Source organism: Felis catus, chromosome A2, assembly GCF_018350175.1.
Source record: "Felis catus isolate Fca126 chromosome A2, F.catus_Fca126_mat1.0, whole genome shotgun sequence".
Taxonomy (NCBI): Eukaryota; Metazoa; Chordata; class Mammalia; order Carnivora; family Felidae; genus Felis; species Felis catus.
In genome coordinates, this window is record NC_058369.1 from 100211317 (window position 1) to 100355495 (window position 144179).

The 144179-nt window shown below is 37.3% G+C and overlaps 1 protein-coding gene across 1 annotated transcript; it reads left to right on the plus strand.

Moving 5' to 3' along the window:
* Window positions 1-20847: 20847 nt before the first annotated feature.
* Window positions 20848-91216, plus strand: SDHAF3 (succinate dehydrogenase complex assembly factor 3). The gene is made up of 2 exons (XM_003982790.6): window positions 20848-21157; window positions 90540-91216. Exons 1-2 carry the CDS (start codon window positions 20864-20866, stop codon window positions 90741-90743), a joined length of 498 nt encoding a protein of 165 aa, XP_003982839.3. The 5' UTR covers window positions 20848-20863; the 3' UTR covers window positions 90744-91216.
* Window positions 91217-144179: the final 52963 nt, after the last annotated feature.

Genomic DNA, 144179 nt, shown 5'->3' on the forward strand with positions numbered 1-144179 from the left:
ATATATATATATATATATATATATATATATATATATATACCACATCTTCTTTATCCATTCATCCATCGATGGACATTTGGGCTCTTTCCATAATTTGGCTATTGTTGATAGTGCTGCTACAAATTGGACCCCAGTTTTTAAGACATTATGTGTTACTAGAGAATATGCTATATGGTAGAGTTCTTCCTTGAACTACTAGGGCATTAGTGAAAAAATCAAATGTGTGCATTCATGTAGCAAAAAGTGATACTTAAGTCTGTGTTTGGCAAAAGAAAGACAAAATGAGAAAAGGCCAAAATTTGGTGGACTCATCCTATAGAAACCACACTCTGTAACTCAAATAAAGCAATAGCTGGTGAAGGTGATGCGCCATGTCTATATTATTATGACATCCTTAAATGGCTTTGTATATTGAAATAAATCCAGACAGAAGCATGGAGCCTGTGCATAAGCTTCTGGAAAGTAAAGTATATGGCATAATCAAGGGACAGAGGTTGATCTTAACAAGCCTTATTTATCTGGAAAATATCCATATTAATTAGGGTAAAGGCTAAGTGATTCTCATAAAGAGATTTGAAAATGCCATGGTTCAAATGAGATAGAATGTTCTATTTCCTTTATATATCAGTCCAGAATTAATCGGCAACTTAGGGTATGTAGGTGGTTCTGTTTCATGAAGCAATTCAGGGACTCAGGGTTCCTTCTCTCTTGTTGTTATGCCATCCTTTAGGTGTTGTTATCTTCAAACTTGGCTCATTAGCTTTATGCTGTGCACTTGAGCCTGGACAAGGGGAAGGAGTGATAAATTAGATAGAAAAGAATTCACACATTACTTTTGTTCACATCCCACCAGGTGGCATTTAGTCCTATGCCTTTGCCTAGACACAAGGAAGACTGGACAATATGATGTCAGCTTGGCAGCCATGTGTTCAGTTAAAATGTGAGCTTTCTGTCTTGAGAAGGGAGTAGTAAGGATAGTAACAGGGGGCAGTGAACAGTCTTTGCCACAAAATTCTCATGGAATTATAGAGCCTGCATGGAAATGCTGGTAGAAAAGATAATTATGCTGAAGACATTATTCTCTCTTTATTCTCACTTTACTCATCTGAGCCACTGCAACCATATCTAGTTTGAGTACTGCTGGAGAATACTCAGTCTGTAAGAGGGATCTGGCTGAGGGTCCAAAAGGAATGGAGCCAGAGAACTGATCAGCTCCAGATTACAAAGCAAGTTTTTTACTTGTGGCATTTCTATAGAGCCACTTTGTCACTGATAGTGTGGAATAAGAAATCAAGAAACAGATATCTGTGGAGCACCTACTATGTGCAAACTGTTGTTTTGGGAGCTCTGTTAGATAAAAGGAGTATGAGATGATCCTTGCCTCTACAGAGCACAACGTCTACTTGGGTAGACACAGTCTTGAAAAGTTGGAGAGCAATGAGATCATAAAATAATGGTTTAATATTTATTTGATTACTCATTTTGTGTGTTCTATAACCCAAAAGGACCATATGGCCCATTGAAGATCCATCTAGCTTCTCTATTAGGTAGGCTGTCTTATGAAGACAGGAGACAAGCAAAGCAAAAACAACAACAGTACTGAATTGTAAGGAGCTATAGAGAGAAGATACTCTAAGAGTGTGTGGACTGGGGACTGACAGTCCCACTCAGTCCAAACCACCTAGCCCCTTATGTCCACTCATGGCCTAGTGAGTTCTATAGAGAGAAGCACAATCAAGTCCAAGGATAAAGGGCATTCTGGGGGTTAAAGTCCTCTTAGGGAATTTCCTGAAGAAGTAAATGTCATCTTTCATTGGGAATGGATAAAATGGAGAAAAGAAAGGGAGGTTTGGGGATAAAGAGACAAAAATTAAAAAGTGTGAGGCATGTTCTGGAACAATCTAGTTGTGCCAATTGCCTAGAGTGGAAGGTACAGAAACAGATTGGGGAGGAACCGGAGCTGGGATCAGTTTATGAAGGACTTTAAATGCCTAGGCAAGAAATCTTTTTAATGTGCTGTCTTTTGTGGAAAGCAACAGGGTGGGCTTGGCAGCAGATGTTTTTAAATAACACGCTACACCTAGACAGTGAAGGAACATGACTTAGCTACATTAGAATTTAAATGTTAGCTGGAAGTTGCTAATCACAGTGGTTTCTTCTGGAACCTGGGGCAAACACAAAAGTTCCATTTTGGAGATCTATATTTAACTAGCTAAGCATCTTTTATGAAGACTTTGGTCTTCGGGTGTTTAATCAGTTTTTGTTTATTGTGTTTAATGAGCCTGGTCTCAGACAGCCTCCTTTGGGGCTTCCTAAATATGAGTGTCTTCAGGAGGGAGAGGAGCAGGGGTTCACTGAGGCCTCTCCAGGTTTGCCTGTCGCTCAGAGGAGTATGAAGCCTTCAGTATCATTACTGGTTCTTGGCACACAGCCATGAAAAGATGGACGTGAGACTATATATTTGTGCTTTCATGGCTGAAGGCAGGTACTCCTGTAACATCAGGTGACATCACTGTAAAGATCAAAACAAAGTGATAAAAAAGCTTGCTTGGAGTAAGTAATTCTACTCTCACTGACAATAAGGAAATGAAAATAAAGAGAAATTTAGTAGAGGAGCCTGCATTTCTAGCACAATGGAGAGCATTTGGTTAGATATTTGTTTGATGAAAACACGTAATGTACGTATATTAGCACATTCCCAATGCCAAGCACAGTGCCTGGTACCTAGGAGATTTTTAATCAGTTATGTTGAATGATGGAATTAAGTAATCATGTAAAATAGTTGTGGAACAAGTACCAACAAGAAAAATTGTTAATTATGCATCTGCTTGTAGGATAGCCTTTTTGTTTGTTTTGTTTTAAAAGGCTCAGAAATTATGGGGGGAAGGAGAAGTAAAGCACAAAGAAAATAATGAAAAATCACTTCTCGTTTCACTTTACCAAGATAATCACTTTAACATTTAGGTGTATTTCTTACATTCTTCTTTCTTTGTATGTCTTTGTTCATATATAAAATTTAGTTTATTTAAACCAAGTACATAACCTGGAAAACAGAAGCATAGATTAAAGAATACTGTGTGTACTTAGGTTTTTTTCTCTGCTTTTGTAAGACATGAAAAAGATATGCAGATATATACCTATATCTTATATGAGTCATCATTAGTTTTTTTTGTGAAACAAATCTTACTTAACATATCAGAAAATCACTTAAACATTAATTAATATTAAAACAATGATTGAGATCCTTATACCCTTTTTAATTTTATTGTGTTAAATCTTGGCTATCTGATGTGTACAGCTGACCCCTGAACAACATGGGTTTGAACTGTGTGGATCCACTTAAACACAGATTCTTTTTGATGAACACAGTCCAGTACTGTAAACATGTTTTCTCTTCCTTATGATTTTCTTTAGAACATTTTCTTTTCTCTAGCTTTACTTTACTGTAAGAATACAGATACAATACATATAACATGCAGAATAGGTGTTAACCAACTGTTTATTTTATTGGGATGGTCAACAGTAGGCTACAAGTAGTTAACTTTGTGGGGGGCAAAAGTTATACATGAATTTTTGACCGTGCAGGGGTTTGGCACCCCCACTCCTGTGTTGTTCAAGGGTCAACTGTATTTTACACTTAATTCAGACCTGCCACATTTCAAGTGCTCCAAAGCCATGTGTGTCACCATTAGCTTAATCACACATGTTTGGAGCCCGCTGTATTTAATACACATACTTCATATTATGCATATGCTCCTTTTTGCTCTAGATTTTTAGCAGCATTCAACTGAGGTCTAATTAATATTAAACTAAAAGAAAAAAAATTTAAAAAATAGACCAAAATTTGAAAGGTTTTGAAGCCACTCAGCTGTGTGTGTCCATTAGTCAGAACTTACCTTCTTCGCTGAGGCTTTAACAAAAGGAAAAGAGAAGTTAGAGGCATATTTATGATTGCCCCCGTATTGGTTATTTTGCCAAGACATGATTGCAGCCTCTAAAACTGGCTTCTAGAGGAGCCTCCAGTCAAGAGATCTATGGTGAAGATAGCACTTAGGCCAGGGAAATATTTTAATATATTGGTATTATATAATTGGATACTATCCTTGTTTTCCATAAGCCCTGAAAGGCTATCCACATACTTGAAGTTTAATGTTTTGAGTATCCTCTACTGTATCAGTATGCCAGGAAAATAATGGGCTTTTCTTAAGTAGAGTAGAAGGGGGCTTCTATGGAAGGCATTTATTGTGCAGTTGGGATGTTTTCCCCTCCTTTTTTCTTCTGCTTTCGTATTTAGCTGTACAGGAGGTACGATTAGGCGCCTGGGAGGGGCAAGGAGAGGCTGGTATGTGCTCTCCCAAACCTTTACCACAAACCCGGCTGCCTAAGCTGAAGCAGCCACACAGAGAGCTAAGGAAACTTTAAAAAGTTAATTAAGGGAAAAAAAGCAAACAAAATAATACTATAGTGGATTTACTGAGTGCTGTAGCCTTGCCAGGGAAACCGCAGAGCCTGCATTTATATGTTTCTTATATAAGACATATCTAATTAAAACAGGAGACGAGACAACAAGCTTTCTTCTAAGTTCATTTAAATACATGTTTATGTTTGTGTTTAAATTCCCTGTGGGTTAATGTAACGCTGATCCAAAGGCATAAAAGCAATTTGATTAGGCAACTGTAGGCCTTCGTGAATACTTTTAGCCTTGAGTACTTAAGACTTAATCCCTCCCATACCCCATACAAAAGCTATCTACTGAGGCTGGGCAAGCCCCAAACCTGAAGATAGTACTTCCCCATTTGGACTGATTCACCTTCACCTTCATAGTATCCTTTCTTTCCTGCCATGGCCTTATTAATTCAAAGATTATTATACTTGAGCCTTATTTTTGCTCTTCTCTGTTCTTGATTATTTATGCTATCCTTTCAGATGATATTTGACTCTTTTTACATATCATACCACTTATTTTTTTAAGCAATGAAAATACTTTAGATTGGACTTCAATTTGGAAAAATTGTAGATAGTTGCAAGTTATCCAAAATATCCACATGTACATATCTGAGTAAGAAGATGCAGTTTGGGGAAGTAAAATGTCATTCTCTATTAGCTGATGATACAGATTATGTGTTAGCACCTCATTTCTTCAAGTGTGGCTCATGGTCCAGCAACATCAACATCACCTGAGAGTTTGTTAGAGCTACAGAATCTCAGGGCCCTCATCAGACCAACTGGATCAGAATCTGCTTCTCACCAAGATACCCAGATGATTAGTGAGAAGCACCAGTATAGGATAAATGTTCTTTCTGGACAATTCATTCTTCCGTCAGGCTCATCTTCTTGAGACATTATATAGTTTTCTCCAGTAGGAGGACTTTGGAAAACGTTGTGTGTGCTCAGGTCAGAGTCATCCTTAGGCCATCTTGAGTGGCCTTTTATGGACCCATGAGGAGTCTGTTAAGTAGAGTAAAAATGAAAAATTACTGCATAAGATTTTAAGCCTCCCGTTTAATTATGTCTGAATTTAATTTTTAATGGTGCTGGACTATAATTATTTTAAAAACTGATTTGTTTTACATTTGTGAACACATTTAAATTGGGTACTTTTGAGCAAAATTTTTCTTTATTTTTAAATTTTTCTTTATTTTTTAAAATTTCTTTTCAAAGATTGTAGTTTTAAGTAATCTCTATACCCAGTGTGGGACTTGAACGTACAGTCCCGAGATCAAGAGTTCTATACTCTACTGACTGAATCAGCCAGGTGCCCTCCCAAAATTTTCTTTAATATCATGCACCTATACATGGCAAAATAAGTTCTCTGTAAAATGTTTCTTCTCTGCTTGAGAAAGTCTGTAATTCCATCATATATCCATAAAGGAAGATTGAACTTATGTTCTTTTAAAAATTTTTGTTAATAATGACCCTATTTGACCTAACTTTGAAATGTGTGTTTCATAACCGGTCGCATTTGTGACATTCTTGAGAAAGCCTATAATTCCATGATATATCTATCTTAAAATAATCTCCTCTGCTTAAGAATATTATTGTACTATCCAAAAGGCCAGTTGAAGTCCAATTAAATAAAGCAATAAAACAAATTATGATTTGTTCTACAGTTGAGCCTAATTCTTAGACATCTGTGATATTTGCTATTATATTTTTAAAGAAATCCTGTAAACATTCACTGCCAAAGTCTTATTTTATGAAGAAGAACAAATGTTACTTTGCTTAAGCACTCTTAATGAAACCTTGAAAAGAATTTCTAAGAAGTTACTGGTTCAGAATAATGTAGTGTCCAGAATTATCCAGCCCCTACTCTTCATTCTGTAGATAAATGATCCTCCTTCATCATCATGACTATAGAATGGTAGGTAGAGACTAACCACTAATTTTCACCTAATTTGTCATTCTCAGCCAGCATGAATAGTAGCAATTCAAGTGAATTCACAACACAAGTCCAAGACTAAAACGTTCTGTTCCTATCATTGATGCTGAGAGTCTGTCAGATATTGCAGTATTTATCTTGAATCAGTAAACTCAGTGCAGATTTATAAGAGATTATCTCTTTAAGAGCAACCATCCTTGTTTCTCAATGGAAGGTCATTGGGAAATAACCTTGCGTATGGTAGGCGCTCACATGTAAACTCCGGTTTAAGAATTTAGGTCGTCACCTACATTGCATTATCTTATTTCAGTTAATTTAAGTTTCATACATCTAAGATGTTATGTCTAAAGTGGGAAAAGTTAAAAAAGACTTCTTAAAATAATAAGTGCAGCTTCTATTGGCTATCAATTTACATCACCATCATCATTGCTAACACTAATCAGCACTTCCTATGTGCTGAGATCCTTTTTACATATTAAATCATTAAAACATGCAAGAGGCTTTGAGGTACAAAATATCACTCTCATCTTTAGAGGAGAAAACTGAGACCCAGAGAGCTTCAACGTTAGTCCAGGATCATGTAATTAACAAATGGCAGAGCAGGAATGTAAGCTAAATATAAACATGATTTAGTCACCTTGAATTTGTGAGGATGAAGAACACATATTGTGAACTTACTCTAATGTGGTGGTTGAGGGAAAAGAAATGACTTCCCTTTTCAGACAATTATTTTTTGCATTTGTTTATATACTTAATTACTTTTGCTTTCTGTAGGTTAAAAGCATAATGGCATTATGAAATGGAAATATTTGAATTTATCATTTAGAATTTTCCCCTTCAATTTTAAGAAAATTGTACAATATATAATTGTACATTATAATGTTTAATATAATAAAAAACATATTTTATATTATCATAAAAATACTTTTATACATATATAATGAGAAAGTAGATTAATAATAGCTCAGCTGCAAGTTTGCCTTTGGTTTCAGTGTGATTTAAAATTTTTTTTAATGTTTATTTATTTTTGAGAGAGTGAGAGAGACAGAGTACAAGCAGGGAAGGGGCAGAGAGAGAGGGAGACACAGAATCCAAAGTAGGCTCCAGGCTTTGAGCTGTCAGCACAGAGCCCGACTCGGGGCTTGAACTCACAAACCGTGAGATCATGACCGGAGCTGAAGTAGGACCCTTAAGTGACTGAGCCACCCAGGTGCCCCTCAGTGTGATTTTTTTAATCTACTTTTATATTCTGCAGGCACAGACTTTTACCTTGAAGACAATGGGAAAGGTTTGAAGGCTTTGAAGGAAGGAAATCCAGTTAGATCCAATTGTGTAATCATTTAAATGAGGGTAAGAGTCTAAGCAGGTGGGTCAATAATGTAGGGGAAAAGTGACTCATTTACAAAAGAAGTCTCAACAAAAATTCCTCAATTACAAGATAGATGAGGAGAATGAAAGACGTTACGGGTGTCTCTTGAGTCTAGGTAAACTGAAGAATGGTAGAGAAAGAGGTCTTTGGAGAAAAATGTTGAGTTTAGTTTGGGACATAGACTCTAAGGAGATGAAGGGACATCTAATTTGAACTTAAACCATGGTTAGATAGGAGGGCGGAAGCTATAGAGAGGTCACAGGTGTGTGTGATTTGATAAGGTATCCTGGCACTTTTCCAGGTAAGGGTACAGCGAGAGCTTCTAGAGTGGTTACAATGGGCTTGGCCAGGTGGGGGCAGCAGAGCATCACCAATTGCTGGAGACAGCTGGACATAACAAGGGCACTCAAGTAAAGGTGATGTTTGAGCCTTTGGATGTGTTCACATTTGGGGATGGGAAGAAGAACTGCAGGTAGTTAAGGACGCACAGGAAATAGGGCCCTAGAGGTGGGATCACCTGGACGGTACAAATGTATGGCAGTCAAAAGATTTGATTTTGAGAAAGATTTCTAGAAGGTCAAGAGAGAGTAGGTATAAAAACTGAAGGCAGATGACTAGTGACTTTGAAGAAAGTGATCTTAGAAGAGTAATGGAGCCAGGAATAGATTAAAAAGGATTAAGTGGGGGATAGGAATGGAGACAGAGAAATATGTAATTTTTTTCAAGTTTGCCAATGAAGGAAGCAGAGTGATAGGATGGTAGTTTGAGGGTGAGGTAGAATAGATGGAGAGGTTTATTTTCTTCTTCTTTTTTTTTTTATTAAAAAAAATTTTTTTTTCAACGTTTATTTATTTTTGGGACAGAGAGAGACAGAGCATGAACGGGGGAGGAGCAGAGAGAGAGAGGGAGACACAGAATCGGAAACAGGCTCCAGGCTCTGAGCCATCAGCCCAGAGCCCGACGCGGGGCTCGAACTCACGGACCGCGAGATCGTGACCTGGCTGAAGTCGGACGCTTAACCGACTGCGCCACCCAGGCGCCCCCTTCTTCTTTTTTTAAAATGTGAAGTATTCTTGTAAATGTTTATGAGCTGAATCGGACAATCTCATGAAGAGAATAATTGAAGATGTCAGTGAGAGAAAGAATGAGTGGATAATTATGAAGCCACATCTCAGAAGGATTAGGATATAATCAAGAATACCGGTGGAAGTCTTGGGTTGGAGGAGAGTAGGAAGGAAGAAGATACAGTTAATGGAGATTTTGTGGATCTTTATTAACAGTGCCAACTTTGTATAAGTAAGCTGTGTTCTTTTTCTTTCTTTTTTTAAGTTTGTTTGTTTGTTTGTTTGTTTGTTTGTTTGTTTATAGCACACCTGCACATGTGGGAGCAGGAGAAGGCAGAGAAAGGGAGAGACAGAATCCCAAGCAGACTCTAAGCTGCCAGCATACAGCCTGACTCTGGGCTTGAACTCACAAACTCTGAGATCATGACCTGAGCCGAGATCAAGAGTCAGACGTTTGACTGACTGAGCCATGGTGCCCCAAGTAAGTTGTGTTCTGAATGTTCATTAGTTACTTGGAAAGCTTACACCATGTCCTGAGAGAAACACTCTGGTATCGTGGATGTGGCAAATGGGAAGTGGGACAATTCTGGAGTGAGCTCTTTGGGCAGCCCTGAGGTTATAAATCACCTCCTGCTGTATAATTGTGGATGCAACCTAGAGTTATATCACTCTCCTTTCACTCTTACATCCTCTTCCTCAAAGACAATTTTTGCTTTCATGGTTTAGAATATTGTTAGCTATATAAAGTCTCTATTCCCATGATTGCAGAAACTCCTTAGTATTGAAGTACAGGATATTTAGTAACCAGTTTTTAACAGTGTCTTAATATCTTAGGCACTTTTCCCAGAACCTAAGTGTCTCCAAGTTGGAAATTTAGACCATTGGTTCTTAAGCCTGCCTGCACATTAGAATCAATGGAGGAGGTTTTAAGGAATATCAATGCCTCATCCCACTCTCAGAGATTCTGATTCAGGTGGTTTGGAGTGGGCTTGATTATTAGTATCTTTTTTATACTGGTTTCCCAAGTAATTGTAATATACAGCCAAAGCTGAGAACCATTGACACAGACCAATAGTAAACTCTACTGATACTATTAGCATCTTTTCAGTGCATCCTGTAGCATAGGCTGTCCCTTCAAACTCAACGTGACTAAAGTACAGTGTATTCCAAAAGTAGTTTTCCCTCCTGACTTTTCTGTCTTTATCAGTTGTATTACCGAAGGGAAACCAGGGATACTCTTTCATTCAGGCAATTGTCCCTTTTCCCCCATCTGGTTTGCCCCTAAATCAAGTGTCATTCAGAGTCCCATGACTCCTACTCCTACCTCAGGCCATCAACTCCTGGCAATCTCAAGCACAGACTCATGTATAGACAGTTGAGTTCATCATAGTCTTCTGTAAGTGGCACATTGTAGTCATGGGTTCAATACAAGGCCTTTTTTTTTCATCTGAATGAAACTATTCTTTCTTTCTTTATTTCTTTCTTTTCCTTCCTTCCTTCCTTCCTTCCTTCCTTCCTTCCTTCCTTCCTTCCTTCCCTTCTTTCTTTCTTTCTTTCTTTCTTTCTTTCTTTCTTTCTTTCTTTCTAGACATTTGCTTATTTTGAGAGAAAGAGAGCAAGCATGCATGAGCAGAGGAAGGACAGAGAGAGAGAGTCCCAAGAAGGCTCCCTGCTATCAGCACAGACCCTGACGCAGGGCTCCATCCCATGAACTGTGAGATCATGACCTGGGCTGAAATGAAGAATCAGACGCTGAACCGACTGAGCCACCTGGGCACCCCTCATTTATTCTTTTAGCAGACTATTTTGCACATGGCTGCCAGCTTTTCCTTTTTTAAGCACTGCTCTCACCATGTCCTCCTGGCTCAAAATTTCTAGTAATTTTTTATTTCTTACCCTCTAAATGGTGAACTGTGGGGGCAACTGGCTGGCTCAGTTGGTAGAGCACTGGACTCTTGATCTCAGGTTTGGGGTTCAAGCCTCACTTTGGACACTGAGCTTACTTTAAAAAAATGGTGCATGAGTTGCCTTTTAAGGCTATCCATATTCTAATCATTTTATTTTTTTTAAATTTTTTTAACTTTACTTATTTTTGAAGGAGAGAGAGACAGAGCGTGAGTGGGGGAGGGGCAGAGAGAGAGGGAGACACAGAATCCGAGGCAGGCTCCAGGCTCTGAGCTGTCAGCACAGAGCCCGATGTGGGGCTCCAGGTCACAGCCATGAGATCATGACCTAAGCTGAAGTTGGATGCTCAATCAATGAGCCAGGTGTCCCTCTCTATATTCTAAATCTATTCAATTGCAAAGTCACTTCTTTGGTCCCAGTTTCACCAATTGTTTAAAATGAGACATTAAGAAATACATATGTATAACTATATATATAATTATAATTATGTATAAAATATATGTATAAAATACAGGTATTATAGGTATATATTAAAACATATGGATATTCTTTAAGCTCCACATGTTTTATTTTTTAAGACAATTTTCTTCTACCATCCAGATAATTCACAATTCTAATCAGCTTGGTTTCTTCACTGTTTTTATGACACAAGTTCAGTGCTGCTTCTCATGTTGTTTTTCTCTTTCAAAGAGCACTCCATCTTTCCTTAACCCTTCCATATTGTATCTGTCATTCCAGGCCCAGCTTAAATTCCACTCATCTATAATCTCTTCTTAGAAGGGCAACTGAGTATATGCATCTTGAAAATGATACATGCAAAATGAAATGCATGTTGTTTCATGTCCTTCCCAGTCCTTCAGTGCCTCTTCTTGATATTTTTTAAATACTCTGTTACGTTCCTTTTCTTTGCTCTAACATTTACATGAGAGAATATTTTTAAACTTCCAAATGGTTGTATTTTTCTCATGTAAACTTTTGTTATGATTTTCTAATTTCATGTGTGGTGTGGTCAGAGAACAAGGTCTGTGAATTTCCTGCTGTTTAAAAAATTCTTTGGAGATTTTCTTTATGATATGATCTAGTTTTTAATCAGTTTTTGTAGAGATTTCATGCAAACTTGAAAATAATATAAACTCTCTTTTCAACTGCTTTTATTATTTATTATTATTCTTTAAAGTTTAGCAGAGCGAGAGAGTGAGTGCACACACGGGGGAGGGGGCAGACAGACAGAAAGGGAGAGAGACAATCCCAAGCAGAGTCTGCACTGTCAGTGCAGAGCCTGATGTGGGGCTCTATTCCACAACCACGAGATCAAACCGCCTGAGCCAAAATCAAGAGTCAGACGTTCAACTGACCAAGCCAATCAGGTGCCTCTCAACAGCTTTTAAAACAGTAATGTAAAATGTATTTTTTATATAAAAGAGATAGAGCTTGTTCAAAATTGGAAAGTACGTCAATAATCCTACCAGAAACAACAGCACTGTTAATATTTTAAATACTAATTTCTAGGTTTCCTTTTAGTTAAAAAAAATTACTATCTTATCTATCTATGTATCTACCCATCAATCTAATCTCCTGCTTTTGATGCTAACAACAATTAAGATGTACTTTCTCACACTAAATATCAACATGGGCACTATTTTTAAAAGCATATTAAACATTCCATTGTGTAAATATATCATAATTTACTTAATCAGTTTCCTGATGTCGGACATTTAGATTTGATTCCGTTTTTTTACAATTATAAATAATGCTTTGTACTTCAAATGTTAAGATAAAGACCAGAAAAACAGTATAGTCATTTGTCCTGTTAATCCTTAGAAATGTGATAAAAGATATATTTTAAAAAGCTTCAAGGGGAGGGTGGGTGATGGGCATTGAGGAGGGCACCTGTTGGAATGAGCACTGGGTGTTGTAAGGAAACCAATTTGACAATAAATTTCATATTTAAAAAAAAAGCTGCAACTGGATTAGAAAAATAAAGGGATGCATGATGTTCTAGAAACTGTGAGGAATCCCTGAGAAAAGGAGAGTAGCTGGAATCTCCTTTAAAAAGAAAATTCATGGGGCGCCTGGGTGGCGCAGTCGGTTACGCGTCCGACTTCAGCCAGGTCACGATCTCGCGGTCCGTGAGTTCGAGCCCCGCGTCGGGCTCTGGGCTGATGGCTCAGAGCCTGGAGCCTGTTTCCGATTCTGTGTCTCCCTCTCTCTCTGCCCCTCGCCCGTTCATGCTCTGTCTCTCTCTGTCCCAAAAATAAATAAACGTTGAAAAAAATATTAAAAAAAAAAAAAAGAAAATTCAGCCCAAAAGGTATGCAGAAGAGCAGTGCCAGCAACAGATGAGAGTGATTCCAAGAACGGCCACTCCTGGGGAGATACAAGGCATGCAGGGAGGGTCCCGGCAGCTAAGAGGGTGATTAGTTAGGGTGCTACAGCAGGAACAGCCCGGTGTCTATCTGCAGGTGAGGGCAGTGAGTACGAGAGCTTGGATCACAGAGAGAGGTGAGTGCCCTTCTGTGGCTTGACAAGGACCCAAGGAGAAAGGAATTTCTACAAGTTGAAGACTGCCCACTGAGATACACAAACTGGCATGATAGCCTAGTGGCACATCCTTTCCACGCGCCTACTCCTACCGAAAATAGGTGGGCATTCAGTACTTAGTAGCTTATCTGGCTTTTCCCTTGAATAAAGCAGAAGGAATAGAAACACTAATAAGGCATCTGAATATGAAAGTAAATCCCCAGTCAGAATCATCCACATTTGAGGAGAACCAACATCAGGAAAGATAATGAACTTTAACTGAAGGACCTACACCTCAGGAAACAGTTAACAGACAAGTAGAACAGAGCTTTAGAATAAGTAGACTTTTGGATAGGAGTATTCAAGAAGAGAAGAGAGGATAGTGCATCATTAACCAAGAATAGTGAATGGGACAAAAAACTTAATGAATGAGCTGAAGGCAGATGAACACATCTGGAAAGTCAAGAAATTCTTCTAGAACAGAGAACCAGGGGCTATAAATATGGAAAGTAGAGATAAGTAACATTTTGGCATCCATCCAGTATAAATTCCAGAAGGCAATAGTGGAGATAAGAGAGGGGAGGTAAATTTTAAAGAAAAACAATAGTGTAGACTGTCCCAGAGTTAAAAAAAAGTCATGTGCCCTCATTTTGAAATGAATCAAAATTAAACCAAAGCAAATCAAATAAACCCAAACTACCAAAAGCTTATTCCCAGATCCTGAAAGGAACTGAGGAAGAAGAAATGAAGTACAAAAGTGGTGGTGAGGCAAGAAACTAATAAAAATTAATGTTAAATTTAAATATGTATTGATTGTTAAGAAAAAGTACTTTTAAGAGTACTTTTAATTGAACCCACAATTCCAGCTGATAACAACAGAGGACTTTGCAGAAGGTAGGCAGGGAGAGAAATAGAATCATGCCAATATTCTGATCTTATTTAGAGGAGGACATAGCTACTGATTAACTTTACATGTTGTTGGAACAATGTAACATTATGGGTATGGGTTAAAAATTCAAGAGTCATAACCAGAAACACAGATATAGAATGTAAATCTTTCCAGTTAGTAGTTCAATAAAAGGAAACACAGTAGAAATAATCTGGAAATTGTGGTAAGTAGAAAAAAAAAATATGACAGCAGGGACTAGTTCAAAAAGGACCATTAAACACAATCAATATGAATAGGCTAAACTCATCTACTGAGAGTGGATTATAAACGTAAAATCTAGCTACAAATAATGAAGAGAGGACAAAAGAAAATGACAGATGATGGTTGACAATAAAAAGGTACCTGAAGCAAATGGTAACAAAAGGAAAGCAATTGTAACTATACATTAATATCAGACAAAATAGAATTAAGACAAAAAATATTTAAAGGGTCCAGAGGAACTCATTTCTAAAAGGTACAAGAAGATATAACAATCATAAATCTTAGTATGTCAGACATAACTGACTTTAAAACTAACTTTTTTTTTTAAAGTTTATTTGTTTATTTTGAGAGAGAGCAAGGGCAGGGGAGTGGCAGAGAGAGAGAGAGAGGGAGAGAGTGAATCCCAAGCAGGCCCTGTGCTGCCAGTGCAGAGTCCAACACGGGGCACGATCCCATGACCCCTGAGATGGTGACCTGAGCCGAAATCAAGAGTTGGACAGTTAATCAACTGAGCCACCCAGGTGCCCCTCAAACTAACTGTTATATGTAATCTAACATTTAAAATATAGAAAGGAAAAACAGATATAACCAGATAGACAAACCAACAAATCCACAATCATACTGGGCAACTCCGATGCTCTGCTTTTTGAAACTGAAAGATAAAGTAGGCAAAAACTTAAAAAATAGAGAATTCAAAAAATGTAATTAAGCTTGTTCTGAAATATATTTCACATATACACTTTGTACCTACAAAATAGAAACAACATATTCTTTTTTCAATTTACTTTTTATTTTTTATTAAGTTTTTAATTTTACTTCCAGTATAGTTAACATACAGTGTTATATCAGGTTCAGGAGTACAATATAGTGATTCAGCGACTCTGTATATTTCTCAGTGCTCATCATGATAAGTGTACTCTTTAGTTCTCTTCACCTATTTCACTCATCCCGCACTCCTCTCCCACTTCTGGTAACCATCCGTTTATTCTCTTTAGTTAAGAGTCTGTCTCTTGGTTTGTCTCTCTCTTCTTTTCCTTTGCTCATTTTTTTTTTCTTAAAATATGAGTGAAATCATATGGTATTTGTCTTTCTCTGATTGTCTTATTTTGATTAGAATTTTACTCTCCAGGTTCATCTGTGTTGTTGCAAAGTTTCATTCTTTTTTTTTTTAAGTTTATTTATTTATTTTGAGACAGTGAGAGAGAGAAAGAGAAAGAGAGAGAATCCACTGTCAGTGCAGAACCTGATGCCAGGCTTGAACTCACGAACTGTGAGATCATGACTTGAACAAAACCAAGAGCTGGACATTCAATTGACTGAGCCATCCGGGTGCCCCAAGATTTCATTCTTTTTTAATGGCTAGGTAATATTCCAGTGTATGTGTGTGTACCACATCTTCTTTATTAATCTATTGATAGACACTGGGGCTGCTTTCATAATTTGGCTCTTGTTAAACAAGACTGCAATAAACAGGGCTGCGCATATCCCTTTGAATTAGTGTTTTTGTATTCTTTGGGTAGATACCCAGTAGTGGGACTACTGAATTATAGGGTAGATCGATTTTTAACTTCTTGAGGAACCTCCATACTGTTTTCCACAGTGGCTGCATCAGTTTGCATTCCCACCAACAGTGCGTGAGAGTTATCTCCACATCCTCGCCAACACTTATTATTTCTTGTGAAAACAACATATTGTTTTAAGCATACTCAGAACCTCAAAAAATTGTGTGGAAGGCCCCCAGGAAATTTGAAGAAATTCCTTTTCTCTATAAGTTGATAAATTACAACTGATTCATTGACTATAATGCAGTAAAATTAGACAACAGTTATGAAAGAGAGGCAAAAATCAATTTTTACATCAACTAAATAGCTTTTGGGAAAGGAGGAAATATGTGTAAGTGATGAACTATTGCATATGAAACTCACAGTGTATGGCCAAAGCAGCAATCATTCTCAAGGTTTGCTTTCTATATTAGCGTTAGCTTTTAAAAAATTTCACGTGGGGCACCTGGGTGGCTTAGTCGGTTAAGCGTCCAACTTCGGCTGAGGTCATGGTCTCACAGTTTGTGGGTTCAAGCCCTGCATCGGGCTCTGTGCTGGCAGCTCAGAGCCTGGGGCCTGCTTTGGATTCTGTGTTTCCCTCTCTCTCTGCCCCTTCCTTGCTCATGCTCTGTGTCTCTCTCAAAAGTAAATAAACTCAAAAGTTTACTCAAAAGTAAATAAACATTAAAAAAATAAAATAAAAAGTTTATTATTTTTTTTCTGTATAAGATATTTTCACTGCTCAAAACGATAGCAAAGTATAAACTTAGGAACATGTCACTTCCATTCCTATCTCTCTGCCTGCTCCTCACCCAAACTCATCCCTGTAGGTAACTTAAAAAAAAAAAAAATCAGTCTTTGGTTTATCTTTTTGCACAATGAGGGAAATATTATATATGTTCTTTTTCCATTCTCTTTTATGCAAAAATCTTGCCTACTGTATCAGATGTTTTCCTATTAGCTAAGGTATTGGATTTTGTGTTGAGAAATCCATTGATTTCTTTTTTTATTATTATTTTAAAATCAGAAATGGGTGTTGAATTTGTCAAATATTTTCCAGCTTTTTCCAGCTTCTGTGGCAATGGTCAGTTTTTTTCTCCTTAGAAAAAATTAGTATTGTTAGTACCTTAAATTATTATACATGACAATTTATCTCAACTTTGGTTGATTTTCCATCCTTATTTATCAATAATTGTAAACATTTAAAACATTCCTTATAGTTAGATCTTTCTCTCCAGGTATAAACACATTTAGTTCCTCTTTGATATTTCTTGTGTAACATGTTTCAGAAACTTAGAAATATACCAAATGAAGACTAATATGTTTTCCAAAGTGACTTTCAAAGAATAGACTTTCCATGAATTTATTTGCTTCTCTCATTCCTGAACTGTTATGTTTAAGTTTGAAAGTTTGGCTTTCAAGATGATCTGCTTCGTTACCATTGCATTTCAGTAGTTAGAGATACTCAGCTACCAAGTAAAAATGTTTAAAGAAGTCTTTCCTCTTACATTTTCTCCTCCACGTAGTGATGTTCCTATTAGGGACTCGAAGGTAAAGCAGAAAATGAGAGAACATTTCTGATGTTGTTTGGGGGACTATAGGTAATTACCACTGTTAAATCTAGCTTGTTCATCTCTCCAGGCCTCTAAGCATATGAAAGTTGTTTGGATCAAAGATATATCTTGTTCCAGGCATTTGACTTTTCATTATTTTTGAAGATTGAAAATTTGGCATTTAGTAGCCATAAATTAAAAACTGAGCCACATGTGCAACCAAATCCAAGCCTGAGGTCGTGTTTCCATACCTAATGGCAGAAAGCAGTTTCCAAATCTTTTCTCACCAGCCTCTCCGATTCACCAACCCTTTCTCATTCTGCTGTAGAGGAAAAGGGTTTAACATTATTTGCAAGTAAGAATTATTTTCAACATGTCAAGGTAAAGACTGGGGCACACTACAAAGTAATAATGCAGTATGCTCCTCACAGGTGTTTTCTTTCTCCTTCTTTCAGTTAATTTTTTCTTATTCATTGATTTTTCCCTACCTCCTTTGTCCTCACAGTTGTCTGTTTGTGAAAAAACTTCTCTAGCAGCTTCTATCTTTTTTTGTGTGGGAGTTCTGTACAAATTCCACACTGCATACTTCAATTGCTGGGTATACTGTGGTTGTTATAGTTTGTGTACCCTGAAAGGCTTAGGGGATGTGTTCCACATAGAGTTTTGAGGAGTTTCCCCTTTCTCTTAAAAGTCTTTTCAAAGCAATTATTCCAGAATGGATATGTGTCTGCTTCTACCTGCACAAAAAAATTTTGAAGGGAATCCGGGAGAAATCATGATTAGGTCATAGATTTGGAAAGTACTGAAAATTGCCTAACCCAGCATTTGACATGTAAGAAAATCCACGCACAGAGTGGTTGTGTGACTTACTTAAAAACACACAGGAAATGGGGCGCCTGGGTGGCTCAGTCGGTTGGGCGGCCAACTTCGGCTCAGGTCACGATCTCGCGGTCCGTGAGTTCAAGCCCCGCGTCGGGCTCTGTGCTGACAGCCTGGAGCCTGTTTCGGATTCTGTGTCTCCCTCTCTCTGACCCTCCCCGTTCATGCTCTGTCTTTCTCTGTCTCAAAAATAAATAAACGTTAAAAAAAAAATTAAAAAAAACACACAGGAAAAAGAAACACATGGAGAAAGGATAAAGGAAAGGCCTGCATGTGTTCTGATCTGGATTAGTGACCAGGAATACAACTCAGATCTTACTTTCAATTCATGGCTATTTTGATCACAAGAGGAAAACTGGTCAGCCTAAATTGGAAGGTCAAGGAAACAGAGAAAGTTTTGTCCTCAAAACATACCTCACTGTCCAGCTCTTTGTAGAAAAATAATAATAATAAAAAAAAGGTCCTCTATCATTATAGATGTTATTGCTTGATTCCTCTTCCCAAGGCCTAACCACTATGTCTTGGCTTCTTTTTCACCCATCATTTGCCATTTCTGAGTACTGATTGCCCAATGTTCTGTGGACCTTTTCCGCTCCCTTTAGGCTGAATTAAATCTTTTATTGTTATTTTTTATTAATTCATTGGCAGAATGTTTTTTCCACACTCTAATAAGAGCTTTGGCTCTGAAAGAAGTATTTATTATACATGTAATTTAGCCCCAAAGGAAACCAGAAAAAAAGCAAACTGGAACAAGAAATTAATTTTCAATTTATGGGGATATTAACAGATGAAGTATGGTTAAAAAAAATTCCTGAAGTAAAATAACCACACTGCCATTCAATCCTTGCCATTAATGTGGTTTGTCATAATACCAAATTAAATCCATTTTTTAAAAATGTTCTGTGCTCTTTTAAACAAATATTTTTTTCTCAATTTTAAGCAGAAGGAAAACGTCCATTCAAGGTAATCAATATTAGAGTACTTACTATTCGTCAGGCACTGTGGTCGGCCCTGAAAAGGATTCTAAAATGAGTAAGTCCTTGCCCTTGTTAGCCTGTGCGTGTCTTCTTTGTCTTTCAAAACGTCTTTGCACAGAAAAAAAGTCTGTGAGGGAATCACACAAATGCCTACACTGCCCCTTCATCACTAGGTCATATGAGTCCCTTGACACCCTCAAAATCAGAAAATGCCTGCCCTCATGGAATTTGTATTCTGGGGTATGTGTAGGGGGGAAAAGACAATAAGCAAATAAGCAAAATTTGTGTTTTAGAGAAAAGCAGAGAGGGGACTTAGGGAGTTCTTGGCATGGTGATGTGGCAATTTCAAATACAGACGCCAGGGAGGGTCTTAGAAGGGGACCTGGAGTAATGAGCTGAGTGAAATGAAGATGTTAGACAAGAAGACATCTATAGGGAGAGCATTTCCGGCACAGGAAACACCAAGTGCCAAGGCCCTCAGTTAGGCGTGTGCCTGGCCTGTTCAAAGATGAACTAGGAGGTAAATGACCAGTATGGCTGGAACTGGCCAACTAGGGAGAGAGCAGTAGGAGAAAAGTTAGAGAGCTAACAAGTGGAGAGACTTTGGGTTTTTCTGGAGTATTTTGTTGAGCAGAGGAGTAACATGATCTAATTTACAGTTTAGGTGGATCATGACCAAAGTTGATAATGGCCAGAAGCAGGATTACAAGAAGCTACCACAATATTAGGAGGTATTGACTGGAGAGAGAGACGGTTGTAATGGAGAGTATTGTGAGAAATGGTCGAATTTGGCATACATTTTGTTGGTGGAGTTACCAGGATTTGCTGAAGAATCAAAGGTGTGGTGGGTCTGAATGAGGCCAAGTTGCTGCCAGCTTTGGAAACCAGTCACATTCTCAGTATCATCTTTGCAAAAGGTGGAGATTTTTAAACGTCCTGATTTTATGTTTTCATCTCAGACTATCTATTCAGCATCTCCAGGATCATGGCCCTGGAAATAATACACTTAAATGTTTTTCTGTGATTTTTCAGCCAATTTGACTGGAGCTAATGAAACCTGCTGGTTTAGGGCTCACTTGAAAGAGGCTACATTCAGGGCACAAATTGCGAGCACACTGCTGTGCAAAGTATGTGGGTAGGTGGTCTCGTGAATGTACATATTAATCCTAGTCCCTCTCTGATCCCTCTCGGAGAAGAGAAACATTCGAAGACACCTGAAGTGGGTCGATCCAACCACGGAAGGCTTCCTGGAGGGGCCCGACTTTGAAAAAAGCTTTCCCAGGCCTGTATCCGTGGGTAAGAAGAATAGAAAAGAGAGTGTGGCGTGACTGAGGGGTCACAAAAGGCCCACGCCAGAACTCCGGTTGGCTGCCATTCTCCCGGGAACAATTGGGCTTCAGTAACCGCGCCAAAGGTGTAGCTCCACTAAGGCCACGCCTCCTCCAGGCAAGGACCCGCCCATTTCCCCGTCCGCCACTGCGGCTCAGGTTTCCGGAAGGTCCTGATTTTAGAGCGGACCAAACCGGATGAAGGTCGCGCGCCCTCTTCCGCCCGTGTGCCGGTTCACAAAGACCCCTCTTCTAAGTGGGGTGGGTACGCGTCGTCCTTTTGCGCAGGCGCGCGGTGTGAGGTCCACGCTCGCCTCTATGCCGGCGGGGCACGTCTCGCGGGTCCGCGCCTTGTATCGGCGCATCTTGCTGCTGCACCGGGGTCTGCCCCCAGACCTTAAAGCCCTTGGTGACCAGTACGTGAAGGACGAGTTTAGGAGGCATAAGACCGTTGGTTCTGACGAGGCCCAGCGTTTCTTGCAGGAATGGGAGGCAAGTGAATGCCACCTTTTCTTTGCCCCAGACCCTCAAAGGTGTCCCGGTTTGTCCCCGTGAGAGACCTCCTGTCCCTGCTGGTTTCCCGCGGGCTCCACGCAGGATCGAACAGCGGCAGCCTGTTGCGTTTGAATTAAACAGCGAAAAGCTGTTCAAACAGTACTTCCCAAAGTTACATCACCTGCGGGTCTATTTCTGCCACCGGTTCCTGGCAGGAGCAGATCCCGTTATATCAGCGTCTCCAAAACAATTCGTCTTGAGCTCATTCCCATGCCAGGCTCTGGAGGAATGAGGATGGGAGGTTACAAAATTGAATAAATCACCGTCAAGCAGCTTGTTGCCTCTCCAGTACCTTGCACGTAGCAAGCGCCTATTAATAAATTAATGGTTTTCTCGTAACGTAGTTTTCAGACTTAGAGGCTTGTTTCCATACTGTTTTCTAAATGTCCGTGCCCTTTCTCGGGTCTTAATAATGTTCTCAGTTGACTGATAACAGATACCGGATACAACTGCAAGCAGTGGAGGAGAAAAATGCTCAGAGTTAAGTCAGGTGAAAGTTGATTTCTCGGGAATTTCAAGTTTCGTTACTTTGTCGCATGCTGTACTGTACCATTGCATTAAATCTCAGACACGTGCATTGGGGATTAGCCCTTTGACTTCCCATCCCTTTTTTAGAGTAAGGCTATTTAGAATATTTCGTGGGGTTAGGGGCCTAGCATAATTGCCTTAGTTATGATTTGCAAATATCAATAAATGAATGGATTGGGAGTTAGAGTGTCATCTCAGGTATTTGAAAGCATGAAACAGTAAAAGAACAGAGGTAAGTGATTCTTTGAAAGCTTAAAAAGTTGATGGCCAAATTGATGTCGGGTTTTTTTTTTTTTAATTATAAAGATTATGGTTTGAGTGAACACAGAACGTTTTACTGAATCTCAGAATTCTTGATTGTAGTTTGCAAGATGGTTATTTAGACAATGGTGAAATTTAGAACTTTTATAAAAAAGTGTGTTGGAGGTAATTAGACTGCATGGAGCCAGGGAAGTTGAATCTTAAATGCAAATTGCTTTCTTTTAATATGGTAACTTGGTCTTGGAGCCAGAACTGGATTCAGATTCAGGTTCTGGCATTTATTATTAAATTTCACATCGCTTAATTTTTCCTAGTCTTATTTTCTTATCTGTAAAATAATAACTATTTATGCGCCTCTAAATTAATGTCTGTAAATTTATTTATAAGCACTTTTTAAATTGCTAATTGCAGTGAATCGGTAAGAAATTAGGGTGTTTAAGTGACATTTTTAAAGCTAAGTCAGTTTGTGACAGGACAGAAAGGAGAATCTAGCACTGTGCTGAGAAGATATAAGGGCACTTTGAGAGGTCCTAAAGTGTAAGAACTTGGAAGTTTTTTAGCAAGAGTAAAAACTCAGAATAAATTGATAATAGGCTGGAGGAGAGAGGCATAAAAATAGAAACAACCAGGTAAATAAAAAATGTGTTGATCAACCTACGAGGCTTGGTATCAGGAATTCAGCCTTTTTTTTTAAAAAAAAACCTGTCGAAATAATCTTAGGCTTACAGAAGAGTTTCAGAGACAGTACTGAGTTCCCATATATTCTATATCCAGCTTCCCCTTACATTAAATTAACATTGTACATAACCGTGGTGCAGTTATCAAAAATAAGAATGTAACGTTAAAAAAATAAGGAACTTAACATTAAATTAACATTAACATTGTACATAACCGTGGTGCAGTTATCAAAAATAAGAATGTAACGTTAAAAAAATAAGGAACTTAACATTGCCACAGTGATGTTAACTACAGGCCTTATTCACATTTTGCCAGTATATCCCCTAATGCTCTTGTTCTGTTGCAGGATCCAATCCAGGATCCCACATTGCATTTAGTCATCCAGTCTCCTTAATTTTCTCTCGTCTGTGACAGTTCTTCAATCTTTTATCTTTCATGTGTTTGACACTTTTTTGAAAAATGTTGGTAAGTTGTTTTGTAGAATATCTCTCAGTCTGGGTTTGCCTGATTTTTTTTTCCCCTCATGATTAGATTGATGTTGTGCGTTAGTGGGAGGGTGATACCGTAACAGTGATGAGTTTTCCTCAACACATCATATCAGAGGGCACGTCATACCAACATGACTTATTGTTTGTGATGTTAACTGTGGTCGCTTGGTTAAAGTGATTATCTGCCAAGTTTCTCCACTGTAAAGTTATTATTTTCCCTTTTGAAATTACTGTATCTATTGGGGGATACTCTGAAGATATACAAATATTTTGTTTCTCCTTAAAGTTTGCCAGTTACTTTAGCATTCATCGATGGATCTTGCCATTGAGTTCTCATTGTGATTTTCTATTGCCCTCATTCCCTCTGAATTTATTTCTTGGAATGTTTCTGGGGTAAGCCTTGTCCCTTCTTCCCCATTATTGATCTAGCATTTTCATTTATTTTTTTGGAATGAAGAAAAGTGTATTTTAATGTGGCTAGGGCCCTGTAATTAATGAGTTCGCAGCTGGGTAAAGATTAGTTTAAACCTAGTGATCTAACTATTTGGGTAAAGTAATAATTCTCACAGTTTCAAGGCAGCTCAGTCTTTCTCAAGTCTGGGAGTTAGAAGGGGGTAGGGTGGATTCTGCCAAGAGAGGTAGTTTTTCTTTTCCAAGGATGAAGACTAGAGAAGATTCTAATGACTTGGAGGGGAATAGAACTTGGCTAGCACAGTGATACCAACAAGTGATATCCTTCAGCCTTCTGGGCTTTTTTTCTCTCCTATGTGTTCTTCAAAATATCTGATTTATGATTATGTTAGATATGATGCGACTATTTATGGCATGGGTTTCTGTTGTTTTGGTTAATGATGATTACATATTTGGCACACATAAGTATTACTAGCTTGATGCTTATGTTTATGTCAAGCTAATTAAGGGTAACACAGTTGTAGACTTACTGTTCTTTGTGGACTTTGGATTTTGATATTCTCTCATATATTTCTAAAATTACTTAAGAACTTGAATGTATTCTGAATTTGCTTTACTTTAAAGGGTAAACTTGGGTATGGGTACCACTGGGGAAAAGAGAAAGGAAGGATCAGGCATATTAGAGGTCCCAGCATTAGGAGGAAAGTTCTCTGTTCCTTTCGTTTGTAATCATGGAAAACTGGCAAATGATAGAGTGAATTCAGCTGGGGAACTTTCTGTTCAAGGACCACTTAGGGGAAGGTAGGAGGAAAGTATTTCATGTTTTCTAAGGATAAAAATGTATATGCTTACATACAGAGAAAATAGTGAATTTATATAATATCTTACCATAAGAGAAAAAAAAATGTAGGTTCAGGAAGAGTTGTTGGGAATCTGTTAGGGAGAATGTGTGTTGTAATCTTACCTCATATCTTTTAGGAGGCAACTCTTAGCAGTGGAATTGGGGCTGGGTAGATGAGGGGTCTTATTATTGCATTTTTAAAGTTCTAACTGCTCAGTTTTGAAGAATAACTGATTTAGGTAATACTTTCCTTTTTTTCCCCCCTCTCTGTCTGCCCTGTTGTGGCGAGAAGGACTATTCACCACTTATTTTCTGGGAAATCAGAATAAACGTTGAAGATTAAATAGCAAGTAAAACATGGTTGTTATAGAATGTGAGATGAAGAGTGATAAACTGCTGTCAGGACTCACTCTGAACAGACTCTGTGTGTTTAATTTTTCCTTTTCTGCCCCATTTGTTTATGTACATTGTTTTCTTGTCAGGTTTCTTTGTTTTTCCTAAGTAGCTGTTTTGCTCTGAAACTGTTGGGATATGTTTATAGTAGAGGCTATTTCTGGAAAGAAGTTTTCTTTTTGCTTACACATTCTATAAGTAGTTATCGATCACATTATCGATCGCAATATCGATCTTATTATTGCCAGGCAAAGTGCTAGGCATTGTGGCACACAAAAATGAATAATAATTGTATTTTATTTTCATGGTGTCCAAAATTTAGTAGCGTATATTAGACAATTGTAATACAGTAGAGAGGCGCCTCAGTGGCTCAGTCGGTTGAGCATCTGACTTTAGCTGAGGTCATGATCTCATGGTTTGGTTCATGGGTTCGAGCCCTGCATCAGGCTCACTGCTGTAAGCACAGAATGCGCTTCAGATCCTCTGTCTCCCCCTTCTCTGCCCCTCCCCTGCTCACTCTGTCTCTCAAAAATAAATAAACATTAAAAAAATTCTAATACAGTATGAAAGTGTCTGTTAAATGCGATGGGAGCAAGTAGGGAGTGGAGACGGTTGAGGGCCACATATAATGTCTAGTTGAGTCTTGAGCAAGTCAAAGTTACCATGTCAAGAAAAAGACTTTCTCAAAAGTGGGAATAACATATACAGAGGTATTGAAGTCAGAAACAGTATGACTTTTTTTAGGATTTGCAATGATGTATTTAGAATTTAGTGTCGTATATGAGAGATTAGGAAGAGATAAAGTTAGAGAGGTAGCAAGAGCCAGGATATTCTCCTAAGGATTTTAGGAGTCCCTGAATTTTAGGATTATTTGGAATTCCTGAAAGATTTTAAGCAGTGGTGAAATGATTCTAATTATATTCTAGAAAGATCACTTTAGCAGCAATATAAAGGAATGATGAAGGATGAGTCAGATTGAAGGTAGGGAGTATTATTAGGAGAGATGTTGTAATCCCAAATCTATATGTGCCCAAACAAAGACAGGTGTTGAGAATGGGGAGTATGGATTTAAGTGTTATCCTTTATAATGTAGAATGGGACTTGACTTGGTGACTGATGGAGGATTAATGAAAGAAGAGGAAATAGAATGGATAACTCTCAGGTTTTCGAACATGATACCAGTAACCAGAGTAGGTCTGTAGAAAGGGCAGATGAAGAATGAGTACAGTATGGTACATTTTGTGTTAAGCATTTTGGTGGGACAGTCAGGTGGAAATGTTCTGAGGTATAAGTCTCATACTTAGGAGACAGGTTGTGACTGGAGATAGAGAATTGGAATTCATTATCTGTAGTTAGCTGGTCGTTCAAAGGTATGGTTGAAAGTGCCCAGGTTGGGTAAAACCTGGGCGAAGGTAGGCAGAAATAGACCACTAACATTTAGGAGTTAAGAGAAAGAAGGTAGTATAGTGCTGGAACTGTTTACTTCTTTTCTTCTGCAGTTGATTGGTTCTGGCCTCTTCTGCACAGGAATGTACTTTTGTCCTTATGTTTAATTGTGTAGATTTGTATGATGGTCTAGATATTATGTAACATTTGCTTTTTTGTTTTATTTTGTTGTATTTGAGAAGAGGATGTGCTTCAGAGTTCATGTAACCATCCATTTGTAACTCACAATATCCTTGTCTTAAAACTTTGAAGTAGATCATCAGATAAAAAATGTATGATTAAGTTGCATGTCACCTATATTTAGAGTTTCCCTAACTTAGGATAATTAGGCTTGAATGGGTGTTTTGCAGTTTTTATAATTGTATGCCTTTCTTACCTGATTTGGGGGACCTCATTTTGTCGCTTATTAACATCCTGATTTGTGGTTTGTGTTTGAGCTTGCAGAAGAAAAGGAATCCTCTGTTCCATAGATGGATTGTAGATGTTGGGGGATGCATCTACGAAGTAAGAGAGAGTCATTTGTGAACTTCTCAGTTGTGCTGTTCATTCAGCAAGTTCCTCAATATAGTGTTTTTGTGATGGTTTATTGGATGGTGATGGTTTATTGAACGGTGATGTATGTTTTCTTCATTAAGCTTTACCTTTTAAAAATTTTTAGCCATATTGCGATCCTTATCTAATGTGGAACAGGGGATAAAGGAGAGGATATGAAACTGTCTATCTTTGGAACATAAAATTTTTTCCCCTTTCTGAGGTATTTGGCTTTGTAGTGATGCTTTTAAGATGTTGTTTTTATTTAGGAATATTTAACTTTTATTGATGTCACGAGATGTGTTATAACAATGCTTGTGTTATAAATAGCTAAAGGTATTTTAAAAATCCCAATTTGATCAATATTGCATGTATTGACATTACTGAAACATAGGGGTGTATTTCTTTTATTTAAATGATTTAAAATTTATTTGATTTTTCAGGCTTAAAATAATGGTAGTATAATAATATTAATATGCTAGTGGTTATGGTTCTAAAATACATCTCTACACCCAATGTGGAGCTTGAGCTCACGACCCCAAGATCAAGAGTCAGGTGTTTTACTGGGTGAGCCAGTCAGGCACCCTAAAAAAATAAACAAAAGAAAATAGATCTGTATGTGTGTGTGTATACATAACACACAGTCTTAAAAATTTAAAATAAATGTTTGCACAGAATTTAAGAAGATAAAGGATTGTATATGCATAGGTTTACTGGTTTAACATACTATTTTTTTTTTGAAATATATTTTACAGTTGCTTAAGAAGAATAAATGTCTGAAATTTTACATAGAGAGTATTAGAATTGACTGAAAGGGAGCTTCGGATTGCTAAAATAAATTCATTTTTTATTTTCAGTTAATGCACTTAAAAAAAGTCAAGGTAATGTACGCACATGGTTAAAAATTAGTATAGTACAGTTATAATAAAAAGCAATATTTTTTATTCCTTATTTATCTCTGTAATTGAACGTTTTTCATTTTATTTCATTATTATGTCTCAAATACCTTGTGAATTTTGGTCATCTGTCCTTATTTACAAATAAAGCAGTAAGAAACAGAATTCTGCATACAGATAGGCTTGTTGATTGGAAACTTACTTTCAGGGTTAGACTTTCAATTAATCTCCCTTAGATTTGCTTCTCACTCCTAGCTTCTTTACCTACCTGTATTTGTGTTCAGTTGGTTCTGGTGGTTTGGCTTCATCTTCAGCTATATTCTCTGTTCTGTATTCTAAGCTTTGGCTCCCTGTATCTGCACTGTTTTATGAGCTATACTCTGCTACCTGCTTTCTGTCATGAGAAATGTATTGAAATCTCTTGGCTGGTAATGGCTCCATTGTTCTTTAGTCATTATGGATTACTCCTTCTAGAAATTCTTTACTGTCAGGTTAAGGAGGTTTTGAAGGGGAGGAAATAAGAAATACGCTGCTGCTGCTGCTGCTAGGATTTCTCCAGTCTGCCATCTTAAACTGGAACCTCCATTCTTTCATTTTTAAAGATAAAGTAACTAAGGCTTACAGAAGTAAAATAACCTATTTGGTATCACACAGCTAGATAGGACAAAAATCTTGTGCTCTTACCTCATGAAATTAATGTTTCGAAAAAATATTAAACTTTTGCAACATAAAATGTTTATTGGCGTTTTTCCTTTGAATTTTGCTTGTTTGCTTGCAACAGTTTATTTGTATATTTGATTCTTCCTCCAGTTTTTGTATTTTTCCTAAGGGAAAGAGAAGCTTCTTAATCATATTTTTATCTTCTACACCTCTAGCATAATAAATAAAAGTTTAATTATTGTTACATAATGATTTATTTTTAAGTTTATTAGCCCAAGATGCTAGTTGCCACACATTTCTTTCTCAAAATTTTTTTCAGTAATGAAATGAGAATGGAAGTTGCTACGATACATCTGTTAAACTGTTGTTAAAGTTGGGCACATACATTTTTCTGTAATTTTTGGAAGGTTTATTTAGGCCTCAGTGGTCTCAGTAAGAATAGTATTTTATCCTTGAAGATAGGGATAGACCAATACATTTTTTTACCTCTAAGATATGCTTATATTAGATGAGTTAAAACTGTATCAAATTGGCTTAACTTATTTACACTTTTATGGTAACACTGATTTTTCTGTCTAATCTTTTCTGTTGGTTTTAGGGTAATTTTATAGTAATAGAATGGGTAAGAAAAAAACAAAACAAAAACATTGTATTTGTTTTTTTTAAGATTTAATGTTTTTAATTTTTTTAAATTATTTTTTAATTTACATCCAAGTTAGTTAACATATAGTGCAACAGTGATTTCAGGAGTAGATTCCTTAATGCTCCTTACCCATTTAGCCCATCCCCACTCCTCCAACCCCTCCAGCAATCTTCTGTTTGTTCCCTATATTTAAGAGTCTCTTATGTTTTGTCCTCCTCCCTGTTTTTATATTATTTTTGCTTCCCTTCCCTTATGTTCATCTGTTTTGTATCTTAAATTCCTCAGATGAGTGAAGTCGTATGATACTTGTCTTTCTCTGACTAATTTTGTTTAGCATAATACCCTCTAGTTCCATCCATGTAGTTGCAAATGGTACATTTTGTTTTTGTAATACAGTTAAAATTAATATAAAATTAAGAACTTCTTAATTTTAGAAAGTTAAAAAGGCAAATGGAATATATTTGGAATTAATGTGATATATGATTAACAGCATTAATATAAAACACTTATTAGCTTGGATAGTGAAAACACTAACAGCTTTAATAAAATAATGGGTAAAAGGGACTCTAATATGAGATCATTCTATGATTTATATACAAGGATGTTAATTGTGCTGCATGTATATGGTAATAATGAAAAATCTAAAGCAGTGTAGATATTCAATGATGGAGGAAGAATGAAATGATAGCATAGCCATATGATGGATGGGTTAGTATGCAGCTAGCAATAGCATTTCAGAAGCATTAACGGCATGGAAACCTGTTCATGATATAATTAAACAGAAACAGTGTTTATCTTTTGGTGTCATGGTTAAGGATGATTATACTTTTCTTCCTTGAACCTCATATTTTCCAGATTCCAGATACAGTTTTGTAAATGCAATGAAAAAAACTATTCAACATTGTAAATGGCCGATGAAATAAGATAGAAGAAATAAAAGGTATCTGGATTGGAAAAAAGGAAGAAAACTGTGTTTATTCACAGACAACATGATTATGTAGAAAGTCTGATGGAATCTACAAAAAAATCTGGAATTAGTAAGTCAGTTTAACAAGGTTGTATGATAACATGATCAATACACAAAAATTAACTGTATTTTTATATACTAGCAATGCAAACTTGGAAATTAAGATTTAAAAATACTGCTTACCATAAAAAATATTAAATACTCAGAGATAATTCAAAGGATATACAAACCTGTACACTGAAAACTATCAAATATTGTAAAAAAAAAAAATGTAGGCTCAAAATTAAACCTTATCTAGTTACTAACCACTAGAAGACCTATTTTAGAATTGTTAGTGCCCTAAACTGAGATCAGAAAAGAATCATCAGGGCCATTTTCTGGCATAAAGTTTTTTGTTTTTTTTTTTTTAAAACAACATGAAGAATCTTCTCCTGCTTAATTTCCTAGAGATCATACTTAACTATTCATTGATTCTCCAGTAACTTAATTTGATCAAAATTCAGTTGCTACTTAATAACTGTTAAAAATCTATTGTATTTTAATTTTTCACATTTTCTTTTTTCCAAGTACTGTAGAAGTTGTACCAGGCTGACAGGACTGAGAGGAGAGATTGGTTAACTGTTGGTTTGTCTGCTAGTAGGTCAGTCAGAGAGGATGAAGACTGGTGAGTGGGCTAACTTGGTGGCTTGGAAGCCAGTAGGTTTAGGACAGAGATTCCAGGTAGGAATGTGCTCCCCAAGATTGTGATTATAATTCCTGGTGATTGATCTTGTAGGTAGGTCTGGAATTGGACTTTGTGTACCAACATACCAATATACCCAGAGACGATCAGAGATGCTGGCATCAGACTCATACTAACTAAATTTATAAATATTGAAGTATGAATCAGAATGATGATTGAAGTATAAACCAGAATTTTCATTTCTGTGGGTGGGGGAATGGGGACTGGTGAAGGGGGCTCTTCTTTTCCAGGACTCAGAATATTTATATTTAGACCCAGGGATCTCTCTCTTTTTTTTTTTTTTTTAAATTTTTTTTTAACGTTTATTTATTTTTAAGACAGAGAGAGACAGAGCATGAACAGGGGAGGGTCAGAGAGAGAGGGAGACACAGAATCGGAAACAGGCTCCAGGCTCTGAGCTGTTACCACAAGCACAGAGCCTGACGCGGGGCTCGAACCCACGGACAGCGAGATCATGACCTGAGCCGAAGTCGGCCCCTTAACCGACTGAGCCACCCAGGTGCCCCGACCCAGGGATCTCTTTTACAGAGATCTCAGAATTCAGATTTTTTTAGATTTTTTTAGAAAGGTAATAAGGAGTATGACTGAATTTTATGAAATACTCCAGTGGAATCTGGGATCGTACCTATAACCAAATATGTTAATATTTCTATAGTAAAATATTTGACAGTTAATATTAAATAGAATAAATAAAGGGCTCATGTCCATTTAGGTTAAGATTTGTTGCCTGATAAGTTCTGAAAAAGCTTTTGTTTTTTTGAAACTTTTTTGACATCAGAATTGTAAGTGCAGGATTGTGGACCTCTATTAAGCTTTCTGGGAAACTGAATTAGTATTTAGAAGGTTGCCTGGTAAACATGGAATTAAAATAATGGGAAGTGGGTAGGCATGAGAAATTTTCATCAGGCCTCGCTGTATCTGCAGCAGAAAACATCGTGGGTTCTATTGCTTCACTGCTTTTTTTTTCCTGGATAGTGCTGAGCACATATCAGCAAGTTTGCCCCCTCTGAATAGTTTATTATTTTATTATTTTCATTGTAAGCACTTTATTTCTGTCAAAGCTTTATTATTATTATTGCTATTAATGTGCTAATAGATTCAGCTACCTAATTTGTCATCTGGGCCTGAGAGAATTCAGATATTTCCCATTGTGTGTTGATTTAATTAGCTTGATTCCCAAGGGAGGATCATATTTATCTTATTTACAAGTTTTTGCTCTTCTCAACTTGTAAATCACTAGAGCTTGGAAGCATTTCCAAAATAAACTGCATTTTGACTTCTGTGCTCTCAAAAAATAAGTATTTATGCTTTATTTGAATAGAACTTAAATACACACATAAATGTTTTATTTTCCTTCAAAAAGATTTCATTATTATAAACAAATAAAAATAGAATATTACATAGTGTATGTTTAAGTAACAAAGGTTTCTGGACTTTGATGCAGTGACTCTTCATTTTGCTGAAGGTGAGGAGACCTACAGCTTGTTTAAAAACTATCCCATTGAATAAAAAATACATACACTTCTCATAGAGACTTTCCCCCTTCCAAACTAAGACTGGCAGTAGATGGCATGGCAAATACATGTATACATTTACCCCAAAACAACCACAACAACGTCAGCATGTAGCATCAGTGGGCCTAGTTTCATAGCACACATTCTAAACCATGACTCCTCCAAAAGGCATCTTGTTCACTGCCTCACACTTCCCAGCATGGGCCGTGATAGTTTGTGTATGTTACTTAGCCATTTCATAAGCAATGGATACATACATTGATAGCTCAGGATTCCTAGCCAATGACCCCAGTTAATACTGCTTATAAAAAATACCATGAACATCTTTAAATGCCTTTACAAAGCTAAGAGCAAGATGTGCAGAGTGAGAAAAACTTATTTTAAAAAATTTGGAAACATGTATAACTTTGATAATAGTGTCTGAGTGCTCTAAAACCCTTGGCTACTTCATTCATATAAATCAGTTAATACTTCCAGGATGCTTTTAGAAAGTGCAATATGATTCTGTTCTAATTTTGTAATTAAATCTAATGAGGGTAGAGACAGAGAGGTCTATACCACGTTTTCTTCACTCTGGAATTCATGTGGAGATACTCAGTTTTCTCTGTCCTCCGCTCATCCTCAAACCCCTCCATCTCCCCCTCCTCCTGTCATCCTCTTCACTTTCTTCCTCTTCCTCTTTTTTTCTTTTTTAGGCAACAAGCTATCTCCTTTGTACCATCAAGTTTTCCCTACTGGCTAAATTCTTTTTCTTTTTTTTAGCCTCACTACCTTATTGTGAGGCTTTTTTTTTTTTTTTTTTTTTTTTTTTTTTTTTTTTTGCTGTCAGATTACTCAACATCTGTTTGGTCTTCAGTGGAGATGCTAGGGCTTTTGGCTTTGATCTTAGGGTACACTCTGAACAGAACAGAAGAAATTAGCCAGTAATGGCCATTTGGGGGCGTTAGGATCTTTCCTGCTTCCCCAAATGGTCCAAAATGCTCCATTTTTGGATCATCAAATTTGGATTTCCTTTCCCTACATATTGTCTTCTATATCTCAGGGCACTTAGAACACTGCAAAGGAAAACAAAGCAAAAACTATGATGCTTGTTGGGACCTCTGGATTTTTCTTCTTTTGTACAGATGCTGCTTTACCTGCATAAAGAAGGCAGCTGGACTGTTTGCTCTGGGCCACCTTTAGCCATATTAACTATGCCAGCCTCTGCGTATAGTTTTAAAGAAGAATTTGGTAGTTTAATGATTATTATTAGGATAGTTACAAAAGTATATAATTAAGAACTATTTAAAAATATATATTTCTATGCCATTTTCAGCTATTGTATTTAATCTATCAGTTTCACCTTCTAGATTTGTCAAGCTTTGGGGACAAAGATTGTAGTGATAGAAGTTTCTGAAGCTTGATACTTTTGTAACTACTTTTATACTATATTTTTGAAAAGTTGTTTATAAATCGATTTTTTTTTTAAATGTGACTATACTTTAAATATACTGGCAAACTTACTATTAAGTAAGGGAATTCTTTGTGAATCCTTTTGTGGTGAATAATCAGCCCATAATTTGTTTCTTTGTGTAAACCTGCATTTGCATACATCAAATTTGTTTTAAATAGGGTGTGTCTACACATGTCGATGGCGTGTGTCTAAAAAGAATAAAATTTAATTTCTGTTTGATGTGAAGAACAAATTCAGATTTGGCACTTTTGATGAGTGAGACACACCAGATTATTTTAGTTCTATTCTTTTCAACTAAATGCTATCAAAATGTGCTCTACACCCTAAATTAAGGAGGTGGCAGTGTTCATATAGTAAGATTGAACTACAGTATATTTTTAAACTATATTTTCTTAAATATTCACTGGGCTAGTGTGAAGTTATCCAGAGTTTAAAAAGTTATTTAGTTTTTTTCTATCTTAAAAGCAAACTGTATCCCAAATCCTAATATTTTGTTTTTCTTTTTGTTTTATCTTTGTAGTCATAGTAGTAGATGTATACGTTGCTTTTTAGTTATGTTTGTTAGCTTTCTACTCTCTGTAGTTTGATTCCCAGTAGTTTATTGCTCTGCTTAATACTTGGAAGATACTAATGATAATGTGTCCTCCTTTTGTGGATTTTAAAATGGTGTTAACCAGAATTAGCTGTAAACATCTCTTTAGTCCATAATATAGCATAAACATGGTATATTTATAGTGAAAACATAAAATGTATTTGCTGTTGTGTAATATTCTAACTGCTCTGTGGTTAAATAGACTTTTTCTGCAAGGCTGTCTGGGGAGCCTAACTACTATTTGTTACATTGTTTCTCTGGGAAAGTTATACACAAATCAAAGCTGAGAGCGTTGGGAACTTGGCTGCATCTTTTAGATCCTTTGCACAGCCTACTGGATAGTCAGTCAAAGGAAAATCCTCTCTCGATTGAACATGGGTACTGTTGGGTCCCTTGGAAAGTAAAGCCTTTCCTTGACAACTGGAGGAGTAGTCAGTGGGTTAGGGAACCTTTGGAAATGTCCTGGGATTTAGGAGAAAAGCCTTTTGTACAAAAATAGAGCCAAACATTTGTTTTTCTATGGTCTTTACAAATTGAGTGTATTGAGGGATAGTCCAGAGGACATTATTAAGGTCAAAAACTGGAAGGGAAGTAAAGAATCAGAAATTGTTCCAAATATGGGCCTTGAATTGCATGAGGATGTTGGTCACACGATGTCAGGGAGGACTAGATGGAAGCAGCCCATCTGAGTTTATTGGTTCACTCATTCATTCAATGCCTACTCATTTTCAGGGGATTCAGAGATTAATACATGGTCAGTATCTTTAGGGAGTTTATTAAGTTGGCTACAAGACTGTGTAAGATAGTATGAGACACATTGTACCTTAAAGAATAGCAGCTGGAAATGTTGGTCTTTGGGCAGTAGGGCAAAAACCTGTATGAGTACAGGAGGAAAACTCCTTCAGCCAATTGCATCAATGATTAGGCAGTTTTCTACTCAGTGTATCTACCTTGTCTCTTGATGTTCCTTCATAGGGATCCATTCTGTTGTATTCTAAAGATCTTTTTATCTTTGAGTTTCTTTTACCCCGGGGCATCTGGGTGGCTCAGTAGGTTAAGTGTCCGACTTTGCTCAGGTCACAATCTGGTGGTCCGTGAGTTGGAGCCCTGTGTTGGTCTCTGTGCTGACAGTTCAGAGCCTGATGTCTGCTTTGGGTTCTGTGTCTCCCTCTCTCTGCCCTTCCCCTGCTCGCTCTGTCTCTCTCTCACAAACATTAAAAATCTCCCTGTGGGAGATTCCATTGTAAACTGTTATCAGTAACACTTTAATGATTATCTGACATTGACTAGTCCAGTCACATACCCTGTGACCTTGGATAATTTGATTAACCACTCCAAGCCTGTTTCCTCATCAGTAAAATGGGAATACCAGCAGTAGTTACCTCTGAGGTTAAGGAGTCAGTAAAATAATGTATTCACAACAGTTGCCTTGAGCCATAATTAGTTCTCAATAAATGCTAGCTACTTAACCTCTGGTGTGGGGTAGGAAGGAGGCAAGATTTGTTGACGGTGCTAAAAACAAATTTTGTGATTTCATTTTTCTTAATTCTTCTTTCTCTCTTATATTCTGTATCCAATTAGTTGCTAAATTCTGTTGATTTTGTTTCCTATTACCATATCAGAACCCTGACCTATTTGCATTCTCATTACCTCTAGATGTTTATAGCAATATCATAAATAATCTTGCCTCATCTCTTTTAATTGTCAGCTTATAAAACACAACTTTGACCGTATCATTGCTTTTGTCAAAAACATCATTGTTTTCCCATTGGCCTCTCTTTAACCTAGAGTTTGAAACTCTGCAAAATCTGGCTTGAATATATTTTTCCTTCCATCTCAATATTCTCTACCATGTAGCCTACGATCCAGTCACATTTGACTGAGTGTTGTTCTCTAAATGTGACTTGAAGTTGTTTTGACTTTCACTATTCATTTGGTCTAAATGTTTTCCTTTTTCCATATGGCCAAATCCTAAAATATCTTTTACAACAGCTTCAGTACTTTCATATCTACTCTTTCTTAATTAATTCTTCAGTATATAGCAAAACTCTATCTTCTAATTTCCTAAAACATTCTTTTTTTGGCATTTTTGTTTTGATAATGTTTCAACATTGTAGTATAGTTATTTATGCACGTTCTTTTGGCACTAGTAGATGGTAAATCCCTTGAGGACAAAAATTCTGTTTTACCTATCTTTGTGTACTTTTTAAAGCTCCTGGGACAGTGTTTCGCTTATAAAAGATGTTCAGTGAATCTTGTCTTTTTTTTCCCAAAAGAAAATTTGTGTGATTATATTTCAGATGAAGACCAAACATACTAATAGCCATAGTTAGATTAAAAAATTAATCAGTTGAATGTGTGTAGCCTTTATAAAGATTAAGAGTTATGCAAAGTTTTTTACCCTGATACGAGAATTCTTAAATTGTATTTCATAAATACATAAGAATTCAGTGTTAAATTTCATAGGGTACTAGGCTTAGTCCAAGCAGTTTAATTGATGTTTTTGTCTAGATATATTGATCAGTCACTAGGCATATGAATGTAGGTACAGTTTATAATTGTGTTGTTGTTGCTGTGTAGCTGTTACTAAGCTTTTGGTCTTTATAAAATTTATAACCAACATGTGTGGTTCTTAATTACTCAGGACAAGTTAAAGTAGTTTTATATTCCTGTTTCCTTTTCCATTGAAGATAGTTTTTAAAGTGCCTAAAGTGGGGAAGAGGTGAGGAACAAATATTTAAGGAATTTAAGATCCTGAACTGCAAGAGACCTAGGATAGCCATAATTGCTAAGAATCTTGGAAACAAAAAAGAGGTTGAATGTCCGTCATGCAGTTTCCTTAAGCCGCAGTCAACACCATCTTCTCTCAGGAAGAAGAGAGGAGCTAAGAGCAACTGTGCATAATCATTTTCGCTAAATTCTTCTAAGAATATGTATCTTGTTTATAACTGGATTCTAATATTGGGAAACAAATCCTCTACCGAGACACTGGAATTTTCCAGTATCAGAAGAGATACTGGTATTTTTTGTGAAGTGTAATTTCAGAAGTTTCCACATGATGGCAGAAGATCCTTATATCTGGAAAGGCTGTTGAATGAATTTCAGAAAAGTTTGTTTCAATTTTATCAGAAATAGGGGCGCCTGGGTGGCTCAGTCAGTTAAGCATCCGACTTCGGCTCGGTCATGATCTCATGGCTCCTGAGTTCAAGCCCCGTGTCGGTGTGTCGGGTGGCCGTGTTGGGCCGTGTTGGGCCGTGTTGGGCCGTGTTGGGCCGTGTTGGGCCGTGTCGGGTTCTGTTCTGACAGCTCAGAGCCAGGAGCCTGCTTCGGATTCTGTGTCTCCCTCTCTCTCTGCCCCTGCCCTGCTCACACACTGTCTCTGTCTCTCAAAAAGTGAATAAACGTTAAAAAAAATATACATTAAAAAAACTAAAAAAAATTTTTTATCTGAAATAGTGTTTTGTCTTTTCATGTTGCAGCTAGTAATTTTCCTGTTTGTATTGTCTCATATAAATATGTATATCTATATCAAATGGTCTTGCCATTTAAAGGATTTTAAATGTTTTCACTAATTTTAAAGTAGAACTTTTTTTCTATTTTCTTGTATACAGGTTTAATCCATTTTTGAAAGTTTTATGGGTTTCCCCTGAATAGTGTTTAAAATAATTTTTTTGGTAAATGTATTTTTTCTTGATTAGTCAGTTTAGGGGAAATTTCGCTTGGTTGTTTACTATTTATAAATGTATCAAACCCAGTTTGTGGACTTTTATTTGACTTTATTTTAGAAATTAAGGAATTGATGCAACATACATTCTTTTATGTTAACTTGCTTAGAATTTTGAATGGTTGTCTCAGGCTTACTGTTTTCACTATCATTGTCAGATCTTCTGTGCAAGTGCCCTTGTCTTAATTTAAGAAATTCATTTCATTCTGTAAATATTAATGCTTGCCATGTTTCATATACCACTGTAGACACTGGTAATTCATAATCATAAGAAATTTCACCAGGTATAATCTTTGTTTTCTGGAGTTGACAATCTTTCAAGGCAGATAGCTACCAAAATACATTATTGTTTTTGAGTTAATATTTGTGATTCTTACTAAAACAGTGTACTTTTAATAAAAATTTAAAGGTCATCATTTGACCTGAAAAAGATCAAAGTAAAAATTTGGAAATTTTGTGGAAATTTTGTTTTGAACATTAGATGATTATCTAGTTTGAAAAAAGGGAATGGCATGGCATTTTTTACCTGTGGCTAGAAACATTATGGCCTTTTTCAATGTGCAAGTGTTTTTTTTGTATTGTATAATTTGTCAAAAGTGGGACACCTGGGTGTAAAGCATTAAAGTAAAATTGTACAACACACATACACATATAAGGTATATTTATTGACCTACAAATTTGGCTTTTATTGATAGACCTATACAATAGTTCTTTATGAAAACTTTCCAAAAATAAATTTTCAAAATATAAAAATTATATATATCTGTTTACTTTAAGGCACCTCCTCCCCTTTATAGTAATTATATGAACAATACAAAAAGAACATAAGTAGGATAATAACTCTTGGGATATAGTAATATCCTTTCTTTTTAGCTGTTTCTGTCTATAATACTGTGTCACTTTTTTCCTGAAGAACACAATTTTGGCAATATTGTTTTGTTATTTAAAATTTTTCCTTAAAATCGCCTGCAAGCCTTTTCAAAGTTACATTTTATCATTAACAGCTTTGAATTGTTGACTTCTTTGAGAAAAACATCTTTCTGTAGGTACTGAGATATCAAAGGAGGTAAAGGTAATTCTGCTCAATGGAGGATTTCTCAAATTAACCTTTTTTTTTTTTTTTTTGTACTTTAAGGTATCACTATTTAAGCCCAAATATTTTAACAGGTACTATCTTTTAATCTCCATTTAGAGTAACTTTCTTTGACAAATATTTTTACAAGACAGACCTTGTCAGATAAGTTGTCTTTATGATTATTTTGAATGTTTTGCCAAATTTAGATGCTCGAAAATCATAGGCCTTTTCAGTTTTTATCCATTTTAGTGTGAGTATAAATATATCCATTTATAAATAGCTCCTTTAAAAGATGGCTGTCAAAAGTTGTAATAGATACGTAATGATGGAATTTCAGAATTAAATCTTATATGCTGTTTGTGCTTTTAAAATTTAATGTTTCTTTTAGTAGCAACAAATTTCAATCTTCTTGTTTACAAACTTTGTTTTTTAAAAATGCCATTTGTTGTAAGTTAAAAGCTTAAACTTTTTGCTTCTTTGTCTCATAAAGAATTCCTACTGATTTGAACAAAATGCAACCAGAATTTAAAAACTTGTTTACAAAAATGTTCAATATTATTGTAGAACTCTTAGGTTGATGTACAAGTTAGTTTTTTTAAAGCTCCAATATTTTTTAAATTTTTAATGTTTATCTCTGAGAGAGACAGAGTGTGAGCAGGGGAGGGGCAGAGAGAGAGAGACAGAATCCAAAGCACACTCCAGGCTCTGAGTTGTCAGCACAGAGCCTGACGCGGGGCTCAAACTCAGGGACCCCAAGATCATGACTGAGCTGAAGTCGGACGCTTAACCGACTGTGCCACCCAGGCACGCCTTTACATCTGTAGATAATAGGCAGCACAAACAGAAAGTTGATACAACTGTGCTGAAGCATTGCATTCAGTGTCAGCCTTGTTACAGAATTTTGTGGATTACTTTTACTGTGAAACTACAGATTCGTAAGAAGTGTTAGTTTTAACAACAGGTACTGTTCTGATTAGAATATCACAGTTTGGGCACAGTTATAAATTACATACGCACCACAACTAATTACAAATACCGTACATTCCTTCTCTAAGGGTCTCTAAATTTAATAATCTCTGTTTCTTTGGCACTACACCAAAACATATTTGTATTATCACTGTAAAAATGATGTTGAGCTTTTTAACAGAATTTGAGTAGCACTGACAATAATGTCAGATATTTTACCTCCAAGAGAGTGAATTTCGGTCTACTCTGGACCAGGAAGTTATGAATCTGGAGCGTTTGTGTCTGAGTGCACTTGCTTATCAGTCAGGCCTTGCATGCCGTCTTCAAAAAGAATATGTTACTTATACTGCATCAGGAAAGGGTTAGGCAAGAGTTGTGAATTATTAATAGTCATCTTCCAGATTTAACCACTTAAACTGAGAGCTTGTCTTTGTTGCATCTCTGTCACTACTAGACTCGACTGGCTGAAGTCAGAAGTACAAAATGGAGGTATGCCAATACCACCCCAGCTGTCTTAATGCAACTGCTAATATTTTGGTAAAAAGTGACAAAATTCAGGACACATTTTAAACTGGATGAAATGTGAGAACAGTGGTAATGAACCAGGATGATCCTCTAACCAACCAGAATGTGTGGTTGTTATACTTTTATCCACTTAAAGTTTATCAGGTGATGGTTTTGGTAGGGAAGTGGTATACTGTAGTTTTATGAATAAAGTACTGAATTTAGTCAAGATTGTTTTAGTTTTGGACTCTGTCCACTGATTTGCTCTGTCACCTTTGTTATGTTTCATAGTTTATTCTTTACTTTCTCCATCTTCCAAATAAAAAGAATATTTGCTTTAGACCCATTTTGCTAGAAAGTACAAATTAGACCTGGCAAGATATTTGGATCTTATAGAAATCTAAACCTAAAAGAATTATTGGCCACATAACGTGAAAAGTTAGGGCTGCCAACAGCACTCCTAAGAAATACCCATGAAAATGTTCCACTAAGCTTAAGTTAGAGCTTACATCCAGACCTTGCTGGAGGGGGCACAGCTATAACTCACTGGATGACAGAGAAGTTGCCGTGGTGCCATGCTGGCAGACCTTGCTAGAAATCTGTCATTTGGAACTTGCCGGAAATTAGCACCCAAGCTGTATACAGGGAGATGCCTCACTGAAGAGGGGAGCTGTTGGCTACTGGTGGTTTGGCCACCAGGCACTGTGTGAGCTGAGAGTTCTGGAGGCACCCTGCTAGATCAAGCGACAGGAGGCAGAGCCCTTTACCCAGGCAGTGTCTCCCCTGTGCCCTCTACTGACAAAGTGTAGCACTGCGCCAGCAGGCAGAAGGAAAGTATTTAAAGGGCCCAGGTCCATTTCACAAAGTAGGCTTTTGGTGAATTTGGAGCAGAGCGGCTATAAATTAATAATTGGCACAAAACCAAACAGCTTTCTCATTTTGCTCTGCTCTAGTAAATTACATTTTCCATTCATCATGAAATTTGTAATAGCTTCTTCCAGTTCTTCTGGCTTTTGGATCTATTCAATTCTGTATAATTCTGCATTAATATGTCTTTCTTTTAAATTTAAAGTTGTCCATACTAGAGTTTTAAGCTGAAACAAATGTAATTATATATAATTTTTAAAAGAGGTATTTTGACTTAATTACCAATCGATAGTTATACTGTAAGTCATGCTGTCTTGCATCAAGTATTCTAATGTGCATGACATTAGAGATCACTTGAACTGAATCGGTCTGTGGACACTAACTAGATTAGCTGTGTGCCTGTGTGTAGTGCTACAAGTAATGCTTGCACTTTCCTCCCCTAGTACAACACAGTAATGTCTTACACAATGCAGTTGTTAAAGTAAAATGTTTCCTATCAAAACAAGAAGTTTGTGTTTACTGGGAAAATATTTTATGCTGGTTCAGGTTTTTTGTTTTTTTTTTTTAACTTTATTTTGAATTCGTTATAGATTTATAAGAAGTTGCAAAGATACGTACGGGGGGGGGGGTGTTAAGCTACCTTTGCCCAGTGTTAACATTTGTATAACTGTAGTACATTATCAGATCTAATTGACATTATTTATACCCCAGATGGTTTATTTTTATTTCTGCAGTTATAAATGCACTTGTGGCTGTGTATGTTGATCTATGCAATTTTATATGGGAAGTTTGTGTAAGCACCACCACAATGATGATACAGATCTGTACTATCATCACAAGGCTTGGGCCACCCCTTTGTAGCCACACTCACCCCATCCCTTCCCCATCCCTAATCCCTGGGGACTACTAATCTCTTCTCCACCTGTGTAATTTTGCTATTCAGGAATGTTGTATAAATAATCATAAAGTGTGGAACTTTTTGAGATTTGCTTTTTCACATAGCATAATTCCCTTGAGGTTCATCCAAATTGCTTTGTGTATCAATAATTTGTTCTTTTTAATTGCTGAGTAGTATTCTGTGGTACACATGGTTCCACAGATGGCTTAACCATTGTGAAACCATTGTCCATTGAAGGACATTTGCATAATTTGCATTTCTTGGCTATTATGAATAAAACTGTTGTGAACATTTGCATATAAGCTCCTGTATGAAAATGTTGTAATTTTTCTGGGAGGAATCCTCAAGAGAGCAGTTGCTGGACTTGCAGTGCAAACCCATTCGAAAGGAATTGTCAAACTATATTCCAGAGTGACTGTACCATTTTATATACCTACCTGTAATGTATAATTGGCTAGTGTGTGTGTGTGTGTGTGTGTGTGTGTGTGTGTGTGTGTGTGGCCATTTTGATAGTTGTGTAGTGATCTCTCACTGTGTTTTAATTTGCATTTTTCTAGTGACTTACGATGGTGAACATCTTTTCATGTGCTTATTTGCCACCTGTATATTGTCCTTGAAATGTCTGTGCATGCCTTTTGCCCATTTTCTAATCGGATTTTTTTTTGTGTTGTGTTTTGAGAATTCTTTATATGTATTCTAGATACCAGTCTTTTGTCAGATATGTGGTTTGCAGAAATTTCCTCTAGTCTATAATTTGTTGTTCATTCTTGTAACAGTCTTTTTCAGAGCAGAGATTGTTTTTTGTTTTTTAATTTTTTATAACATTTATTTTTGAGAGAGAGAGAGAGACACTATGTGTGCATGTGAGTTAGGGAGGGGAGGAGAGAGGGAGACAGACTATCTGAAGCAGGCCCTGGAGCTGTAAGCACAGAGCCGGATGTGGGGCTCAAACTCACAAACCTGTGAGATCATGACCTCAGCCCAAGTCAAGAGTTGGCCGCTTAACTAACTGAGCCATCCAGGTGCCCCCAGAGCAGAGGTTTTAAATTTTGAAGTCTAGTTTATCATTATTTCCTTTTATGGACTATATTTTTCGAGTCAAGTCAAAAAGTCTTCACCTACTCCTAGGTCATGAAGATTTGCTCCTGTGTTTGTTTGTTTGTTTGTTTTCTGGAAGTTTTATAGTTATGTTTAGCATTTAAGCCAGTGATCCATCTTGAATTATACATGCACTGTAAGGTTTAGCTCAGGGTTCATATTTTTTTGGCCTATGGATGTCCAGTTGCTTCAGCACCATTTGTTGAAAAGACTATTTCTCTTCCATTGAATTGCTTTTGCACCTTGTTAAAAAATCATTTAGGCATGTTTGGGTGAGTCTGTTCCTTGGTTCTCTAATTTGTTTCATTGATCTGTATGGCTGTCCCTCCATCACACTGTCTTGTTTGCTGTAGCGATATAGTAAGTCTTAACATCAAGAAGGGTGACTCCTCCCATTTTATTTTTCTTTTCCAAAATTGTTTTAACTATTCTAAGACCCTTTTTTCCATATATACATTTTAGGATAAGCTTGTCTATGCCTACAAAAAGCATTTCTGGGATTTCGATAGGAATTGTGTTAAACTTGGAGAATTGATCTCTTTACTGTGTTGAACTGCTTCAGTCTTAAATGAAATAAAATTAAGAATTCAGGTTCTCAGTAGTCCTATTTCAAGCGTTCAATACTCATGTTGGCTTATGGCTATACTCTTGGACAACATAGCTCTAGACTTCTGTACATGCTCGTCCCTCTTTCTGGGACAACTTCCTCCTATTTAGCTGACCACCTTCTTATCCCTTGAGTGTCAGCTTAGATGGTACCTTGTTCCAGGCACATTCTCTGCCTCATGTCTCATTTCTCAGCCCAAGTGCTCCCATTGAACTCTGTATTCATTTCTATTTTTGGCAGGTGTTTTCTTACTGTTTTTTATTATTACATTGTGTGCTAATTACCTTTTCACTTGTCTGTTTGATCACTAAATTATAAGCTGCTTTGAATCAAATTGTATGATTATCCTTGTATCTCTAGCACCTGATGTTTAATGTGTATCACATCTAATTAATCTCATAATTTTCTAGAATTGTGGTTTTTATGCTTTTGGGGCATAGATTTATATATACTTACTGTTTTATAAATTCTGAGTATGTCTTACCATTAGCTAACATTTAAATCACAATATGCATTTAAGGCAAAGTGTTCATCATTAACAGTTGTGAATGTAAATTTGTATTTCAAGTCTTGTTGCTTTTGAAAATTCTGGGCTGAGTTTTTTAGACTTGATTATATTGCCATTTTTCAAAACGAATGGCGTATCTGTCACAACCAATGAACCAGTATTGTTACACTGTTACTAACAAAGTTCATCCTTTATTCATATTTGCCTAATTTTTACCTAATGACCTTTTTCTGTTTCAAGATTCCACTTAGGAGACCACATTGCATTTAGTTGTCATGTTTCCTTAGCCTCTTCTAGACTAGGAAAGTTTCTCCGATTTTCTCAGTTTTTGATGACCTTAACAGTTTTGAGGGGTGCAAGTTGGATATTTTGTAGAATGTCTTCCAACTTGGACTTGTCTGATGTTTTCCTCATGAATAAACTGGGGTTATCAGTTTTGGGGAGGAAGACCACAGAAGCAAATTCGATTCTCATCACATATCAAGGGTACATTTTTACCATTATTTTTACTTCATTAATCTGGTCGAGATACTAGTAGTACATGTACTATTAGCATGATGTACTGGCATGGTTACAGCAAGGCAATCCCCCAGGGTAAGGCAAGAAGATAGTCAGAATTTCTATAAGGTTCTCATTGAAAAAATAAGGGACATTTTGTTCTACTGGTATTTAAATTACAGGTTGTCACTGGCATCCTCCTAACTGTGTGACAGGATCTTGTAGGATTCACTCAGTAAATGAGGTTAGTTCTCCAGTACTTCCAGGCCACCCAAACTGACAGAGACCTCTCCCTATAACCTCTACATCTGTTTCTGGTGTATGGTGTTTGGAGTATATGTTTGGTATATGGTATAGCAGTAGGAAAAGTGTCTCTTCTCTGTTATTTTCTTTGCTGGTGCATGTGTTATTAATACTGTGTTCAACCAGAAGATTCTTTACAGGCATCTTTTAAAGCCACCTGTCCATTTTATGGATGAGTTTAATTAAACTTGATAATATAAATGGGAAACCTATTTAATTGGCTTACCAAGCCAACACATCCAAATACCAAATAAGATATTTTCCAAATAAGGAAAAGAAATTCATGATACTTTTAAATATGGCATATGGCAACATGCTCAAGGAAGTTAGTATTTTATGTGTATATGATATTTTTTGAGATGCAGTTTCTGAAATTTTTTCTGTGTATTTTTGGAGCATTTTATAAAACTATTGTTATTTTTTTGTTGAAAATATGAATTCAAGATGAATACAGGTTTGGGGCTTTGGTCATTCCAGGTAAACCGTGCACAATTGCATGTTTTTCATTTGTTTCTTTGCCGTCCACAGCTTCAAGTGATTCTCTTATTATTCACAGCTATTCTTTGTCATATATTTCTCATCTGAAGCATTATTATTCAGAAGAATAATTGCATTGATTTGAATACAATTTGAATAGACTTGTATTGACTCTATTACTTTTCATTTTTAGCTTGAAAGTAGTTCGTAGTTGTTATTTTCAGTTCTTGGTCCCAGATGTTAATGCTAAAATTCTCTGAATGTGGTGAAACTCACCTTATAAGATAGATGTATTCTAGCAAAGTTAAATTTGAGTGTATGTAATCCATTTACATAACAATATGTTTTATGTAATTTAAGATATGGTGGGGGGGTAGCTGCCATGCGCTTATAGAAGAATACGCCTATATACACATAGGAAAGCAGCCTATTTTTACGTTTTTCTTGTTAATGTTTTTGTTAGTAATTCAGCAATATAAAGAAAATATATTTGTTGATAGCCAAAGTGAACAGAACGTAGTATAAAAAGTCACTTTTCTTTAAGCAAATTCTTCACTTTACAGCAAAATAACACACATGTCTTCTAGGTTCCTTAGATTCTAGGTCTGTATTATTCATATAATTAATGCCAATTTCTGTAACAAATAATCCCAAAGTCTCAGTGGCTTACGATAAAAATTTATGTCTTGCTCTTGAAAAGTGTGTGTGGATGTACCTGTTCAGGCAGCCCTCCCCAAGGGCTCTCCTCTAAGCAGTGGCACAGCGTCTAAACTTCTTCAACATTTTAGATATATGGCCCTGCATGTGACCTTTTAAATTCCCAGAAATATGTGGGTGCTTTTTAAAACCTTTACTTTGCAAAGCATCTCATTCATTAGCCTTTATTCCAGGTTTTTTGGTTAGTCTGTTGTTTGTCTTAACTGTTATCTCTTGCCCCAGGCATCAATAACCTGCCTTACAGGTTTTTGACAAATGTCCCTGGGTGGTCCCCTAGCACTGGGGGCGTTCTGAGAGGAGGAATTAAAGCAAGGCCTTTGAGCTGCTCCTGTAAGGAGTCACCAAACAGATCTCAACAACAACAAAAATCCCAATTGTTTCAGAATAAGGTCTGTTCTGTTCCCTCTGATACTGGATACCTGTATTGGGAACATGAACTTTTGTCCTCAACCACTGCCCAGTTGGAGAACATGGGACGGGACCAGAATGAGTTAAAATACCACAGAGCTCTCTGACCAAGATTTGACTGTTTTTCTTGGCTAACCATTTACTTGATTGCTACAAGCTTTCCATTAATTTCCGGAGTTCTGAAAAAGTTGGTTTTGACCATTTTTGCTAGGAAATTTATTGCTTTTGTGGGGGGATGAACTGTTGGAGTTTCCTACTCTGCCATGTTTGGTGACATCTCTTTGTATGATTTATAATGTTTGTGAATGGTTCGATTCTGAGGATGTTGGGAAAGACAAGGACATGTTACCCACTGAATGCTGATGGAAAAGTATCAAATGGAGATGAGCTCTAGGCAGTTGTAAATACAGGATTATAGTGAAAGGCAGAGGTGTCAAGGTTTGAGATTAGATTTTGGATTTGGTAATGTTGAACCTCTGGAATTTAGAAGTGAATTTGTAGAAAAAATAGCCAAGGGCTGCTGAGGCTTTTGTTTTGGAGAACTGTACACAGTCATTGTGTAAAAGGAAACCTGTGTAACTGGTATAGTAGAACTTTTTTTTGAATGGGAAAATTATTTTTGGAATTTGGTATAAATTAACACCGGTTGTCATCTTTATTATTTATTTTTGAAATTTATTTATTTATTGAAATATCATTTATTCATTATCCTATTAGTTTCAGGTTTAACATCCCAATGATTCAATATTTTTATACATTATGAAATCCCCACAATAAGTATAGTTACCATCTGTCACCATACATAGTTATTACAATATTATTGACTGTATTTCCTATGCTTTACATTACATCCCCATGACTTATTTATTTTATAACTGGAAGTTTATCTCTTTAACCTCCTTCAACTGATTTAACCCTCCCAACCTCTCCCTGCTCTGGTAACCAATAGTTTGTCTCCTGGATCTTCGAGTATGTTTCTATTTTGTTTGGTTGGTTTTTTTTAGATTCCACATCGAAGTGAAATCATATGACGTGTTTTTGTCTGACTTATTTCGCTTAGCACGGTACTCTCTAGGTGGATTCATGTTGTCATAAATGGTAGGATTTCATTATTTTTTAATGGCTGAGTAATATTTCATTATCATCCCCCTTCCCCCCACTTCTTTATCCATTCGTCTGTCATTGGACACTTAAGCTGCTTCCACCTCTTGGCTACTGTAAACAATGCTGCAGTGAATGTAGGGCCTTTGTCATCTCTTAAAAGAATAACTAGAGTGTGGTCTCCAGTTAATAATTAGCTGCTGTTGGTTGGGATTGGAAGAAAAAATGATTACAATAGCAGTGTTTCTCTGCTTAGTTTTTAATCAGAGGATCACTAATTTGTACTAAATAAGAAAGACCTAAATAGTGCCATTATTTTTGTTACCTTTTTTTCACTTTGCCAAATTCCTTCTTCCTTCCAAAATTCAGGTAGCTTATTTCTAGTTACTATTGATACAAGGGCTTTTAAATCTCTGCTGAATCTACTTGGAACAACCAATTTAACAAATACTTTCTACCATCCTGTCTTTCAAGTAATCAAACTGATCTTATCCTGTTTTTTTCTTCTCCCTCCCCTTTTCTCATATTTAACACTGTTACAAGCCTGCAGGCATTTAAGAAAAGGCAATGAGATGAAATCTGTCAAAAATTCCAATATACTTTGCCAATTTCCAGGGTGGAATAAATACCAGAGGTTTTAATTATTTGGAGCTGCCAAAAAAAAACCCATTAAATTTCAAAAGTGTAGTTCATAAATGTAATATTGACTGAATCATAGCCTCTTGGGAATTTCAAAATAATTTCTCTCTAGTGACTTGTAGGTTATTTGTCTTTTAAAAATCAATCCATAATTAGACTGGAAAGGGAAGAATCTATCATGAAAGTTTTAATTGCTCCCTTAGTGTATTTTACCAAAGTAGTAACATTTTTTTTTTTTTTAATTGGGAAAGGGGGACAGTATACTCTAGACTGTGTCATTGAAAGTAGAAGCATCGGGGCGCCTGGGTGGCTCAGTCGGTTAAGCGGCCGACTTCGGCTCAGGTCATGATCTCGCGGTCTGTGAGTTCGAGCCCCGTGTTGGGCTCTGTGCTGACAGCTCAGAGCCTGGAGCCTGCTTCAGATTCTGTGTCTCCCTTTCTCTGACCCTCCCCCGTTCATGCTCTGTCTCTCTCTGTCTCAAAAATAAACATTAAAAAAATTAAAAAGTAGAAACATCAAAAGCATTTTCCCTAGCATAATGGTTTAGATAACAATTTGTGTATCTACCATTGAAATATAGAGATTTTAAGGAAATTCTGTTTAGGGTTGAATATTCAATTTTGTGAAAATATATTCTTCAAAATATTCTTGTTCTATCATTGTATGAATTTAGCATAAAAACTTATTTTTGTACATTGGAGATTATGTACACGCTTTGGAAGCTGGTCTCTATAAGGCCAGGGCCTAGCTCTGTGAAATGAGGAAACTTGTTAAGAGAGATAGGAGCATAAATCCCACGGAGTGCAGCATCTCCATTTCTTTGCATTTTCTGACTGTTTGAATATGACCTTACCAGACTGGGAATCGAGAAAGGTGAGAAGTAGAGCATGCTGGCCCAGTTCCCCTTTACTCAGTAGGCAGTGTGGGAGAAGGGTCCAATGTACTCAGTCACTGTCTCATTCCTGGAAACCTGCAGTGATTAAGGTTCTTAGTAACTGCAGTGTCTGATACCCGCTTGTTTAAAACTATAGTCAGGCAGGTCACAGTGTTTTTGGAAAAATAGTCTAAAGTCCAGTTCAGCTGAGTGGAGTATACATCAAATTTAACCATGCGTGACTTGTATTATCTTCATTATTTTATCTCTTCACTCTTATGACTGTTAAGACTATTTGTTATGGAAATTAATAATTTTTTTTCATTTTATTGATTTTGTGGTTGTATTTAAGAGCCTTTTAAAAATTGACTCCTATTTCTGTTTGAGGAGTTATTTTATTTAAAAAGAGTGGGTAAGGGGCGCCTGGGTGGCGCAGTCGGTTAAGCGTCCGACTTCAGCCAGGTCACGATCTCGCGGTCCGTGAGTTCGAGCCCCGCGTCAGGCTCTGGGCTGATGGCTCGGAGCCTGGAGCCTGTTTCCGATTCTGTGTCTCCCTCTCTCTCTGCCCCTCCCCCGTTCATGCTCTGTCTCTCTCTGTCCCAAAAATAAATAAAAATTAAAAAAAAATGATTAAAAAAAATAAAAAGAGTGGGTAAGATTGTATTTGAAATGATAAATTTGTTTTGTAAAAGAGAATTATTTTTCTTAAGGTGATTCTACTATGGTGTAACATTGAGAAATAAACCAGAGTTTACAGTTGGACTTACTACAATAGGTAGAAATATGCCAGAGCTTAGAGTTGGACATACTATGTAGCCAGATGCATTATAAGTGATCAGAAATTATATCTTCATAGTTTGCATTTTGAGTCATTTTAGGGATTGGCCATCATAGAAATGTGTCTAAGTTTTCTTTATTTTGATTAAAGTCTAGAATTCTTACTTAAGGTGAAATTATTTGCCATATGTAACACAATACGGATCTCTTGTCTCTGGTAAATACAGGATTAACATGTTTAGGTAGATGAAATTTCCCAGAAACTTTACTTTGCTAACTATGTGATATGTATAAAACTGTTTTTTTTTTTTTTTGCATAATATTTTTCTTAAGTTAATCAATTGTAGGTCTGTTATTTTCATCCTGAGATCAAATTGAATACAGTAAATTTCCATTTTAATATAATGAATAAAGGTTTTATTGAGGAAAGTAACCCTCCTCCAGGCTCATACGACCTGAATATATTATTTGTGTTTATTTAAAAGTGCTTGAAGTTTAAGATATACCAAAGTAGAATAAAATAACAAAAAATCTTGCTAAGACTCTGACCTTTATAGTCACTTTAATTTTAATACTGATTAATTTTTACAGAAACTAAAACTAGCTACAAATTATGATTGCTTCCATTGAAATTTACTTTGGTACTAAGCTAAGCTCCATTTAACCATATTACTTCTCTAACAGACATTCAGTTGATTTCAGTTTTGTTCTAGGGTCCATGTTAGCTTTTCATCATTAGAATCACAATAACAATTGCAATTTATATATTGCTATGAAGAATTGAACACACTATATAACATTAAAAAATACTAGTACTTTCATTTGAATCCTTTATTAAATCTTAAGCTGTCTTCCTGGCTACTAAAAATTGTTTAAAATTTAATTTAAAAATAGTCCTTAGAAGCTTTGTTTGGTTTATTAGCATTTATGGACATGTGCTATAGAACACATTCTGTGGTTTTGATTAAGAATTAAGAGAGGATGGGGCACCTGGGTGGCGCAGTCGGTTAAGCGTTCGACTTCAGCTCAGGTCACGATCTTGCGGTCCGTGAGTTCGAGCCCCGTGTCAGGCTCTGGGCTGATGGCTCAGAGCCTGGAGCCTGCTTCCGATTCTGTGTCTCCTCTCTCTGCCCCTCCCCCGTTCATGCTCTGTCTCTCTCTGTCTCAAAAATAAATAAACGCTAAAAAAAAAAAAAAAAAAAAGAAGAGAGGATGAGTCAAGGTGGTAAAAAGTGTGATATTGTAAAGTACTTTTTTTTTTTAAAGTTACTTATTTTGAGAGGGAGGAAGGGAGAGAGAGAGGGAGAGCATGAGTGGGGAAGGGGCAGAGATGGAGAGATAATCCCAAGCCGGCTCCATGCTGTCAGTGCAGAGCCCCACTGGGGCTTGATGTTATCAACTGTGAGATCATGACCTGAGCTGAAGTTAAGAGTCAGATGTTCAGCTGACTGAGCCACCCAGTACATCTTTCTCTTTTTAATGTTACAGTATTTATTTTGTTGTAATATATAGTTAAGAAAGAGACTTTTATTTGGTGAAAAGGTCTTCAGGGCATCTCTTCCATACTATTTCCTTTCATTAACACTTAAAACATTTCAAATTTGTTATTAAACATTTATCATATCAGCTTCTGGATATTAGAGGGCTGAATAAAAAGCAGTGTTTATGATAATTGTCCCCTATTCCCCGGATGTTTATGTTAAGTAGAACCAATTTTTTGCATGGGCTGTGTGTGTGTGTGTGTGTGTGTGTGTGTATACATATACATATACATATATATATACACACACACACACACATATATATATGTGTATACATTTGTATGGAAATTGATAGGATGCAGCCTTTGTTAAGGAAGGAGTCAGGAAAAGAGAATGTTAAACCATTAATAGTAGTGGTTCTCAAACTTCAGGGTACATAAGAATCATCTGGAGGGCTTCTTAAAACACAGATTGTTGGATCCTACTTGAAGTTTCTGATTCTGTAGATCTAGGATGAGAGTAGAAATTTACATATTTAACAAGTTTCAGATGATGCTAATGCTGACTCTTTCTGTCTTAGAGATTTAAGACAAATGAGGCTGACTGAAAAATCAGAAGAAAGACTTCGCTTTAGGAAATGAAGGCAGGTTGGAAATCTAAGAAGCAATTAGGGTATAGGGTCATGGAAAAACGATCTAGTTAAGCAACACCTACATCACCTGCCAAAAGAACATAATCATCATTCTTTTTATTTTTTCAAAGCTGTAAGTTTACACAGTTTCAAAATTCAAGTGGCACCAAAACATTTATAATAAAAACATTACTGCCCTATCCCATTTCTCCCCATTCTTGTTTTTTTTTGCTTCCTACAGGTAATTGCTTTTTTTTTTTTTTTTTTTTTTTTTGGAGGGGGAGGGTAGGGGCAGAGAAAGAGGGAGAGAGAATCCCAAGCAGGCTCCATGCTGTCAGCGTGGAGCCCAGAGCTGATGTGGGGCTTGATCTCACTATCCTGAGATCGTGATTTGAGCCAAAATCAAGAGTTGGATGCTTAATGGACTGAGCCACCCAGGTGCCCCAGGGCAATCACTTATTCTTAAGTCACCTGATTTGATGTGCAACTGATCTCACACAAACATGCCTTTTTAGTGTATGCATTTTACCTATACAAAACAAATTTATATGCATCTACTTGAAGTACAGGAAAGGGAAAGCATAAACATTTCTAATGTGCAAATAAGTAGAATTGAGTAAATTATATTGATATGTAAAATATCATTGATACTGACTTTACTCAGTCTGTTGTAATTTTTTTTATGCAAATCTTAAGCTATAAAGAGCTTCTATAGCTATAGTTTCAATGTTGGTTTTAGACTGATAAATGAGAAAAGGGAGGGCATTTCAAATGGTAAGAATAGCTGGAGTAGAAGTTTAGAAGCAGGAAAAAGTGGACTTAGAAATGGATCTAATGAGAAAGGTGATTTGATATTTATTTTCTTAATTCATCTTTCATTGTCTATTATAGAATAAAACATCTTCGTTCCAAATAGCTTTAGATGTAGTGGCTGTGATAGATATATAAATAAGAAATTTAAAAAACTGGTACATGCCGGTGTAGAGTTGGAGATACATATATGTGTGTATAGATAGATAGGCACATATACATACACAGTAGGATATACCTACTAGGAGTAGGGAATACCTATTTAAGTTGAAAATAATTTGGTTGGTTGATAGAATTTAAATTTGATCCAGTGAGAAATAGGACACCGATGTGGTTTCTAATGTAAGAGAATGACTGTATGTAATGTCATTGTTTCTGAATGTATAGTGGCAAGGCGATAATTATCCCCAAACTAAACTTAAGGTGTGCTGATTCATGGTTCTTTTATATAGCTGTGACAGTTATGCTGGTAGTCCTTTTGATGAATTGTTTGAATTAGCTAAAAGTGAAGTTTTGGAGTAAAACCAGTCTACCAATTTGGGGATGGAGGGAGGACAGACTAACATAATTTCTCATAATTTTCTGCACACTGAAGCCATATACTATTGTCATATAAAGCAATTGTGTAGTGAACTTAAACTACAATAAGAGTGGCAAAATAAATATATTAGGAACATAGTTGAAATGTTACCATGGCTATGAGGAAACTCTAATGGAAAACAGTAGCTTGGAGTTCTTTGATCAGTGAAGGAGTAACTCACTTTTTAAAAGATTAAGCTGTAGCTGGTTGAAAAGCAAAGAGATGGTATCTCAATGAGAATCATCCTCTGAAAACTGTTTTTTGTTAAGCAGGTTTAAAATCTGTCATCATTTGAGAAAGTTTATACATATATAATGGCTACATTTTAGCCTTTAAATAAAAATTAAAAGCTAAAGGAAACTGATGTGAGTATTTACTGAGACTATTATGTTTAGTGATGCAGGTTTTACATAGAGAGAAGAGGGAAGAGAGGAAGGCATGGACATCCTTGGAACTGCTTTGAAGTTTAGTTTTAAGAAACCAGGGTATACTTGTATTTATATACTGGTAAAATAAATTTCTTGACTTAAGATTAGCATATCTGAAATAAATTTTCCTGTTTTTGTTTTGTTGCTTTTCTTCATTTTTGTTACTATTTAGTATTTCTTTATATGGTTTTTAAAGTATTTTGTTTATTTAAAAATTAACATTTGACTCAAATATAGGATTAAAGAGACTTTCCTGCTTTTTACTATTTTTTTTAATTAAAAAAACTACAAAAAATCTTAGAGGAGATTTTGTGAAACACAATAAAGGAGAAATGAAAACCACCTCCAGATAATCACATTTTTATTAACACGGAGTATCTTCATTTCATCGGGACAAATCAGGATCTGAATTCTGGTACTTAGATTTGCAAGTCCATCCATTTAAATTTGTCAAGTTGTGTGTTTTGTGAAATGTAAGAGGTAATATACAGACTGTAATGCTAAATTAGTGATTTCCCTTGTGAGACAAAATTTGTCAGGTGAATTGAGAACGTGGGTTTTAGTTGGCCAGCACATTTTATTCCTTTTCCCTGCTTGTTTTCTTTAATAAACATGTATTAAAACTTTGTAATGCTGGACTCTGGAGGCGTGAGTGTCCAGGCCTGCTCCTTTGCCTCCAGGTCTTTGCCTTCGAAGTCTTACATGAAGAACATAACATAAATAACCTGCTGTAAGATGTGTGCTCTAAAGAATGTATGCAGAGTGTCAGGGGAGCACCAGAGGCAAATGGGGTATGGGTACAGATGTAATGGAGAAGAAAGTGACACATGAGCTGAATCTTGAAGTCTTATGCCAAATGAGTAAGGACATTCCAAATAGAGGCAATATATGCCTGCTGTTGATGCAGGAATGAGAATGGGACGTATTTGGGAACTGTAGGGAGTTTGTAATGAGGCTGGTGACATAAGCAGGGGCCAGATGATGAAGGATCTTGTAGAATAGTAGAAATAATAGTCACCATCCTTGGAATTTGAAGAAATGGCAAGTCCAAAAATAATTACACATACTGAGTGACGTATATGGGCTTTTATAACTAAGTTTTTGTAATGGTAGAACTTTCTCCACCGTAACGTCACACTTAGGGGATCAAAATACTCATTTGATCCAGTTACTCTGTCACTTGAAAATGCTTGATAACATTTTATAAAATGTAGTGCTGTTTTTCATGCCAAGGCATTTAAAGAGGAGTGTTAAGGATGGTTATACACTTCAGCTTTGTGTTTTCCTCATGCCTTTTAGTTTTTTATTGTGTTGTTTTATAAACAAATTTTTGTTTTCTCTTCCTGTTATTTCTTTTTGAACCTACCAGTAAATATCCTAAGTTCATTTAAAAAAATTTTTTTTTAATGTTTATTTATTTTTGAGACAGAGAGAGACAGAGCATGAACGGGGGAGGGTCAGAGAAAGAGAGGGAGACACAGAATCTGAAACAGGCTCCAGGCTCTGAGCTGTCAGCACAGAGCCCGACGCGGGGCTTGAACTCACGAACCGCGAGATCATGACCTGAGCCGAAGTTGGATGCTCAACCGACTGAGCCACCCAGGCGCCCCCTAAGTTCATTTTTTATACGCTTAATCATACAGTCTCTTTTAGTGATTATTTGGTGTTTTTTTTGGTTATAGATAAGTGGTTTCTGGGTAGTTCATATAATATCATTGTGACAATGATAATGCTACACCTTCTCACTTGGTTCATTAGAATAATGTTTAGGGGTGCTTGGGTGGCTCGGTTGAGTATCTGACTTCAGCTCAGATCATGATCTCATGCTTCGTGAGTTTGAGCCCCACATCGGACTCTGTGCTGACAGCTCAGAGCCTGGAACCTGCTTCAGATTCTGTGTATCCCTCTCTCTCTACCCCTCTCCTGCTCACCCTCTGTCCCTCTCTCTTTCAAAAATAAATAAACATTAGAAAAAATTAAAAAAAATAAAAGTGCAACTAATGGTTCAGAACTAGTGATGGGTAAAATTAATGGCACTTGGGCACAAATTGAGGCCAGGGCACAGGTAAAATTGTATTCCTTACTGCTTTGCACTTGCAGTTTTCTTTTCCTCACTTAAAAAAAAATTATTCTGAGAGAGAGAGCAAGCAAGCAAGCAAGCAGGGGAGGGACAGAGAGGGAGGGAGAGAGAGAGAATCCCAGTCTCTGCACTGTCAAAGAAGAGCCTGACACAGGACTTGAGCTCAAGAACCAAACAATGAGATCATGACCTGAGCTGAAATCAAGAGTGGGACACTTGACCCACTAAGCCACCCAGGCGCCCCTGCAGGTTTTTTTTTTTTAATTTTTAAAAAATGTTTATTTTTTAGAGACAGAGAGCATAGTAAGGGAGGAGCAGAGAGAGAGAGAGGGAGACACAAAGTAGGGTCCAGGCTCTGAGCTGTCAGCACAGATCCCAATGCAGGGCTCGAACCCATGAACCGTGACATCATGACCTGAGCCAAAGTCGGACGCTTAACCGACTGAGCCACACAGGGTCCCCTGCAGTTTTCTTTTTTTATTGAAGTATATAGTTAATAATGTCATATTGGTTTCCGGTGTACAGCACTGATTTGACAGTTCTATACATTACTTAGTGCTTACCACAATAGTGTAGTCACCATCTGTCACCTTGCAACATTATTACAATATTATTGACTATATTCCCTATGCTGTACTTTTAATCTCATGACTTACTTATTTCATAACTAAGTTTGTACCTCTTAATCCCCTTGATCAGTTCACCCATTTCTATCCCTCCCCACCCTACCCCCATCTCCCATTTAGCAACTATAAGTTCTTTGTATTTGAGAAGTTTTTTTTCCCTTTGTTCGTTTTGTTCTCTAGATTCCAAATAAAAGTGAAATCATATGGGATTTGCCTTTCCCTATATGACTTATTTCACTTAGCGTAATACCCCCCTGTCCATTCATGTAGTTGAAAATGGCAAGATCTCATTCTTTTTCGTGGCCCAGAAATATTACACTGTGTGTGTATATGTGTGTGTGTGTGTGTGTGTGTGTGTTTGCATTTGCGTGTGTGTATGTGTATCCTGTCTCCATTCTTTCATCTATCAGTGGACACTTGAGTTGCTTTTGTATCTTGGCTGTTGTAAATATGGAGTTATGTATGTTTTTGAATTAGGGTTTTTGTTTTCTTTGCATAAATACCCAGTAGTGGAATTACTGGATCACATGGTATTTCTATTTTTAATTTTTTTAGGAACCTCCATACTTTTTTCCACACTGGTTGCACCAGTTTACATTCCCACCAACAGTGCATAAGTATTCCCTTTCTCCGCGTCTTTACCAACAATTTTTTTTTTTTTTTGGATACTAGCCATTCTGACTGATGTGAGGTGATATTTCACTGTGATTTTGGTTTGCATTTCCCTGATGATTAGTGATGTTGAGCAGTTTTTCATGTGCCTGATGGCCATCTGTATGTCTTCTTTGGAGAAATGTCTGTTCAGGTCCTCTGCCCATTTTTGAATTGGATTGTTTGTTTGTTTATTTGTTTGGTGTTGAGTTGTAGGGGTTTTTAAATATATTTTGGATATTAGACCCTAATCAGGTATATCATTTGCAAATATGACTTCTTCCATTCACTGGATTGCTTTTTTGCTTTGTTGATGGTTTCCTTTCCTGTGCAAAAGCATTTTATTGTGGTGTAGTTCCAGTGGCTTATTTTTTGCTTTGTTTCCCTTGCCCAAGGAGACCTCTCCATAAATACATTGTTAGGGGTAATGTCCAAGAGATTACTGCCTATGTTTTCTTTAGGAGTTTTAGGATTTCAGGTTTCACATTTAGGTTTTTAATCAATTTTGAGTTTATTTTTGTATATGGTATAAGAAAGGGGTTTGGTTTTTGTATATGGTATAAGAAAGGGGTTTGGTTTCATTTTTTTTCCATATAGCTGTCCAGGTTTCCCAGCACCATTTATTGAAAATACTGTTGGGGCGCATGGGTGGTTCAGTCAGTTAAGTGTCCGACTTCGGCTCGGGTCATGATCTCACAGTCCATAGGTTCGAGCCCCATGTCAGTCTCTGTGCTGTCAGTTCAAAGCCTGGAGCCTGCTTCAGATTCTGTGTCTCCCTCTCTCTCTGCCCCTCCTCCGCTTGTGCTCTCTCCCTCTCTCTCAAAAAATGAATAAATGTTAAAAAAAAATATCTTTTTTCCACTGTATAGTCTTGACTCTTTTGTCATAGATTAATTGGTGATATAGCCATGGATTTATTTCTGGGCTCTCTCTACTGCTCTGTTGACCTATATGTCTTTTTTTTTTGTCAGTAAAATACTGTTTTGATTACTGTAGTTTGTAGTATATCATGAAATCTTGCGTTGTTGTATCCCCAGTTTTGTTTTCCTCTTTCAAAATTACTGTGGCTATTCAGGGTCTTCTGTGGTTCCATACAAGTTTTAGTATTATTTGATCCAGTTCTGTGAAGAACATTGGTATTTTGAAAACACTGGTATTTTTATAGGGATTACATTGAATGTGTAGATTGCTTTGGGTAGTTTGGACATTTTAACAATATTCCTCCAGTCTATGAACATGGTATACGTTTCCTTTTGTCATCTTCAATTTCTTTTATAAATGTCTTGCAAATTTCAGAGTATAGGTCTTTAACCTCCTCAGTTAAATTTATTTCTAGTTATGTTCTTTTTGGTGCAATTGTAATTAGGATTGTTTTTTTTTTTCTCTTTCTGCTACTTCATTATTACTTTATAGAAATGCAACTGGTTTCTGTATGTTAATTTTGTATCTTGCAACTTTACTGAATTCATTCATTCTAATAACTATATAGTATGTTATCTGCAAATAGTGACAGTTTTGCTTCTTCCTAACCAATTTGAATGCCTTTTATTTCTTTTTCTTATTTGCTGATTGCTATAGCCAGGACTTCCAGTACTATGTTAAATAGAAGTGGTGAGAGTGGACATCCTTGCCTTGTTTCTGATCTTAGAGGAAAAGCTTTCTGTTTTTCACCATTGAGTATGATGTTAGCTGTGAGTTATTCATATATGACTTTTATTATGTTGAGGTATGTTCCCTTTAAATCCACTTTGCTCAGGGCTTTTATCATGAATGGATGGTTGTGCTTTTTCTGTTGTCACATGCTTTTTCTGCATCTATTGAGATGATTGTATGGTTTTATACTTGTGATTTTGGTGTATCACACTGAATGTGAATATTAAACCACCCTTGCATCCCTGGAATAAATCCTACTTGATCATAGTGAATGTTATTTTAAATGTATTTTTGAATTTGGTTTGTTTAGTTGAAGATTTTTGCATCTACACACACCAGGGGTATTGGCCTACGGTTTTCTTTTTTTATAGTGTCTTTGTTGGGTTTTGGTACAGGGTAATGCTGGTCTTGTAGAAGTTTTCCTTTTCCTTTTTCTTTTTTCTTTTTATATTTAAAAAAATTTTAATGTTTTTATTTATTTGTGTGTGTGTGAGAGAGAGAGAGAGAGAGAGAGAGAGAGAGAGAGAGAGAGAGAGAGATTGTAAGCAGGAGGGGGAAGAGAGAGGGAACACAGTATCTGAAGTGGGTTCCAGGCTCTGAGCTGTCAGTGCAGAGCCTGTCGCAGGGCTCAGACTCACGAACTGTGAGATCATGACCTGAACCAAAGTTGGACACTTAACTGACTGAGCCACCCAGGTGCCCCTTTTTATTTTTTGGAATAGTTTGAGAAGAGTAGGTATTAACTCTTCTTTAAATATTTGGTAGAATTCATCTGTGAAGTCATCTGGTCCTGGACTTCTGTTTGGAGTTTCGTGATTTGTGATTCAGTTTTGTTACTAGTAATTGATTTGTTCAGATTTTATTTCTTTCCTCATTTAGTTTTTGAAGGATGTATATTTCTAGGAATTTACCCATTTCTCCTAAATTGTCCAATTTGTTGGCATATTCATTTTCATAATATTTTCTTATAGTTCTTTGTATTTCTATGGTGTCAATTATTATTTCTCTTTCTTCATTTCTGATTTTGAGTCCTCTTTTTCTTGATGAGTCTGGCTAAAGGTTTATCAATTTTATCTTTTCAGAGAACCAGCTCTTGGTTTCATTAATCTTTTCGTGTGTGTGTGTGTGTGTGTGTGTGTTGTGCGTATTAATCTCTTTCATTTATTTATGTTTTAATCTCTATTATAATTTCCTTTCTTCTACTAGTTTAGGCTTTGTTTTATTCTTTTTATTTAAGATTTTTTATTTTGTTGAGGTGGTCTGTATTGCTATGAACTGCTTTTGCTGTGTCCCAAAAATTTTGGATTGTGTGTTTTCATTTTTACTTGTCTCCATGTATTTTTTTTATTTCTTCCTTACTTTCTTGGTTAACCCATTCATTATTTAGTAGCATGTTGCTTACCCTCTAGGCATTTGTGTCCTTTCTAGATTTTTTAAACTTCTAATTTTATATCATTGTGGTTGGAAAAGATGCATGGCATTTCAATCTTCTTAACTCTACTTTCCCCTCTACGTTTTATGTATATGACTTCGTATTTTATATCTTTTTGTGTCTCTTGAGTAATTTATTGAGAGTTATTTTGTGGCCTAACATATGATCTATCCTGGAGAATAGTCCATTTGTACTTGAAAATAATGTATATTCTGCTGTTTTGGGATGGAATGTTCTATATATCTGGTTCATCTGGTCTGTTTTGTTGTTCAGAGCCATTGTTTCCTTTTGACTTTCTGTCTGATCTATTTATTGATGTAAGTGGATGTTAAAATTCCCTACTATTGTTATATTGTTGTCAATTTCTCCCTCTATGTTAATGGTTGCTTTATCTGTCTACATGTTGCAATGTTGGGTGCTTAGATATTGACACTTGTTATGTCTTTTTGTTTGATAGTTCCCTCTATTGCATAGTACACTTCGTTGACTTTTTATAGTCTTTGTTTTAAAATCTATTTTGTCTGGAGTGCCTGGGTGGCTCAGTTGGTTAAGCGTCTGACTTCAGCTCAGGTCATGATCTCGTGGTTCATGAGTTTGAGCCCCATGTTGGGCTCTGTGCTGACAGCTCGGAGCCTGGAGCCTGCTTCAGATTCTGTGTCTCCCTCTTTGCCCCTTCACCACTTGAGCTCTCTCTCTCTCTCAAAAATAAATAAACATTAAAAAAATAATAAAATAAAATGTATTTTGTCTGATATAATTATTGCTACCAAGTTTTTTTTTTTTTTTTTTTTTCATTTGCATGATCTATGTTTTCCATTTTTTCCCCCCTTTTAACCTGTATGTATCTTCAGGTCCGAAGCAAGTCTCTTATAGACAGCATATAGATGGATCTTTTTTTTTTTTTTTTTTTTTTAAATCTATTCAGTTGCATATGTCTTATTATGGAGCATTTAGTCCATTTACACTTAGAGTAATTTTTGTTAGGTATGTACTTATTGCCATTTTGTTAACTGTTTTCTGGTTGTTTTTATAGTTCTTTTGGTTCCTCTTTTTTTGCTCTCTTTGCCTGTGTTTGATGGCTTTGTTTGTGTGTATAATAGGTTTTTTATTTGTTGTTACATTGGAGTGGTATACATGTGTATATCTGTCTATATTAAGTTGATGGTCACTTAAGTTCAAATACATTCTAAAAGTGCTCCATTTTTACCTCCCCTCCATATTTTGTGTATATGATTGCATATTTTACATCTTTTTATTTAGTGTCTCTTGACTAATTTTATCGACATAATTCATTTTACTACTTTTGTATTTTAATCTCCATACCAGCTTTATAAGTGATTAATCTACTACATTTCCTTTACTATATATTTGCTTTTATAATTTCCTTTTGGTTATAGACTTTTCACTTTAAGCCCCTCTAACATTTCTTAGGCTGGTTTAGTGGTGATGAACTCCTTTGACTCTTGTTTGTCTGGGAAACTCTTTATTTTTCATTGTATTCTTAATGATAACTTTGCTGGGTAGAGTATTCTTTGTTGCAGGTTTTTTTCCTCTTAGGAATTTGAATATACCAGCAAAGTTTCTGCTGATAAATCAGCTGACAGTCTTACGATAATCTTACGAAGTTTCTTTGTAACTCTTCTATATACCTCTTTTATTTTCTCTTGCTGCTTTTAGAATTTTTTGTCATTACTTTTTGCCATCTCAATTATTATATGTCTTGGTGTGGACCTCCTGGGGTTAATCTTGGTTTAGGGGATTTCTGTGCTTCCTGAATCTGGTTGTCTGTTTTCTTCCCCAAATTGGGGAGGTTTTCAGCTATTATTTCTCCAAACATATTTCTGTCCCCTTCTCTCTCACTTCTCTTTTAGGAATCCCTATAATACAAATATTATTACACTTGATAGTGGCACTGAATTCCCTTAACCTATTCTTATTTTTTATTACTATTTTTTCTTTTTGCTGTTCATCTTAGTTGCTTTCCATTATCCTATCTTCCAAATTGCTGATCCATTCTTCTGCATCCTCTAATCTGTGGATTCCCTCTAGTGTATTTTTTTCGTTTCTTGAATTCTTCAGCTCTATGGATTTTTTATATTCTCTGAGTTCTCAGTTCTTAACACTCCTTTCTCAAGTCCAGTGGGTATCTATGATTATTACTTTGCATTATTTATCAGACATTTTGCTTGTCTCCATTTTATTTCATCCTTTTTTTTTTTTTTTTGTCATTTTGTCCTCTTTTTTCATTTAGGACATATTCCTCTGTCTCCTGATTTTGTCTAACTCTTGTGTTTGTTCCTATGTATTAGAGAAGTCGGTTCCATCTCCTGGTCTTGACAGTAGAGGCTTTGTGTACAGAAGATCCTGTGGTTCCCTGGAGCCCAGTCCCCTTTGGTCATCAGAACCAGGTGCTCCAGGGTATCTTCTGTGTGGACTGCATGCACCCTACTGTTGTGACTGTGTTTGGTTTCAGCCCAGCCAGCTGCAATGACCTGCTTAGCTTGCTGTGGGTGTACCTGGCAAGGTTTGGTCCCTGTGCTATTGAGAGGCTTCTCTGGGTCACCACAAGCCTGCAGGTGGGTGGGGCCAGCAGTCAGACTAGGTACCTGCAGTTAACCCCTCAGCCACACTTGAAGGTGCATTGAAAGGCAGGGCTTTCTCCTTGTGCAACCAGACCAGCTGAGAGGCCCAGCTACACAAGAACTGCGGGCATGCTGGTGTGTATGGTTACCTACCCCTCTCCTCAGAGCAGTAGTCACTTTGGAGTGATGGTCCCTGCTGAGACTGCTTGCAGGGTGTGGTGGGGCTGGAGCTGCTTTGGACAGAAGTCAGCCAAGGCAGGCAGGCTGGATGGGCGGGTCCTCAGGGAAATGTAGGGGCCAGGCATATGGTACTAGCAAGGTAGATACAGTTAGTGCTGGCTTCCACAAATGTCTGGCTATCTAGGTTGGGACCTGCTACCACTTTGTTTTTGGAGAAACTTCCTGAAGATCCCTGCCCTTTCAGCACAGGTTCTGAGATTAGTAAATAAACTTCATTCACATATTTCCTAGGCACTTTTCAAAGTGCTGCTTCTGTGCTGTGTCTCCAGCCAGTTTATTATCATGCTGACTCTTGAAGGTCAGGGACTCAGTTTCCTATCAATGTTGACTTTCTGTGGTATTAAGCCCAATGAATTCTAAAGTGCCTGGAATTAAGTCCCACTTATTTGAAAAGCTCCTGATGTTAAGACTCACTTGTTTTCAAAGCCAGGTGTTATGGGGACTGATCTTCTCAATGTGGGTCACCATTGCCAGTGTGTGTCTGATTTTCTGACTTTTCTGTGCTTGGGGTGTCCTCCCATTTATATTTAGTCTTGCTGGAGTCTCCACCCCTCCTATCTTTTCAGTGTGGGCTCCTATCTCTGATTCCTTGCAGAAGGTCTCTTCTGCTAGTCTTCAGGTCATATTCAGAGCTAGCTGTATACATGTAGCTGTTATCTTGTTGTGTCTGGGATGAAGGGAGCTCAGGATCCTCTTCTGGATCTTCCCTGAAATCCTTTGCATTTTTTTAAAAGCGAATTTTGTTTAAGAATGTGCCTAACGAAACAGTAAATGTTACTTTATTAAACCTTTACCTTTGAGTACATGTCCTTTAATATTCTGTGTGAAGAAACAGGAAGTACTCATGAAACAGTTTGGCTTCATGCCAAAGTATAATGATTGTCTTGAGTCAAAGCACTGATAAAGATATTTGAGTTGCAAGTTAAATTACTCAGTTTTTAAGTTGTATACAATTTTTACCTAAAAGAACTGGCAGGTAATCATTATTTGGACTTGGGTATTTGTAGACATTTTTTCAAAAGTGAGTGGAGTGAGCCTATTACTTCATGGAAAATTACTGATATTGATTGCCAAAGATAAAATTTGACCTTTTAGGTAAAAAATTAGGATTTTGGAAAACTTGTATCTACCACTGTAAGCTTGACAGTTCCCAAGACAAAGATTTTTCTCATTTTATCAGTGGTGACATTAATAAATGTAATTTAAAAATATTGTGTAGTAAAATGTCAGCATTTGGGAGATTGGCATAACTTAGCACTATTTTACAAATGACCAGTGCATGGTATTACAGAATCACGTTGGGATAAAAACTTCATTCAAAGGGTGAAATGGAATGATGAATTTCAATGTAATAGAGTAGGAAAAATTCATTGATATATGGTATATTACAACCTTTCAGAAACTACCATTTGTTTAGTTTTGGGGTAGTCTCAATATTATCCACAATTATCAGAAAAAGTACTAAAAATGGATCCCTTTTCCAACTATTAATCAATGTGAGGTTAGATTTTCTTCAAATACTTCAATCCAAATTACATAGTACAACAGAAAAGAGTCTGTAGCTGCCTTTTGAGTAAACCAGTCATCAGATTTGCAGAAGTATAAAACAGCATCACTCTTCTAAGAGGTTTTGTTTTTGAAAAGTTATTTTTCATAAAAATGTGCTGTTACATTGAGTTTATTGATAATACATTTTAATGAATAATTTAAAAATGTTTTAATTTCTAATATGGTGAATATTGGTAGATATAATCTACATAAGCAAAAACTTTTACCTTGTATTTAAGAGTATAAAGTTCTGAGACCAAAATGTTTAACAACCGTTGAGCAAAGATAACCTTTGAAAATGTCATCAGTGAGAAATAAGATATTGGGTGTGTATGGATGTTTCTGTACACTGAAGATATCAAATCTTAAGTTACGAATCTTTAAAAAAAACTAGCTAAAGTAGGTGTATTTGAAGACTAGGCATTAACTTTGTATCTCTAATACCCAGAAAGAGCAGTTTCTGGTAGATATTTGGACAACATTCATTATTTATCATTAATATGGTAATGACTGAGCACTTTCTTTGATAGGCACCGTGTTAGATGAAGGGAATATAGTGAAAAAGACAAGTGTGTCCCTGTTTTCATGGACTTCTCATTCTAGTGGGGGAAATGAAAAGATCAGATTCGGATCAGTACTGAGCAGGAAATGTAGGGTACCGAGGAAAAGAGTGCCAGGGTTATATAGGAAGGGGTAAGGAAGGCCTTTCTGAGGAAGAGACATTTATGGTGTGACTTGAGGGTAAGAAGCTGGCTGTGAGAACATTCTAGGCAAGAGTGTTCACAAAGACACATAACCAACAAAGAGAATTCTGCAGTATTTTATACACTGAATACAAATGCCTTTTTTTTATATGAAATTTATTGTCAAATTGGTTTCCATACAACACCCAGTGCTCATCCCAAAAGGTGCCCTCTTCAATACCCATCACCCACCCTCTCCTCCCTCCCACCCCCCATCAACCCTCAGTTTGTTCTCAGTTTTCAACAGTCTCTTATGCTTTGGCTCTCTCCCACTCTAACCTCTTTTTTTTTTTTTCTCCTTCCCCTCCCCCATGGGTTCCTGTTAAGTTTCTCAGGATCCACATAAGAGTGAAACCATATGGTATCTGTCTTTCTCTGTATGGCTTATTTCACTTAGCATCACACTCTCCAGTTCCATCCACGTTGCTACAAAAGGCCATATTTCATTTTTTATCATTGCCACGTAGTACTCCATTGTGTATATAAACCACAATTTCTTTATCCATTCATCAGTTGATGGACATTTAGGCTCTTTCCATAATTTGGCTATTGTTGAGAGTGCTGCTATGAACATTGGGGTACAAGTGCCCCTATGCATCAGTACTCCTGTATCCCTTGGATAAATTCCTAGCAATGCTATTGCTGGGTCATAGGGTAGGTCTATTTTTAATTTTCTGAGGAACCTCCACACTGCTTTCCAGAGCGGCTGTACCAATTTGCATTCCCACCAACAGTGCAAGAGGGTTCCCGTTTCTCCACATCCTCGCCAGCATCTATAGTCTCCTGATTTGTTCATTTTGGCCACTCTGACTGGCGTGAGGTGGTATCTGAGTGTGGTTTTGATTTGTATTTCCCTGATAAGGAGCGACGCTGAACATCTTTTCATGTGCCTGTTGGCCATCCGGATGTCTTCTTTAGAGAAGTGTCTATTCATGTTTTCTGCCCATTTCTTCACTGGGTTATTTGTTTTTCGGGTGTGGAGTTTGGTGAGCTCTTTATAGATTTTGGATACTAGCCCTTTGTCCGATATGTCATTTGCAAATATCTTTTCCCATTCCGTTGGTTGCCTTTTAGTTTTGTTGGTTGTTTCCTTTGCTGTGCAGAAGCTTTTTATCTTCATAAGGTCCCAGTAATTCACTTTTGCTTTTAATTCCTTTGCCTTTGGGGATGTGTTGAGTAAGAGATTGCTACGGCTGAGGTCAGAGAGGTCTTTTCCTGCTTTCTCCTCTAAGGTTTTGATGGTTTCCTGTCTCACATTCAGATCCTTTATCCATTTTGAGTTTATTTTTGTGAATGGTGTGAGAAAGTGGTCTAGTTTCAACCTTCTGCATGTTGCTGTCCAGTTCTCCCAGCACCATTTGTTAAAGAGACTGTCTTTTTTCCATTGGATGTTCTTTCCTGCTTTGTCAAAGATGAGTTGGCCATACGTTTGTGGGTCTAGTTCTGGGGTTTCTATTCTATTCCATTGGTCTATGTGTCTGTTTTTGTGCCAATACCATGCTGTCTTGATGATGACAGCTTTGTAGTAGAGGCTAAAGTCTGGGATTGTGATGCCTCCTGCTTTGGTCTTCTTCAAAATTACTTTGGCTATTCGGGGCCTTTTGTGGTTCCATATGAATTTTAGGATTGGTTGTTCTAGTTTCGAGAAGAATGCAGGTGCAATTTTGATTGGGATTGCATTGAATGTGTAGATAGCTTTGGGTAGTATTGACATTTTGACAATATTTATTCTTCCAATCCATGAGCAGGGAATGTCTTTCCATTTCTTTAAATCTTCTTCAATTACCTTCATAAGCTTTCTATAGTTTTCAGCATACAGATCCTTTACATCTTTGGTTAGATTTATTCCTAGGTATTTTATGCTTCTTGGTGCAATTGTGAATGGGATCAGTTTCTTTATTTGTCTTTCTGTTGCTTCATTGTTAGTGTATAAGAATGGCTGATTTCTGTACATTGATTTTGTATCCTGCAACTTTGCTGAATTCCTGTATCAGTTCTAGCAGATTTTTGGTGGAGTCTATCGGATTTTCCATGTATAATATCATGTCATCTGCAAAAAGCGAAAGCTTGACTTCATCTTTGCCAATTTTGATGCCTTTGATTTCCTTTTGTTGTCTGATTGCTGATGCTAGAACTTCCAGTACTATGTTAAACAACAGCGGTGAGAGTGGGCATCCCTGTCATGTTCCTGATCTCAGGGAAAAAGCTCTCAGTTTTTCCCCATTGAGGATGATGTTAGCTGTGGGCTTTTCATAAATGGCTTTTATGATCTTTAAGTATGTTCCTTCTATCCCGACTTTCTAAAGGGTTTTTATTAAGAAAGGGTGCTGGATTTTGTCAAAGGCCTTTTCTGCATCGATTGACAGGATCATATGGTTCTTCTCTTTTTTTTTTTGTTAATGTGATGTATCACGTTGATTGATTTGCGAATGTTGAACCAGCCCTGCATCCCAGGAATGAATCCCACTTGATCATGGTGAATAATCCTTTTTATATGCCGTTGAATTCGATTTGCTAGTATCTTATTGAGAATTTTTGCATCCATATTCATCAGGGATATTGGCCTGTAGTTCTCTTTTTTTACTGGGTCTCTGTCTGGTTTAGGAATCAAAGTAATACTGGCTTCATAGAATGAGTCTGGAAGTTTTCCTTCCCTTTCTATTTCTTGGAATAGCTTGAGAAGGATAGGTATTATCTCTGCTTTAAACGTCTGGTAGAACTCCCCTGGGAAGCCATCTGGTCCTGGACTCTTATTTGTTGGGAGATTTTTGATAACTGATTCAATTTCTTCGCTGGTTATGGGTCCGTTCAAGCTTTCTATTTCTTCCTGATTGAGTTTTGGAAGAGTGTGGGTGTTCAGGAATTTGTCCATTTCTTCCAGGTTGTCCAATTTGTTGGCATATAATTTTTCATAGTATTCCCTGATAATTGCTTGTATCTCTGAGGGATTGGTTGTAATCATTCCATTTTCATTCATGATTTTATCTATTTGGGTCATCTCCCTTTTCTTTTTGAGAAGCCTGGCTAGAGATTTGTCAGTTTTGTTTATTTTTTCAAAAAACCAACTCTTGGTTTTGTTGATCTGCTCTACAGTTTTTTTAGATTCTATATTGTTTATGTCTGCTCTGATCTTTATTATTTCTCTTCTTCTTCTGGGTTTAGGCTGTCTTTGCTGTTCTGCTTCTAGTTCCTTTAGGTGTGCTGTTAGATTTTGTATTTGGGATTTTTCTTGTTTCTTGAGATAGGCCTGGATTGCAATGTATTTTCGTCTCAGGACTGCCTTTGCTACTCCCAAAGCGTTTGGATTGTTGTATTTTCATTTTTGTTTGTTTCCATATATTTTTTCATTTCTTCTCTAATTGCCTGGTTGACCCACTCATTCGTTAGTACGGTGTTCTTTAACCTCCATGCTTTTGGAGGTTTTCCAGACTTTTTTCTGTGGTTGATTTCAAGCTTCATAGCATTGTGGTCTGAAAGTATGCATGGTATAATTTCAATTCTTGTAAACTTATGAAGGGCTGTTTTGTGACCCAGTATATGATCTATCTTGGAGAATGTTCCATGTGCACTCGAGAAGACAGCATATTCTGTTGCTTTGGGATGCAGAGTTCTAAATATATCTGTCAAGTCCATCTGATCCAATGTCTCATTCAGGGCCCTTGTTTCTTTATTGACCGTGTGTCTAGATGATCTATCCATTTCTGTAAGTGGTGTGTTAAAGTCCCCTGCAATGACCACATTCTTATCAATAAGGTTGCTTATGTTTGTGAGTAATTGTTTTATATATTTGGGGGCTCCAGTATTCGGTGCATAGACATTTATAATTGTTAGCTCTTCCTGATGGATAGACCCTGTAACTATTATATGTTGTCCTTCTTCGTCTCTTGTTACAGCCTTTAATTTAAAGTCTAGTTTGTCTGATATAAGTATGGCTACTCCAGCTTTCTTTTGGCTTCCAGTAGCATGATAAATAGTTCTCCATCTCCTCACCCTCAGTCTAAAGGTGTCCTCACGTCTAAAATGAGTCTCTTGTAGACAGCAAATAGATGGGTCTTGTTTTTTTATCCATTCTGATACCCTATGTCTTTTGGTTGGCGCGTTTAATCCATTTACATTCAGTGTTATTATAGAAAGATACGGGTTTAGAGTCATTGTGATGTCTGTATGTTTTATGCTTGTAGTGATGTCTCTGGTACTTTGTCTCACAGGGTCCCCCTTGGGATCTCTTGTAGGGCTGGTTTAGTGGTGACAAATTCCTTCAGTTTTTGTTTGTTTGGGAAGACCTTTATCTCTCCTTCTATTCTAAATGACAGACTTGCTGGATAAAGGATTCTTGGCTGCATATTTTTTCTGTCTAGCACCCTGAAAATCTCGTGCCAATTCTTTCTGGCCTGCCAAGTTTCAAAAGAGAGATCAGTCACGAGTCTTATAGGTCTCCCTTTATATGTGAGGGCACGTTTACCCCTTGCTGCTTTCAGAATTTTCTCTTTATCCTTGTATTTTGCCAGTTTCACTAGGATATGTCGTGCAGAAGATCGATTCAAGTTACGTCTGAAGGGAGTTCTCTGTGCCTCTTGGATTTCAATGCCTTTTTCCTTCCCCAGTTCAGGGAAGTTCTCAGCTATTATTTCTTCAAGTACCCCTTCAGCACCTTTCCCTCTCTCTTCCTCCTCTGGGATACCAATTATGTGTATATTATTTCTTTTTAGTGTATCACTTAGTTCTCTAATTTTCCCCTCATACTCCTGGATTTTTTTATCTCTCTTTTTCTCAGCTTCCTCTTTTTCCATAACTTTATCTTCTAGTTCACCTATTCTCTCCTCTGCCTCTTCAAGCCGAGCTGTGGTGGTTTCCATTTTGTTATGCATTTCGTTTAAAGCGTTTTTCAGCTCCTTGTGACTGTTCCTTAGTCCCTTGATCTCTGTAGCAAGAGATTCTCTGCTGTCCTGTATACTGTTTTCAAGCCCAGCGATTAATTTTATGACTATTATTCTAAATTCACTTTCTGTTATATTATTTAAATCCTTTTTGATCAGCTCATTAGCTGTTGTTATTTCCTGGAGATTCTTCTGAGGGGAATTCTTACGCTTGGTCATTTTGGATAGTCCCTGGCGTGGTGAGGACCTGCAGGGCACTTCCCCTGTGCTGTGGTGTATAACTGGAGTTGGTGGGCGGGGCCGCAGTCAGACCTGATGTCTGCCCCCAGCCCACCGCTGGGGCCACAGTCAGACTGGTGTGTGCCTTCTCTCCCCTCTCCTAGGGGCGGGATTCACTGTGGGGTGGTGTGGCCCGTCTGGGCTACTTGCACACTGCCAGGCTTGTGATGCTGGGATCTGGCGTATTAGCTGGGGTGGGTAGGCAAGGTGCACAGGGGCAGGAGGGGCAGGCTTAGCTCGCTTCTCCTTAGGTGATCCTCTTCAGGATGGGCCCTGTGGCAGCGGGAGGGAGTCAGATCCGCTGCTGGAGGTTTGGCTCCGCAGAAGCGCAGTTGGGTGATTGCGTGGAGGGGAGCGAGCAAGTTCCCTGGCAGGAACTGGTTCTCTTTGGGATTTTGGCTGGGGGATGGGCGGGGGAGATGGCGCTGGCGAGCGCCTTTGTTCCCCACCAAACTGAGGTCTGTTGTCCGGGGGCTCAGCAGCTCTCCCTCCCTTTGTCCTCCAGCCTTCCCGCTTTCGGAGCAGAGCTGCTAACTTATGTCCTCCCAGACGCTAAGTCGTGCTTGCTGTCGGAACACAGTCCGTCAGGCCCCTCCGCTTTTGCAAGCCAGACTCGGGGGCTCTGCTTGGCCGGCGAGCCGCCCCTCCGCCCCGGCTCCCTCCCGCCAGTTCTTGGAGCGCGCACCGCCTCACCGCCCTTCCTACCCTCTTCCGTGGGCCTCTTGTCTGCCCTTGGCTCCGGCGACTCCGTTCTGCTAATCCTCTGGCGGTTTTCTGGGTTATTTAGGCAGGTGTAGGTGGAATCTAAGTGATCAGCAGGACGCGCGGTGAGCCCAGCGTCCTCCCTCACTGCCATCTTCCCTTTGACTCCTACAAATGCCTTTTAAAAATATTAACTGTTAATCATTTAATTCTCACAATAATCCTGTACTATCCATATTTGGTACTTCTGATTAATAAAGATGTTCAGGTTATTAGCTTGATAATAGTTTTTATCATTTTAAAATTTCCTGTGTTAATGGATCATAGTATTATACATTTAATTCTATATCTAGAACATAATGAAGTATTATAAAACTTACCAAAGGAAATCATGGTATGAAAGAATAAAGTTCCTAAATAAAGCATAAAAGGTACAAACAATACATTTACCTTCATAGTTTTTTTTTTTCCTTAAATTTTCTTTTAACATGGAGCTTGACCTCACAAACCATGAGATCATAACCTGAGCCTAAGTCCAGAGTTAAATACTCAATCAACTGAGCCCCTTACCTTCATAGTTTTAAAAAATGATCAGGGTAATGTATTTTTTGAAATATTATGTGTATGTTTTTAGGCGGTAAAGAGTTGCCTTTTAAGTAAGGTACCTTGTATAAAAATATTCATCTTAAGTACGATGCTAGTATTAAGCTTCCAGGAACTTTTGAATGAAACATAAACAGAAATGTATTTAGTTTTTACTGATTTCTCATTTCTGCTATTGTGAAATATTTGATTTGTATGTGTCTAATGTCAAAGACATACAGAATTCATCGTAAACAAGTATAAAGAACATTTGTGAACCAGACCTTCTCTACGTTTCCTTACTACATCCTTAGCCAGAAAGGAACCTTCCATGTTAATGTGTTTAGTGTCTCTCTCTCTCTCTTTTTTTTTTTTTTTTTTTGCTGTGCTGTAACAGCTACCACCTTTTTTTTTTTCTTTCTTTCTTTTTTTTTTTTTTTTTTGTTAATCCCTGGAGTCACACGTGAATCCTGAGATTATTTCCCTTCACTGGGCAGAGGAACCTGGGGAACTTGATTCCAGAGGGGCCCAGCTTCATGGCCACCTGAGAAATAGTTATTCATGACGCTGATGCTACTTTCTTTTCTTGTTGTTTGTGTTCCGTGAATCAGTGTGATGATTATAACAATTTGGGTGTTAGGAAATAACACAGGTGGTATTTGATATGTTTTGTGCCGTAAAAATGATCTGTCATCACTGACATGAAAATAATAAAATCTGTCAGAGAACCAAAAAATCAAATTTATTACTGACAACATAGATTCCTTTTTTCTGTAATATTAAATATTCTGTATTAATGACTTGGGCAGCTGTGCTTCAAATCTCTAAGGTGTCTTTGAATTATTGTAATTCAGGTAACTTTCAGGTTTCTTATGGGGGGGTGTTTTTGTTGTTTTTGTTCCTTCAGGAGGCATGGCATTTTTAATCAGTTCTCCGGGGAAAGCTTGACTAAATGTTCTAAGCTTTTTTGGTTTGATGTTGCTGAATAAAGCTTTACAGTAATTAAATAATTTTTGGGAGGGATCTAGTAGGTGTCTTTCTCTTTTGGAGTTTACATTGAAGGAGTACAAATAATTTAATTTAGCAAAACTCTGAAAAATTACTTATTTTAGCTTTCCAGGAAATTGTGGGCATGGCAACACCATATATGCCTACCTTATAAGGGGAATTAATAATACATATAATATGTAGTTCAAAAGAAAGATAGGCTTCTTAAACCACTTGTTATCACTTTTAGAAGGGGCCTATGAAAAATGCTTTTCTAAATTTAGCTTTTCTAAAACTGTTCTGTGAAACAGTTATTTTTTTTAATTTAGACTTTGACAATTTGGATTATCATATTATGATTTCTTACAGAATTAAAACATTTCTGACTGTCTTTTGGGTTGTTCAGTTGCAATTTTGTTTTAAACAACAAGGGCCAAGTAGTAAATCTGTGATTAAACAAAATGTGAGAATTTGAGTTTTCGTTAATGTTTATGGCAAATTGATTTGGTTTCTGCTGTTAGGGCAAATCATGAAAAACCAGAGCTGTAACTTCCTCCACTCCAGAATGTCTCCTATAAAGTTTCTCTTTGTTTTGTTTTCTTTCCATTTAATTGTTTTATAATATATATTAAATAATATTTAAAGATCAAAACATGACAGAGGTGAAATGTTCAGAACAAAATATGAAAGACCACCCCTCAAACTTTTGTGGGCATCCTTTCAGTTTCATTTTCATGTATAAATATATAAATATTCTATTACATATATAAATTTGTACATATTTAAAAACATACACAAATGACATTTACATAATATTCTGCAAGTTGCTTTTTTCACATGTCTTGGGGAGCTTTTTTGTTGTTGTTGAGTTAGAGAGAGAGAGAGAGAGTGCGTGTGCCGGGGAGGAACAGAGAGGAGAGAGAGAATCCCAAGTGGGCTCCATGCTGTCAGCATAGAGCCCAGCGTGGGGCTCAGTCCCAGGAACAGTGAGATCATGATCTTAACCGATACCAAGAGTCGGTCTCTTAACCAGCTGAGCCACCCAGGTGCTCCTTGGGGGGCTTTTTTTAAACTGTTGCGTGCTATAGTACAGGTGTAGCATATTTAATTTGACCAACCCTTATATCTCTTTCTATATACATATAAGACTTTTTAAAGATATGAATGGGTCTAATAGCTCTTCTGTCCTGGTATTCCTATCACTCACAATAGTCTCTGCTGTCAACAGTCCATAGATTTTTGTACTTGATTCCTGGCTTTCTGTGACTCTATCACTGTCCTGTGTTCAAATGTTACTCTCTTACTAACAGTGTTTGTGATTGGCATCTTAAAAAATTGTGGCCCAGATTTGTTCATAAGAACCAACCAGTCTTAATTTTTTTATGCCAGGTGTAAAAGGAATCGTATTCCACTTTGATGCTAGTTTGTGGGGCAGGTGGTGCAAATCCAGTGATTCACATTATGAATACAAGTCATAATTTAGTGGTACACTAAGTGAATTTAATCAGGGTTCACAAGCATATGCTAAAGTATCAAGTTGAAATCATATTCTTTTGGTAAGGAAACTGAAACCTATTTAAAAATTATTTTGGTATGTTATGGTTAGATTTGAAAAAATATGTATGGCTTAGAAATTATTGTAATGGTAAGGTATTTAAGAAATATTTCCAGAAACAGAAGAAAAACTGATAAATGTAGGCTTTTTTTTTTTTCCATTAAAGAACCTTCGTGTGTTCTCTAATGAACACTTACTAGTGAGGAAGGAGAAACTTAAAGAAATGGTTAATTGGCAGTAGGAGAGAGTGAGGATAAAACAACATGAATTAACAATAGGAACTAAAAGGGTGAAAACTTTGTTACCTAGGCAATTATCATGACCTCATTAGAAATAAAGATCTCAGGATTAAGAAAGGACAGTGTCAAAGCAAACTAGTTTTCTTCTTTGAACGCTGATGACTCTTATGAGAAAAAAAAAAGTTTATTTTAGAAGTTGACATGGCAAAGAACAGATAATATTGAAATTAATTTAAATTTGGCATTAAAGACACCATGTCCCTCATTCATTGAAAGAAAAAGAATTGTGAGCTATGGTTTTTGGTTAGAGAAGTTAAAGCAATATGAGAGGAGACTCTAGAGTCACAGGCTTGTGCTTAGATTAGGCTGAAGGTAGCTTTCCAGTGCTTGGGAAGCTTTGTAGCCAAGTTGAACTTCAAATGCATAATTGAAATTTAGGAGTGATTAAAATAGTTTTAGTTGAATGGTATTTATACATGGCTAATTCTGTTTATTTAAATTTGCCTCTGATTTTATTCTTTTAAGTTATATGTATAGATGTATATATATATATATATATATATATATATATATATATATATATACACACACACACACATTTTTTTAGTTAATGGAAAAAATTTCAAACATACACATGTAGAGAGGATATAACAAACTACCATGTGTCTTTCAGCATTTATCAACTATGGCCAATCTTATTTCATTTGTACCTTCATCGACTTTCTTCCCTCACCCTCAGATTATTTTAAAGCAAATCACAAGCATATAATTTTATTCACAAGTATTTTAACATTTATCTCTAAAAGAAACTCTAAAATTGTGATAATACCATTATTATAACTCCAAAATTAGCAGTAATTCTTAATATCCTCAAACATCCAATCAGGTGTTAAAATTTCCTAGTCATCTCTGTTAGTGTTTTTATTTGAATAAGAATCCAAATAAATTGATACATTGTAATTGATATATCTATTAAATCTCCCTTTTTTTGAAATTAAAAAAAAACTTAACTTTTGGAGTTAACTTGGGAGACTTGGGAGTGGCAAAAATAGTACAGCTTCCCTACATGTTAACATCTGGCATAATTATAGTGTAATTATAAGAACTAAGAAATTAATATTGGTACAATATCATTAACTACTTAGTATATTTTGCTTCACCAGTTTTTATACTAATGTTTTTTTTCTATTCCTGGGCCTAATCCAGTACTCCACAGTGCATTTGGCTATCATGTTGCCATGGTTTCCTCTGGTCTATGACAGTTCTTTAGTCTTTGCCTTCATGACATTAAAACGTTTGAAAACTACCGGTATCTTGTGACGAGTCCCTTAATTGTGCTTTGTCTGATGCTTTCTTATGATTATATTGAGGTTGTACGTTAATAGGAGAAATACTACAGAGGTGGTATACCCTTTTCAGGGCAGTATTATCAGGTGGTACCAAGCTGTCAATATCACATGTTACTGGTGATGTTAACCTTGACCATCTGATTAAGGTGGTGTCTTCTTGGTTTCTCTCTTTAAAATTAATTTTCCTTTATTAGCTCTTAGATTGGGGTGCGTTTTGTAGTTTTTTGTTGTTTGGATTTTGCCGATTGAATTTCCATAGTGATGTTTAACACATTATTCTGTAAGTTGGGTTAGATGTATAGGCTTATTAGGTATAGGTTGATTTTTGGTATAGGTGATAAGTATTTCCATTAAGGGGTACATCTTGTGGTTTCTCTTCTTAGGTTATCCTTTTAGTTTTATTAATTTCCAAAGCTGATAAAAAATCTCATACATTTCACTTTTATTCTTTAAAACAAAAAACCCTGTGCAATAGAAGTCAGTTTACTAATACTTTAGAGGTAATTTTATTAAACTGACAATGTATTTTTATCTTTTATGTACATTAAATTACATAATCTAACAGATTCTCTTCACTTTGTTGCCAGTATTTAGTGGTATCAGCTGGATTCACGTTTAATACACAGGTAGAGAAGTAGAAAGTATAGTGAAAGCAGAACTAGTCTCAGAAAATTTTGTTTTATCACTGATAAACTGGTACTGTAGGTCCTTTGCTTTTTCAGAAACTCTAGTGAGAAATGGAATTAGCAAACTGCACTGAATTTTCCTTTTGGTTATACCCTAAGTTGTTATCATAGCATGAAGGGTAGTTTTTTTCTGTAGAAGACTTTTCCCAACGTGTTTCAGTAGTTTACTGCTGTATTAGTTTCCTGGGGCTGCTGTAACAGCACAACATGATGGTTTAACACCCTGAGGAAACACAGTGCATTTCTTTTCTTTCCTTTTTCTTTTCTTTTCATTCCTTTTCCTCTTTCTTTTCCTTTTCCTCTTTTCCTTCATCGACAGACCATAAGTCTTCTAATTTAAGGAAAATTCTGGGATAGCTTTATTTTTAGAGGCTAGTATGACCAAACTTGAAACCAAGGAATGCTGTAGCTCATGTGGTGTATTTTTCTATTGAGTTTCTTCCCTCCCTGGAGGTAGATTTCCTTGGCAGGGGACCTAGTTAGAAAATTCTTATTTTATTGCTGCTTCTTCCTGTATCTGGATACCCCATATTATGGTCCCAAAGTTGATATGTCTATATCTGTATATTTTTTACTTTCTTCTTGTATCCTGCCAGTAAAGGATTGTTGAAAATACATGGGGCAGACTAGTAAGCAATGCTGGGAGAAGGGGTGTTCTTTTTTTGGTTTGTGATAGTCTTTCCACCCAAAATGTGTATTGATGATTCCTCAGGTTTGTTTGTTTTTTTTTTCATTTCACTAAACAAACATGAGTTTGAGTCATCAGATTTTTTTAAAAAGGAGATATTGACATATAATATTGTGTTAGTTTCATATGTACAACAGATTTGAATACGTAGTACTTTTTTTTTTATCCATTTATCTTTCCATTGACAAATAGGTTATTTCCATGTCTTGACTACTGTAAATAGTGTTTCAATGCACTTGGGAGTACAGATATCTTTTCAAGTTAATGTTTTCTTGACCTTTGAATAAACATCTAGTAGTGAAATTGCTGGATCATATGGTAGTTCTATTTTTAATTTTTTGAAGAAATTTGATACTGTTTTCCACAGTGGCCGCACCACTTTACATTCCCACCAACAGTGCAATAGAGTTCCCTTTTCTCTCTACATCCTCCCCGACACTGATCTTTTCATTGTCAGCTGTTCTATCAGGTATGAGGTGAATATCTCACTGTAGTTTTGTTTTGCATTTCCCTGATGATTAGTGATGCTGAGTACCTTTTCATGAACCAGTTGATCACTTGTATGTCTTATTTGGAACAATGTCTATTTAGGCCCTCTGCCCATTTTTAATCAGATTTTTTTTTTTTTTATTGAGTTGTATTCCTTTATATTGGATAAAGGATTTTGGATATTAACCCCTGAGCAGATATGATTTGTAAATATTTTCTTTTTCCATAGGTGGCCTTTTCGTTTGGTTGATGGTTCCCTTTACTATGCAGAAGATTCTTGTTTTGCTACAGTCCCACTTGTGTATTTTTGCTTTTGTTGCCTTTGCTTTTGGCATCAAATTCAAAAAATCATTGCCATGACTGATGTCAAGGAGTTATCCCCTGTTTTCTTCTAGGAGTTTTATGGTTTCTGATCTTACATTCAAGTCTTTAATCCATTTTGAGTTGATTTTTGTGTGTATGGAGTAAGGTAGGGGTATGGTTTTTTCAGCGCCACTTATTGAAGAGACTGTCCTTGCTCCATTGTATGGTCTTGGCTCCCTTGTTGTAAGTTGACCATAAAGGCCTGGTTTTATTTCTGGGCTCTCTATTTTGTTCTTTTGATCTATGTGTCTTTTTTTTTTTTTTTTTTAACACTGTACTGTTTTGATTACTGTAGCTCTGCAGTATAGTTTGAAATCAGGAAGTGTAATGCCTCCTGCTTTGTTTTTTCTCAAGTTTATTTGAGCTATTTGGGATACTTTGTGGTTCTATACACATCTTCTCTGAAAGTACCACAGAAATTTTGATAGGGATTGCATTGAAAATGTAGATTCCTTTGGGTAGTATGAACATATTAGCAATATTAATTCTTGTCCATGAGCATGGAATACCTTTCCATTTATTTGTGTCTTTGGTTTCTATCATCAGGGTCTTATTGTTGTCAGTATACAGGTCTTTCACATCTTTTGTTAAATTTATTCCTGAGAATTTTATTCCTTTTGATGCATTTGTAAATAGGATTGTCTTCTTACTTTCTCTGATAGTTCATTATTAGTGTATAGAAATACAACTAATTTTTGTATATTGATTTTGTATCCTGCAATTTTACTGTATTAGTACTAACAGTTTCTGCTGGAGTCTTCATTATATTTATTATAATGTTATGTCACCTGCCGAAAGAGACAGTTTTACTTCTTTTTTTCCTATTTAGATGCCTTTTATTTTTCCTGCCTGATTGCTCTGTCTAGGACTGTCAGTAGTGTTGAATAAGTGGTGAGAATGGGCATCCTTGTTTTGTTTCTTGTTCTTAGTGGAAAAGATTTCAGGTTTTTATCAATGAGTCTGATGTTAGCTGTGGGTTTGTTCTTTATGGGCTTTATTAGGGTGAGGTACATTCCTTCTATGCTCAGTTTGAGAGTTTTTATCATAAATGGATATTGAATTTTGTCAAATGCTTTTTCTGTATCTACTGAGATGATATGATTTTTATCCCTTGTTAATGTGATTTATCACACTGATTTGTGGATATTGAACCATACTGTGTCCCAGGGATAAATCCCACTTGATTATGGTGTATGATCCTTTTAATGTATTGTTGAATTGAGCTTTGTAATATTTTGTTGAGGATTTTTGCAGCTGTGTTCATCAGCGATATTGACCTCTAATTTTCTGGTGGTGCAGTGTCTTTGTCTGGTTTTGGTATCAGGGTAATGCTGTTTTGTAAAATAAGTAAAACAGGAAATATTCTCTCTTCTATTTTTTAGAAGAGTTTGAATTAGATTGGTGTTTTTAAATGTTTGGTTGAATTTACCAGTGAGGCCATTGGGTCCTGGACTTTACTGATTCTGTTTCTTACTAGTAATTGGTCTGTTCACATTTTCTATTCATGATTCAGTCTTCGTAAGTTGTATGTTTCTAAAAAATTATCCATATCTTGTAGGTTGTCCCAATTTGTTGGCATATAAGTGTTCATAGTAGTCTCTTTTATCTTTTGTATTCTCTGTGGTATTGGTTGTAATGTATTTTTTTTTTTCTTGGCAAATCTAGCTAAATGTTTGTTTTGTTTATCTTTAAAAAAATGCAGCTCTTAGTTATGTTGAACTTTTCTATTGTCTGTTTTTGGTCTCTACTTCATTTATTTCTGCTCTGATTTTTATTTCCCTCTTTCTATGAACTTTGGGCCTAGTATTTTCTTTGGTTCCTTCAGGTGTAAAGTTAGGTTTATTTTTTTTTATTTGAGGTGTTTCTTAATATAGTTGCTTATCACTGTGAACTTCCCTCTTAAAACTGGCCTTTCTGCATCCCGTAAGTTTTGGTGTGTTGTATTTCCTTTTTCTCAAGAGATTTTTTGAATTTATATTTTGATTTTTTTTAATGTTTTTTTATTTTTGAGAGAGACAGTGCAAGCAGGGAAGGGACAGAGAGAGAAGGAGATAACAGAATCTGAAGCAGGCTCTGAGCTGTCAGCACAGAGCCTTTTGTGGGGCTCGAACCCATGGACTGTGAGATAGAGACCTGAGCCGAAGTCAGACGCTCAACCAACTGAGCCACCCAGGCGTCCCTAAGTATGTAAAAGTTTTGACATTATCCCACATAACATTGATCTTAAATTTATTTAATGTTTTTTTTTTCTTTCAGATTGGATAACTTCTGATGTTTTTACGTTCATTGAATCTTTCTTCTTTCAACTCCAATATGGAAAACCTTATGCTATTAAGCCCATTCAGTGAGGTTTTTGACATTTCAGATACTGCATTTTTGAGTTCTAGAGCTTTCATTTGGTTGTACTCATTCCTCATTTTGTTTTGAGATTTCTCATCTATGCGTTTGTTATGACAAAATTTTTACTTACTTGCACATAGTCATAATAGCTGCTTTAAAATCCTTTTCCACCGGGTGTACCTGGCTGGCTCAGTCAGGAGAGCATGCAACTCTTGATGTTAGTGTTGTGAGTTGGAGCCCCACATTGGGTGTGGAGAAAAAAAAATCCTTTTCCAATAATGTCTGAATCATTTCAGACATTGTCTTTTCTCTCAATTATGGATCACATTTTTCTGTTTCTTCATGGTTCTAGTACTCTTGGATTTTTTTTTTTTTTCTGGACACTGAATGACAGATACATTGTAGAGACATTATTCCACTATTTTTTTAAAAAGCGTATTGATTTGGGGCGCCTGGGTGGCGCAGTCGGTTAAGCGTCCGACTTCAGCCAGGTCACGATCTCACGGTCGGTGAGTTCGAGCCCCGCGTCAGGCTCTGGGCTGATGGCTCAGAGCCTGGAGCCTGTTTCTGATTCTGTGTCTCCCCCGTTCATGCTCTGTCTCTCTCTGTCCCAAAAATAAATAAACGTTGAAAAAAAAAAAAAAGCGTATTGATTTTCTTAAGCAGTTACCTGGCAGAACTCAGATTCTAAGCTCTGTGTCTTTGACAAGAAGCTGCTGAAATTTCTATTCCTTTCTTTTTATGCCTTAACTGGGCTGTTTGAGTCTTGTCTTGAGCATTCATAGTTAAGGGATTAGCCAGAGATTTAGGCAGTTTATTTACAGGGTTCCCTTTCAGTAGCTCTTTTTTCCTGAGATTTCCCCTTATAATTTTCCAATTGCTGTGCTTATCCCACAGTGTCCTCTGATTGTTCAGTTACCTCTTAGTACCAACTGGGATCTTAGACAAAAAGTCATAAAAATGGGAGCCTAATCCAGTATTCTCTTTTTCTGGAGTCAACTCTTTCTTATTTTCTGTGTGGCTTTGGTTGTTCTCCAGTGTCTTGGGTTTGTTGTTTGATTATATCTGTCCAGAGTTTACGAGTTTATCTTGTGGAGTTGTTCTGATAGACGCTACCTAACCATTAATTGAAGCAGAACTTCTTGCATAACCTTTTTTTAAAATGTGATAAAAATATAGAACATAAAATTTCCCATTTCAACCTTTTTTGCACATATAATTCATGAACATTAATTGCATCATTTACCACTATCTGTACCCAAAACCTTTTTTACCCAAGCAGAAACACTATGCATGTTAAGCAATAAATCCCATTTTCCCAACCCATGGTAACCTCTACTCTGTTTTCTGTCTCTCTATTTGCTTATACTACATATTTCGTGTAAGTGGAATCCTATAATATTCTTTTGTGTCTTGCTTATTTCACTTACTGTAATGTTTTCAAGGTTTGTCCATGTTATAGAATTACCACAACTTCATTCCTTTTTAAGGATAAATATTATTTCATTGTATATCTAGACCAGGTTTTGTTTATCCATTCATCTCATAATGGACACTTGGGTTGTTTCCATGTATTACCTATTGTGAATAATGCTACTATCAACAGAGGTGTAGAAGTATCTGAATTCATGCTTTTATATATTTTGAGTATATATGTATGAGTTGAATTGCTGGATCATGTGGTAATTCTTTAACCTTCTGAGGATCTGTCATATTGTTTTCCACAGTGGCTATACCATTTTGTGTTCCCATTAGCAATGTCCAAGGGTTCCATTTTCTTTAGGTTCTTGCCAACACAACAGGGCTTTGATTTGCATTTCCCTAATGATGTTTAGTATCTTTGAAGGTGCTTGTTGACCATTTATATATCATCATTGGAGAAATGTCTGCTTAAGTCTTTGCCCACTTTTTAAATTGGGTTGTTGTCTTTTTGTTGTTGAGTTGTATGAATTTTTTATATAGTCTTGACATTTTTATCAACAATATAGTTTGTGAATATTTTTTCCTATTCTGTAGTTTTTCACTTTCTTAATATTTTCTGGTGCACAGAAGCTTTTAATTTTGTAGAAGCCCAGTTTATTTTTTCTTTTGTTGCTTATGTTTAGGGGTCATATTTAAAAGTCCATTTCCAGGGCACCTGGGTGGCTCAGTTGGTTAAGCTTCCAACTTCGGCTCAGGTCATGATCCCACTTTGTGGGTTTGGGCCCCACGTCGGGCTCTGTGCTGACAGCTCAGAGCCTAGAGCCTGCTTCAGATTCTGTGTGTCTCTCTCTGTCCTTGCCTGCTCATGGTCTATCTCTCTCAAAAATAAAAATAAAAAAATTTTATTTTTAGGTCTGAAATTTCATGGATTTTGTGTTAATTTTTGTATATGATTGAAGGGTACAAATCTAGTTTTCCCAGAAGTATCTTTTTTTTTTTTTTTTTAATGTTTTATTTCTTTTTGAGACAGAGAGAGCGCGAACAGGGTAGGGTCAGAGAGAGAGTGAGATACAGAATCCAAAGCAGGGTCCAGGCTCTGAGCTGTCAACACAGAGCCTGACGCAGGGCTCGAACTCATGGACTGTGAAATCATTACCTGAACTGAAGTTAGACACTTAACTGAGCCACCCAGGTGCCCCCAGAAGTATCTCTTAAAAAGACTATTGTTTCCCCCCATTGAACTTGACACCCTTGTTGAAAATCAGTTGGCCATATGTGTAAGGCTTATTCCTGCATTCTCACTTCTCTTCTTTTGGTTTATGTGTTTATCCTAAACCCAGTACCACACTGTTTTGATTATTTAATGTAGCTTTGTCAGTTTTGAAGCTGAATGCTGTGAATGCTCCAAATTTTTTTTTTTATGATTGTTTTGGCTGTTTATGGCCTCTGACATTTCCATGTGAATTTGAGTGTCAGTTTTCCTATTTCTACAAATGAATAACTTTCTAAAATCCACTTTTAAGATTCTGTTGTGGACATCCATTCATGCTGATACATACACATTTAGTTCATTTACTGTTAATGGGTTATAAAGTAGTATCTGAAATTCCAGTCCAAGATGGTGAGACACTAAGACCTTGCTTCCAACATAGACATACCAAATCTACAACTATTTATAGACCAATTCCTCCTGGAAAAAAAAAAAGAAAGAGGGATGACTGAACAGTTTCTGTACAATTTCCATCTCTCTTGCTGTTCTCTATGTGGTAGCAAAGGGAACCCCTGCCTCCAGCCACTGCAAACTATACTGGGGAGGTATAGTACTGAGGGACAGTAAGCAGATATGCTTTCTCTAGGCCCCAGAAAAAAAAGTTGTGGTTTAAAAGGGCAACTAGAGGGGTGGTTCAGTCAGTTGAGCGTCTGGCTTCTACTCAGGTCATGATCTTGCAGTTCACGAGTTCGAGCCCCGCATTGGGCTCTGTGCTGACAGCTCAGAGCCTGGAGCCTGTTTCAGATTCTGTCTCCCTCTCTCTCAGAAATAAACATTAAGATGATTAAAAATAAATAAAAGAGCAACTAGAATGTAAAGGAATGAGCCCTAAAACTCTGCCAAATGGCAGCAGAGTTGTTGGTGAGCACCAGACTTTATGCTTCCTCTACATTTTGAAAGTACAGATCAGAGGCTGGGTACCCTGACAGGACTGCTGCCTCAAGGGGCTGCAAGCCATGTAGCATACACCAGTGCCAGCTGCCCTGAGGCACAGTAAAAAAGGCTGCCATTTAAAAGAGCAACTAGAAGAAAACCAAAACTGGAGATATTACAATTCCAGACTTCAAATTATATTATAAAGTGGGAGTAATTAAAACAATATGGTTTGGACATAAAAATAGAAACACAGATCAATGGAACAGGAAACCCAGAAATGAACTCATGATTATATGGTTAATTGTTGACAAAGGAGGAATGAGTATGTGATAGGAAAATTTCTTCAACACATGGCGTCAGGAAAACTGGATAGCCACATGGAAAAGAATGGAACTTGGACCACTTTCTTTCACCATACACAAAAATGAACTGAAGATGTATGAAAGACCTAAATATAGGATCTGAAACCATAAAACTCCTTGAAGATAACACAGACAGTAATTTCTCTAACAGTGGCGGTAGCAACATTTTTCTAGATACGTCTCCTGAGGCAAAGGAAATAAAAGCAAAAATAAACTATTGGGACTATAGCAAAATAAAAAGCTTTTACACAGTAAAGGAAACAATCCACAAAACAAAAAAGCAACCTACTGAATACAAGAAGATATTGCAAATAATATACCCGATAAAAGACTTGTATCCAAAATATATAAAGAACTGATAAAGCTCAACTCCCAAATAATCAAAAAATGGGCAGAACACATGAATAGACATTCCTCCAAGGAGGACATCCAGATGGCCAATAGACACATGAACAGATGCTCAACATCACTCATCATCAGGGAAATGCATATCAAAACTACAATGAGATATCAAGTCACGCCTGTCAGAATAGCTAAAATAAAAAACACAAGAAATAACAAGTGTTGCCAAGTATCTGAAGAAAAAGGAACACTCTTGCACTGTTGGTAGGAATGCAAACTGGTGTAGCTATTGTGCAAAACAGTATGGAGTTTTCTCAAAAAGTTAAAAATAGAACTACCCTGCAGTCCCACTATTGGGTATTTGCCCCAGAAATACAAAAACACTAATTCAAAGGAATATATGCACCCCTATATTTATTGAAACAGTATTTATAATAGCCAAACTATGGAAGCAACCCAAGGGTCCTTTGATATATGAATGGATAGAGTATGGTATGTATATACAATGGAATATTACCCAGCCAAAAAAGGGAAAATCTCTCCTTTTGCAACAATGTGGATAGAACTAGAGAAGATAATGCTGTGTGAAATAAGTTAGAGAAAGACAAATACCATATTATTTCACTCATGTTTGGAATTTAAGAAACAAAACAAATGAGCAAATGGAGGGAACACAAACCAGGAAATAGACTCAACTATAGAGAACTGATGGTTACCAGAAGGGAGGTAGGTAGGAGAATGGTGAAATAGATGAAGAAGATTAAAGAGTACACTTATCATGATGGAAAAACTGTAATATAAAGGATCCAAACAAGAAGGGAACTGCTGGGAGGGGCTAGCAAGAGCTATGGTTATGTTTTTCTTCCACCTTGATACCATGGACAGGAGAAAGGTCTGGGTGCCCTAGCTGACCTATCACCCTAGTGAGCCCCAGGACCCTAGCCTACACCAGCCCTCGCCATCCCATCAATGCAGCCTCAGAGCGACATAACCCAGGATGCTCATGGTCAGTACTTACTGCAGTTACAGACATTGCGCCAAGGTGACACAGGTGGAAAGCACCCTGGAACACTCTAGGCCTATACCACTTTGGTTCCAGAGGGCTTGCTAGGGCACCTATAGCTTAGAGTGCTTCTGGAACTCCCAGGTCCTACCTGCACTGAGCACCCTGGGACCCTCCCAGTGTGTGCCCCACCTTGGCTCCAGCCACCCACTACATGGCCATCCCCTACCCCACCAGGGCACCCTCTGCATTTAGTACCCCAGGACACCCCAGTTTTCCCTCACTTTACCTTTAGCTGTCCTGCCAGGGTGCCCTGTGCACAGACAGCTTTGGGACTCCCAGCCCACGACAGCTGTAGCTCCAGCCAGCCAAAGTCACCAGGCATACATAGCTTCCAGTTGGGATGACCATACACAAGACCTTTCCTTGAAGTTTAGGAGAATTCTAATTCATATAAGCAAACAACAAATGTTAAGCAAAATGAGACAGAAGAATATGCTCCAAATGGAGATTAGCCATATGTCTGATAGAGTTTAAAATAATGATCATAAAGATGGACTGGAGGAAAGAGTGGAATAACTCAGTAAGAACTTGAACAAAGAGATAGAAAATACCAAAAAGAACCAATCAGAGTTGAATACAATAACTGAAATGAAAAATACACTAGAGGGAATCAACAGATTAATGGATGCAGAAGAACTGATGCAGAAGATAAGGTAATGGAAAGCACCCAAGCTGAACAGCAAAAAGAACTTTAAAAAATGAGGATAGATCAAAGGATGTCTTGGACAATATCAAGTGGACATTCACATTATAGAGATCCCAGAAGGGAAGGAGAGAGGAGAAGAAAATAGACATCCAGATTGAGCAATCACAGAGAATTCCAAACAAGATGAACCCAGAGAGGTCCACATACTTGACACATAATAACTGAAATGTCAAGGGTTAAAGATAGAGAATTATAAAGCAGCAATAGAGAAGCAAAAAGTATATACAAGTGAGACCCCATAAAGCCTCTGCTTATTTTTCAGCAGAAACTTTGAATGTATAATGTCATGCCCTTTGGGCCTGCAAAGAGCTGAAAGGAAAAAATCCTACAAGCAAGAATATTCTATCTGGCAAGGAGAGAGAGTTTCCCAAAGAAAAGTTAAACTAAACCAACCTTAAATGTTAAAGGGGCTACTTTAAGTGGAAAAAAAAAGCCCTAATTGCAAGTAGGGAAATTTTATGAATAAAAAGATGTAAAATATAACAACATTTACATGACCTGTGGAGGTGGGAGTAAAAAAATTCTTTTAGAATTTTTTTGAACCTAAGTGGCCACCATTTTAATATAGATTGCTTTATAATTGGGATGTTATATGTAAACCTCATGGGAACCACAAACTAAAAATTTATAAGAGATATACACAGAAAATAAAGAGAAAAGAAGCCAAGCATAACACAACAGAAAGTCACCAATTGCAAGGGAAAAGAGCAAGAGAGGAAATGAACAGAGAACTACACAAGCAACCAGAAAACAGTTTAACAAAATGACAATAAGTACATACCTATCAATCATTACTTCAAATGTGAATGGTCTAAATGCTCCAATTAAAAGACATTAGATGACTGAATGGATAAAAAAATAAGACCTGTTTATATGCTGTCTACAAGAGACTCACTTCAGAGCTGAAGACACACATAGAATGAATGTGAAAGAATAGAAAAAGACATTCCATGTAAAAGGGACAAAAAAACAAAACAAACTGGGGTAGCAATACTCATATCAGATAAAATAGATTTTAAAACAAAGACTATAACAAGAGACAAAGAAGGGCCCATGTAATGATAGAAGGATCATCCAATGAAAGTATAGCAATTATAAATACACACTCAACACTGGAGACCTAAATACAATAAAGCAAATAATAACAGATATAAAGAGAGAAATTGAGAGAAATACAATAATAGTAGGGGACTTTAGCACCCCACTTATATCAATGGATGGATCATTCAGGCAAAAAATTAATAAGGAAACAGTAGCTTTGCATTCAAGACCAGAGGGACTTTTATATTCAACATTCTATCCAGAAGAATGTATATTCTTTTCAAGTGGACATGGAATATTCTCCGGATAGTTTACATGTTAGGCCATAAAACACGTGTCAAAAAATTTCAGAAGATTGAAATCATGCATCTTTTCTGACCATAAGGGCATAAAACTATAAATCACAAGAAGAAACTGGAAGAAACACAAACACAGAGACAAAACAACATGCTACTAAACAACCAGTGAGTCAACAAAGAAATCAAGAGGAATTTTAAAAAAATACATGGAGACAAATGAAAATGAGAGCACAACAGTCCAAAATCTTTGAGATGCAGTAAAAGCAATTTAAGGGGAAATTTATAGTCATACAGGCCTACCTCAAGAAACCAGAAAAATCTAAAGGAACCTAACCTTACGCCTATAGAAGCAAGAAAAAGAACAAAGCCCAAATCTAGTAGAAGGAAGGAAATAAATCAGAGCAGAAATAGATCAAATAGAGGCTTAAAAAAACGATGGAAAAGATCAATGAAACCAAGAGCTGGTTCTTGAAAAGATAAGTATCTTGAACAAACCTTAGTGTATTTGTCTTTTTTCTTACTGAAAAGTACAATGAGATTGTTTCCAATTTTTGCTTTAACAAGTAATACCACACTTCTTGTGCTACTCATTCACATGTTTGAAAGTTTCTTTAGGACCATAGTTCTCAACCTGGGTCAGTTTTGCCTTCCAGGGAACATTTGGTAATGTTTGGAGACATTTTTGATTATAAAGACTGAGAGGAGGTATGCTACTGGAAACTAGTGGGTAGAGACTAGAGATACTGCTAAAACATCCTACCTACAATGCAAGAACAGACTTCCATTCACCCCACTAGAAAGTATTGTCCAAATTATCCAATTTGTTAATACTGTGAGGGTTGAGAAACACTGTTCTGGGGCATATACTTAAAGGTGGGATTGATAAAGCTTGGGGTATGTGCAAGTTTTTTTCCAGTTACATGAAATAGAGTTGTGTAAAACATGAAGAAAATATTTTCAATACAGGTTAAGTTTTGGAGTGTATTGAATTGAAGTTTCTGTGGTGATGATGGCAATCCAGCAATTATAATCAATTTAATTATCTTAAGCCAGATAGAGTTAGTGGCATTATATAGAGTTAACTAATTTATCTACTTACCCAGAAGGTGCATATAATCTTTTAACTTCATGAACTAAAATACATTGTTACTTACTGTCTGATTAAAAGATTACGGAATGAGAGTCTGCTTTAAAAAAGTATCATTTGTGCAAGACAATAGTAGCTGGACTATTTAGGCTGAAGATGCTAATTGAATGAGAAAAATTAGAGCATGAAAAATGTAGAATTTTTTCCTGACAAAGATTATTATTAAATACAGAGAAGTTAAAGGTTTGAAAGCTTTCTCTCTAGTTTGATTTAAATTCTTTTTTAATGTTTATTTTTGAGGGAGAGAGAGAGATGGAGAGAGACAGAGTGTGAGCGGGGGGGGGGGGGGGGGGGGGGAGGGGCGGGCGTTGCAGAGAGGGAGACAGAATCGGAAGCAGCCTCCAGGCTCCTAGCTGTCAGCAGAGCCCAACGCAGGGCTCGAACTCACCAACCATGAGATCATGACCCAAGCAGAAGATGGACACTCAGCCGGCTGAGCCACCCAGGTACCCCTACCTCTAGTGTGATTTAAATTAATATTTTGGGACGCCTGGGTAGTTCAGCAGGTTCAGCATCTGACTATTGATTTTGTCTCAGGTCATAATCTCATGGTTCATGAGTTTGAGCCTTGCACCAGGCTCCACATTGATGGTGCTGGAGACTGCATGGGATTCTCTCTCCCTCTTCCTCTCTGTCACTACCCCCTCTCAAAAATAAATAAACATTTTTAAATTTAAGTCTATAAGACCCACCTTTGAAAATTTGATAGTCCCAGATTTGAAAGCTATAACTCTGAAAAACTATAGCCCAAGAACTATCTGCAATGCTTGTGTGCATACAGTTTAGTATCTGACTTATGGGTGGTTTATGCATGTTCTTGAAGTCTATCTGCGGGCCACTCCCAGTCCCCAGATTTCCAGGTTAAGAACTTTGCTAAAAATCTATGAAAACTCTTAAAGTGCTAAAAATAAGATACATTTGAAATTATCACTGAGTAGTAAAGACACATCTATATTGTTTGCATCTTCAGTGATGGAGAAAAATAGGTGACTTGGAATTAGAATTTTTCAAGTCCTCTAACATTGAAGGAGTGAATATGTATCTTAACTTTATAACCTTCATTTTTCTTTGTCTTCTGTTAGGTGTATGCAGCAGTGCTATGGCAACAAACTAATGAAAACAGACAAAATTCAACAGAAAGAGTGTGTTTTGGAGTTGCCCTACCAGAAGAAAAACTTAATGACTTTCGTGATGAACAGATTGGACAGTTGCAGGAGCTGATGCAAGAAGCTACTAAACCTAACAGACAATTTAGTATTCCTGAATCTAGGAAACCAGAATTTTAGTCTATACAATAAAGCTTACACATTTTAAGTTCAGAACCCTTTACTGGGTTTCTAAAAATGTATTTTTTCAGCTTTTAGGTTTTGTGAATGCCTGGTGTTCATGAAATATTCTTTAATTTGGGGTTGTTATTAATGTTGTCTACAATATGTAGATCAATATGGCTAGTAAACAAAGCTTTATATGATTGAAGTAACAGTACTTGCTGGATGGGATTTGATTTTTTAAGTACATAAGAAGGAATGACTTTAAAATGACAAAGTTGTGGAATTTTGCCAAAAGGTTTTTTTGTATGTAAATTTAATGCTGTTCTTGTTCAAGCATTAGCCTCATGGCTTTAGCTTCAACAGACAAGTATGTTATGATAATGACAGATGTGGAGTTCCAACAAGGTTATTATTTACATACATGGATTGTCATCCTGAAAGTTTCTTCCTTTCTCTTTTAATAATACATGTATGATTATTCATGTAAATATGCCTTCTCCCTGAGTCACTATTTATATACAATGAAAGATTAAAAAGAAGCTTCAAGAGTCAGTATTATACACTGTATAATCTATCATGCAAATGATAGTATAATGTTTGTACAGTGTTTGGTAGTAACAAATGACCCCTTAAATTATGTAATTTATAGTTACCTTGAGAATCTCATTTATTGCCTCATCATTGGGGAGATAAAAACACTTTCATAAATTTGTCGTAAGTTATAAACTGAAATAATCAAGTGGTAATCCCATTCATGTGTTTAAAATGTTTAATTTTTTAAAAATTACACACCTGTGGGGCACCTGGGTGGGTCAGTCAGTTAAGTGTCCAACTTCGGCTCAGGTTATGATCTCACGGTTCATGGGTTCGGGCCCTGTGTCACACTCTGTGCTGACAGCTCGGAGCCTGGATTGTGTCTCCCTCTTTCTCTGTCCCCCACCCCTTGCTCACACTCTATCTCTGTCTCTCATAAATAAGTGTTTAAAAAAGTAAATAAAAATTACACACTTATAACTTTAGTTTTGTATGTCTACTTTGAGATTCTGAAATCATTTTTCAGATGCTATTGCATTTATTCAACTACTTAAAAATTGACTCCTACGTACTCTCTTTTGCTGGATTGGGCTTTTTCTTTGTGTATGGCTGCCAGACTCCTCAGTCCTTTTTAATATTCCTCATTGAATCAGTCTGGAGGTTGATGCTTGTCTTTTTTCATTGAAAGATAGGTGGTCAATCAGTAATGAATCTAGGTTCTACACTGTAGGCTCTAGGAATACAAGAAATGAATAAGATAAAAGCTCTTGCCCTCCAGGAGTTTAAAATCTAGCTGTGCATTTAGGAACCATTTCATCATGAACAAATATATCACATCCTCAAACTCTTTCAATCTTTTTTGTCTTCCTAGCTTATAGAATCTAACACCCATAAGGACACTGCTTCTCTGTGTTTTGTGAAGTGGGGGTTATGGGTCATTTTACATTCACTGTAATGTATAATCCCCTCCTAATGTCTCTTTCAACCCATCACTGGGTTACCCTCACATAAGAATTCTTTTTCATTTGTAGTGTTTTCTTTCTGGTTATACTTCCCTATTCATTTTCTTTGGCAACTGGCTCATACTTTTCCATCTCAAGTTTTGCTATCATTTTGGTGACCTTAACACTATAATCCATACGGCTGACATATCTAGTACCTAACTGGTCTCTGATGGTTCATTATTCACCACCCATAAAAAATTTTGGGGAAATCACAGCCATATTTATTGGCCATCACACAAATTACTACCTTGAGGTATTTCACAGTTTTACTACTATATTGCAACATTCTTTTGGGTGACATATATTTGAGAAGCTGTGCTTTTAGTGATTGCTGTGGTAAAAGTATCACAAACTAGTAAAATGCTCAATATGATTACAAAGTTTGAAAAGCTGTGTTGTGTCTAGTAGGTGCTAAATTTTTAGGGCATAAAACCTAAGTTGTTTGGACTATGTAATAAATGAAACTGCAGTGTTTTTTGTTTGCTTCTGTTAGTTTTTGCTGTATGTATGCTGTGTAAATACTAAAACACTAAGAGTGTGTAAATTGAGAAAGTCTGGGAAGTGGTGCAAAAAGCAGTGTTAACTGTGAAATCATTAGTGTTTTGACCATTCAATTTGTTCAATGTTCTTTTACTTCCTTCATTTCTATCTCAGTCTGACCTCGTTTCTGTGATCTTTCACTTCCTTCAACCATTTAGCAGTACCCTCAATGTCATTGTCTCCTTTTTCTTTAACCTCATCTGCTCTCACCAATGTAACCACTCACTTGCTAAAATCAATAGGATACTAATCAGTACAAGACGGATGTGTTATCCTGAGTCTTGATAGTGTTAACTATTCCCTACTGCTTTTAAATCACTCCTGCTTGGAAGACATGATGATACTGTATATAGAAAACACTAAAGACTCCACCAAAAAACTATTAGAGCTGATAAGTAAATTCAGTAAAGTTGCAGAGTATAAAATCAATGTACAGAAATCTGTTGCATTTCTATATTCTAATAATGAAGCAGTAGAAAGAGAAATTAAGCAATCCCTGTCAAAATAACACCAGCATTTTTCACAGAGCTAGAACAAACAATCCTAAAATTTGTATGGAGCCAGAAAAGACCCTGAACAGCCAAAGCAATCTTGAAAAAGAAATCCAGGGGCGCCTGGGTGGCGCAGTCGGTTAAGCGTCCGACTTCAGCCAGGTCACGATCTCGCGATCCGTGAGTTCGAGCCCCGCGTCGGGCTCTGGGCTGATGGCTCGGAACCTGGAGCCTGCTTCTGATTCTGTGTCTCCCTCTCTTTCTGCCCCTCGCCCGTTCATGCTCTGTCTCTCTCTCTCTCTGTCCCAAAAGTAAATAAACGTTGAAAAGGAAATCCAAAGCTGGAGGCATCACAATCCCAAACTTCAAGCTGTGTTGCGAAGCTGTAATCAAGAAAGCATGGTACTGGCACAAAAATAGACACTCAGATCAATGGAACAGAATAGAGAACCCAGAAATGGAACCACAAAGGTATAGCCAACTCATCTTTGACAAAGCAGGAAAGAATATCCAGTGGAATAAAGACAGTCTCTTCAGCAAATGGTGCTGGGAAAACTGGACAGTGACATGCAGAAAAATGAACCTGGACTACTTTCTTACACTATATGCAGAAATAAACTTAAAATGGATGAAAGACCTAAACATAAGACAGGAAACCACCAAACTCCTAGAGGAGAAAGCAGGCAAAAGCCTCTTTGACCTCAGCCACAGCAACATCTTACTCAATACGTCTCCAGAGGCAAGGGAAACAAAAGCAAAAATAAACTATTAGAACCTCATCAAAATAAAAATCTGCACAGCAAAGGAAACAATCAGCAAAACTAAAAGGCAACCGACAGAATGGGAGAAGATATGTGCAAATGACATATCAGGTAAAGGGTTAGTAATCAAAATCTATAAAGAACTTACCAAATTCAACATCCAAAAAACAAATAATCCAGTGAACAAATAGGCAAAAGACATGAATAGATACTTCTCCAAAGAAGACATCCAGATGGCCAACCAACACATGAAAAAATGCTCAAGATCACTCACTCATTATCAGGGAAATACAAATCAAAACCACATTGAGATACTACCTCACACCTGTCAGAATGGCTAACACGAACAACTCAGGCAACAACAGATGTTGGCAAGGATGCAGAGAAAGAGGATCTCTTTTGCACTGCTGGTGGTAATGCAAACTGGTGCAGCCACTCTGGAAAAAAGGATGGAGGTTCCTCAAAAAATTAAAAATAAAACTATCTTACAACCCAGCAATTGCACTACTAGGTATTTATCCAAGGGATACAGGTGTGCTATTTTGAAGGGGCATATTCACCCCAATGTTTATAGCTGCACTATTGATAATAGCCAAAGTATGGAAAGGGCACAAATGTCCATCAACAGATGAATGGATAAAGAATATGTGGTGTGTGTGTGGGTGTGTGTGTGTGTACACAAGTATTACTTGGCAACCAAAAAGGATGAGATCTTGCCATTTGCAAGTGGATGGCACTTTGTGGATGGAACTAGAGGGTATTCTAAGCGAAATTAAAGACAAGTATCATATGACTTCACTCATGAGGAATTTAAGCTACAAAACAGATGAACGTAAGGAAAGAGAAGCAAAAATAATCTAAAAACAGGGAGGTGGACAAAACATAAGAGACTCTTAAGTATAGAGAACAGAGGGTTGCTGGAAGGGTTGTGGGAGGGGGGATGGGCTGAATGGGTAAGGGGCATTAAGGAATCTACTCCTGAAATTATTGTTGCACTATATGCTAACTTGGATGTAAATTTAAAAAATAAATTATTAAAAAAATAAAGCAATCCTACTTACAGCTACACCAAAAATGATAAAATACTTAGGAATAAACCTAAACAAAGAGGTGACAGACGTGTACTCTGAAAACTATAAAGTACTGATAAAAGAAATTGAAGATGACACAAAGACATGCAAAGACACTCCATGCTTGGAGGAATATTGTTGAAATGTTCATACTACTCAAAGCAAGCTACAGATTGAATGCAATCTCTGTCAAAATATGAACAGCGTTTTTTGTAGAACTAAAAATATCCTAAAATTGGTATGGTAACATAGAAGACCCTGAATAGTCAAAGCAATCTTGAAAAACAAAACTATAGGTATCATAATTCTAGAATTCAAGTTGTATTATGTAATTATACAATGAAAACAGTATGGTACTGGCACAAAAATAGACACAGATCAATGGAACAGAAAACCCAGAAAAAAACCCATGATCATATGGTCAATTAATATATAACAAAGGAGTAAAGAATATGCAGCGGAAAAAAAATCTCTTCAACAAATGGTGGGGAGAAACTACAGCTACATGCAAAAGACAGACAGGTATGTGAAACTGGACCACTTTCTTACTCCATACACAACAATAAACAAAGTGGATTGAAGACCTAAATGTAAGACCTGAAACCATAAAAATCCTTAAGGAGAGCACAGGCAGTAATTTCTCTGGCATTGGCTATAGCAACATTTTCCTAGATGTGACTCTTGAGGTAAGGGAAGCAAAGGCAAAAATAAACAATTGAGACTACCTTTAAAAAAAAAAAAAAGCTTCTGCACAGTGAAGGAAATAACAAAACTAAAACCTACTGAATGGGAGAAGATATTTGCAAATGACATCTGATAAAGAGCTAGTATCTAAAATCTATAAAGAACTGATAAAACTCAACACCCCCAAAATGAATAATCCAATTATAAAATGGACAGAAGACATGAACAGACATTCCTTCAAAGATGACATCCAGATGGCCAACAGACACATGAAAAGATGCTTAACATCACTCATCATCAGGAAAATCAGAACTACAATGAGATATGATCCTCACACTTGTCAGAATGACTAAAATAAAAAATGCAAAAACCAACAAGTATTGGCAAGGATGTGGAGTAAAAGGAATGTTCTTGCACTGTTGGTGGGAATGCAAAGTAGTCCAGCCACTGTGGAAAACAGTATGGAGTTTCCTCAAAAAGTTAAAAATAGAACTATCCTACGATACAGTAATCCCACTACTGAGTATCCCCCCACCCCAATACAAAAACACTAATTCAAAGGGATACATGTACCCCTATGTTTATTGCAGCACTGTTTACAACAGCCAAAGTGGAAGCAGCCAAAGTGCCTATTGATAGATGAATGGATAAAGAAGATGTGGTTGTTAATACACACACAGGAATATTACTCAGCCATAAAAAGGAATGAAATCTTGCCTCTTGCAACAACATAGATGGAGCTAGAGAGTGATGAGGGAGCATAAGACAAGCTGGCAGGTTACAGCTCCCCCCACCCCCCACCAGGTGGGATATGTGTGATATTCCTCAGACACTCCTGGCTGCCCAAGAACAAAGAAAATGGGAAAAACAAATGGTTAACTGATAGAGATCATAGTCCTGCAGGACCTATCATCCCTCCATAGTGATGTGGGAAACAAAGGCAGAAGGAAATGGCAGAACTAAATTTCCTTCTAACTTGCCGCCTACTGACAAACATTTGAGGCTGGCCAGAGTAAAACGTTTCTTCAGGAACTCCCTAATGTCTTAATACTAATGCTTTGCTAGAGGAAAAAACAATGCTAGCTTGACAATAGGTAGGCCTCCAGTATCCTGTGAGTCTTTAGTATATGAAAGTCTCACTGGAAACTTCCCCTGGACTTTACCTCCCCCCAACACCACAGTATAAAACCAGTCTTTCCTCATGGTCTCCAGGCACCTCTTCCTACCCACGGGTCCTGTCCCCGTGCTTAAATAAAATCACCTTTTCGCACCAAAGACGTCTTCAAGAATTCTTTGTTGGTCATTGACTCTGGACCTCACAAACCCCACTGTCACCCCCCCCCAAAAAAAAACCTCATCAGAGAGTACAGTGCTACGCAAAATAAGTCAAGGAAGACAAATACCCATATGATTTCACTCATTTGTGGAATTTAAGAAGGAAAACAAAAGAGCAAAGACAAACCAGACTCTTAACTATGGAGAACAAACTGTTACTAGAGGAGAGGTGGGTGTGGGGATGGATAAAATAAATGATGGGGATTAAAGAGTACACTTATGATGAGCACAGAGTAATGTATAGAGTTGTTGAATCACTATATTGTACACCTGAAACTAATAACATTACATGTTAACTATACTGAAATGTAAAAACTTAATAAGCCACTCCTGCTTGGTTTGTATACTGCCTAACTCTCCTTTATGGTTGTAATTTTTCTTTCATTTTTTCTTTTCTATAATGATGGTCTCTGAGATTTCATCTTTAGGACTCTTCATACATCCATTGCTACAAATACTAGCTGTACTCTTAAACCTATAACACCAACCTAAATCTCATTTTTGAACTTCAGATCTGTATTTGAAATTCTATTTGGCATTTCCAACTCATTTAAAGACGAACTTACTTTCAGGGAGTCTGGGTGGCTCAGTAGGTTTAGTGTCCAGCTCTTGGTTTCAGCTCGGGTCATGATCTCATGCTTCATGAGATCAAGCCCCACATTGGACTCTGCACTGACAGTGCAGAGCCTGCTTGGGATTTCTGCCCATCCCCTCCCAATCTGCCCCCGTCCTTTCCCTGTTTACATGCTCTCTCAAAAATAAATAAAAAATTAAAAGAAAACAAACTTTCTTCCCTTATCAGTAAATGAATATTAATAAATAAAAAGTTTACCACTTCAGAATTCTGTAATTCAGACTAGATTTCACCATTTCTCTAGTGACCTCCTTCTCATTATACAGCAATTCTGATGGCTTCATATAGTGGATTGCAAAATGGCCATAGTTCTCTACTGCCTGGTACCCATGCCCTTTGCAATGTGACTTTGCAGTTCCTCCCATTAAGATTTCCATCTACTTTCTAATGCTTCAAACCTGGACTGGCCTTATTTCTTGATTTGCTCAGAAGAGTGTGGATAGTGACATCTTACAGTCTGGGACTCAGAGTCCTGTACACTCTACCTGCTTTATTGGTAATCTACCCATCTACCATGTGAACAAGCTCGGATTGGCCTGCTAGAGATTGAGAGATCAAGTGGAGGAGGTGAACCACTCTAACTGAAGCAATCCTATATCAGCCAGCTCTTAGCCAACTGCAGATACATGAATAAGTCTAGCCAAAAACCAGAAAAAACTGCCCAGCAAATTCCAGCCCAAATTGTCAGTGATTATCTAAACAAATGGTAGTTCTTTAAAATCATTATGTTTTTTGGTGGCTTGTTGTATAATTAAAGGTGATACACTCTACCCAAAACCATCCCCTTTTCTCCACTTATTAGTCTGATATTTTACACTTAGAATTTTTTTTTTTTTTGCCCCTGTAGTAACCTATGTGCAGTTTCCTTCCTATATGTGTCATGTCTTTGGCATGTATTGAGAACTTTAAAAATTATACCTTTTGCACCCATTATCTCTATTTCTAGGATTCTATCATAAAAAAAATTTCAGAAATGTGGGCAAAATTTTTGATATAAACATGTTATTAGAATTGGTTTTTAAGAGTGAAAACTTAAGAACAGAAAAATTACATAAACATCAGAAAGACTAAAGTGATTTGTGATAATATATATAACTCAGAAATTTAAATTTAGGTTTACAAAGAATTTTTAATGACATGAGAAATGTCCTGATATTGATAACTGAGAAAACAATGCTACACAATATACCAACACTTTTACAAAGATGTTAGATTGCCTTTTCTGTAATGTGGCATAGTATATTAATCTGAGCAATTCTCTCACTGAAAACAAAAACTTAGAATACAAAACAAAAAATTTTTGAGAAGCATCTAGAAATTGGCAATGCCTTATGAGATTAAATAATTCCAAGGTTAATAACTAAGTGAAATTGCTGAAGACTCTTTGGCCTGTGGGTGAATTTCAGCTCTGGTTTTAATGGTCCTTTGGAACCCAGTGTGCAGCAAACAAAGCAGAGAGGCCACCTGAGGTGAAGAGCGAGCCAGAAACAAACCTGCCCCAATATTTGTGCAAGAGTTGCAGGCTACCCCAAATTCAAGCCATCTGAGTGGTAAAACACATAAGTGAATACAAGTGAATTTAGTAGCTCCAGGATGAATGCCTGGCTGATGTAAAATCTTTGGGGAATGCTACAGTCACAAATTTTTTTCCTTGAACATCTCAAGCTTAAATAAACAAACTCCACCAGTAAGACTAACACTGTGAATGAAAGTCAACAAAGACCATCAGAAAACAACTTTGGAATTAGTACATGTATATATGTACTAATCTATGTTTATATTAGTTTTTTAAAATTAAAAGTTTGAAGATATCTACAGAAAACACGGCAACATAAAAAAACTCACTAGTGTATTTGAAAAAGAAGTTCTAGAAATGGAGAATAGGATGACTAAAATTAAAAATCAGTGGGAGGCTTAACAGAAGATAGGATGGGCCTGAAAAGAGAATGACTGCAAAATAGGACAGAATAACAATTCAGAATGTAGCATAGACAAGGAGCTTGAAAATATGAAAGAGTGGAGGACCAACCAGAAGGATCTAATGTATAGCTAATAATAGTTTCAAATAGATAACAGAGCAGAAGCAATATTTGAAGTGAAATTTGCTGAGATTTTTTTTCAAATCAATGAAAAATCCCAGTCTACAGATTTATCCCTAGCAGGATAATATAAAATCCTTATTTGGATGAACCATCGTGAAGCCATGGACTACTAAAGACAGAAATGTATCAAAGCAGCCAAAACAAAAGTCACAGTTAACCTAGACTTTTCTTTAGCTGATTTCTCAACATTAATAATGGAAGTCAGAAACCTGTTGAATGACTATCACTGATGTGTGAGAGAAAATAACTTCCAACTTAAAATTCTATACTCAGCAAATATGTTTCAAAAATCATGGTGGAATAAAGATAGTTTCAGGCAACAGAATGTGAGCAAGGTTGACACCTGCAGGTTTTTACTAAAGGAAATTCTAAGGGTGTGCTTTATATAGTAGGAAAGTGATAAAAGAGAGTATAAGAAAAACCAAGATGGTTGTAAATATGAATTCACATCACAATAGTGATCTTTCATACGGTTAAAAAAATGAGAGATTTAAAATACCCAAGAATAAGTTGGTAGGTTAGTGATTGCTGTATGTGCTCTAAGTGTGGGTGGTCTGATGGAGAGAGGGGAAGATGGCAGAGAGGAGGATCCTGAGCTCACATCTTCCCACAGGCACACTGAGGCAACTACATGTAATTCAACTCCTTGAAAATGACCTGACACTAGCAGAACAGATCTTCCACAGCTAAAGGCATAAAGAGAGAGGTACATCAGGAAGAGCAGGCAGGGAAAACACAAGGTATGGAACCAAACTTCTGGTGCAGCGGTGACCCATGAAAGAGAGGAATATCGTAGGTGTAGATGAGTGAAGGGGTCAAGCTTTAAATTGGACACCCCTGGCCCTGGGGACCTGCACCAAGAAGATGAGCCCCCATAAGGTCTGACTTTGAAACGCAGTGGGGCTTAACTCTGGGAGAATCAGAGGGCCACAGGAGTGTATCACTTGGCCTGCAACCTAGCATTACAGCAGCAATTTGAAAAGCACCTGGGGTATACATGAAGATTTATTGACTAATTTTAGGACATGTGCTGGAGAGGTAGGGACCTTTAGGAGCTTTCTCCAGGAATGAAGGTGTTGGCTGGCACCATTTTCCTTGCCCTCCTTTGGCTAGCTAGCCACATGTTTGCAGAACCCAATTCTAACACTGTCTATCTACCTTGTTAGCACCACTTGCCCCACACCAGCAATTCACTGAGGGTCCACCACACCCAACCCACCAGGCCTGGCAGTTACCTCTCCTGCCACACGCAGTGGGCAGCCTGCAGTGTTCTCCCAGAGCAACTGCCATGCTGCCACAGCTGGCAGGCAGCCCCATTTGGGATAAGCACTGCTCTAAAGCGACTCCTGCTCCAGGGAGGGGAGAGCTAGCCCCACAATCTGCACATGCAGTAGGTACAACTGGACCTCTCACTGAGCTGTGCCAGGAGTGAGCCTAACCCCCACCAGCAAGCCTGAAGTTGCTGCAGTTGAGCCTCTCTGGCAGCCATGCCAGGGCAAGCCCTGCCCACGAGTATACCAGCAGTAGTCATAGCTTGTTACTAACAGCTGGGCTGAAGGCCAGCCTTGCCCACTGGCCACCTGCAGCAGCGTAGGCCCAGCCACAACAGGAAGGCACATACAGCCTATGCAGAGGACACCCCCGGAATGCTTGGTTCTAGTGAACGGGGTGAGACTGCAATCCTGGACACCACAGGATGGTTTCTACATAAGATTACTGCTTTCAAGACCAGGAGATGAGGCTGACCTACCTAAAACGTAGTGACAAACACAGAAAGTCAGACACAATTAGCATAAAGAGGAATGTAACCCAAACAAAATAGCAAGACAAAACTCTAGAAAGAGAGCTAATGAAATGGAAATAAGTCTACCTAATTAAGAGTTCAAAGGAATGGTCATAAAGATACTCATTGAACTTAAGAGTAGATGAACTCTATGAGAACTTCAACAGAGAGAACATATTAAAATGACCAAGTCAGAGTTTAAATATACAATAACTGGGGTGCCTGGGTGGCTCAGTTGGTTAAGCGTCTGACTTCAGCTCAGGTCATGATCTCACAGCTTGGGAGTTTGAGCCTTGTGTTGGGCTCTGTGCTGACAGCTCAGAGCCTGGAGACTCCTTTGGATTCTGTGTCTCCCTCTCTCTCTGCCCCTCCCCCACTTGCTCATGCTCTCTCTCTCTCTCTCAAAAGTAAATAAACATTAAAAAAATTAAAAATAAAATAAAAAAATACAATAACTGAAATAAAGAAGATGCTAGAGGGAATCAACAGCAAATTAGAGGACGAAGCATGGATCACTAATCTGTAAAACAGGATAGTGCAAAGCAACCAAACTGAGCAGCAAAATAACAAATAAGTAAATAAGTAACTAAATGACACTTACATACATACATACATACACACACACATACATACATACAAATGAGGGTAGGTTAAGGAACCTCTACAATAGCATCAATTGTAATAACATTTGCATTACAGGCACTGCAGAAGGAGAAGAGAGAGAGAAAGGGACAGAAAACTTATTTGAAGAAATAATAGTCAAAAAAGCTTCCCTAACCTGAGAAAGGAATAGATAATTTACATGCAGGGAGCAAAGAGAGTCGCAAGCTAGATGAGCCCATGTTGGTCCACACCAAGACACCTAACAATTAAAATGGCAAAATTAAAGATAAAGAGAGAATCTTAAAAGCAGCAAGAGAAAAGCAAACAGTTAAATACAAGGGGAACCCCATTTTTCAGTAGAAACTTTGCAGACCAGAAGGGCTGAAAGAAAAAAGCCTGTAATAAAGAATACTCCACCCAGTAAGATTAGCATTAAGAATTGAAGAAGAGAGAGAGTTTCCCAGACAAGCAAAAGTTTAAGAAGTTCATCACCACTAAACTGGCTTTACAAGAAATGTTAAAGCACCCTCTTTAAGGGGAAAATAAAAGGCCGTAACGAGAAGAAAATTAAAAAAAGGAAAAAGTTTTTACTGTACAATTAAACTTACAGTAAATGTAGTAGATCAATCACTTATAAAGCTAGTCTGAAAGTTAAAACACAAAAATAGAAAACCCATTTCATCTATAAAAATCAGTCTAGGAATATACAAAATAAAAAGATGTAATACATGCATCATATGCATAAAAAGTAGAGGGGGGAGTAAAAATGTAGTGCTTTCAGAATGTGTTCCAACTTAAGCACCATCAACTTAATATAAACTGCTATATACGTAGGAGGTTTTACATAAACTTTCTGGTAACAGACTAAAAATCTATAATTGATACACAAAAAACAAAGAGAAAGGAAGACAAGCATAACACTAAATAAAGTCATCGAATCACAAGGGAAGAGAGCAAAAGAAGAAGAGAGAAAAACTACAAAAACAACCAGAAAACTGTTAACAAAATGGCAAACACCTGTTAGAAATTAAAATGTAAATGGTCTAAATGCACCAAAAGACATAGGATGATTGAATGGTTAAAAAAACAAGACCTGTCTATATGCTGCCTAAAAAAGACTCACTTCAGAGCTGAAGACACATAAGGACTGAAAGTGAAAGGATAAAAAAAGATACTCCACACAAAAGCAAACAAAAACAAAAGTCTGGGGTAGCAATAATTATATTAGATGAAATAGACTTTAAAGCTGAGGCTGTAACAAGAGACAAGGGCACCACATAATGATACAACAATCATCCAACAACAGGATCTAACCATCATAAATATGCACACAAAATAAGAGCACCTAAATACATAAAGCAAATATTGAAAGACATCAAGGGACAAATTGAGAATAATACAATTATAGTAGAGGACTTTAACACTGTACTTACATCAACGAATAGGTCATCCAGACAGAAGTCAGTAAGAAAACAATGGCTTTGAATGACACATTACACTAGATGGACTTAACCAATATACACAGAACATTCCACCCCCAAGCCAGCAGAATACAGTTTTTCAAGGGCCCATGGAACATTCTGCAGGATGGATCATATGTTAGGCCACAAAACAAGTCTCAACAAATTTTAGAAGACTAAAATCATATGCATTTTTTTCCAATCACCCTGATATATAACTAAAAATAAATTTCAAGAAGGAAACTGGAAAAACCACAAATACATGGAGGCTAAACAGCATTCTATAAAACAACCAACGGTCAATGAAGAAAACAAGGAGAATATAAAAAATAACTGTAGACAAACGGAAATGGAAACACAATAGTCTAAAATGTTTTGGACACAACAAAAGTGTTTTTAGAGGGAAGTTTATAGTAATGGGCCTACCTCAAGAAAGAAAAATCTCAAATAAACAATGTAACCTTACATCTAAAGGAACTAGAAAAAGAAAATCAAAACCCAAAGTTAGAAGTTAGGAAATTATAAAGATTGTAGTGGTTATCAATATGAGACTAAAAAAAATCAACAGAAAGGATCAACAAAATGAAGAGCTGATTTTTTAAAAAGATCAACAAAATTGATAAACCTTTCACTAGACTCATTAGGAAAAAAGAGAAGACTCAAAGAAAATCAAAATGAAATGGAGGTTACAACAGAAACCACAAAAATACAAATGAGTATAAGAGACTACTACTACAAAACAAACAAACAAAAACAATATGCCAACAAATTGAACAATTTAGAAGAAATGGGTAAATTTCTAAAAACATACAGTCTTCCAAAAATGAATCAGGAAAAAATAACAAACCCTAATAGATGAATTACTGCTAACAAAATGGAATCAATCAACTCCCAACAAACAAAAGTCCAGGACCTAAAAGCATTACTGCTGAATGTTACCTTAAAGAAGAGTTAATACATATCCTCAACTTATTCCGAAAATAGAAGTGATAGGAATGCTTCCAAATTCATTCTAAGAGGTTAGGATTACCCTGACACCAAAGCCAGATAAAAATACTACCAAAAAAAAAAAAATTACAGACTATATCCCAGATGAACACAGCTGCAATAATCTTCAAAAAAATGTTAGCAAACCAAATTTAAAAATATATTAAGAGGATCATTCACCATGATGAAGTGAGATTTATTTCAGGAATACAGGATGGTTGAATATCTGTAAATCAATCAACATAATATATCACTTGGACAAAAGGAAGGATAAAAATCATATGATCATTTCAATAGATGCAGAAAAAGCATGTGACAAAATCCAATGTTTATTCATGATAAAATTCTCAACTAAGTGGATTTAGAGGGAACCTACCTCAACATAATAAAGGCCATGTATAAAAAACCCATAGCTAATATCATACGCAATGGTCAAAAAAAAAAAAAAGCTGAAAGTTGTTTTTTCTGAGAGCAGGATCAAAATAAGGATGTCTATTCTCACCACTTTTATTTAACACAGAACTAAAAGTCCCAGACAGGGGACTTTTCAGGCAAGAAAAAAATAATAAAAGGCATCCAAAGTGATAATGAGGAAGCAAAACCATCTCTATTTGCAGATGACTTAATTTTATATATACAAAACCCTAAAGAGGCCAACAAAAACTATTAGAACCAATAAATGAATTCAGTAAAGTTGTAGTATACAAAATTTATAGACAGAAATCTCTTGCATTTTTATAAACTAAAATTGAGCTGGCAGAAAGTGAAATTAAGAAACTGATCCCATTTACAATCACGTGAGAAAAAACAAAATACCTAGAAATAAATTTAACCAAGGAGATGAAAGACCTGTACTCTGAAAACTATAAGACATTGACTAAATAAATTAAAAACAACACAAATAAATGAAATAAATGGAAAGATACATACTACCCAAAGTAATCTACAGATTCAATGTAATCCCTATCAACATATCAATAGTATTTTTCACAGAACTAGAATAATATAAATATATATAATGGAATATTACTCAGCCATAAAAAGAATGAAATTTTGCCATTTGCAATGAAGTGGATGGTGCTAGAATGTATTATGTTAAGTGAAATAAGTCAACCAGAGAAAGATGAATACCATATGATTTCACTCATACGTGAAATTTGAGAAACAAAACAGTTCAACATATGGGAAGGGGGGAAAACAGAGAAAAGAGGGAAACAAAGCATAAGAGTCTCCTAACAAGAGAGAACAAACTGAAGGTTTACAGAGGGATGCTGGTGGGGGATGAGCTAGATGGGTGATGGGCATTAACAAGGGCACTTGTTATGATGAGCACTGGGTTTGAATGGAAGTGATGACTCCCTGAAGTCTACTCCTGAAACCAATATTGCACCGCATGTTAACTAACTACAATTTAAATAAATAAATAATAAATAAATAAATAAATAAAAGAAATTCTAATGGATCTTAAAATATATGTGGAACTGAACACTAGTGAAATACTTGATAAAACTATAGTCTGTAGTAGAAACAGTAGCTGGAGGACAGTGATAGCTTTAAGTGTGTCCAGCAGAAAGAAAGACTGAATATTAATGAGAAGCATCTAGCATCTATTTTAGTAAGTTAGAAAAACAGCACAAAATAATCTCAAAGGATCTAAAGATTAGAGTGGAAAGTAATAAAAAAATCAAGTTTATTCTTTGAGAAAAACTTTCTTCAGTGACAAGTCTCTGGAAAAGTGGATTGAGAAAGAAAGAGGAGTGATACCAGGTGTGAAAAAGAGGACATAACCATTTCTTTTGTGACATTAACTAGATGTGGCATTCTGAACAACCCAAAGCAAATAAATTAGTAACATAGAAGAAATGCGTTGATTTTTAGAAATATATAGTTACCAAAATAGACAAAAAAAAAGTGGTTCTATAGCTCTTAAATTAATTGTATCAATATTCATTGAAAGAAAATTCCAGGCCAGAACACTTTCTTTGGTGAGTATAGACAAATATTTCAGAAATAAATAATTCTTTGGTGAGTACTGCCAAATATTCAAGGACCTAAACAAGCTTTTCCAGAGAAGAGAAAGAGAGGGATAGCTGTAACTCATGAGACCAGCAAATATCTGACACCAGATGATGGCATGAGAAAGGGAATTACAGGCCATTTTCATTTATGATACAGATGCACAATTCTAAACTAAGTATTAGTAAAACAAATACAGCAAAGGATGACGCAGCATGATCTGGTCAGATTTATCTTAGAAATACAAAGTTGTTTTTACATTAAAAAATCAATTACTATGATCCACCACATAATTAAATTTAAGGAGATTTTATTGTGATCATCTCATTAGATGTATAAAAGAAATTTGCAGGGTGCCTGGATGGCTCCATCAGTTAAGCGTCCAATTCTTGATTTTGGCTCAGGTCATTTTTTTGCAGTCTGGAAGTTCATGCCCTGCATCGGTCTCTAGGCTGAAGTGCAGAGTCTGTCTGGGATTCTTTCCCCCTCTCGACCCTTTCTCTGTTCCCTCCCCCCCCCCCCCTCTCTCAAAATAAATAAACTTAAAAAAAAAACAACCCAGCATTTGCCAAGCATTCAACATCTATTCATGATAAAGATGCTCTTAACAAACTAGATATGAAGGGCACTTTATCAATCTAATTAAAGGGTTTCTACCAAACATCTGCAGCAAACATAAATGATGAATCCTTGAAAGCTTTCTCTTTGAGATTAGGAAAAAGACAAGAATGTCTGTCATCACTGCTTTTCAAGTCAAAACTTAGTCTGAGATAATATTAATGTATATGTTGAACATCCAAAAGAAACTACAAATAATTAAAATGAGTAAGAGTTTTACAAGTTTGTTGGATGCCAAAATTGCTATTCAAAAATCAATTGCATTTCTATATAGCGGCAACAGAATGTGAAAGATTATGAAAATATTATCAAAATAATACCAACAAATATTAAACATTTACAAAGCCATTTCACAGAAGATGTTCAAAACTCTCTAGAGAAAATTCTGAAATTTAACTTAAACACACTGAAGATGTGGACATCTCTTGTGGTATTCTCTTGTTCACTTGGTTACATTTGTATAAAGTTCTGATTGCCAGGTTCTCAGGTAACAAGTGACAAGGCAGAATTCTTTTTTTTTTTTTTTTAATTTTTTTTTTCAACTTTTATTTATTTTTGGGACAGAGAGAGACAGAGCATGAACGGGGGAGGGGCAGAGAGAGAGGGAGACACAGAATCGGAAACAGGCTCCAGGCTCTGAGCCATCAGCCCAGAGCCCGACGCGCGGCTCGAACTCACGGACCGCGAGATCGTGACCTGGCTGAAGTCGGACGCTTAACCGACTGCGCCACCCAGGCGCCCCAAGGCAGAATTCTTTAAAACATTGAAGTTCCTTTTCCTAAGGCTAAATCTTGAATACATTATTGAATTCATTAATAAATATCCCGATGGGTAGCATATCAACATCTTCACATTGGCATACTTCATTACTTCTTTTAAAATTTCTCATTGCAGATTTATTTAGAAATATACAGTAAAATTGTAAACTTGTATCACGTTTATGAATAAAGAACTATTAAAAAAGTGGCACTCCATGCTCAAAGATTGGCAGATTTTTGAATTGTATCATAATTATTCCCAAATGCTTTATAGTTTCAATGCAATCTTCATCCAAATTCCAAATGGTTTTTTTTTTTAAGGTTTACTTATTTTCAGAGAGAGAGAGAGAAAGTGAGCGAGAATGGGGGAGGGACAGAGAGAGAAGGAGAGAAAGAATCCTAAGCAGGGTCCACATTGGCAGAACAAAGCCCCACGTGGGTCACGATCCCACCAACCATGAGATCGTGACCTGAGCCAAAACCAAGAGTTGGATGCTTAACTGACTAAGCCACCCAGATACCCTGAAATGGTTTTTTAATTGAAAAGCATATTTTAAAATTTATATGGAAGTGCAAACAATAGCCAATGCACTAAGAAGAATGTAATAGAACTCACCCTGCCTGCCAAATATTGAAATACATTATAACTACAGTTATGAAGATAATGCAGCAGTTTATTACATGGCTTATATACATTAGCTTATGGCAATGGTGGTACCATCCTACAGGGCAGAAAGGACTGCTTTTCAACAAATGGCTCTGGGACATTTAGTGGGAAAAGAATCTTGGGTACCTAGAATTGGTTGTATGTTTCTTCAGGATCAAAATGTTGAAGACAAAATTATAGCACTATAAGAACACAATATAAAGAATATCTTCAAAATATTGGAGATGATTTTTTAAAGACACAACCAGCTCTGGATATAAAGGAAAACTGAATATATCTAAATACATTAACAAGTTACTTTTTCCATCAAAAGCAATAAAGAGTGCAAATGCAAACCTCAGAGTATGAAGAGACAGTTCCATCACGGACAATGCCCAAAAAAATAGTATACAGAACATCTAAAGAACTCCATATAGCAATAAGAAAGATGTAAAATACAATAGAAAATGGGGGAAAACCTGAACGAGAAATTCACAAATAAGGAAATTCACATGGTCAGTAAACAAAACTAAAAAAATCCTTTGCTTCATTTGTAAGACAGAAATGCAAGTATAAATCACAGTGAGGTTGCATCACACAAGTTTCAGATTGACTAACATAAGGAAGCTGACAATAACAGGTGTTGCAAAAGATAGGAAGTAATGGAAACTCTCTTATTCTGCTAATGAGAGTGTTACTTAGTATAACTTCTTTGGAAAACAGTTTGACCTTCTCTAACAACTTTGAAGATGTTTCCACTGTATAAATACTATTGCATTATGACGTAGTGCTGCCAAGTACATGGATTGGAATCCCATCTTTTTACTTCTATGACCTGGAGTATATGACTTCAAAAATAAAAAGAGTAAGATTTTTTTCTGTCTTACCCTTAACTCCTGCCCCAAGAGCTAAATTTTGCCCTCATGGGATTTATTTTGTGAGGATTACATGAGTTAATCTATCTGAAATGCTCAGAACAGTATCTGGAATGTAATAAATAATATAAAGTGTTTTTTATCATTGTTATTGCTATTACTGTTAGTAATATTATTTTACAACCCACAAAACGCTCCAATGTATGTACACTAGATAATCTTGTGCATTTGTAGATTGGGTTTCTATACAAGACTGCTCATATAAGAATTATTTTAGCAGCCCCAAACCAGAAACAATCCCAATGTCCCTCAAACTGTAGAATGTATAAAAAGGTATCGTATAATCATACAGCAAAGAAACTGAGTGAACTATAGTTCTTCATAACTATAATACCAATGGAAAGAAATAAGTCAAATCCAAACATGGGCAGTATGAATCCATTGGCACCAAGTTCAAAACCAGGCAAAGTGAAACAATATTATAAGGAATGCTGATATTAGTGGTAAAACTGTAAAGAAAATCAAGAAAATAATAGTCACAAAAATTAGGAGGATGGTTATGTCTAGAGGAGCAGAAAAGTTAGGATTGGGAATGGATACGTGAGGTCTTCAGGGATCCTGGGTGGCAAGATTGTATATTTTGATTGGGTAAGGTTTATATGAATGTATACCATCATTCTTGACCTCTCCGCCCCCAACATATGGTTTATTGGGCCTTGTTTAAAAAAAAAAAAAAAAGGTCATTTCACTTTTAAGTACGATGTTGGATTTTAAAAAATACAACAGGTGCCCACTCTAAATATTCAATAAAGTAAGAAAATAATAATTTTATTTTATTAAGGATCAACCACAGGTTTTCTTTCATTTAATATAAGTAGCTCCCCCCTTTCAGTGTAATCCAACTCTCTACGGTTTTGATTTATTCATAACATTTCTATGAATGTGTTCAATATGTAACAGAGGAACACGCTGGTTTGAGACGGAAAATAAAGAGAAGGGCTACGTTTGTATTTGCACTTGTTGCTTTTATTTTTTATAAAGCTCTTTACATTCTAGACCTTGGCACTATTTTATGTTGATGTGTTTCAAGTAAACTTTGTTTTGCAGTGAACACTTGAGGACTGTTTGCATTTTCTCTTTGGTCTTTAATTTACTCTTTAGCAAGACAACTAATAGAGAAAAGGCTATAGGACCTTTGTAACGTCAATTAGATTCATACAAAACTACTGAATTTGAAGACGTTGATAAGTTTGGCTAGTCTAACCCTAGTTAGACTAGTCTAGTTTTACCCTTTCATTTTTAGAATTTCTTTGATCAAGAAATGCATTCTAACTCTCAAGATTAGTGAATTTGAAACACAAATTTACTTATTCCAACTAGTTTTGTGCTTTGGATATCTCTAATTCTCATAGAAACATGTAGAAATGCTGGTTCAATTAGCAATTATTATTAGCTCTAATAAACGTATAATTTCTATACAAACTTTAAGACTGTGCTATTTTAGCAAAGAAGTAATGGAGTTGAATGCTAAATACCTGAAATAGTACACCCTTTTCAGGGTTTCAAAACATCTCAGTGCAAAAGCTGATAGGAGCTGAATGTTAAATAATTGTTGCTAGGCAACTTTAAAATAATAACTATGCGCAGAGTAACAGCATATCTACTGAATGCTGCCCCTCACACTAGAGGACTAAAAAGAGAAGCGAGCACCAGGAAAAAAAATGGTAAAATTGTAAGTTTAAAATGTATGTTACAATGAACTTGTAAGACAAGCTCACTCAAAATAATGTGATTTTTAAATGGTTAAAAAAAATACAGTAAAAACACTTGAATCAACTGGATTTGTACTAGTTGGTATTTTACACCAACTTTTCTAAAGTAGGGAAGAGATGTGAATTTGATCTCCAAGCTTCATGAAACATGTGAGGGTTATCTTCTGCCTTCTAGGGACAAGGAGACGTCTCACATCATTTAACTGTTGCTCCAATCTGTCTTCCTATAGAGAATGCAAATTCCTTAAGTGCAGGAATTTCATCTTATGTATTGCTGTTTCATCAGGACTTATTATCTATTATTAATTTTTTAAATGTTTATTTAATTTTGAGAGAGAGAGAAAGAAAGAATGGAAGCAGGGAGGGGGGCAGAGAGGGAGACACAGAATCCGAAGTAGGCTCCACGCTCCAAGCTGGCAGCACAGAACCCAACGTGAGTCTTGAATCCACCAACCATGAGATCATGACCTGAGCTGAAGTTGGATGCTCAACCGACTGAGCCAACCAGGCGCTCCATGTTTCATCAGTATTTAGAACAGCGCCAAGCATGCAGCAAGAATTCAGTATATATGTGTTGAATAAAATAATGACATCTAAAAATTGTGCATCAGTCAAGATCTATTCTGGAAACCAAAATCACCATTACTTGAATGTAGAAGGTTTAATGTAAAAAAGTATTAAATACAATTGAGAAGCAACTAAAAAGATCTAAGGAAAACTCTAAAGGAAACACTAGGGCTGATGGAGAATATCCAAGGAAGGACACAGTTGGAATGGGGGGCCCTCCCCAAGGCTGGGATTCAGAACTCACTGGAGAAAGTATGGTTGTAGCTGATGGGACAGCAGAGATATTTGTTGTTTTTCCCAGGCTAGAAGTAGTCTATATTTGCTGGGCAAGCAGGAAGCTACCCTCTGGTGGGTGTGCTGGGGCTGGACGGTGGGCTTGCAGAGAAAGTGGGGTATCTGCATACTGTTCATTGGCAGGGCAGTGTGCGGCCTGGGGTATGCACTGTTCATATCCGGAGGAGCTGGGGAAACAACATAGGGAGTGCAGGAGGGCTGAAGCTGGCAGCAGGCACACAGAGTGAGACAGGGCATCAAAAGCCTATTTGTGGGCAAGGTGCCATGAGGCCTGGGATGCCCAGGGTCTATGTCAGGAGGGCCATGTGAAGTGTTCACCAGCCCAGGCCAGGCTGCAAGCTTGATAAGAGGCTATATATCCTGGGTGTGCAGCTGGGGCAAAGAATCTCTGGATATCTCAAACTCTGTCTCGCTGACATCTATACAGCAGGAGCAAGAAGCAAAAATGGCACACTGCAATCAGGGAGAGAAGTCCCTCCTCTTGCAGTAACCCTCCATCGACAAAGCTTAATACTATGCTCACTGCAAAGAAGAATTATTTAAATCTCCATTAGCACAGAGTTGGTATTGAGGATGACTTTGGAAAGGAGAGGCAATAAACTGATTTCTAGCACATACAGCTAACACAAAATGTTTATTTTATGCCGGGCACTGAGCTTTACGTGGATTCTCTCATCTAAATGTCAACTCTTCTGTAATTTGGGTTGCTATTATTTTCTATATTTTATAGATGAATCATCTGAAATTCAAGAAATGAAATAACTCGCTTGAGGTCAGATAGCTGCTAAGCGCAAGGACTGGGATCATATGTTTTAGTTTGCTAGCACCTGTGACTTTAACCACCATACTGTTACACTTCCTCCCAAAGGGAAATGTAATTGAGTTGGTAAAGGTGATAGACGGGTCCCCTGTTGGGTCAGCACTTACTGGTCATGTCCTCATCCAGTGACACTTTACTCACTTGCTTTTCAGTGGTCTTACTCTCTCAGAGGGTCTTATTTTGCTCACAAAGTTCTCAGCATGCTTTGAGGCACCTCTGCATCAATTCTTCCTGGATGAGCGCCCCACACTGGCCAACTAGTAGTCATGCCAACAAATAGGGCTGTCCTCACTAGAGTCCCCGATGCCAGGAGACACTGATGGCGTGGCAGTAAACACTAGATGATAGCAGCTATCTCGAAAGGAGGAGACTGTGTGGCAAATTTCTGAGGTCCAGGGGTCACACAAATGGGCCCTAAATCTGAACAGAGTTGTTAGTATCTTTCAAATTCAGGAATGGAGAGAAATACACCTGTTTACTCTGAGAACCACACGAAACATCTTCATATTCGTTAAGATTTTAGCCTTAGATGTATTTTCACTCCATTTTCTCTATGGGTGCTCCATCAACTCCTTTGGCTCTCTGTACTGTGTATTTTGCTAATTCCCAAATCTCTGTTTCTCTTGATCTCCAGATCTGTGAATCTAACTACTAGATGTCCGAAGGCCCAAAGACCACAATTCAAAACTAAATTCATTTGATTGCGTTAAACCTGATTAACCCTCAGTGTTTGAGCTTCTTTTCTATGAATAAAATTACCCAGCTGTCATTACCAGAGACTATCAACCTTGCTGACTTCCTCATTGTCACTTCTTTTCTTTTTATTATTATTGTTTTTTAAATTTGCATTCAAGTTAGTTAGCATATAATGCAACAATGATTTCAGGAGTAGATTCCTTGATGCCCCTTACCCATTTAGCCCATGCCCTCTCCCACAGTCCTTTCAGTAACCCTCTGTTTGTTCTCCATATTTAAGAGTCTCTTATGTTTCATCCCTCTCCCTGTTTTTATATTTTTGTTGCTTCCCTTACCTTATATTCATCTCTTTTGTCTCTTAAAGTCCTCATATGAGTGAAGTCATATATTTGTCTTTCTCTAATTTTGCTTAGCATAATACCCTTTAGTTCCATCCACATAATTGTGAATGGCAAGATTTCATTCTTTTTGATTGCCGAGTAGTACTCCATTGTATGTATGTATGTGTATGTGTATGTGTGTGTGTGTGTGTATATATATATATATATATATATATATATATATATATATATATCATCCTCTTTATCCATTCATCCATCGATGGACATTTGGGCTCTCTCCATACTCTGGCTATTGTTGATAGTGCTGCTATAAACATTGGGGTGCATGTGCCCTTTCAAAACAGCACACCTATATCCTTTGGATAAATACCTAGTAGTGCAATTACTGGGTCATAGGGTAGTTCTTTTTTAAATTTTTTGAGAAACCTCCATCCTTTTTTCCGGAGTGGCTGCACTAGTTTGCATTCCCACCAGCAGTGCAAAAGAGATCCTCTTTCTCTGCATCCTCGACAACATCTCTTGTTGCCTGAGTTGTTCATGTTAGCCATTGTGACAGGTGTGAGGTGGTATCTCATTGTGGTTTTGATTTGTATTTCCCTGATGATGAGTGATGTGGAGCATTGTTTCATGTGTTGGTTGGCCATCGGGATGTCTGCTTTGGAGAAATGTCTATTCATGTCTTTTGCCCATTTCTTCACTGGATTATTTGTTGTCCTGGTGTTGAGTTTGATATGTTCTTGATAGATTTTGGATACTAACCCTTTATCTGACATGTCGTTTGCAAATATCTCCTCCCATTCCGTCATTGCTTTTTAGTTTTGCTGATTGTTTCCTTCTCTGTGCAGAAGCTTTTTATTTTCACCTCTGTCACTACCAAATGAAAGAAACTTCTTGCCCTCCTTCCCTACCATTATCCAATCCAACACCAAGTTCTGTTGGTCCTAACTATTTAATAGCTACTACTTCATTTTTTTAAAGAATATTTATTTATTTTATTATTTTTTTAATATGAAAATTATTTTCAAATTGGTTTCTGTACGACACCCAGTGTTCATCCCTAAAGGTGCCCTTCTCAATGCCCATCGCCCACTTTCCCCTCCCCCCATCCCCTATCAACTCTCAGTTTATTCTCAGTATTTAAGAGTCTCTTATGGTTTGCCTCCTTCCCTCTCTGTAACCTCCCCCCCCTTCTCCTCCCCCCTGGTCTTCTGTTGAGTTTCTCAGGATCCACATATGAGTGAAAACATATGGTATCTGTCTTTCTCTGCTTGACTTATTTCACTTAGAATAACGTTCTACAGTTCCATCCACATTGCTACAAAAGGCCAGATTTCATTCTTTCTCATTGCCACGTAGTATTCCATTGTATATATAAACCACAACTTCTTATCCATTCATCAGTTGATGGACATTTAGGCTCTTTCATAATTTGGCTATTGTTGAAAGTGCTGCTATAAACATTGGGGTACAAGTGCCCCTATGCATCAGCACTCCTGTATCCCTTGGGTAAGTTCCTAGCAGTGCTATTGCTGGGTCATAGGGTAGATTTATTTTTAATTTTTTGAGGAACCTCCACACTGTTATTCAGAGCAGCCACACCAGTTTGCATGCCCACCAACAGTGCAAGAGGGTTCCTGTTTCTCCACATCCTCACCAGCATCTATAGTCTCCTGATTTGTTCATTTTAGCCACTCTGACCAGTGTGAGGTGATATCTCAGTGTGTTTTTGATTTGTATCTCCCTGATGAGGAGTGACGTTGAACATCGTTTCATGTGCCTGTTGGCCATCTGGATGTCTTCTTTAAAGAAGTGTCTATTCATGTTTTCTGCCCTTTTCATCACTGTATTATTTGTTTTTTGGGTGTGGAGTTTGGTGAGTTCTTTACAGATTTTGGATACTAGCCCTGTGTCTGATATGCCATTTGCAAATATCTTTTCCCATTCCTTGGGTTGCCTTTTACTTTGGTGATTGTTTCCTTTGCAGTGCAGAAGCTTTTTATTGTCATGAGGTCCCAATCATTCATTTTTGCTTTTAATTCCCTTGCCTTTGGAGATGTGTCAAGTAAGAAATTGCTGTGGCTGAGGTCAGAGAGGTTTTTTCCTGCTTTCTATTCTAGGGTTTTGATGGTTTCCTGTCTCACATTCAGGTCCTTCATCCATTTTGAGTTTATCTTTGTGAATGGTGTAAGAAAGTGGTCTAGTTTCATCCTTCTGCATGTTGCTGTCCAGTTCTCCCAGCACCATTTGTTAAAGAGACTGTCTTTTTTCCACTGGATATTCTTTCCTGCTTTGTCAAAGATTAGTTGGCCATACGTTTGTGGGTCCAATTCTGGAGTCTCTATTCTATTCCACTGGTCTATGTGTCTGTTTTTGTGCCAATACCATGCTGTCTTGATGATTACAGCTTTGTAGTAGAGGCTAAAGTCTGGGATTGTGATGCCTCCTGCTTTGGTCTTCTTCTTCAAAATTACTTTGGCTGTTCGGGGCCTTTTGTGGTTCCATATGAATTTTAGGATTGCTTGTTCTAGTTTCGAGAAGAATGCTGGTGCCATTTTGATTGGGATTGCATTGAATGTGCAGATAGCTTTGGGTAGTATTGACATTTTAACAATATTTATTCTTTCAACCCATGAGCATGGAATGTTTTTCCATTTCTTTATATCTTCTTCAATTTCCTTCATAAGCTTTCTATAGTTTGCAGCATACAGATCTTGTACATCTTTGGTAGATTTATTCCTAGGTATTTTATGCTTCTTGGTGCAATTGTGAATGGGATCAGTTTCTTTATTTGTCTTTCTGTTGCTTCATTATTAGTGTATAAGAATGCAACTGATTTCTGTACATTGATTTTGTATCCTGCAACTTTGCTGAAGTCATGTATCAGTTCTAGCAGACTTTTGGTGGAGTCTATCAGGTTTTCCATGTATAGTATCATGTCATCTGCAAAAACTGAAAGCTTGACTTCATCTTTGCCAATTTTGATACCTTTAATTTCCTTTTGCTGTGATTGCTGATGCTAGTACTTCCAACATTATGTTAAACAACAGTGGTGAGAGTGGACATCCTTGTCGTGTTCCTGATCTCCATGGGAAAGCTCTCAGTTTTTCCCCATTGAGGATGATATCAGCTGTGGGCTTTTCATAAATGGCTTTTATGATGTTTAAGTATGTTCCTTCTATCCTGACTTTCTTGAGGGTTTTTATTAAGAAAGGATGCTGAATTTTGTCAAATGTTTTTTCTGCATCAATTGACAGGATCATATGGTTCTTATCTTTTCTTTTATTAATTTGATGTATCACATTGATTGATTTGTGAATGTTGAACCAGCCCTGCATCCCAGGAATGAATCCCACTTGATCATCCATTCTTTTTATATGCTGTTGAATTTGATTTGTTAGTATCTTGTTGAGAATTTTTGCATCCATAGTCATCGGGGATATTGGCCTGTAGTTCTCTTTTTTTTGCTGGGTCTCTGTCTGCTTTGGGAATCAAAGTAACACTGGCTTCATAGAATGAGTCTGGAAGTTTTCCTTCCCTTTCTTTTTTTGGAATAGCTTGAGACGGATAGGTATTATCTCTGCTTTAAACGTCTGGTAGAACTCCCCTGGGAAGCCATCTGGTCCTGGACTCTTATTTGTTGGGAGATTTTTGATAACTGATACAATTTCTGAAGCAATGCTGCATTGCTTCTCGGTAGTAGCTGTCTGCAGGGTCTGTGCTGCTCTGGTGGAAATGCAGTTACCCAGTGCAAAGGGGCGTGGTTTGGTGAAATCTGAACCCACCTCCACTATGGGCCCTGGGAGTGATTCCCTGAAGCCCTGCCTTGGTGGTGGTGGTGCGGGGGAATGGTGATCCTCCAGTCTCTTCTCCACGGAGCCTGACCAGTGGACTCAGTTTGAGTCATCCTCACTGTGCCGCGGGTGCAGACGGGGCGGTCCTTCTGTCTCCAACAAGTCCCCTGACCCTGCGCGTGGCTAGGATTCAAAGTCCTGCTCCATGTGCTCTGGCCCTGAGGAAGCACCTCTCAGTGCCACGATATGCGGTCCTGGCTGGCTGGCTTTGTCTGTGCTGCAGCACTTCAGGGAGGACCGCCTTTTCCTACAGAGGACTGGGCCTTGACCCTCCACACAAGCCTCCCCGGGGTGGTGGATGCAGGCAGCCTTTGTCTTTTCCGACAGCATTCCAGGGAAATGGTGGCCTTATCCTCCCGCAGACTGAGCCTTGGCCCAACCACTGGGCCCTGGGGTGGCGGACGCAGGCAGGTTCTGTACTATTGTGCAGCCCTCCAGGGAGGGAACCACTTTCTCCAGCTGCAGACTGAGCCTCTGACCTAACACCGCACCCAGGCCTGGCTCCCCTCCTCCCCAGGGGTGCGAACAGGTAGCTGGCCCCAGTCCAAAGAAAGCCCTGCAGTTACAGATCGGATCCCTCTCAGTCTCAGTCTGCGGACTTTTCTCCCATCCAGATAAGGTCCTGCACTTCCCTAGCCACTCTTTCTGTTCCCTTTGTCTCTCTGCAGAAGGGGGTCCCTCCCCTCCGTGCCCATGTGGTCTTTTTTATCTCTCCCAGTTCGCCGTTACCCACCTATCGTTTCCCCAGCGTTCCCATTTTCTTCCTAGTAGATTCAGTCTCTTTTCCTCCCACGCTCTGGTGTTCAAAGTCATTGGGCTTCTACACTTCTTTGTTTGAGAGACGCAGGGTGTATGGATTCCTCCTACTTCTCTGCCATGTTGGCCGCCAAAGGAGTATGTGATTTTTTAAAAACAAATAACTAAGAAAGATTACAAAGATGTTTCACTTTAAAAAATAACTAAGAAAGATCACAAAGATGCTTCACTTTACCACAAACTGATTCTGAAACTCTCTTTAATGTTGATTTTGCAATCAGAGTAGAGGCAGCTCAGAGCCAGTGCACCTCCCTGTGACAGGAGTCTCCGAAGGAGAAGAATGAGATCCCCTACTTCATTTTTAAAATCAGTTTCACTTCTTCACTTCAAGCACCATCTCATCTGGATTTCTGTGATCCCTTCCTAAATGCCTCTAGGATTGACCCCTCCAATGTATTCTCCAGAGTGCAGCCAGGGCACTTTTTATCAAGTCCAAATCTGATTGCTACTTTCTTGGTTTAAAAATTCTTCAATGCCATTTTACTGAGAATAAGTCCAAACTTCTTAATGGGTATCGTAAGATGCTTTGTAATCCAGCCTGTGTGTGTGTGTGTGTGTGTGTGTGTGTGTGTGTGTGTGTATTTACGCATGCATGTATGTATGTATGTATGTATATATGTATTAGTCAGTGGCCATTCAGGAGACTGAAACTGCACCAGTCTTTGTTACTAAGAGAACTGAATATAAAGAATTGTTAACTAGTTATTGAACAGCTGTCAAAGCAAAAAGAGAACGCTAAGATAGCGTAGAGCAAAGAATGAAAGAAGTGGTTATTAATCCTAGGGATGGAGGAATAAGGGAAGAAGTTGAATTGATAAAAATTTAGAAGTTTAGAGGTGGTATCCTGAGTGGCTGAAGCTTAGACCTCTGCAGACACTGGTGCTGGTGTCTCTGAGATGGAGTAGGAGGACGCTAGTCTGCAATTGTTGGACATTGGGCTGCCACTTCTTGAGGAAACAGGTGAGGCTGGGGTATCACTGACAGAAACAGAGCAAGTAAGAAGCAAACAGTAAGTAACAGGAAGGAACTTCTCCCTCCTATGTAGTTTTCTTAGCATTCCTATTGGCAGGATCTAACAAAGCCTTTTGGCAGAGCAGAAATGTGATTTGTAGAGCCCCAGCCTCAATGTCACAAACAGGGTAAAGAGGGGTGGGTTTTTTATTTTTTATTTATTTTTTAATACGAAATTTATTGTCAAATTGGTTTCCATACAACACCCAGTGCTCATCCCAACAGGTGCCTCCTCAATGCCCATTACCCACTTTCCCCTCTCTCCCATCCCCCATCAACCCTCAGTTTATTCTCAGTTTTTAAGAGTCTCTTATGGTCTGGCTCCCTCTAGAGGGGTGGGTTTGAAGATAACCAACAGTAACTTAATAACTGGCAAAACCCATCCCTTTGGCTAGTTAGCACATGCACGCACACCCTCTCTATGCCTATTTGTATCTCAAACAACAAAAATAGCTCTCTTATTTAAACCAACAAGGTAACCATCCTTTTTTACAAATGAAGATGTTCTCATCCTTTTCTCAAAACGAGAATCAAAATCTCCACAACAAATGCATCCAACTTCATTAGTAATCACACCTTTTATCTCTGAACTATAATACTTATTCCTCAATTTCAGTCACAATTCCACTCGAATATTTAATTGCCTAACGACTAAATTGTAAACTTAGCTGCCAACAAAACTTGTATAAATAAAAGAAATGTGAGAGAAAAATAAATTTGTATTTACAAATACACAAACATACATCCATTCCTATAATCAGCAAAGAAGAAAAAAATGTATGGCCATTAGTCATTGTTTCTATAATAAGCCACAGGACCATTGTTTATATTCTAACTTCCTTCTTTCTCTACACATCCCACGTTTCCTGTGTTCACAGCTATAACTTCAGAAGGTCAAAGTATTTTAATTGGTGACTAAATCTTCATTCCTGATGGGTCTGCTTCTCCAAAGAACCTACCTTTTTTGGGCAGACCAATCCCTGGATTTCACATATCGTCCTCCCTGTTTTAATGTATAGCAGCAGACCAGTTTCCTTCTAGTAATCAGGGATAATCATCTCAGCCAATGGATTAAACCCACCTTCACCTATTGACTCAGTAGTCCGAGGAGCTCTAAATGGTCAAGTTGTAGTCTCAATTTCTAATTCAACAGAACTGTCATTGTGTCTCCTAATAGAAATATTTCCCCCTTCTAAACTGGAAAACCTCAAAGTTGTAGGAACAGAAAGCAGAAATTCTGCATGTGGATTATTAATAGTGGGGGGAACCACATGCAATTCCATATGTTGATTTCTAGACCCATGTAGTCTAACTGTGGGAGAGACTGTTTTACTTATTGGTCACTGATTCCAATTATGAACTGCATCCTGTAAAATAGAATCCTGTCCTTTCAGGATATCATTTCCCAGACAGAACCAGAGCTGAGTCTTCAGTAGGGTATTTCCCCATTCTACTGGGTTAATTCTTTCTAGGTGATAGGTACTGGAAGACTCATGAGCTCCATTGGCATGAGCCCACTGTGCACCTCTTTTGCTCTGGAATGAACTCCCTGATTAGAAATGATATTTGCATAATACCGTGATGACCAATGAAGCATTTCAGAGGTTCACAAATTGTGGTGCTGGCAGGACATTATAAATAGGGATGTCAATTCATGTCCAGAATATGTCTATTTGAATAAAGGTAAATTCCTGTCTCTTCCGTGTAACCAATGTAATCAATCTGCCACTAGATATCTATCTTGTCCCTGTAGGGAATACTGGCAGACCAGGGGGCTTAATCTCTGGTGTTTGCAGATTAGACACTAACAACAGTAGTAGCCAAGTCAGCTTTGGTGAGGGGAAGTCAATGTTACTGAGTTCATTGATAGCCTCTGTTCCTGCCACCATGGCCACTTTGTACATGGGCCCATTGAGCAAGACCCGGGATGACTGGGGAGGGATTGACTGACATCTACATTCCGTGTCATTTCACTTGATTACTGAGAACTTCCCCTGCAATAGATGTTTTCTGATGACCAATAGCATGGCATAAAAATATTTTCACAGTCTCTACCCATTCTGAATGGTTAATCCTCGTATTTCTTCCCCAGACCTCACTGTCAGTTGTCTTCCAATATTGTTCTTTCCAAGTCCTTGATCATCCAGATCAACTGTTAACAACTGCCCATAAATCAATGTAGATACATACATTGGCCCATCATCTGGTGCGCAGTGAACAATCAAACTTCCCACTGGGAAAATCTTCCCTTAAGCTACCCTTCATTGCCAGTGCTGAGAAGGATTGTGATGCTGCAGCCATTTACCTCTGGTTGGTGCTAGAATATTGTGCAGAAACACCTGTAAACCACGACTGCGTTTTTCTCTCTTCAACCTACTGTCATAGGAATTCCTATGGTGCTGTAAGTATGGACTAGGGGAAAATAGGTAATGCAATCAAAGTAGGTATCAAAGAAGTCTGAACCATCTACTCATGGAACGTGATGATAGATGGCTGTTGTATACACTCAATTTATGGCTCAGTGAGTCAGCACCCAGGTTTGGCTCAGTTCACATGGTCACTTGACATCTCATGGTGAGGCATTTAATCTATTGGTACCTGTAGCAGGCCAAAAACTGTTTCTCAAAAGGGTAGTTTTCTGCAGAAGAGGATGTGAGTTTGCTTCAAAACCCCCTAGCTCTATGCTGTGATTCTCCTTTTGTTGCTTATCATAGACTCGTACACCATCCCTATTTATCACAGGTATCTTGTGTCTCATTGGATCCGCTGAGTCATAAGGCCCAAAAGCAGCTTGCATTACAGTGTTGACTTGCCGTAGAGCCTTCTATTGCTTTGGACCCTACTCAAAAGTGGCAGTAATATGGGTTACATTGTATGGGTAAAAGTAGAAACCTCATCTTAGCCTTTCCCTTTTCCAACTTGAATTTTCTTGTGAAGTTTGTGAACGTCATGCAGTTTCATTAATGTGGCATGCTTTATTTCTCAACCCTAGGACTTTACACATAATGCTCCACATTTCTGGAATGGCTGCTATCCCTCTTCTAGCCCTCACTTGTCATTTTGGCCTCAGTGGAGATGTTGTCTGCAGAGTAGTCTTCCCGTCTCCTTGAGCCCAGGTTAGGCGTCTCTATTTTGTGCTCTCACAGTCCACTTGGTTTATTACAGCATTTGTCACATTGTGTTGAAACTTCTTGTTAAATTTTCTTGTGTTTCTTGACCAATTTTTAATACCACTTCTCCCCAAAAACCTTTCTAGGCATTTTGTTCATAAGCACTATCCCTCCCATAAAATTTTAACACCACATACATAGTGTGTATCTGTTTATTTATTGCATGTATGTCTGTGCTTTATAGGTTTAAAAACAGATTTTTTTCACTCTGCCAAAAACCAATTTTCACCCACTTGTAGGTGATATTACCTCTTCCTTCCCTCCCTCCTCCCTCCTGAGAATGCCTGGTCTATAAGCACGAACCCCACCAAGGCAAAAGCTGTGTCTTGTTCTTCATTGAATTACCAGACTCAATATTCGGGAATCCACAGAGTTCAGAATCCCTGAACCTAAACACTTTGCTAATCACCTAGCACCCCAAAGGTCATGTGCCGAGCTCCCACTCTCTACTGCAGCTACAGTCGGTGTCCATGAAGTGTAAGTTCTAGAGCAAACAATCTTCCCAACTAAGTACAACATACTCAGGAGCATTTTTGGCTCCCTCAACTGACCACAGTGGATATTTCCAAGAAGTTTAACTAAAGATCTAAACATGGTCAAGTATCTCTGAGGCTGGAGGAAGATTTACAGTTCAGCTATTAATTCTTTCCTTTCACCAGGTCACATGTAGAATCCTGGTTGAAAGGGAGTTTGGGAATAGCTTTCCTATCATCTATGGCCCAGGAATCCAGACAAGAAGAAAGTTGGGGCAGACTTTGTGTGGACCAGAGCACGGTAGTGCACATACTGCCTAAGTGCTAAAGGCCTGGGGGTCTGGCGATGGGCCTCTAAACCATCTGTCCTAAGTGGGGACTCTGGACAAGTCACATACTCACTTGGGTTTTCAGCTTCCTTATCTGCCGCAAGAGACTTTTGGAGACTGTATTGCTTTTGCAATTAGTCTTGCTGTAACATTATACGATTCCATAATTTGGGGCAGATCTATTCCAAATTCACTGAGCTTTAGCGCCACAGAGGACACATAAATAGGCCATGCGTAATTAAGGCCTTTAAATGAAAACTCCATCCCACGTCAGAACCTTAGCTCTTATGCATCGTTGTGCTATTTTCAGATTTTTAAAGTATTTTTCCTGCTCTTATGCTAATGGGGCTTATATAAAAGTCAGTTGGGTTTAATTCATGTTCATAATATTCAATTTCATAACGTTAAAATCTCTAACTATTTTTAATTGTTCTGGACACATTTGATTTCCAGAAAAAGAATGCTTTTTTTGTAAAGAAAATAGCACTACATACTATTGTGTATATATTTTACATACACAAAATATTGTGTGTCAGGTGGCATTCATCAGCTTTTAAGGTAAAAATGAAACTGCCTCAATGTGACCTAAAGTCATAGTAAAGAGAAGCGTCATTTTATTACCCGCTAAGTCAAAACCCTAAAGGAACTACCTTGGAATCTCTCTGTCTGGCTTGGCTTTCCTCACAAATTTGTTTAAATTCTTGCCAGAAGAATAGTAAAGCTCCATTCATTTCATTACTTCTTTAGAATGACATAAACTTTAGAAAGACATTGAAAGAGCATAATGATTACAGAAGCAGAACTGAGAGAGGTTCTATGATAAAATTAATTTAGAAATGAAAAACCTTCTGACAGGTGATATTCACCTGAGTGCAGTGGCTAACAAAAAGCCCCCAAGTTGGTTAAGCACGTTTTTACAACCTTAATGAATTGGGATTGTGTTGTGTCATGTCATTTAGTCCAGATTACAGGGCTAACTGAGATTAAAAACATAAACTTACTTTGGTGAGTTCTTTAGGATATTTCTCAGGGGCAGCTTACCTTCTGCCTTTGAGGGTGGGATTGAGTTTGGAAAATGGGTGTAGCAAACACCGTGGATGACTAATCTGACAGTACACAGCTATTATACAAAACATTCATGATAAATAGATTGATTTCCTGTTCAGATGAAACCCAGTTCTGTTGAGGAGCTGGACACACAGCTGATAAAGCTTGTACGTTGAGAATTTTGTGGTCCAACTTTTGCTTTCACAGTTCTTCATGCTCCCCCTAATCCCCAACCTTCGCAGTTGCAAAACTAATATAGGTTTAGGTCTTGAATTATTTAGTTCTCAGTATGACCACCAGCTCTTTTGGCTTTTTTCCTCTTAGTTTTAGAACAATGTGATGATAGAAGAGACCAGTACATGCTTTTACCTGAAAAGGTCTGAGAGCCATTATTGGCAGGGGATGGAAAAGATGGGGGGAAGCCAGAAAAGCCACATGAAACCTTAGCAACCTCTGGGGAAAACAATTACAAAAATCATCTCTTCATGTGTCAACCTCCATGACATAAAAAAAAAATCCCCAAACCTTCTAGAGGTCCACAGGCCTATTCACGTTACCCTCAGAAAGTGACCAGAGGTTGGACTGTGATGACTTCATCAAGCCCGAGGCTGAGCAAATATTTCATATTTTATGATTTTGGCTTGAAAAATGTTGTAACAGGGGTGCCTGAGTGGCGCAGTCGGTTAAGCGTCCGACTTCAGCCAGGTCACTATCTCGCGGTCCGTGAGTTCGAGCCCCGCGTCAGGCTCTGGGCTGATGGCTCGGAGCCTGGAGCCTGTTTCCGATTCTGTGTCTCCCTCTCTCTCTGCCCCTCCCCCCGTTCATGCTCTGTCTCTCTCTGTTCCAAAAATAAATAAACGTTGAAAAAAAAATTAAAAAATAAAAAAAAAAAAAAGAAAAATGTTGTAACAAAAATTCTAACACAGAAAAGATGGCAAGTTTGTCATCACATAGTGTCTGGTGTGTAATGAATTAAAGGAAGGACCAAAAAAGGATGCTTCAAGATTTTGATTCAATTCAAAAGAGTGGGGGTGCATCTGGGTGATTCAGTCGGTTGAGTGACCAACTCTTGATTCCAGCTCAGGTCATGATCCCAGGGTCATGGGATCGAGCCCCGTGTCAGGCTCTGCACTGAGCATGGAGCCTGTTTAAGATTCTCTCTCTCCCCCTCTGCCCCTCTTCCTGGCTTGTGCTCTCTCTAAAATATAAAAAGAGTGAGGCTTTATTATTTATTTATTTTGAAGCAAATAAAAATAGCAAAATAAAAAAAGCTGGAGAAGACTTCTAAGTATAGCTGTTAAAAGGTAAGGCTGTGTGTCCTGGAAGATGATGGTGCTTCTATCATCACATTGTTCTACAACTAACTAGGAAGAACATTCCTTCACTAAGTTATTTCTGTTTAAGGATTGTCACCTTGTGACAGGAGAGACAGTAAAAATTAGTAGAGGTGATTTCTGTTATCCCAGAAAAAAAATGGACAGACATTTCATTTGTCAACTATAGAATTAGAGTGAAAATAGGGACAGTCACTCAAGAGAGTGGGTCCATTTGGGAAAGAACACTGAGCAGGTCCTAGCAAAAGATGAAACACTTGGTCTTTGGGGTGATATTTGAGCAGGTGGGAAGAGATCTTAGAGGTAGGGTTGCCAGATTTAGTAAAAACAACAACAACAACCCAAAACATACAGCACAACAACACACACACACAGGACAGTCAAATTTGAATTTCACATAAAAATAATTGTGTGTGTGTGGTATTTTTAGTCAGCCCCAAAGGACATACTAAATGAATCCAATGAATATACACAATTCAAATTTAACAGGGTATGCTGTATTTTATACCAGAGAAAGCCAAGCCAGCCCCAGGAGAGCATGGAAGCAAAACCAGACTGTGCAGGAGGGACTGGACGCTATGGTACTATTTTTAGCAAGGAGGGGAGCAGCAGTCGAAAAGGAATAAGAGGAGGAGCTAGAATTGGGTGCTTTGGAAAATGCCAGGTTTCCTATAATCCTGAAGTGTCCTGTCCTCCTTTATGGCAGCCGTCCTACCTGGCTGGACACATAAAGGACAAACTTCAGGAGAAAGGAGTTCTATCTGAAGCATCTCAAACTAAAAAAAAAAAAAAAAAGGGACTGGGCAGTCAACAAACATGTCATCCACTTTTCTGGAAACATGAAGCTTTTTCTGGTCTGTACTTCATTTTCTCCCTTTTGATAGAGGTAGGAGTATCCCCACCCCCCCCAATTTTTTTTTCATAAGAAAAACAAAAGAGCTCACATGATGATAAATGGTAAATGCTGGGGAGACAGAAAGATCTGGTGAGGACTGTGGAGATCTCCAGCATAGGAGTCCTGTCTGAAGGTGCTGGTATCATAACCCATACATAGGATGTACAACACAAAAAGTAACCCTAATGCAAACTGTTGACTTTTACTTAATGATAATCAATATTGGCTCCTCGACTGTAACAAATGTACCATACAAATACAAGATATTAATCATAAGGGGAAAAACTATGTGTTGTGGGAACGGGTATATATGGGATTCTATACTTTTTTGTGAAATTATTCTGTTAACTGAAAAACTGTTCTAAAACGTAAAGTGTATTCTTTAAAAAAAATGAATTTCGTGCTAGAAATCAGCTGGAGCTTGTTGGAAATGCAGAATCACGGGTCCCTGATGAAGCACGCTGAATCAGAATGTATTTCAAGATCTTTGGTATCTATGAACGGCAAGTTTAAGAAACTAGCACAGCTGTCAGAAACCCGGGTTATGACGTCAGATGGACCTGGTTTTGCATTCTATCATACCCTTTCTTCTAACTGGGCCCCTGTGGGCAAGTTACCTAACATCTTTAAACCTAGGGTTTTTTAAAATTTCCAACATAGAAGAGAATAACCTATCCCAAAGAAATATTAAGGGGAAAAAGTGAGATCCTGTTTACGAAGCTCTTACTATGGTGCTTGGCAAATCAGAAGTAGTCGATAAAGATTAAGGATCGATATCCCTAACAATGTCAATGGTAGAAAACACCTAGGAAGAATTTGAACTTATGTTAGAGCTTTGCCTTTTTAACTTCCAAGACACTTCTTTTTCGTAAGGAAGTAAGGAAGAAGGGAGTAGAATAAAGGAAAGAAAGAAGAAATGTCTTATTCCTTAAAGGAATAAGCATGCTAAAGTCACTCCTCAGATAGCTGGATTCTTCCTTTCTATTTGTGGAAATAATTGGCATTGTTCTCTTGGAGCTCTGCATGAAAAGCAAATGAATCAGTCTGCTGGATTGACACGACATAAATGAACTCATTTAGTCCAAGTGACTCGTTAGCTACTCATTTAGTCCAAGTGACTCCTTAGCTACGCATTTTGACTTGCCTTTTACATGGAAAGAAACACAAGGGTCCTCTTCTAGTCCTATTAGCACTCGAAGTCCCAGTGTGTCTCAGCAATGGAAACTGTTAGCTGGCACCCATCAATCTTTGGGATCCTATTATTTCTAGAAGATATTTAATGCTACAATAATTTCTTTCAGGTGGCAAGTTTAGGAAGTAGAATCGCACCTTATCTACACTGAACTCAGTTATAAGAAAGGTATTTGGATTAATCGTGCCTTTTTATTTTCTGTATTTCTGATGCTTTGACATCTTGAGGACTTGTTGACCCTGGGGAGTCTATCCCTTTCAGGGCTGGCCAATTCCTACAGACAGTAAACTCAGTAAACCCAGGAGTGTGCCCTTCACGTGCAAACGAATCCAGAGCCTCCCCACACCTCACCTCCTCTCTCTGGCTCTCCCTCTGGACCATTATCTACCTGCTCTAACCACCCCACAGCCAGGTACTAGGGACAGCCCATACACCACAGAGCCCACTGAAATTATCCAAACTAGTCAATCCTAAACCTGCTTACCTGGCCTTCCTTGGTTTCCCATGGAAACCACAACTAAGGTCCTTGCTTATGTTTTTCTCCTGCTCTCTCAGCCTCTTGACCAACACTGATGATTCCCCATGTGGCCCCTGCAGCAAATGGTGTGTCCCCTCCTCTTGGGAAGTGTAAGAAACTAGGCACGTATTCACTAATTGCCTCCTGATCTGTTGGCCTCACGATACCCGAATAACACCTATGTTTTATTACTTTATTTTAAAGTTTATTTCTTTACTTTGAGAGAGGGAGGGAGGGGGGGGGAGAGAGAGAGAGAGAGAGAGAGAGAGAGAGAGAGAGAGAGAGAGAATGCACAAATGTGTGCAAGTGGAGGAGGGGCAGAAAGAGAAGGAAACAGAATCCTGAGCAAGCTCTGCGATGTCAGCACGGAGCTCAACGTGGGGCTCAGTCTCACCAACCTGGTGAGATCGTGACCTGAGTCAAAATCAAGAGTTGGACACTTAACCTACTGAGGCACCCAGGCACCCCTACACTTTTAAAATAGTATTTTTAAAGGTGTCTTACACCTTTAAACAGGTGACTCTATTTGACAACAGAGTAATTGGTTTTGAGCAAACAAATGGACACCTTAGGGCAACTGCCTGTAATATCAAAAGTCAAAGGGTATATGATGGATAGAAGGTTATTTCTGTGGATTTGAATGTAGACAATAATTCAACTGGCCGTGACAATAAAATATATGATGGGATCCTTTCCTAATGCTATTCCTTCTGTTTCAAAAGTTTGTTCCTCCTATTTCTATAGAATACCTACTTGTTCCTCAGATCTAGCCTCAAAGCCCCTTTTCTGTGAAGCCTTCTTCAATCACCATAGCCATAGTTCACATGTCTACTCTCCTGTTTGGTACTTATCCCTATCTTATTCCATTGGTTCCCCTTGGTTAGTGCTGGTGGTTGGTGGGTCTGCCTCCCCGGACCTTGCTCCCCTGGAACCGTGAGTTGCTGGAAAGTGGGGATCACGCCATTCATCTCCATGTTCCTAGCACTCAGCATGGGGAGACAGTAGTGGATACCTAACAAATGGTTCTTGACTAAATGTATTAGCAGAAGTATTTCTTGGATGGTACATTAGGTTGCTAGGGCTGCTGTAATGAAGTGCCCCAAACTGGTGGCTTAAAATGAGAGACATTTATTCTCTCTCACTTCTGGAGGCTAGAAGTCTGAAATAAAGCTGTCAGTAGGACCTGCTTGCTCTAAGAAAAATTCATTCTTGCCTCTTTCAGCTTCTGGTAGCCCCAGGCATTCCTTGCCTTGTGACAGCAAAGCTCCATTTCTGCTTCAGTGTTCACATGGCCCTCTTCCTTGTGTGTCTATGTCCAAATTTCTCTCTTGTTGAAAGGACACCAGTGGGGCACCTGGGTAGCTCAGGCAGTTAAGCGTCCAACTCCTGGTTTCTGCTCAGGTCATGATCACACGGTTTTGTGAGTTTGAGCCCCGTGTTAGGTTTTGTGCTGACAGCACAGAGACTGCTTGGGATTCTCTCTCTCTCTCTCTCTCTGCTCCTCCCCTACTTCTGCTGTCTCTGTCCCTCAAAATAAATAAATAAACTTTAAAAGAAAAAAACAGGACACCAGTCATACTGGATTAAGCACCCATCCTACTTCAGTATGACCTCATCTTAACCAATTACACCTATAACAAACCATTTCTAAATAAGGCCACATTCTGAAGTACTAAGGTTAGGAATTCAACATATGTCTTGTGGGTGACACAAATTCAACCCCTAACAGATAGTAGAGATATTAAAGGAAATTCCAGAGAGGATGTGGTCTGTCTTTCTATGCCATCTTTTTATAGATAAATTCTGATTTAGAATTAAGATCACAGATAAGTCTAATAAATAGCAGCTGGAAATTGAATGTTAGAGAAACAAAGTAAAAAAAAAACTACAGATGGAAATTCATTATTCTCTCAAGTGATATAAAAGTACCTCTCACCTAGAACTCTCTAACATTTATTAAATTAATGAAAATTAATTGACAGACATCTTTATAATCGTCAGTGGAATGAAATACCATTTACTCTTTACACAGGTCTGATCCAGATATTAGAATAATCAATATGCACTGTTATTTCATATTAAGTAAAATTAATTTGACAATTTACCAAAACGTCGGCAGCTTGCATTCTAATAACTTCGGTAAATAACAAGAGAAGACCAAGTTAATTCTTGAGAACAGTGTGGGAATATAATGAAAAGGATGAGAGGTTGAGTCTAAGGTGTTACAAGCATGAGAGTTGGCACTGATGACAGATGGCATTCTCTGGACAGACATCAGTACCTGTGCCATTCAGTCATTGTCCACCTTATGCTAGTAGGAGCAGTGATGGGTACATAATGCAAACCTTGCTATGGGGGTCCCAGCAATGGTAGAAAACAAGAGCCTGCTAAGCTGGGACAGCTGAGGAAGACAACGGCAGCTTGCAACAGGTAGCAAAGGGGCCTTGACATGACCTACCTCAGATACTCTCTTCAGGTCCCAGAATAATTCGGGAGGAATTAGACAAAGCAGCAATTCTGTAGTTTTGGCAGAACACCGGAAGGCAGACCCAGACAAGTGTGGAGTGGCGACGTTTATAGTGACATTACTTTACCGCCAGACGAGTCTGACTTTAAGCTCCTGATTCTACAGAGAAAGCAATAAGTATCAACCAGAAGTCTGAGGGAGCAAGAAAGTGCACCTTGTTAGGACAAAAGAGAGAGAGAGAGAGAGAGAGAGAGAGAGAGAGAGAGAGAGAGAGAGAGAGGGAGGGAGGGAGGTGATGTGAGGGAGGAAGATGACAGACTGAGGAAAGGAAAGAAAAGCCTGAGGGAGATCAGGGAGCCTTAACGATTCATCAGGGATGATCTGGACGACAGAGAACAGTGTAACAGGGATGGTGATGAGAAAGGGTGAGGCTGGGAAGATGTTGTAAGCCTTTCTAAGAAGCATGTCAGAGAGAGGGAAAGATGGGTGAATAAGCTTTTTTTCCAGAAAATGGGAAGGGTGTGGGGAATATCTAGGTGGCTTTGAGAGGAAGGAATGGGGGGGGAGGGGGAAGGGCCAGGGGGCAGCTGGTGTGTGGTGATGGGATGGCTTGGGAAGGTTGCAAGGATGTGGCAGGAGGGCTGCTGACATGCTGTCCTGAATGTCCGTATACGTGAGAGGAGGGACTGTGTGTACAGTTGTTCAGGTGGGGCCCTTACAAGGGAAGCCGGCTGAGGGCATGTGTGAGGTTTAGAATCCACCGAGCTGTGAGCCCTGCCTCAAGATGGCATCCCCTTGGATGAAGCAGGGAGGCTTTGTAAACTTCATAAAGCACCGTGTGAACTGGTGTAGCCCCCCCAAATAACATTTTCTCTGGTCATTTTTGATACCTGAGCCACTAATGCTTTTTCTTCTGTTTACCTCCCCATTTGGAAATAACTCATTCTGTAAAGTCTGGGGCCTGGGTGAATTTTCCCAGTCAGCTCTGACAGAAGCCATCAACACGAACTTGAGAAAGCTTTATGCTGCATCTCCCCATCAGTTACTGAATACTTTTCTTGCCTTCATATCCATACTTTTCTTGCCTGTTCAGGGCTCAGTCTTTCTTCATTCTCAACAAGGTTACAGAGAGCTTTGTAACATTCACTCCCAGTTCACTCACAAGCTTCTCTGAGAGGGAACGGCATGAAGTTTTCTCTTTGCCCTTCTTAGGCTAAAGCTTTCTCCTTTGGCTCTGGAAACCATTTGACTATGGTCTCTCCACACAAGTGCACACACACAATGACATCAATACTTTCCGTAGTTCCTGGATTCTATAAAACTCATTCATAGCTCAGCCCAGAGACCATCTGAAGTAGTTATAGAGTCCTGTAGGCTGTAATATTTTTCTCATTTGTAAAACTCAGTCTCTAATGCGAAACAAAAACTTAACCAAATGTCTGTGGTACCTAGAAGCATCTGTATTTGCTGCCACTGCTCCAAGAATCCTGTACTATGGTTTTGCTGTAGTCTATCTCTTGGTCTCTAGCTTCATTCTCTGAATTCAGGCCTTACTAATTTCTAACCTGGTTTATTACATGTGGCTTCCTTGCTTATTATCCCGATTCTTACCCCGCTTCATTCCATGTTCCAGTCTGGCTTCAGAGTGATCTTTGTAAAATAAAATTCAAGTGCAATTCCCTTGCTTAAAACCATTCAAGGACTCCAGTCCTGTTACTTATAGCTAGTATGTGATCACGAATCCTTCATGTATCACAGTGTAAAGCTTTGATCAATGTATAAAATCTGTTTTGTTCCAATTGAGATGACAGGATAATCAGGGAGAATGGGAGCCGAGAGGGTCATGTAATCCCACATGGATTGGGGAAGAGCGTGCTCTGACACTAACAACAAGCCAAGGACAAAAGAACGGTCATGTATTTCCTGGAGCTGCAGTCCCCTTGTCTCAGAAGTGGGGAAGAAATCTCCAGAGTGAGAAAAAGAGACAATTTTACCCAAAGACCACATAGTGCTATTGGATGACCAGAGTTATGTTCTGGTTGTTCTACTATAGTTTTCTGTCCAAATCTCTACATATTGGGATTCTTAACTCCTAATCTTCTATAATTTTACAATGTGTGAAAAAGGAAAAAATTGGTTTCTGGAACATGAAATGAGGATTATAATTCTTTCCTCCTAACTTTTCTAAAATACAGAGATTAATATCCTAGACCCTGAGATAAGGATTATTTGGGGGGTGATCAGAGGAAGCACGGTGAGGGGTGGAGAAGTGAGATAGGGAAGGGAAGAGAGCCAAATTACATATGTGTGACCCCACCAGACTGCATCATTGTCCATGTTTTATAGAAATTTGTATCCCCATCATCTACCACAAACTTAACATAGGATACTTAATGATTATTATTTAACTGCATGTATTTACTGCATCTCTGTAATGAGCTATACTGCTGTCTCTACAGCAGTTGTGTAGATAAATTCATTCAGTCTTCTAAGACCAAGGTCAAAAGAAATAATAAAGGCAAGTGCATTTTTTTCTTTTCCATTGTGGTAAAGAGTTTGAATTTTATTCTAAAAGAAAAGCCATTGAAAGGATTTAAACAGAGGAGTCATATGACCCACTTTGCATTTTAAATATATCACTCTGGTATGCTTTCATTTGGATACTAAAGAAGCATTGTTCATGGGTACTGAACCATTTATGCCACACACATTATGCAAAAACAAGTCCACATCATTGACATCTTCAAGGATGATTAGAAAGAGAAATTTAAATGTGGCAAGTCAGACAAAAAAATTACCCTGCCACCTTCCTATTCTCCCATACGTGAATTTTTCTATTGGGAATTCATAACCTTCCCAAAATAATATTTCAGCGAGAACACAGAAGTAGGTCTTTTAAATCTCTGGCAGAAAACCTAATCACAATTCCCAAGGTAAAAAGTATACAATGTCCTAATGATAAATTTATTGGAAGTTTAAAAAATGAGCAGCGTTTTTTTTTTTGTGTGTGTGTGTGTGTGTATCATCATCATCAGGCCCTCTGGCCGGTTCCGCCAGATGAGATGTTAATAACAGACTGTTGGCCTGATCCAACCATCCCGTCCTCAGGAAGGTGAACATCTACAGTGTTTCTGAAGCCACACAGAACCTCTTGGTCTTCCATGTCTGAAGTCACCTGTCACATTTCCCACTCTGTGACCATCTCTGATGGATACTTTTCTTGACCCCCTGTTCACTAGCATTTACCCGGCGTTAGACATTTCTATTACAACAATGCCTGGAGCACGGCACTGACTGGGATTTTAGAATGAAAACCATTCTTCAAGGAAAACTGAACACAGTTAAAATTCAAAATTCAAATATACTTTACTACGTTATTCACATAGAAATGTTTCCTTCACTTCAGGTGGTCTGGGGGCATCCTGAAAGCAATAGCACGGAGAGGGTAAGGAGTCAGTCAGAGCTGCTACTGTGTGGTATTGGTCATATTTGACTTCTCTGACTCCAGTTTTGTCTTTTATAACACGAGGAATAACAATACTTGCCATCCAGGGCTCTTACAAAGTTTGGAGTTGATGCATATACAGTGTCTGGTACATAATAGATGCTAAACTAATAATAGTGTTTATTACTTTTATATTTGCTGATTTGACATCTCCATGGAATTAATATCTTTCTAACCATGAAGGAGTAAGTTAGAGTCACAGTCTCTTTTTTCCCTTTCGTATTTTCAGTCTGTCATTGACTTGGTCATACATCTTATCTCTTCTCACAAAGGCAGTCATCCGTCCCTGAAGGGAGATGTCAGAACTCAATTCCCAAGCTTCCTTTGCAACTCACTTACATCTGTTGGGTTGCTGTAAATGGGACTTCTATTTTTTTTTTTTTACTTTATTTACTAATTAATTAATTAACTATTTATTTGCTGGCACAGGTGATAGGAACAGCAGGGGTGGTGATTTCCTGCAACTTTGCACAAGGTTGAGTTTCTGAGGCAGAAGCCACCCTGGTAATAGAGCTACCAGTGGATGCAGTAAAATCAAGTTAGTAAAATTTCATGAGGTGGTTTGAGGCTTTGCTCCTTAGCTTTAAGAATCCTTCAAGTAATATCCTATATTAAGGTGATTTAGGTATTCTCCTTTTTGCTTCATCTAGCCAGAGCTGGTTCTGTGATGCTAGGGGTTTTTGTTGGTTTGTTTGTTTTGTTTTTAAATAAACTTTTATTTGGAATAATTTTATATTTATAGAGAATTTGCAAAGCAATTTGCAAAGTTTGGAAACATTACACAAAATCACCTCACCTTACACCAGTTCCAAGTTCAGAGGTGCCCAAGACCACTCTCTGTTTCGATAATTCACTAGAAGGACTCATAAAACTCGTTGGAATCTGTTACATTCTCAGCAACAATTTATTATGGCAAAAGGAAACATTAAAATCAGCCAAGGGAAGAGAGGCATAGACCAGAGTCCAGGAACGTTCAAAATATGGGCTTCCGCTTGCTCTCTTCCGAACTCAGATAGCTTCAACTTTACTGGCAAACAATGTTTGCCCCTAACCAGGGAAGCTCACCCAGACTGTGGTGTCCTGAGGCTTTACTGATCACTTAGACCTGGCTGGCCGTCCACATGGCTAATTTTACTCTCCAATTCATTGGAAGGCTGAGCTAATACCATATGAACAAAAGTCCCTATTCTAAGTCACATTGTTGGAATTCTTTGTGTACCAAAGCCCCCAGGTAAACAAAGACACTTCTGTTAGGATGTTTTCCAGACTCTCTTTGAGCTAGGTTAAATTCTTTAAAATATATACATGTAAATAATAATGTAAACATATTTCACATCAGTATTGACATGTTGCTACTCTTTGGGTATAGTAGCTAGCATTTAAGTATCTTACATATTCCAGGCCATTTCTACATTATTTCCAATCACTGCAGTGATATTTTAAGGCATTAGGATATTTTATAGATGACGTAACTAGGGATGTTTTATAGAGAAGAAGTATAAACATGCCCAAAGTCACCAAGGTAATAAGACACAGAATCATATTTCAGAACCAGCCATGATGCCAAAGTCAGTTTTCTTTTTATTTGGTTACACGGACTCCCATGAGGTGCTGGGTTGACCACGTGAGGGAAGCGTTTGCCCTGGGCTCTGCAAAGTATAGACAAGAATGATCACTATTGCCCACTACAATAAACTCTGACTAGACATGCATATTTTTTGATCAGTCTTCATATTTATATTACTCACATGCATATGAGCATTTTAAAAAAGAAAATAGTAATTGACAAGTTAATACAAATAGCATGAGTATAATACAAAGTTCACATCCCTGTCTTTTTTTGCTGTAACTTTTCTTAAACTTATTTGAATCTCATTCCTTTCTCTCTTCACAAGCTTCAGTTAAGTGCTTGCTGTTAGTATTCAAAATATTTCACATTCATCTCTTATAAAAAATTAAATCTAATTTTTCACCTTCTTAGGGAAGGCCATCAACGTTTCAATGTGTTTGGTGTGGGGTTTGTAAAAGTTCAGAGTTCAATTTTAATTCTAAAAAAATGAGTCCCCCAGCACTTTCTTCTCCTTCAAGGGTCAGAAGCACAATCTAAGCTCTTCACAAAGGTGTAGCACACTACTTCTGCTGAGGAAGTAGAGGCCTGGGAGTGGTGTTCTCGGGGTGTTAGGTGGGTTAATTAGTAAGTGCTAAGCAAGGAGCACTGCAGGGAACTGGTAGTAGGATGAAACTAACACCAAGTCAGACAATGAGAACTATACAATCTTAACAATTAAAGTAGATTTGAATAAACCTAAGCCAGGAAGGCTGACAGAGTAAATCTGCATGCACACATTTCCAAGGAGATAGCAATTAAATTAGCTCCTACCCACTGTATTTTAAGATGAGAAAAACAGAAGCATGATGTTAGGCAGCAATATTGATAACAGCAGCAATTACAGCTACTATTTATTAAGAGGTTTCTGGGGGACAGGTGCTGTATTACACACAGCACATTATATCACTCACTACTCAGGAAACCTGAGGAGAATGATTAGAGCCCTTCTCTGCAAATTGAGGAATGGAGTTTTTAAAGGTTAAGTAACTTGCCCAAGTTTATACAATTGCTAAATGACGAGAATGGGATTTGAGTCAAGGAAGTCTATGTCCAAACTCGTGCTTTTAACCCCTAGGTTCTATTTCTGAATAGGAACTCATAGCCAATAATGGAACCATAAGAAGAATCCATCTTTCCACTGTTATAACTTGATAGAAATCAATATGCCTTTATGTCTCGTTGTTGATTGACTTAATATTGCACTAGGAACAGATATGTTGTCAGAAAACAGAGTTGGGACAACTAATGATCTCATGGAAGTCTTCTAATGAGGGTCCTATGGAGAGAAAGTATTTTTCTGGCCCTTCAGCCTAACTTCCCATCTTCCCCTGTTTGTCTTCTGTGAATCTTGTGCCCTTAGGAATATCAAAACACAACAGATCTTGAACTTTCCTAAGCAAACCAGTGGCCTCAGACTGATTTTCTTCCTCCTTCTCTCCCTTCCTCTCTGCCCTTCAGAACGTCATATTGATTCTGGCTCAGGTTTAAAAGATGTAACAGATTAGAAATGAAAAGTGAAGTTGACAAGTGAACAATTTACCAATAAAGATATCTTCCATATAAGCCTATTCCCAAACTCTTGAAGTATAAATGAGAGAGAAATATATGCCCAGGTCAAAAATGAGAGGCCTACTCTAAAAAAAATGGAATGAATCTTCTGGGTAAATGAAAAGTCTTACAGTTTGTGTGTTAATTTGCTATAGTTTCATCAAACTTCCCAGATTTAATATGCTCCCCACATGGGTACTTATATTAATATCAAAAAAGGTGAGACATTGTGGCATCATAACGAGTGCAGTTTATGAAAATGGTTTAACACTAATGAATTGTATACATTAAATGACAAAGCAGCTAAATATATGAAGTAACCACTATTAGATATGCAGGGATAAGATGATGAAAGCACAGTAATAGTGAGAGACTTTAATGTTTTCTTTTTCAGAATAAAATAGATCTACTAGACAAAAATAAGCAGGGATGTAGAAAAATAAAAAAATACTTTATTTAAGAGATAGGAATGGAATTAAAAAAAAATTTTTTTTTCAACATTTATTTATTTTTGGGACAGAGAGAGACAGAGCGTGAACAGGGGAGGGGCAGAGAGAGAGGGAGACACAGAATCGGAAGCAGGCTCCAGGCTCTGAGCCATCAGCCCAGAGCCCGACGCGGGGGCTCGAACTCACGGACCGCGAGATCGTGACCTGGCTGAAGTCGGACGCTTAACCGACTGCGCCACCCAGGTGCCCCAGGAATGGAATTTTTAATTCAACACAACATAATTTTTTTTGTACAATAATAAAATTTACATTTGACCACATAGAAGGTCTTAACCATGTTTCTTAAATAAAATTGAGAGTTTTACAGGCTATATACTCTGATCCTTACATGATGAAATTAGAAATTAAAAAAGGATAAATAACAAAAACTTACTTAAAATTAAAGAAAAATCCTTTAAATAATTCTTGAATGAAAGAGGACATTCAAACTGAAATAACAAGATATTCAGAAAGCAGTGGAAAGGAGAACATCTCATACCCACGTCAGTGGGACTCAGCTAATGTAGTTTAGAGGATAATTTGTTGCTTGGAAAACCTTTAGTATTAAAAATAATACCAAAATAAAGGAATTTTGTATCCATTTTAGAAATATAAAAAATGACAATAAAGTAATTCTAAGATTAAAAAGATGGTAACAAGAAATAAAAGCTGAAATTCACAAGAATAGAACAAAAGGAGAAATTGAAAATAAATGTAAACACTTAAAAAAATGAAATAGATAATATTCTCAAGAACCTGAGAGGGAAAAAATAGCACAGAGAAAACAAAATCATACAAGATTATAAATATGAAAATAAGGAACTAAGCACAGGAATGAATGGGATTAAAATACCACTGTAATGCCTGAAACTCTGTGGCAAGAGATATGAAAACCTGGAGAAAAATGATTTGGTAAAAAGTATAAATTAGCATAACTTATTCCAAAAATAAGTTAAAAAATTGAATGGATCAATCATAATAAAAGAAATGGGAAAGAGAATAAAGATTTTTCATTATAAAAGGTACCAGGAGGTGCCTGGGCTCACTTGGTTAAGTGTTCGACTTCAGCTCAGGTCATGGTATCACAATTCGTGAGTTGAAGCCCCATGTCTGGCTATGTGCTGACAGCTCAGAGCCTGGAGCCTGCTTCGGATTCTGTCTCTGTCTCTCTCTCTCTCTCTCTGCCTCTCCCCTGCTCGCTCTCAGTCTCTCTCTTTCAAAAATAAAAATTAAAAAAATTATAAATAAATAAAAGGCTATGAAACCATCTGATTCTGGCACCAATTTCAATGTGATTTAAACCATTCCAGACTAACCATGAAATATCAACAATCTCATGAGGTTAGCATTTAAGTTTAATAGAAAAGATGATGAAAATAGTTCAGAAAAGCAAATTATAGACCAATTTCATTCATAAGTGCAAAAATTCTACATAACACTACCAAGTAGAATTGGTCTAAAATTAAAGTATCTGTCAACATGAAAAAAAGGAGAACATTATGTAAATATATCAAAAGATGCCAAACACATTTAATAAGACTCAAGATTCTCATGAAAATAAGAAAACACTATTAGTGTTATAATTTATCATATCACTGGAGGATATAGAAGCCACAATAAGAAGATGAAATCATTGGTATAACTTTTCAAAAAGAAGAGATAAATGCTTTCTTTTGCTAATCAAAACTATTTCTCTGTGAAGTTGTACAGACTTTACCAAAGAACTTTATATATCAAGGGATATTTAATAAGTGACTGAGTATAAAGTGAATATACAAAAATCCATAACTCTTCTCTACAGTAACATCAGAGGTAGAAATGGAAAATTTTTCATTATTAATAGCAACGATTTTGTCAAATACCTTTTTTTCTGCATCTACTGAGATGATTATATAATTTTTCTTTCATTCTGTTAATGTGGTGTATCATGCTTATTGATTGCATATATTGAACCATTTTTTCATTTCAGAAATAAATTCCATGATTTCTTTTTACATGATTTACTTTTAATGTGCTGTTGAATTCAGTTTGCTAGTATTTTTGAGGGTTTTTACATCTATAGTCACAAAAAACCAGACCAAATTACAGTACTGGTTTGTCACTTTCTTTTTTTGAAGTGTCCTTATCTGACTTTGGTATGAGAGTAATGCTGGCCTCCTACCATAAGCTTGGATGCATTTTCTTCTCTTCGATTGTATGTATGTATATATATATCTATATATCTATATATATCTATATATATCTTTCTTATTTATATATATATCTTTCTAATATATATATATCTTTCTAATATCTATCTATCTTTCTAATATCTATATCTATATCTATATCTATATATCTATATATATATATATCTTTCTATTTATTTTTGAGAGACAGAGACACAGCATGAGCAGGGGAGGGACAGAGATTGAGAACAGAATCTGAACACAGAATTCAAAGCAGACTCCAGGCTCTGAGCTGTCAGTAGAAAGCCCAATGCAGGGCTCAAACTCATGAGCCATGAAATCATGACCTGAGCTGAAGTTGGATGCTTAACTGACTGAACCACCAAGGCACCCCCCTTCAATTTTTTTTAAAGACAATGAGAGGGATTGGTGTTAATTCCTTAAATGTTCGTAGAATTCACTCATGAAGCCATCTGGTCCTGGACTTTTCTTTGTGGGGAGGTTTTTTATTACTGATTCAAACTCCTTACCCATTATTGGTCTGTTCAGATTTTTAAAAAATATTTTACTTTATTTTTTAAACTTAAAAAATGTTTATTTATTTTTGAGAGAGAGAGAGAGAGGGGGGGGGGGGGGAGAGGGGGAGGGAGGGGCAGAGGGAGAAAGAGAGAATCCCAAGCAGGCTCCATGCCATCAGTGCAAAGCCCCATGCAGGGTTCAAACCCCCGAACCGGGAGATCATGACCTGAGTCAAAACCAAGAGTGGGACACCTAAGTGACTGAGCTTCCCCTAAATGTTTATTTATTTTGAGAGAGAGAATTACAGTAACAAAATTATCAGTAATCAATAAACTCCCACCAAACAAGAAACCAGATGGTTTCCCAGGGATTTCTACCAAACATTCAAAGAGTTAATACCTTTTCTCCTCAAACTATTCCAAAAAACAGAAGAAGAAGGAAAGCTTCCAAATATATTTGATGAGGCCAGCATCACCCTGATATCAAATCCAGAAAAAGACACTATAAAACTATAAAAACAGAAAACTACAGGCTAATATCCCTCATGAACATAGATGCAAAAATTCTCAACAAAATATTAGCAAAACAACTTTCAACAATACATTAAAATCTATGATCAAGTGGGATTTATTCAGGGATACAAAGATGGTTCATTCAATATTCTTCAATTAATGTGATAGACCACATCAACAAAAGGAAAGGTAAAAATTATATGAACATCTCAATAGATGCAGAAAAAGCATTTGACAAAATGCAACCTCCATTCATAATAAAAGCTTTCAAGAAAGTGGATTTGGAGGAAACATACTTCAACATGATGAAGGCCATATATGAAAGACCCATAGTTAACATCATACTCAATGGTGAAAAACTGAGAGCTTTTCCTCTAAGATCAGGAACAAGACAAGGATGTCCACTCTTACCACTTTTATTTGATACAGTATGGCAAGTCTTAGCCACAGCAATCAGATAAGAAATAAAAGGCAACCAAATTGGTAAGAGAGAAGTTGAACTGTTACTGTTAGCAGATGGCATATTGTACATAGAAAACCCTGAAGACTCCACCAAAAAAACTATTAGAAGTAATAAATGAGTTCAGTAAAATTATAGGATATAAAATACTCAAAAATGAGTTTTGTTTTATATACTAATAATTAAGTATAAAAAAGAGAAATTAAGAAAACAATCCCTTTTACAATTGTACCAAAAAGAATAAAATACCTAGGAATACACTTAACCAAGGAGGTGAAAAACCACTACTCTGAAAACTATAAAACACTGATAAAAGAAATTGAAGAGGACAAAAACAAATGGAAAGATATTTCATCTTTGTGGATTATGAAAACAAATATTCTTAAAATGTCTATATTACCCAAAGCAATCTACAGATTTCATGCAATCCCTAACAAAATACCAATAGCATTTTCCATAGAACTAGAAAAAATATTACTAAAATTTGTGTGGAGCCACAAAAGACCCTGATAGCTAAAACAATCTTGAGAAAGAAGAACAAGGCTGGAAGAATCAGAATACCAGATTTCAAGATACACTATAAATCTGTAGTAATCATAATAGTAAGGTACTGGCACAAAAATAGACACACAGATCAATGGAAAAGAATAGAGAGGCCCCAAACAAACCTAAGCTTATACAGTCCATTAACCTATGAAAAAGAATATACAGGAGGGAAAATACAGTCTCTTCAACAAATGGTGTAGAGAAAACTGGACAGCTACATGCAACAGAATGCAACTGGACTACTTTTTTACACCATACACAAAAATAAACTCAAAATGGATTAAAGACTTACATGTAATACCTGAAACCATAAAATTCCTAGAAGAAAACATAGGCAGCAATCAATCTCTTTCAGTCTTAGCAACTTATTTACGGATATGTCCTCTCAGGCAAGGGAAACAAAAATGGAAATAAACTATTAAAACTACACCAAAGTAAAAAGCTTTTGTACAGTGAAAGAAACAATCAGCAACACAAAAAGGCAAACTACTGAATGGGAGAAAATATGTTTGTAAATGATATATCTGATAAGAAGCAAAAATCCAAAACATATAAGGTATTCCTACATCCTAACACCAATAAAACAAACAAACAAACAAACAAACAAACAAATCTGATTAAAAATGAGCAGAGGATCTGAATAGACATTTTTCCAAAGTTGATATACAATGGCCAACAGATGCTCAGCATTACTAACCATCAGGGAAAATCAAGTCAAAACCACGATGAGATATCACCTTATACCAGTCAGAATGCCTAGAATCAAAAAGAAGACATAACAAGTGTTGGTTAAGATGTGGAGAAAAGGGAATGCTTATATTCCTGTGGAAAACAGTACAGAGGTTCCTCAAAAAATTAAGAATAGAGTTACTATATGATGTAGTAATTCCATTACTGAGGATTTACCCAAAGAAACAAAAATACTAATTGAAAAGATATATGTACCCCTATGTTTATTGCATCATTATTTACAATAGCCAAATTATGGAAGCAACCCAAGTGTCCATTAATATATGTACAATGGAGTATTACTCAGACATTAAAACAAAAGAGAGACCTTGCTGTTTTCGACAACATAGATGGACTTAGAGGGTATTATGCTAAATGATACAAGTCAAACAGAGAAAGACAAATACCGTATCATTTTACTTATATATGGAATCTAAAAAATGAAACAAATGAAAATAAAATAAAGGCAAAAGCAGAAACAGCCCCATAAATACAGAGAACAAACTGATGGTTGTCACGGGGGAGAGGGGTGGGAATATGGGCAATATGGATGAAGGGGAGTGGGAGATAGAGGCTTCCAGTTATGGAATAAATATATCACAGTGATAAAAGATACAGATTAGGGAATACGGTCAATGGTAATGTAATAACATTTTATGATGACAGATTGTAGCTAGACTTATGGGGTGAGCATAGCAGAACATACAGACTTGTTGAGTCACTACATCGTACACCTAAAACGAATTTGACTTTGGCGTGTCAACTATACTCAATAAAAAGTTCCTATGAAAGTAGATCTTATATTAAGTGTTACTACAAAAAATCATAATAATAAAGGGGTGAGAGACAACACTGGGAGGTGATGGATATGTTT

What these genes read in the sequence shown, in the direction of transcription:
- SDHAF3 (XM_003982790.6), top strand. Translation starts at nt 20,864, where the DNA reads ATGAAGGTCGCGCGCCCTCTTCCGCCCGTGTGCCGGTTCACAAAGACC. An exon ending in GTTTCTTGCAGGAATGGGAG is followed by an intron (nt 21,158 to 90,539) that starts GCAAGTGAATGC and finishes GTCTTCTGTTAG; the next exon opens with GTGTATGCAGCAGTGCTATG.